Here is a 125937-nt window from a genome sequence, read left to right on the forward strand (position 1 = left end):
TCTTGGAATTGAATGGGTGCCTCTGGGCTAATCTCCAATTCAATGGTCCTGGACTCAACTAGTCCCACCCAGATAATAGACTCATTTTATCTTGATTCCCTGGGGTGGGTCTCTCAGGGGAGAGCTTAGCATTCCCCCCCAAAAGTCAGAGAGAGAGAAAGAGAAAGAGTTTGGGGCTCTCCTCCTCAGAAGGAGGAACATCTTAAAGAAACAGATTTTGAAAGAAGGAATGAGAATAGGAAACAATTCACTCCAGTCCACTATTTTCCACTCAGCTATCAAAATTATTTTCTTAAAGATCTGACCATATTATCCATCTATTCAATAAACTCCAGTGGGTACTAATACTGCCTGGATCACGAAAAAGATCTCTATTTAGTTTTTAAAGTCCTTCATCACTTACTTGGCTCTTTCCTACCTTGCCAGTCTTATTAAAGTTGATTTTCCTCCATATTCATTATGATCCAATGGCACTGACCTTCTGCTCTTCCTCACATATGCAGACACTCCATCTGCTGACTTCAGGTATTTTCGTTAGCTGTCCCTCCAAGCCTGAATTCTCTCCCTCCTGGGTAGACCAAGCCTCTCCTGCCTTTCCTGACTTCCTTCAAGTCTCAGATAAAATGTTACCTTCTTTAAGAGAAGTCTCTCCAATCTCCCTTACTAAAGAGTATTAAATGGCTTTCCAAAGCAAACAAATCATTCTTAGGAAAACACACTTTAATCTGTATTATTATTTTATTACTTCTTTAATCCAAACAATCAACAGAAAAAAATACATCAAGCCCAGATTTGGGTTTTGTTTTGGTGAAGTTTTTTTTGCCGATTTCCAAGATGTAAATACACTAAAAATTTAACAGACTTTCACAAGCCAGAGTGAGCTGGCTCCAGCACACTCTTGCCTTAGAAGCTAGTAACTTCCCTTTGAGCTTCCCTAATTTATTCTTTCTATATCTTATTTGAACATAGTTATTTGGACACTATCTCCCCTATTAGATTGTGAGATCCTCAAGGGCAGGGACTATCTTTTGCTTTTCTTGTAGATTTTATCAGGCTCAGAGTAGACACTTAATAAATTCTTCTTGATGACTTCTGGCTTACGGTCGGGCTGTATGAGTACCTAGAGGAAGGACAAGGCAGGACAACATCCATGAATGAATTCAGTTCAACGAGAACATAGAGCATGTGGAGTACGAAGCAAGACTGGAAAAAACAAACACAAGCGTTCGAACCCAGATTTTGGAAGGTTTTCAGTACTGAGCAGTTTCTCCTAGAAGCAATGAGGAGCCAGTGTAGGTGTCCAGGTGAAGGAATGTCATGGTCAGACACATTCATATTAACACTATTTTTGTCATATGTGTGAAGAGTGAATTGAAGAGGGGAGACTAGAAGCATGGAGAACAAACAGTTCAGTGGCCGTTAAAATAATCCAGGCACTGGGAGGTGAAGGCTGCTAGATGACAGCGTATGAAGAGAAGGGACAAGAATGAGAGGCTGTAGGGCCAGAATGTGTTACCTCATTTTATGGGGAGGAGTTAAAGAGTTGTATGACCACAAGCATATGAATACGAGTGCAAAGGTATTATTCTCAATCCCAACAGCTCATGCGGTTTCCTTTACCTCCTCTCCCCTTGTCAAAGTCCTATCCTCCATTTGAGATCAGGTTCAAGCCTTATCCTTTCCGTGAAGCCTTCTGGGTGAGGGTAAGATATTATATAAGGTCTTCTTTGTTCCAACTCCAACCTCCCTTCCCAATCTCATTTCACATCATTTCCCTGCATGTCCTTTCTATTTCAGCTAAAATGACTAAATTATTCTCTTTTTTTCTTTCCTATGTCTGTGCATTTATTCTAGTGAAGAAGACAAGATGCAAATAAAAATATACAAAACAAGCTGGGAGGAGATAGAGTTAAGTAAACCTCCTTTTGTTAACTACTAGGTAGTTTACAAGTGTTGTAGTTTGTTCCATTCCAACTAGCCTGAATCCAGGTCTTGACTGCAACATTTGGCTTTAGTAGGCAGGATTGGAACAGGAGAAGGGGAATGCAGAAGAAGGGGAGCCTCGGGTGATCATAGGCCCTGTTATGAAAATTCTCCATTCTATGGTCCCATTGCTTCTAGCAGTGATTCTGGACACATACCAAAAGGGGCCTCCCACTAGCAGGGTAGAATTAGAAAGTAAACTGTCTGTGAACATTCAGAAACTAAAGACAGATCTGAATGTGCTCTGCATCTTTAAGAATCATGTTCTGAAGAGGATAAATTTGGTAAACTGTCATTTGTGTTTATTTGCATAACTTTTCTATTTGGGTATGAGAGTGATCTCTAGACCCACCAACTGTGATGTCCTTCCTTACAGAATGAACTGTTAATATTATCTAAGAATTGGTTGGGACTTTTTAGGACATTTGGGAGGTCACTGGGGACTGCACCATGTGAACTTTGCTGGGACTTTTTTGGTGTAAAGTAGTGGGTGGGCACTTTAAAAGACACTAAATCCCCTGCAGGATCCTAGAGGCCCTTCTCGAATTGGACATTGGAGACAGATTGCCCCATATAACCCGGCTGATCTGCTGCAGACAAGGGAGACTGCATCAGTTTTTAAAAAGAGACAGCTTCCATTCTAGTTTCATAGAATAGTAACTCTATCACATTAGGACTTCCAGTGAAGGTAGGTAAGGGATATCTGTAGGTTGAACCCCAGAATAACCCTGAGTACCCTCATCCACCAGGGCAGAAGTGACACCGTTCACCCATGAGAGAGAAAGAGATGAACCACTAGTCACCTCTTTTTTTATCTGTCCTTTTCCTCAAGCACAGGCAAGAGTAGGTAGACCTCCTAGCCTTTTCTCTAGCTCAAGAAATCCATGACCCCCAGGTGAAGACGAGCTGGCTCTGACAATTGGAGCTGTGTGACTGGGAGCAACAGGAGGAATTTTCTGCATTGAAGAAAATGGCCATTAACAAGTGGACTCTTCACCCTGGCCCTTCAAGGTCTGCTGCCTTGAAACTGCCCCAGCCATCCCCCATAGCCATTCCTGACTTATCCCTCTGTTGGTCCAGCCAGGAGGAAGGACATCCAGCAGCATAAAGCACGTCCTGATAAAGCCCCAGAATTTGGGGGCGGGGTTTAGGCCCCAGCAATGACAGTGCTGGTGACTTCAGGGGGAGCTCAAGGCCCCGGCACAACGGGCCTCAGCATTGCAAGAAGCTTCAGTTACCTTAGAGAATGTGGACAGTAGCCCAGCTCCAGCGGCAGCAGAGTGGATCGGACGGCCGCCCAAGCAGGTCCCAGAGGAGTGGACATTGGCGTGGGCAACAGAGCAGCTGTGTCCACTGCAGCCCTTTGCTAATCTTAAACTGAATTCTTCCACATTGCTTCCCCCACACACATTTAGAAGGCAATTCCTTTACAGGAAGGGGTTGGAGGATCAAGGGGTGAGGTGTCGGAAGGTGCCTTGACATCTGATGTCAGGGGAAAATGAAAATGTCTACTCAATCCCCGCAGAACAAGGGAGTCAGGCCCTCGGCGGGTGCCTCCAAAAACACAAAGATTTGATATTCTCCCCACTGCATCCTCATTCCCCTGCTATGAACAGGGAACTCTCGACTGGTGAGAACACCGAGAAGATGATGGAAAAGCGAAACTCTTGGTATTAGCCCTAGCACTAGGACAGGCTGCATGCAGCACACTAATGGCCTCTTAGGGACTCAGAAGAACTTATTCTATGATGAGGATCTGTGCCTACTAGAAATGCTTTCAGCTATAAAGTATCCCTGATATTCCTGTCCTCTCTCTAGATCTAGGAGGAAGGGAAAGAGGGATTTATGTTGTTCATTCTCTTCAATATTTTCTTATTCCTTCAGGGGCCATTGCAATACTTGTGTTTCTTTTTTTAATCATTTTTGTTTCAATTTTTCTTTTCCTCATCTAAGGACTCGGAGAGTAATGTAAAGCACATTTTTTCATTTCTTAATTTTTCTTAATTTTTTGGAACATGGTTAATATGGAAATATATTTAGTATGACTTCATACATATAATGGACATTATGTTTTTTCCCCTGAGGCTGGGGTTAAGTGACTTGCCCAGGGTCACACAGCTAGGAAGTGTTAAGTGTCCTCCTGAATTCAGGGCTGGTGCTCTATCCACTGCGCCACCTAGCTGCTCCATATCTAACCAATATTTAATTAATCCAGGGGATTCAGTTTCAACCATTAGCATGGCTTCCTGGTGATCTGAATACAAAAGCAATATTACAAAAGGATGGCCAAAACTCAGCTGCTCAAACAACTCAATTGAAGCGATGCTATATAGTTTAGTATCTCTTTTTATAGATTGGCTATAAATGTCTCATTTTATTTTAATCCCAAGCCAGCAGATCAGCCTGACTATGAGAAGGTCACACCTAAGGAGCTAGTGCTGTCAAAGATGCAGCCATGACAAACCTTGCCCTGCGGCAGCACGAGCACCTACGACTTTTGGTGTATGTTACAGCTTAAGAACTCCAGCAGTTTGTAGTACAGGCCTCTCTGAACAAATTCTCCTCAGGGACACACACACACACACACACACACAGGTGCAAACAAACAAAGACATGGGTGGAAAGCTTCCCAGGTAACCAGACTCCCCAGAGCTACGAAACACTACAGTGCTCTGGCTCTCTTGTTTTCCCTCCTGGCAACATCATGAACGCTTTGATCTAGAGACCATAGCTAGCTCTATCTTTATAGGCCGGCCACTAGAAGCCTCGAGGAAGAGAAAGGCAGGTGCTCTCATTAGGGTAATAGACACTAGCTGCTGCCTTCCCACTACACAGACCGTTTGACCTCCCTTCCTGACTGTGGCTACAGAGGTGTCCCTCAAAAAAAAAAAAAAAAAAAAAAAAAAAATATATATATATATATATATATATATATATATATATATATATATATATATATATATATATATATATATATATATATCATGTAAACCCATCACTTATCACAACGTACTTACTACTTTCCACTTTAACGTCTGATTAGAGTGAAAAGAACCATTTCTATGAACTTTTGTGCTCTGGACCCAGTCCCAGCTCTACTGTGTGACTGTAAATGAGTCACTTCCCCTCTACAAGCCTCAGCTTCCCCATCTGTAAAATCTGGATGATGATAATCTGGTCCCTACTTTCACAGAGTTGTTGTGAGGAAAGGGTCAAGTAACTTGAAAAACTATGGAAATGTGAGCTATTATTATTCATGAGATTTTATCTTATTTAAACTACAGCCAGGAGAGTGCTCTGCACACAGTAGGCATTTAATAAGTGTGTATTGAATGGAGTTATTATTTGGCCCCCAGATGGACACTTCATCCAAAAAGGTCAGGCTTTGAGCAGGACAGTAGAGATGCTCATGGAAACCTAGAACTCAGATGGCTCCCATCTGTCCCCAGGACGCCTCCCTCTGTTTCTCCCTGGTATTATCTGAGGAGATAGTGAATCTACTTCTGATCCCAGCAGATGTGGACAAACTTATCACTCCTGTTTCCCAAAGAGGCCTACAGGGGCTACAGGTGGCCCCATTCTCAGCCTTGGGGTTCCATTCCCCATGACTCTGTGCTGTACTCTCTGATGTCTCTCTCATGGAAAAGATGCCAGTCGAAGAACTATCAGCCCTTATTAAGACTCACTGGGACATTCTAGGAACATACAAGAAGCCCTTCTCTCCAGTGCTGAAAAACACACAAAAAGAATCCAGGTAGCATTATAGTCCAACTCTATTTCATGGATGAAATAAAGGGAAATAAGGGAAGGAGAGGAAACAGGGAAGAAAGTCCAAGAAAAGCGCGACGATGGAACTATCATCACTTAGATCTGCTGCTCACATTTGATTCTTCTTGTCCATCTTCTTTAAGCCTGTTCTCACAAAAGCCAATAAAATAAAACTAGGAATGAGTCACCAAGAGCTTTCATAGGCCTGAGCAATTCATCTTTTCCCAGGCAGGCCATAACTGCTGCCCCTCACTGCCTTGTGCAGCAACATTGATCAAACCAACAACTTCAAAGGAAAGAATGTCGCCCTCTCTCACTTCCTTCTTCTTCCTCCTCTCTGTTATCCCCCTCTTAACACCCTTTTCCCTTTTCTCCCATCTTTCTTTGCTTTCTCCATTTCCTCCTCTCGCATTTTCTCCTATGTCTCTGTCTCTCTTCTCCCTCCTCTCTCTTCTTCCTTTTCCTTTACTTCCTTCCCTCCCCATTCTCCCTCCATTTTCTCCTTCTTCCCTCCTTTCCCTCTTTGTCTTCTGCCTTCCTCCCTCCCCTATTCCTTCCCTTCTCCGTTCTTCCCTCCTTCCTCCTGCCTCCTCCAATACAAGATGACACTGAAAAACAGCCTAATACCAAATCCATTCAGGCATCTTCCAACCATGAAACCTCCACAGGGAGGGTTAAATACAAGCAGCCTTCTACATGGCACAGCCCAGGAGCCACTCAGCCGGCACTGAACAAATAGGACTGTGTCCAGGCAGGGAGCTCCCCTCAGCCCTCAGCTGCTGAGCTAAATATCTGCCCACAGACTAATCTTCCCCTTAATGATGTGTTTGGGCTACAGCCAGGCAGATCACACTCACAGCCCATAGTCCAAAGCAAGAGAGGAGCCAAGAGGTCTCCAAAAAGCAGAGGGCAGGCTCAGGCCCTCTGCCTCAGAAAGAATGCAGTTCTAGTCCCATACTGGGCCCTTCTGGCTCTTGTCCTCAGAAGCTCCTTCCCTGAGTCCAGCCATCCCTATCGTGGAAACCCACAAAACAGAAACTGCAGCTGACACCAAATACTGATGAGAGAGAGATCCGTACAGAGCCAGCAGGTCCGACCACCAACCAAAAAGGGCAGGACCCTGACCAGGGGCCACATCCCCCATGTGTGTCCTGGAGGGAGGGGGGATTCTCTCCAGAGATGAAGACTCAATCTAGCCTCAAGTATCAATTTTATCCAATTTGCCATGCCCTGAGTTTTCTCCACTTGTAAGGTAAAAATACCCTTTCCTTAGGGGAAAGAGTCTTGACCTGAGAATCTGGCTTCCTAAGGTCTAGTCCCTCTCTCTGAACCATGAACAAATCACCACATTTCTCTGGGCCTCCATTTCTGCAAGTCTGCAAGTCTCTGTGGTTCTGTTGTTTTAGTTGTATCCCCACTCTTCATGTACCTGTACGGGGTTTTCTTGGCAGAGATATTGGAGTGATTTGCCATTTGTAATTTCTAACTCATTTTACAGATGAGGAAACTAAGGCAAACAGAGATAAGGGATTTGCTGGATTTGAACTCAAGTCTAGCACTCTATCCTCTGTGCTACTTAACTGCCCCACAAAAGTCTCTGACATTCTATTATTCCATGATTCCTCTTTAATTTTTACTGGCCCTAACTTTATGCAAGCCAATCCTTCAATCACAATTGTATTCTAGAATAGGTTGAACTCTGATTTCTCTGTCTGATCTACCCCTTTCTCCTTCCCCAGACTTGCTCAAGCCCCATCCCTTACCATCACATACTTCACCCAGACTCTCTATCAAGCAGGATGATAATCACCAAATTACCAGGGAAAAGTGAAATAATTACATTTATTAACAATATAATAAGCCTTATACATTTTTACAATTTTAAAAAATATACATATACTATATCTTTTTGCTATAATCACTTTACATTATTTAGCATTGAGTTCATAATATTTGACATATATTCTTTAATTCATCATGAAACAAAACTTTTGTTACATTGATATTAAATAAATCTTTTTTAAAAGTCTATTCTTGATTATAGCTCATAGTTTTCAATAGGGTTTAAATCAGGTGAAATCCCAGACCATTAAAGAATGTTTATTTTGATCTCTTGGACAAATTTCCTAACTTTTCACAATGTAGAATATGGTATCATTTCCATCTGGGAACTCCTGTAATTCTGGAACAATTAAGCTTCTCATTATATCATTAAACTTGTAAGAATCTGTCATTTCCTAAATGGGTCAAGGTCTTTAGGCCCAGTGGAAATGAAAAATCTCCCAAACATTTTTTGAGTGGATGATTTATGGTCTGATGAAAATGCCCAGCCTCACCAGGACTTTTGATAATGTTTTAGTGTAACCTTGAATGAAAAAGTAAACTTTATCAGTTATTACCTTTTCCAATCTTCAATACTTTAGTCTTTGTTCTATTTTGCCAATGACAAGCATCTTTCTCTTCATGGTAATGGTAGAAGGCTATCTTCTCTGCCCTTGCTCACCAAGGTCCTTCAGGCCTTATCATTTACCTACCTTGATTCTTTCCCTAATTACTAACTGGCTTTTCCATGGCCATGAAACAAACACAAATATGAACCCACCTTCAAGTATGATCTTCCCCAAATAGAATATGAGCTTGAAAGAACCTAGAAGCAGCTAGGTGGCGCAGTGGATAGAGCACCAGCTCTGAAGTCAGGAGGACCTGAGTTCAAATCTGATATCAGACACTTAACACTTCCTAGCTGTGTGACCCTGGGCAAGTCACTTAACCCCAATTGCCTCAGGAAAAAAAAAAAAAAGGAAAGAAAGAAAAACCTGTTTCATTTTTCTAATTATATTCCAACACTTAGCACAATTTTGAAACATGTTAAGTACTTAATAAATGCTTTGTTATTCATAGTCTGCAACTAAATTTCTACTAATTTTCTCACTGTTCTTCCAACTTCAAGACTTGATTCTTTGGTTATAGCCACTGTCTAGTCGGAAAGTAAGGAAATTGCAATCTGCATCATTGGGAAAAAAATGTTCACATGGATGAAAACGGGGATTTTTTTTATATTAATTTATTCCCTCATAGAGCATTATAAAATTTCAAGCTGGACCTTAGCGATCTAATCACAGAATTACAGAATCTGAGAGGTAAAAGGGACTTTGATGACCATCTTGTCCAACCCATACCAAAAAGGAATCTGTACTCTTAACATATCTGACAAATACTCATCTAACCTCTGCTTGAAGACCTCCAAGGAGGAAGAGGAACTCACCATCTCCTAAATGACAGTCCTTTAACTGCTTGAATACAGATATCCTATCCCTCTGAATCTTCTCTTCTCCAGACTCAGCATCACGACCCCCCCACACACACACACTATCTTTTCATCATATCCTAAGACAACCCACTCCTTTTACAACTGAAGATACTGAGGTCCAGAGAAGTGAAATAACTTGCCCGAAGTCAGTAGCAAAGATAGAATTCTAATCCAGGTTTTCTGATTCCAGATCCAGGGTTCTTCCTACCCAATCACACTGTCTTACCTAGACACAATATTTTACTTCCATAACTGTGACTTCGTTCATCTGACTGGTAACCTTAAATGACAGGCAGGCAGAACATATTATGTTGTCTTAATATATTATATTAGATGTTACCTTCAAAGCACAGATAAGAAAACCAAGACCTAGGAAGATTAAGTGACCAGGCTACAATTACGAAGTTAAATTGTAACAGAACTGAGGCTGGATTTCTTATCTCAGTACTCATATTAATACTACCAGGATCTATTATTTCAGCCATATGAGTAATCAGATGCTCAACTTTAAAAAAAAAAAAAAAAAAAGAAAAAAGAAAAAAAGGAAAAACTTCTCTCACAATTACAACTCTCTGAAATTGGAATGGTTAGCCTTGAGAAGCAATGGGTTCCACATGACCCGAGGTCAGTCAGTAAGCAAAGGCCAAGTCAGTGATCCCCTGTAGGGGATTCTTACTGAGATAAGGTGAGATAAGGAGGCCTTTGATAAGATGCCTTCTGAGATCCCTTTGGCTCTAAGCTTCCATGATTCCAATTCTCTCCACTGACAGAGATTACAAACTCTCTAAGTGGACACTTAATAAACATTCAAAACTATGAATTGATTCATTAAAAATATTGATTAAAAGAATTATGATGATCTGCTACTAAGAGTCACCCTAATTTCAGAGAGAATCACTACCAGGTTGGCTTTGGGAAGATTTTTTTAGCCTTTGAAACTCTCAAACAACTATAAAGTTAGTGAAGTAATACAATTCACATGAGTGGACAGAATGACCACCCTGATGAAATTACAGAATCTTAAAGTATTGATTGATTGGCTCATAATTAGAAGGGTATCTAAGGAAGGCACCCAGAGGAGAGATCCTTCGTGTAACTATATAAAAAACATTATTTCCTATAGAATCTCTTCCCCAATTTATATGTGTATTGATTGTAATCATATCTTCTTTATGATATAAAATCCCTTTCTCTCCCCCAAAAAACTTTTAAACATGTTCATGTGATATGGGAAATTGTGGTTCTGAAGTGCTAAAAGATCATTAACCTTTAAAGTCCCTCCCTTCCTTGCCCCTTTCAGATACTCTGACTCCCACCCTCTTTCCCAGGATCTGTTCCTTCTCCCCACCCCCCAATTCCCTTTTATTGGGGAATCATCTCTCAGGGACAAAGCCTGGGCCATGCCTGCAAACAGCCCCCACTGGTGCAAGGCAGAGCATACACCACCCACTTCCCTCTCCCTCCAAACCCGCCTGTCATCTGCACTGCCCACCCAATCAAGCTGTCTCCTTAACACCTCACCTACTCACTGCTCCTCGCTCTCTCCGACTCACTCTCCCCCCACCACCTCTTTTAATGAAGCGGGGAAGGGAAGGAGAGGGAAGCATTCTAAAAAGGCGATGATCGGGACTTGAAAGAACAGAGTAGGTAGGGCCTGTGTCAGCTCTCCTCCCTCTTCCCTCCCCACTCAATGCCCTTGCCCAACTCTGTCCCTGCCAGCACTTGGCCACAACCACCTTCCCACACAGCCCTCAAGCCCACACATCCCTACCTGACTCCTTTTCCGAGGCAGTGGTTGTAACTCTCCATTACTACAAAAATAGCATAAAATCCTTCCAAGGGGCAGTACTGCTGTCCTGATGTTCTGATCTATTGTCCCAGAAAATCTGTTTTCCTTATGCCTCAGTTTTTCCCTGTGTACCAGAATGTGAATTACTACTACTATGTATTAATGGAGGGGAGGGGGAGAATGAGAGAATGGATTGAAAGTAGGTGTAGACTATGTAATACTTTACCCTCCTCCCAGAGAGAATCAAAGGTTGTCTATCCAGTCCAACCTCCTATTAATAAAAGAAACATGCTTGGAGAGGTTAAGCAAAAGACTTAAATTCACATGACTATATCAAGTTCCATAAATTATCTAAATTCTCCCACTTGAGAACTAGACTTTTGTTTCTAGATTCCAGATAAAGTAAAAACTAGTACTTATATAGTGCCTTGAGGTTTCAAAATGTCTTACAAATATTATCTTATTTGATCTTCACAACATTCTTGGTAGATAGGTGCTATTATTTTTATTTTACAGATGAGGAAACTGAGGAAAATAGAGATTGTGACATGCTCAAGGTCACACTAAGTGTCCAGATTCATCCAAGCTCTCTATCCATGATGCAACTTAGATGCCTAAATAAGGATATAGGATTGAATTCCATAAACAGTTATTAAGCACCTATTGTGTGCAGAGCAATTTGTTCAGTTCAGCTAAGGCAGACACAAAAATGGATGAGACATGATCTCTGCTCTCACAGAGCTTACAATTTCGTAGGAGGATATGACACATTCACAGATTACTATAGCAAATAACAAATTATGTAGAATAACATCATCAGAGAGGTACAAAGCAAAATGTTTTATGTGATTGAAAGTGAGAGAAGTCATTACTTTTTTGAAATATTGACTAAAGCTTCCTGAAGGACATGCATATGAATTCCATTTTAAAAGATGGGCAGGAATTCAACAAAAAGAAGGCAAGATATTCTAGGTAGAGGGGAAAATATGAGCCAAAGCATAGAAAGAAGGAAATGCGGATCGGGGGAGGGAATGGTGATATTCAGAGATAGAGTAATTCAGTAGTCCAGTGTATCTGGTATATATGGGAGTAATATGAAATAAAATTGCAAAAATAGTTGGCATCAGCTTGTAGTCAGAAGTGAATGCCAGAACAAGGAATCTGAAGTTGACTCAGGCAATCAGGAAATACGATGAATGTTTGAGATGACATGACTAGATTTGTGGATAAGAACATTAAACTGGCAACGTGTGAAGGATGATTGGAAGGAGAGAACTGGAAGCAGGAACACACACACACACACACACACACACACACACACACACAGAAGCTTACCACCTAGAAGCTTACATTCCAATAAAGGAAGACAACATAAAGGCTTTATTCTCAGGTGAAAATAGTGGCAGAGGTTGAGGTAGGCTGGTTGGAAGATGGAATAGGATGGGAAATTGAAGTATGGTTGGATGTCTAAAATGAGGCAGTCAATATATTGGGCCAGATGGATTTGCACACATTCACCAATCAACTGAGTAGGAACCTAGTATGGCAGCTCCAAAAATGAGTGAATTAACATGAGAATTAAGGGCATCTATTCTGAAGTTCCATTGTTGGAGTTCAGTAGGTAAAGTGCTAGCCCAGATGAGAAGAAACAGGACAGTGGCAGGTGAGATGACCTGGGTAGTAACTAGGGTTGATGTGAAGCTAAAACATGGTCTGGGAAAAGGGAGTCACAGATGTGCCAAGGTTTTAAATAGAGAGTGCAGAGTGAATGTTTTTCCACAGACCAAACAGTAAAATTATAAGGAACAATTTAGAGGAAACCTCAGATTTTAACATGTTGAGCCTGAAGTATTAGGGAGGCATCCTGGTAAATATCCTATAAACAATTCAAGAAGCAGGTCTCAAGTTCAGGAAAATAGGTCAGGACTGACTGTATAAATTTTAGATTCATCCACATAAAGTGAAATCACAGGAAAGTTCTGGTACAAACTCATCAGTGGAAGTCAAAAATATAATGGAGAATAGCTGCTACTGGGAGTTCAGAAAGGGTAGCTTCTAGTCCCAGCTTTTCAGCTATGAGTTAGTTCCTATCCCTCTCTGAACCTTAGCTTTCTCTTTTGTGTATAAGACAGCCAGGTTAGATAAATTTTTTAAGTCTAGAATACAATAATCATTCACTTCTTTAACATCTATTTATTAAGTGCCTTTTATATGTAAGGCATTGTGCTAAGTGCTAAGGGGAAGATGCAAAGTTTTCCAATGACATGATTTTGAAGAGCTTATAGTCTATGCGTGGCCACAACTATGAGCTGAATTAAATTGAATCAAGGATTCTTTCCAGTTCTAAGATGGTATGATACTAAGCTTAGAAACTGTATTGCATATCCAAATACAGGGTGAGGGTAAGGCTGAGATGGGAGTGTCTGTGCTGGGAATAAGTCCATGTTTACTTACAACTTGTCCTAAGCCAGAGCTAAGCCTTAGCTCTTTGCCAGCAACTGGGAGGAACAGTTAACATGGAAAAAACAATATTCTGTTCAAACATTCTGGCTTAAATCCTCATTGTGGCAAAGAAAAAAGCAGGCTGGTTGTAAAGTATGAAGGATAATTAATAGAAAAAGATGAAACTTCAAAGTGGCTTCACTCGAGATGGAGGCAGTTAGTAACCTGAGCCAGGAGAAATTGTTCTTTGGGTACATGGGCCACCTGCCAAACCAGCTCTGAATCCATATTGATATGGTTCTAATTGTTTTCACAGACAGGAACATCTGCCCTGCTTTGCAGTCTCCCTCCACTGGCACCTGCTCTCTTAGGTCCCTGCTTCCCACATCCCACTATGTTCCTGGTGGGATCACAGAATAGGGAACCCATAGCACTCCCCCGCCACAACACAAGCCTCCGAAGGTAATAATAAACAAGTGACACCAAATGTTTATTGGGTCTCAACCTCATTTACATTAAGGTCATGGTAGAACAGTTAAGAGCTCTGCTTGGGAGCTGGAGAGGATGAGTTCTTATCTCATTTCTGCCATTAACTCACTCATGACCCTGAGCATGACCTTTCTCCACCTGGGACCTGTTTCCTCATCTGTAAAATAAGAGAATTAGACTTAATGACCTCTAAAGGTCCTTTCCAGTTCTAACATTCGCAGTTCAGTAATTCTACCTTGGATATCGCCATTCAAACCATTCCTGGAGAGAGCTGGGCAGACAATGTCATCATAACAGATTTTGATCTGTCAAGGACCTTAATAAGCTCCCTCAGCTTTTAAATAGCCATAGAATGTTAGAAATACAAAGGACTTTAGAGAAGATCCAATAACAGCTCTTATATCTGGAGTGTTTTAAGATTACAGTAAATCTGTAAAAGAGATTAAGATGAATATTATTTCCATTCTACATGGCTCATAAAATGATTGACCAAGATCACATAATTAAGATGTCTTCAGAACTGAGATTAGAACCCAGGTCTTCCGATTTCAAATGCAGTGTCTTTTCCACTAGATTTCATGTAGTCTGAACTTCATTTCATAAAGTAATGACCACCGCCAAAAAGGACAAGAGTCCTTTTCAATCATCTGGCGCCTTCATTTTATATTTACTCAACAAATATGCACAAATGCATGAGTGCTTTAAGTTAGGCTGGAGGAGATAAGAAAACCAAGAGTTTGTCCAAGGTCATACAGCAGGCAAATGGTAGGTTCCCAACTTGAACCCAGTTCTCTTGGCTTCGGCTCAGGTCTCTTTCCATTACTTCCCCACCACCAACATTGTCTGTGATATTTTGTAATGTTATTAGATCCACTTACAAAAATTCCAATTCAGACAGGATTCTTTCTTTCTTCCTCTCCCTTTCCCTCCCCCCACAGGATCAAAGAGGGGTAGTCCTGATCCCTAGAGAATCGGGGCTAACACAAAATAATCCAAGTTTTCCACTGAGAGAAGAGCAACTGTTGGTTATTTTTTGACTTGGGAGCGATGAGGCAAAAAGCGCCTTGTTTTCTCTGCTGCCCCTGAGAAATAAACACAGCTGTTTGCATTCAGAAAGCTTTGGCCCCAGCCAAGAGCATCAACAACGCCTGAGCCAGAAGGGCAAAGGGGAACCCATCCACACAGCAATGGCAGGATGCAAGGGGAACGTGGGAGACTCGGAGAGAGGAAAGGCTGTTGCTGTCACAATGATCCCCGGGTAGTGATTGTGACACAAAGCCGGAGGCCCCCAGATCCATAATCTCCTGCCAAGCTGATGCTGGTTGCTGTGCTTATGCTGCCCCCTGGTGGACAGCATTGCACAGATGGGTCAGGTCCACCACAGCTTGAAATGACTTTGTGGTCCAGGAAAGTACCACTGATGAAAGGACCTTAGAAAGCATCTTTCTAGACAAGCACCTACCTGAAAAGGAACCCATCCGCCAAAATATGAGTAACGATAGTCCTCATTCAGTTTTTAAAAGTCCCTTCTTCCTGCTCTTGTCACCAGTATAATAAGAGGCACAGACTAGATTATCTAGGGTGCCTTCATCCTGTAAAACTGTGAGCTTAGTCAGAGAAGGATCAACATTTTACATATGAAAGTAAAGATCAGTGAGTGAGGTTAAAAAATTTGTCAAGGGTTATGTGGCTATGACAGTCAGAATTTTAATGCAGTTGTCTCTACACTCCAATATTTCAAAAAGCCTGGTGTTCTGATTAAATACCTTCAAAGAAGGAGAATTCATTATCTTCAAGGTCAACTACTTTTTTTTAATTACATAAGGCATTCATTTTACTGATCCTTGTTCAGAGGGTAGAGAAGTAAGGAGATCAGGTGCAAATTATTCTATTCTCAGGTTCAAATTAAAGTTCCTAAGGACAATGCTTATGAAGAAAACCTTAATAGGTTAAAAATGGGTGTTCACCAGATAGAATTATGAATCTAGCAAATACTATTCTTTTAACCTTTCAATATTTCCTTCATAAAAAAGCCCAAAGAAACTTTAACATGAAATACTTTTGTGAATCAGAGAACCTCTTACAATCCCATGCCTGCTTCCCCCCCCCACCAACCTCACTAACAAAGAGCAGCCAATACTGGAAAAACAGGTAAGATTCATAGTTGCCATGGCAATCCTGTCCAAGAGTTGATGAGGGTTCCTCTACAAAATGACCTTAGGCAGATGCTGTATAATGTATTATATAGAGCATCATTTCGTTGTAGCAATATGCATTCATGATCCCTGTGTAACATGAATAAATTTTCTTTGAATTACTGTAGATCCATACTTAAAACTCAAGACACTCTGCTCTACTCCAGAAGAAAACAAAATGGGGTCAATAAAGGAATAGAACCATAGGATTTAGAGATGAATGAGATGTTAAACCATCTAAGTCTAATCCCTTCATTTTATAGTAAAGATAACTGAAGCTCAGAGAGGATGAGCCATTACCAGGGTCACACAAATAGTAAACATCAGAACTGGAATTCAAACCCAGGGCCTTCCCACTCCAAGTCCTATACTTTTACTATACTTTTGTTCTATTATCAATTTAAAATCATCTCTCCTGGGTCTCTGAAGATGAAGTATATGAATGTGCTTTGTTTGATCCTTGTTTTGTGGCCTGTGCCAAGTCACAACTTTTGTGCCCTTTTCATCACCATCTATAATGAGTAAAACAGAAACACGCACACACATACACATATACATACATACATACACATATGTGTGAAGTGCCCTAGGACTATAAAAATAAAAGCATTAAGCCCTCTGTCAAGCAGTTTATATTCTGAGTCTATATGTAAACTGTGTTTCATTTGATGACCAACTCAGAACCACAGGATGAAGGAACCTTAGAATATCTCATCTGAATCTTATCCTTTAACCTAGATGTTCCTTAGGGTTCTGTTCTGGACCTTCTTCTATTCTCTCTTTATACTACATTTGGTGATCAGCTTTCATGGATTCAATTACCACAAATAACTAATCTCTACCTCTCCTGTCCCAATCTCTCCTATTTTGCATCTTTGCCTTTCAGACATCTCAAGCTTGTGTTCAAAACTCATCTTGCCTACTAACCCCTCCCTCCTCCCTTCTCTATGACTGGGGACAGCAAGTACCAGTGCTAATTATTACCAGGAATCTCCCTGGATTCTCCTCTCTCAGCCCTTCAAGCCCATTATGTTTGTTGCCAGGTCTGCTGGTTTCACTCCTTTCTGTCCTCTGAGACTGTCACTTTAGTGCAGGTCCTCAAAACTTCACAACTTGGATTGCTGAAATAGCCTGCTGCTGACGGGTCTGCCTGCCTCAAGTCTGTCCCCACTCTCACCCAGTCTTCAGTCACAAAATTGATCTTCCTAAAAAACAAGTCCAATGATTTCATCCTCCTAATCAATAAACATCAGTGGTTCCCTATTGCTTCCAAAAGCAAATACAAAGATGCCATTTGGCATTCAAGGCTCTTCTTAACCTCACTCCCTCCTACTTGTCCAATCTTTTGAGGGGGAGGGGAGGGAAGAGTGAAGCAAATGGGGTTAAATGACTTGCCCAAGGTCCACAGCCAGTGTTAGGGGAGGCCTCATTTGAACTCAGATGCTTCTGACTTCAGGGGTGGTATTCTATCCACTGCCATCTAGCTTCCCCCCTTTCCAATCTTCTTAAACCTTAGTTCCTGACACCTATTCTTCGATCTTATGATGCTTCCCAGTTGTACCACAAACAAGACAATACATTTCTCAGCTCTAGCCAATCTCTCTGGCTATTCCTTCCACCCCCAAACTTCCCAATTCTGCTCCAACTATTGATCAGAATTTCTGGCTTCCTTTTAGTCCCAGCCAAAATCCCACCTACAGGAAAATTTCCCACCTTTCTTAATTCAGGTCTTCCTTTCTTTTCCTATTTATTTTGTAGTTTACTCTGTGTATTTGCATATTATCTCATTAGATAGCAAACTCCTCAAGAGCAAGGCTTGTCTTTTGCCTCTTTTTGCATCCCCAGCACTTAGCAGTGTCTGGCACATGTCCATTGTTTCATCCTTTTCAGTTTGACTTTTCATGATCTCACTTTGGGATTTTCTTGGCAGAGATACTGGAGTGGTTTGCCATTTCCTTCTCTAGCTCATTTTGCATATGAGGAAATTGAGGCAAACAGGGTATAGTGATTTATCCAGGATCTGTTAGTATCTGAGGCCATATTTGAGTTCAGGAAGATGGGTTTTCCTGACTCCAGGCTCAACACTTTATCTACTGCATCAATTAGATGCCTTTCCTGGAACATGGTAGGCACATTTATTGATTATATAAAAATAATTATAGTGTGTGATAAGGTCAAAGGAAGATCTGACCAAATTTCAGGGAGAAATTTCAGAGAGAGAACTTTTAATCAAAGAGGGTTACTCTCAAAATGTGTCCTGGAGAAAAATGGCCTCTGAGGTGAGAATGTTTCAGAGTCAGATAAAAAATGAAATGAATTTCAGGCACAAGGGATTACCCAGCTCAAAGGACTGTAGTAAGGAAAGCGTTTTGTAAACCTTAACGTAATTTAGAAGATATTAATTCTTGTTCTTACCCTTATTGTTGAACCAAGCATGGTTATACTATAAGGGTCTTCACGAACCCCAAACCCAAATCAAAGCTGACGCCTGGCTTTTATGCATCTTCTTACCAGGTCTATAAATTACATCATTCTGACATCCCAACGAAAAAAACTTTCTAGCATTAAAATAGGTATATTATATTAAACTGTAAGATCCCCACCCCACCCCTCTGGATGATGATCCCTTATGCCCATAATCTTATCTGGCTTGCCACTTATAATCTTCACTTCACACCCATTCTTGGGTGGAAATAACATGAGTTGAGGCAACTGGTGGCTTAGTGATAGAACAATGGGCTCAGTCAGGAAGACCTAAGCTCAAATCTAACCTAGACACTTCCTAGCTGTCTGACTCTTGGGCATGTTACTTAACCACTGATTACCTAATGAAAGGATCTGCTGAATGGCAAACCACTCTTTTATCTTTGTCAAGAAAGCCCCATGAACAGAAATGATCCATGAGGTCACAGACACAACTGAACAACATTAGTTATGGCTTTTCAAATCTACTTGAAAAGCCAATAATCCAAAATGTTCTTAACAAAGTACAAATTTCTTAGAGGAGTGCCTGCTGGCAGCATAATTGGTCAAGTCAATCCATTCTGTAAGTAGAATGACATGTCTTTTAAGAAATGAATCCCCTCATAACCATCCCTATTTCTTAATGGCATTAAGAACTACAAAGTACTTTCCTCACTATGATAATACCCAAATTACGTAATACTCTATATTTATACCTAGAGAAACAATGATCATCCCCATTTTATAAGGAAATTTGTATTCAGAAAAGGGAAATAATTTACCCAAGATCACACAAATTAACAGGGACAGAACCAGGACCAAAAACTAAAATTTGTAATTTGTAATTTTCTCTCGGTTCAGTGGTATTTCCCATTTCTCAACACTGTGTGATCACAAAGTAATGAAGTGCAGTGACAAGAAAGAACACTGACCCATGAGTCAAAAGATTAGGATTCTAGTTTCCATTTTGCTACTAACTGGCTATATGGCATAGGCTATATGACATATCTCCTCTACTTCAGCTAGATTCCTCATCTGTTAATTAGAAATAAAATCTACCCCCTCTACCTACCCCAAGAGGACACAAAAGGAGTCATGGATATGAAAAAAAGTGTTTTGAAAGCCACAAAGGCACAGTGGCCAGGAGAAGACTGCACCAGACACATGAGGTCTGCAATGACTCAAGCCAATGAGACCCCATAAACATCTGAGCCCGTTACCCCCTCAACCATGAAGTTGAAAAACATCAAAAAAAAAAGGATCTGAGGCATCTGCTTAGCTCAAACATTCAGAGACTCTATGTCCTGACCTTGCCTCTTGTTATCAACTGCCGTAAACATGGGCAAATTACTGAGCTTTTCTTCTAGCCTGATAGAATAAGAGAATTTTATAATCTGATAGGAAGGACCATCTTGTCAAAAACTAAACCCCAAAAGAAATCCTTACTATACTTCATACATACTTTTCAAATCTAATTTTGCTACAAGAATCACAAGATTCAAGGACCTGTCACAGGTCACACAAATAACAAGTAACAGAGAACTATTAAGAATCCAAGTTCTATGGCTCCAAATCCATAGTTGTTTCCAATGTACAATTCTGCCTCTCAAGAATACTTTGGAGTAAAGGGGAGTCCCAGAGAGACTGCTGCTCATTCTGTCCTCTGGGGCCAAACGAAACAAGTATAATCTCTTCTATAGACACTTATGACAGCTATGGAAACCTTTCAGCACCACCCCCAAAATCATCCCTCAAATACTCCCCTCTCCCAACTAAATCTCCAGTTCCTTTATTCAGTCCTCATATAGCAGGAACCAACCTATATGCCCTCCTCCAGTCTCTTGTGCTACAACTTTTTATCACTTTTTTTGTAACTATGATATCCAGAACCGAACACAATATTTAAAGTGTGATCTAAAGAGGGCAGACTACCTGAATACTTGGGAGGATTATCTAAACTATCACAGGTGGCCCCCCATTGCTTCACAATGTAATTCAATTAAATCACACACACACACACACACACACACACACACACACACACACACACACACACACCCCAGATCTTTTTCAAACTTCTTTCCAACCATGTTCCCCTCAATTTATACTTATGATTTTTGTTCTAAATGTAAGATTTAAATTTTATTCTTTTAAAATTTCATCTTATTAGTCATTTCAACATTCTTGCCCATCAACATCTTTTTGAGTCCTATTTATTATCTCTTACAACTTTGTGCCATCTGCAAATCTGATTAATATGTCAATCTATACCTTTAATTCACTGAATACATTTTAAAAAGTGAGCATCTTTCACTCCTTAGCAGAGATGCAGAACAGGGGTGAGTCTACAGGTATGAAATAATGAGTATGTCAAATTTCTTCAATGTTTTATCAATTTTGATGTATTTTTTTTCCTCCTCTTCCTTTTTTTCTTTTTAAATACTTTTCTAAATCCTAGATGGCTCTCTAGAAAAGGATGGGGGAAGGATACCAAGGAAAATCTAGGTGATATAAAATCTTTAAGTGTAGGACCAAAAATAGATTTCTAGGCTACTCCAAAGGATACCTCTTGACTGGTTGAATTAGACCCACCCTATAAAATAAAGATGACAATCTCTAGACCCTGCAGCCTTCATAGTATTTTAAAAACTTTCATCAAAGAAATGGGAAACTGTTATTGTAAGGTAGCAAATAATAGCTTAAAATGATCACAAATCAGCTTCAACTTCTCAAAGAAGTTAAGGATTCAAATCAGGATTCAAAGTGATAAAGAGCAAGGTCACCCACAATTATTTTTATACATCTCTCATAGATAAAGAAAATTTAAAAATCCGGTACCACCTTACTAAATTGTAAGAATGCCCCAAAATTTAACTTTTATTAAAAGCTAAAATATCAAAATCATTCTTAAAAAATACTTCCCCAAAAATATTACATTCCTCTTCATCAACCCTGGACCCACAAGTAGAATGAGTATGAGCAGAGGAGAGCTATCAAGACATACATCACATATGGGGATACCCAAATGAGGTAGCAAATTGAAATTGTGTTTTAACACCTAGTCACTCAGAGAAATACCTGACTAGCCATGTGACCCCTTGGTAAATTATTTAAGCCTCTCTATGCCAGTTTCATCACCTTAAGATGGGAATAAAAACCTCTCTGCCCTCCCCTTAAGAGTTATTGTAAGGAAATTATTTTGCAAACCAAGTGCCATAAAAAATGGATCACAGAAATTTATAAGTCATTTAATCCAAGCCCCTCTCTTTATAGAGAAGTGAGCTATTATTTTCAGGACTGTGGTACTAAAGCACCAGTCTTTGATAAAATTACTAATGTGGGCCATTCAATCTCTTTAATCAAGAAGTGAGGTTGTCACTTCCTAAAACCAACAACTTTTGGAGTCAGCAAAGGTTATGAAATATAGCTTTATAACACCTCAAAATTCAAGGCAATAAAAAAGGGAGGAAATTGAAATTTTTCCATTTAATTAACAAAAATTCCATTAATTATTGCAATTGAAATTAACAAAATTCCAATTGCAGAAATTCCTAGGATTTCTGAACAACATAGGACAGTCCCCTGAGACAGAAAGATAATAGGATTTAAATCATCCAAATCCCTCATTTTAAAAATGAGAAACTAAGGCCCAGAGAGGCAAAGTTTTAAGTAGTAGCAGAACTAAGCTGTAAATAGAAGCCCCTAATTTCAAATCCAGTCTTCTTTCCCTTGCTCTGACTCTTTAAATTCAGTGCTCTTTGTATTAACAGATTACTATAAATGGAAACTCTGCCATCACCCCCTCACCCCCCCATACACTCCCACAAAAATACTGCCAAAAGTTGTACTATCTTATTCAAATAGGTGGACATGGAACAACTTTCTCTTCTACTGGGATATTTGGTGATGGGGGAGAATGTACTCTGGGGAAAAACAGACCAAACAAACTAGACAAAACAATGCCTGACTTTCCCAGGCCTTTCTCCCAGCCTCTCTTCTGAACCAGTGCTCCCCTCTCCAGACTGGACTCTCCAGCCTCCTTTTAAGAGTCATTAGGAAGTCCAAATAACTTCACAGTCCCTGCTTCCCGGCTGCTGTCATATTTGCCATCTTTGTCATCACAAGCAAATGCCAACAAAGGTCTTTTGGGATGCCAAGCCACCGTGAATGTTGGAGACTCACACTGCACCTCCCAGAGCTTATCACCTACAATCAACAGACACAGAAAACAAGTCAGATACATTCACATACAGATTGATCAGAAATAAAATTTCTTATTTCTATTGCACTTTAAGACCCAAAAAGTACTTTTTCAAAATTACCTCGAGCTACATAAGGATTATCCTTAGGTAAAGGATATAAAAACTAAGGCTCAGAGAGGTAAAATTATGTCCTCAAGTTTTTTTCTCCTTTGAAACATAAAGGCACAAAAAAAGGAAATTAAGAACTAAAATTCTTTCAAGTAAATATCGATAATATTTAAAGGTATGAAATTTTCCAACAAAGGCCAACATGGGTCAATAAAAGTCCATATGTAAAGCCCTAAAATTTACAAAATGCTTTCCTAATAATCCTTTGAAGTAGGTCCTATTTGTATCATTCCTCATTTTGCATTGCTGAACTTTGACAAGCAGATCTGTACATCATGAAAAGGTAGCTTTCACTTTGGGTTTTCAAAACCAAGACCAAAACCTTGTCTTGGACACTCGCTATGTGATCTTAGATAAGTCACTTAATTTTCTTAGCTCCAGTTTCCTCCTTTGCAAAATGGATATGATCCAAATCTGTATGAATAAAAAAATCTTCCTGTGTTGATTATTCCCTCAAAATTAAGATGAATCAAAGAGAATAATGTCAAGTTGCTTCAAAGCTTTCCTTAGTTTGATTTCTTGAGATCTACAGATCCGCTTTTGCTCTCCAGATATCACACTGAATTATGAATTTTAAGCTAGTGGCTATTCATTCACTGCATTAGCATTTCAAAGGGTTGTCAAAGTGCTTTACTCAACTTTTTTTTTATATATCTTTGAGGTTTTTATTGTCCTCCAGAAGAACTCTAAAACTGCATATCTGTCAATATCATGTCAAAGGTAATTTCATAAAATCTTTTATCTAAAAATATTGAACATTTTCAGGCTTTAGAAGCTAAAGTGAAAGGCACCTACAAAATAAACCACTGACTAAGGAATTTTTTTAACAGATACAAAATACAACTCACCACTTACTAAGGAATTTTTTAAATAGATGCAAAATGCAACTCTAGACATACTTCCCTACCACCACAAATTTGTTTCTTTTAGTATAAAACTATTGGGATAGAGGAACAGTTTAGATAATTCAACTCACTCAGAAAGTGATTTTGAGGTTCTTAACTTTAGAAAATTTTTAAATGTCAGCTCTACCACTGCCTAATTATGATATCTTGGATAAGTTACTTCATATCAGCTTTATCAGCTGTAAAAATTAAAGTGAAAACACAGATCTGAAGTTTTTGCCAGCTGTACTTTGTTTCACATTATTAAACATAATGCTAATTTCCTTAAGTGGAATTTTTTTACCTGTCTCTACTTCAGCAATGTCAATAAAGTGATCTTCAGATGCTGATGCAAGCATCTTCCCATCATGGCTAAAGCTGAGGGTTCTCACTGGCCAATCCAATCTATAGAATAGGGATGTTTATTCATCATTAAATTAAAATTAAATTAAATATAATTTTTTATGTAGCGCGCACACGCGCGCACACACACACACACACACACACACGTAACTAGAAAAGGAAAACAGTCTCCCAGCAAGAATAAAGGCCATATTACACAGAACCAAAAAGCTTCCATCTTTCATTATGTGAACCCCATCTAAGAAATGTAAAGAACAAATGAGAATGGACAAAATACTGTTGCATAGTTAGGCACAAGAGATGAATGATAAGGAAGTACTACTGACCTGGAAAAACATCTCACACACACTAATTCATCAACATCCCAAAGGCTAACCAGTGCATCAGCACTTCCTGTGGCAAAGTATTTCCCAGTGGGGTCAAATTTGATACAGATGCAATTGGAAGGATGGGCATTGATGGATTGCACAGGCTTCAACTCAGGATAGCTAAAAAGAACACAGAACAAGGCACATAGATCATTTATCCACATACTCAGAAGTACAACCCACTGACAACCTGGATCTAACTTATTAGCAAATGCATTGGCTTAGGAATTGACCCAAATTTTAATTAACTGAGATGTGGGGCAACCCAGCCAATTACATTTAACTTTTCTGAGCTACATTTTCCTCACCATCACATTAAGAGGTAATATTCATAATACCTATTCTTTTTCACTCCCCTTACCCATTTCCATAACTAGAAAAATATTCCCTCTTCACCTATATCTCTCAGAATCCCTTTCAGAGCATTATAAGTACTTCATAAATACTTTCTCTCTCAAAGCTTATATCAGGCATCAACAGTTATATATAAAGATGTTCCTCTAGCAACAGGTGTCTTTCCTTCCCCCTTCCACAATTAACTTGCAGTTATTTTGCATATTAATTTAAATGTCCTTATTATCTCTACAATAAAATGCACAGTAAGCTCCTTGAAGGCAGGGTTTATTTCATGTCTATCTTCACATCCCTAGTGCCCAGCACATAGTAGGTATTTAATAAATACTTGTTGATTACTTCTCTCTTATGATTGTTTTAAGGAAAATGTTTTTTAAACTATAAAGCAGTTTTATATGTGAGTTCAAAGTTACTTCTCCCTTCATGTTTTCAAAGAATACTTTGCATCTCTCATTAACCTTATCAATTTCTACTTCATATCACACTTTATAAATACCTCATTTTATCTTTACAACAACCCCAGGAGGGAAGTACATAATTATCTCCATTTTGCAAATCAGGAAACTAGGGCTAAAAAAGATTAAGTGATTTGTCTAAGGTCATACAACTAGTATCTGAGACATGATTTTTCCTGACTTCAGATCCAGCTCCATCCACTGGACCATCTAGTTTCCTCAATAGATGCTACTAAAACAATTCAAGCAAGAAAAATTGAAGACCTGAATTATGATAGTATGAATTAATTAGCATAGTAGAGTAGTAGCAGCACTGGATTTAAAGTCAAAAAATGTAGGTTCAAATCCTGTCTAAAAAATAATTAATTTTAAGATCCTAGGTCTAGTATTGTGCTAACTTGAACAAGTCATGTAACTTCTCTGGCCTATAAAATCTGTAAAATTCCACATCTGTAAAATTAAAAGATCAGGTCCCTTCCAGCTCCAAATGTATCATCCTAATTGTAGTCCAAACAAAACTGAACACCACGGTGAGGAATGACCCTCTCAAAGTATCACTGCTGGCCTTAGATCCTTGTCTTTGCTTCTTCCACCTATCAATAGGGAACATGCCCTACTCTTCATCCAAAAGAGCATGATAAATGATAGAGAGGCACATCTCTACCTATTTTGCTTCCCTGAATTTCACCTGGCTTTCAGTTTATACTCTTTTTATGTGATCAACATAAAGTTTCATTCTCTCCTCTCTGAACTCCTAAAGAACATTTGTATCATTTACATGGCACTTACATTATGACTATGTTCACATCTCATTTAATCTCCTAGACACAACTCCCAGAGAAGGATCAATATTTATTTTATATGTTATCCTTCTCAGAAGGATAGTACAATTTACACAATAAGCTCTCAGATATTTAATGAGTAAGAGTAATATGATGACTGGAACCAGATATAGCTGTGTGACCCAAAACCATTCTGATAATGCTGGCACTAGGTATGTGCTATACGTATTGTATAAAGTACCACATAAATCTTAAGTTATGATCTTAAGGGGAGAATGTCTTCACGAATTCAGAAAAAAAAAGTAACCAAAATGAAAACTATAAAATGAAAAGCACTAAATCCCTTCATTTCACAGATGAAGAAATTGAGGGTTTAGTTTATCAGTTTAGTGAATTGCCTAAAGGGATACAACTGCTAACTAGGCAGTTGGAATTCCTATCCAAGTCATTAGGACTTAAATCTAACCCTCTTTCAACTGCTCTTACTAAAACATGTTACCTTCTCTCTATAAATCTGCAATCACAATGACAAACATTCTCTCTCCAAGTAATGACTACTTTAATGAAACTCATAATAGGGAAAAGAGCTAAAATATCTCACTAGGCATTCACCTCCAGCCCAATTACCGCAGGGTCTATATTGTACAGCTCAGTATCCAATAGATCCCAGCCTCCAAGGAAATGTTCAGAAACGTGATATAATGAAAAAAGCCCTGGGTGTGAATCTCTATTCAACCACTAACTAGCAGTATGATTTAGAGCAAGTCCCTTTTTTGAATCTAAGTTTCCTCATCCATAAAATAAGGAAATTGGACTAGATGATTTCTGAGGTCCCTTTTCTACTTCTAATATTCTATGTTCTAATCTAAGTAAATTCAAGGAATTTGGGATTGGACAGCAAATGAAGAACCAATGGGAAGACTAACATCAAGGTGGCATAAGAAAAAGTAATCACAAGAACAAAGTAGTGACTTAAAAGGTAAGGTTAAAAATCGGTACAAAAGAAATAATAGGAAAACACAAGCCTAACAAGTATAACCCTAAATGTGAGTTGATTAGCCAAATCAGTAAGACATTCTAGGTTCTAAAACTCCTTCCTGTTCTAACATTCTACAAGTCTGTAGCAGCAATAAATAGGAGAAAAATTAGGAGAGAAACAGGAGAGCTGGGTGATACCCATTACCTGAGAATGTTGATACAACCATTGCCATTTGTCAGGAAGAACATATTGTTATCATTATTCCAGGAGATTTCATTTACTTCAAATTTAAACTGTTCCTCTGCTTTTGAACGATGGGTTTTAGCATCAATGAAAGTTACCACATCGTCTTTGTTGCCCACAGCAATGGTCTGCCCATCGGGACTCCAGCAAATATTAATATTCTCTCCTAGAAAGAAAAAAATAAGCAAAGTGACTTGACTAAGAACCACCAAATAAATTTTCTAAGGAACAGCTGTAGTACAATGCAAAGGACACAGGACATGAAATTGAAAACCTTGCATTCAAATATTAATTATGATATTTATTAGCTATGTGATCCTAGGCATATCACAATTTCCAAGATTCAGTCAATAAAATGAAGACAGTAATATTTTGCACTATCAAATCTAAGATTCATTGTTATGAAATTTGTAAATCTTAAAGCACTATGTAAAAGCAAGTTGGTTTATTATAATACAAGATCAAAACTTTTCTTTGAATACCTCATTCAGCTTGATATTAGTTAGGAAACATCACATAAACTGCTAAATATTCTAAACCCAATGACCACTTATCAAATAGAGTAAATCTAAACTCATCTTTACAGAAACAAAAAAGCACTTTCCTCACAACAAATTTATAAGTGGACTTCTGTGATTTCATTTATATAGGGAGCACAGTGAGAAGAGAGTGAATACACTCACTCTACAAATACAAGTCAGCATCTCTTCTGCAACTTACTGTCTTAAACTCCCTAAAGCAGATGTCAAAGCCTCTATTTAACCAGATTAAAATCTAATTAAGAAATGTTTAACAAAATAATTTTTTAAAAGTTATGATTTTCTAAATCAATATGGCACCTACAGAGATTCTACTTGAGTTTGACACCATGGATCTAGAGTAATGATAAGCTACGTGATCTGCCCCAAGTGTCAGTCGTTTGTCTCAGAGGCCATGGTTGAACTCGTTTTCCTAGCTTTCATGGTACTTTTTTTTGAAGTAGATTGTGCAAGTATTATTCTCATTTTACAAATGAAAAAACTGAGGCCCAGAAAGATCAAATAATTTATCTAAAGTTACAGGTAGTAATTTGAGCCCAACTTGTTTGGCTTTTAAATCTAATGTTCTTTCCACTAGATCAGTAGATATATTTATATATATAAAGAGATTGAGAAAGCATATTAGATAAAAGAATGATTGGATGCAAAGGTAGAAAAAAATTCTTTGTAATCACTTTTGTAAATTAATTTGCGTGCAAATATTAGTTCCCATTTCTGTACTGCTTTACAATAAAACCTGTGAAACTGAGGTGAAAATAACTATCACAATTTCAATAGAAGGAAACAGACTGAGGTGCACTTACTCCCCCAGGTCACCAGCCTGCAAAAAGTCCACACTGGGACATTACCCTGTCTTCAACTCCGATTTCCGTACAACATTAGGTACTACCCCATGACAGTCCCTCCCTCTGGAGAATCACCTTTAGTATTCACAGTAGCGATGCATTTTGTAGTTCTGACATCCCAGATGCGAATAGTTTTGTCCCCAGATGCAGTGACAAAGAGGTCTGGATTACTTGGATGCCAACAAAGCTGATCCACGCTGTCCCCGTGTCCTCGGTAGTTATTTTCTTTTACCTAAAACGAGGGCGGTGTCTGTTAACTCAGATAGATAGATACAAATGCTTCGGTGGCTACTCGGGAACATGGGGAGTGTGGAGGGGCTTCTGCATGGCCCCGAGCACTTCTTCCCTCCACTCCGCAAGGGCTCCTCACATTCCTTCTTTCCCCTGGTCCCCTCCCCTCTTCCCCATCATCTCATTCATATCCCAAGACCCCGCAATTCTCAGGCCTCGAACTTTTCAGCATCTCCTCCATCCTCCAATAGACTCCCATTCCTCTCAACTCCCCAAAGCTCCAGATATTTCAATTCAGCTCAGAAACATATGTAATAACCACCTACTACAGCAACAGGTATTTGTGATCATTATGTGACACACAGAAACGAAAAGTTCCGTCCTCAAATGTGTACGGGGAAGGGCCAGAGTCGGATCTCAAGTTCACTACAATTTATCAAGAACATTAATGTAGCCATGAGAACGCGGGGAGAGGAGGGCAAGAAAAGCGTGGTGACTTGAACCTGACCAGCGCCCAAACGTAACGGAAGGGGGGAGGGAAGACAATTTATGCAAAGGCATGGTGGTGGGAGATGGAATGTAGTGTACAGGAAAAACCAAGCGGATCACTCGGGCCTCCCAGGGGGCGTTCTCCCTCCTGCTCCTGCCTCCCCCGGGCCAGGAGCCCTTTTAGCCCCCCAATTCCTGAACGCCAGCCTCCCCCCGGGGCCGAGCGCACCAGGCGGTCCTTCTCCAGCAAGAAGACGCTGGCCGTCTTGTCGAAGGAGCCCGAGGCCAAGCGGCGCCCGTCACAGCTCCAGGCCACCGAGTGCACCTTGGCGCTGTGCGCCGGGAACTCGCGGGTCTTGCTGTGGCTCCGAAACAGCTCCTGCATCCCGGCCACATAACGGGACGGGCCCCCGGTCGAGCTACCCCAGGGCCCGGGGCCCCCGACAGCACCCAGCCCCAGAGCAGAGCTCCCCGCGAGGGCCGAGGCGCTCGCCATCCCGCGCACAGAAAGCCGGGCCGCGCGCCCAGGAGAGCAGAAACCAACCGCCGCCCACGCGTCGCAGAGGAGGCAGGGGCGGGGACACGCAAGCGCACTCCCTCTGCTCAACCGCCAGAGGGGCAGAGAAGCAAAGAAGCTGGTTCCTCCAGTCTAAGACGCGCAAGCGTATTCACGTAGCCCAACCACCGCTTAGGCAGGAGCGAGGAACGCCGCCTCAAAAAACACGCATGCGCACTCATCCCGCCCATCCACCGGTGAGGCAAGAGCCATTCCGGAAGCTTTGGGAACCAAATGGCGCAAGCGCATACGCACAAGCCCGATCTCCACCGGAGGGACTGCAAAAAGTTAAAGACTACAAATCCCATCCTTCAGCGTTCTCTCTTCTGTAACCTCTGTTAAATATTAACCATCGTTTTGGATCCCTTCAACTTCTGCTTCTGACAGTTTTAAGTTTTCCCTGCTATCTTGTAGTCTTCCTTATACCTTAAGCGGAATAACTTAGAAACAGCCGGAAACAAAAAGGTCCCGCGCTCGGAACCCGGCAGTAAACAAGGGGCGGGGCGCCAGTAGTGGAGGCGGGAGCGGGAGAAAGCCTCGGCCACCTGAGTAGGAAATTAAGTGACAGTTCATGGCTACTTCCAGGGATACTAGTAAATCATTAATCTGCGCAGCGCTGGAAGGTGCCTTGCAAATATCTCATGTTAATCTCCTTAAAACTCCTGGGAGGGAGGTGCGGTTCGCGTTATTCCCATTTTACAGATGACGTTTTTCCCCCACTTCACAGTAGCGCAAGCCGATGAAATTTTCTTTATTTCTCCTCCTTTTTGACATTGCCTAGCACGCCTGAAACACATTTCTTCCCTCCTGGCCTCAAGCTCCACCTCCATTCCTGATCTCCCCAAAGTTCTTTTCACAGATCAATTCACATTTAATTTGAATATATACTTATGTGTATGTTTCCTCCATAGAATAAGTGTTTGTGTGGGCCCATTGAAGACATGGATGTTGAAATGGATAGTCAAAATACAGTTCTTTCCAGAGGCTTCCAATGATATTTCTAGAATCTTCCATACCTATGGGAAAGAGACTACAATGACTGCCTTGAAAGGAGCAAAAGGATGGGGAATTTGAACAAACTTTTCCCCCCAGTCTCTGAGAGGAACGCTGGGCTAGAATTAGCTGATCTTCAATATTTATAGATTTTGTAACCTGCAACTTCGCCAATTTGCTAAACTGTATTTGTAATCCAAAAACCAATACTGACACTTTTATACTCATTCCTCCCCGTTAAGTGACAAGGATTGGAGGGGCCACGTCTCTAGCTGACGTCCAGCAAACTAATGGCAGCCCTCTGACTTCCTGTCTCAGTTTCACACTGTATAATAACCGGGCTTTACAAGGTCTGCTGGATGCCATGTTTTTTCTTTTTGGTGTTTTTGTGGGTTTGGGGTTGGTGACTTCACTGTCTGAATGGCTCCCAATGATAGGGCTAAAGTATTGTCTAGGAAAGCTATGATCCACCTTTTTGAGAAAAGAGGTATTGGATAAACAATAAATAGGTTCAGCATTAATACTCAACAATAGGATACATCCAGAAAAATGAAAACTTCACTAATCTGTAAGTGAGGCAGCCCTGGAAAGTGCTCTCCGGCTTTATCCATATTCCCTCTCATAGCAAGGGTTCAGAGTTTGCCAGTTCCTTGTTCACAGTAACTTAACTACCATGAATGATGAGAACCAACCATGTATGTGTCTGCCTAACAGTTGTACAGGGTATGATAAGTTCAAAACAAAAATCACTCTCCTGGTCATTAGTCCTTTATAGAAAAAAATACCTCCAAATTTACATCTGTCAGGTTGGCTTCTTCCCACCAAATGTTGGTCACACAAAGACTGTTATAAATATTGAATAGCAAGTAAGCAAAAAAAAAAAAAAAAAAAAAAAAAAAAAAAAAAAAAGAGGTTATATAAATTAAAGTAAGCAAGAAAAATGCACAAAAGTGAATAATTTCTTCTGATGGAAGTAAGATATTTCAGTTTGAATCAAGAAAGAAAAATCCTGATCTCACTTAAAAGGAAATTCTCCAAAATCTTTAAGAAGCTTAAGGAGAAACTGATGACATGTTAAGGAGCTGGCTTCCCCTACATTCAGTCTTTCTCTCCAACTTAGAAGATTCCCAAAGAATTTATAAATCCAAAAGTGTTTCTCAATGAATATATTTCTTCCCCAAAGATCTTGCATCAACTCTACTACTCCTGTAGATATTTCATGTCCTGTCATCATGCCAATAATTGGAATATTCTCTTGCACATGCAAAAGCATTCAAAACATCCCAGATTTAAAAATGCAGGTTACAATTATATACACTTCAAAGGCAGAGACCATCTCATTCTTGTCTTTGGTCCCTAGCAGTTAGCCCAGTGAGGATCATGTAGGTGCTTAATAAGTGCTTTGTTGATTCTTGGTTCTAATGGATGATTCCCCTCCTTGTAGTGGTTTCTGTATTTTGCCACCATGACTCAGATGCTTTTCATCCAGTTATTGTTTGTCCTTCATTATCAAAGAAGACTAGGCATCAGAAAGGTGATGCCATGACATATAAATGAATTGGATTTAAGTGAAAAAGAGCCATGCAAAATCACTTGCCTCACTTTGTCCTCCAGAGTCATCTGGGCCCAGTGGCCAGATATAGCTCAGAACGATTGGAGATGGCCCTGGATGCAGTGGGGGCCTTGGACTTTTTAAGCTAAAGTCTTTCCCTTGATTAACTGATTGATGATTGACTGAAACAATTCCCATTCAGTGGTAAGAAATAAGGCAAAGATGGTTTTAAAAATATCAGCCTTTGAGGGAAAAATCCTCAGGGTTTCTGGCCAAAACCAGAAGCAATTACTATTTACATTCACTTTGAATCATCATAGCCCAAACAGTGACCAAGTGAGGGTTGGCCTGGAACTTGCTATTGGCCAATCAATGATACCCAGAGTGATTTGGGCTTAAGGCATGGTCCTTAAGAAAGGATTCGATCCCCTAAATCCCAACGTGTCTAACAAAGTTTCAGTGATCAACATTTACATTCCTTTGGGCATAGGACCTGCAGATAAAGGTATTATACACTATGTGGAGAGAGGGAGAAGAAGAATAAAAAAATAAAGGGGCCATTTTGCTGGTTCTAAGTGCAGGACTTTGTTGCATTGTGCAAATGGGGATCTGAATTATAAACATAGATCACAGTCCCAAGGAGGAGCACAAGCATGTTAGAACTTGCAGCTACTGGGAAGCAATGATCTTGGTCACAGGTCCAGGATAAAAAAGAGTACATATGTTTACTTATGGACCAGAGGCAGGAGATTAGTGAGCTCACCACTCCTTAAATCATACCACCTTAGAAAAATTGAAAACTTTATAGATCCTCAGAATTAGCTCTGAAGAGAGCAGCACCAAAAAAAAAAAAAAAAAAAAAAAAAAAACTACTGAAGCTTGCCACAGTGTCTCTTACACAGTAGGAACAAAACCCAATATTAACATCAAGTTAAAAATCAAGGAATAAGCTGGGACAACCATAACAAAAAAAGAATCTGACTATAGAAAGTTATTGTGAGGACAGAGAATATCAAAACACAAACTCACATAATTATGTACATACATATTTGAAGCAGAGAGAGAAATATGGAATAAAGATGAAAGACTGAAAAGAATATATCATGCTTCAGCTGAAGTAAAAAAAAAGCAGGTAGCAATCATAATCTCGGAAAAAGTAAAAGCAGAAAAGATCTGATTAAAAGAGACAAGGAAATTATATCTTGCTAAAAAGGTTCTATAGACAAAAATAAAGTAATAGCATCAATACTAATCATATATGCACTAAATGGAATACTGTCCAAAATTTAAAATGAGAACTTAGATGAGTTACAAAAGGAAACTATCCTAGTGGAGAACCTCAAGCCTCTATTATCAGAACTAGATAAATTCAACCAAAAATAAGCCATTAAGATAAATAGAATTTTAGAAAAGATAGTGAAAACTAAATAATTTAATCCTAAAGAATAAGAAGATCAAAGAACAAATCATAAGAATTATTTCATTAAAGAGAAAAATATTCTTAAAAAACAATAACTTTCATTAAAAATTCTTTAATAAATTTAATTAAAAACAACATTGTAACAACATACCAAAATGCAGCCAACACAATAGGAGAAAATTTGGATCTCTAAATGTTTGCATCAATAAAATAAAGAACTGATAAATGAATCAATGAATTGGGCATGAAACTAAAAAAAAAAAAAAAAAAACCCTAGAAAATAACAAATTAACCCCCCCAGTTAGATACCAAATTAGAAATCCTGAAAATCAAAGGAGAGATTAATAAAATTGAAAGTAAATACTGGGCTTATATCCCAAAAAGATCTTAAAGAAGGGAAAGAGACCTGTATGTGCAAGAATGTTTGTGGCAGCCCTCTTTGTAGTGGCCAGAACCTGGAAACCTGGATGTCCATCAATTGGAGAATGGCTGAATAAATTGTGGTATATGAATATTATGGAATATTATTGTTCTGTAAGAAATGACCAATAGGATGATTTCGGAAAGGCCTGGAGAGATTTACATGAACCGATGCTGAGTGAAACGAGCAGAACCAGAAGATCATTATATATTTCAATAACAATACTATATGATGATCAATTCTGATGGATGTGGCCATCTTCAACATGAGATGAACCAAATCAGTTCCAATAGAGCAGTAATGAATTGAACCAGCTACACCCAGCGAAAGAAGTCTAGGAGATGACTATGAACCACTACATAGAATTCCCAATCCTTCTATCTTTGTCCACCTGCATTTTTGATTTCCTTCATAGGCTAATTGTACACTATTTCAAAGTTAATTTTTTTTTGTTCAACAAAATAACTGTTTGGACATGTATAAATATATTATATTTAATTTATACTTTAACATATTTAACATGTATTGGTCAACCTGCCATCTGGGGGAAGGGGTGGAAGGAAGGAGGAGAAAAATTGGAACTAAAGGTTTGGCCATTGTCAATGCTGTAAAATTACCCATGTATATATCTGATAAATAAAAACTATAATTAAAAAAATGAAAGTAAGAAAACTATTGAATTAGGAAATAAAACTATGGCCTGGTTTTGGGGGGTTTTTTGGGGGGAGGACCCAAACAACAATAAAATAGCTAAGTCACTGGTTAAACTGATGTTTTAAAAAGGAAAAAAAAAAAGTTAACCAGCATGAAATATTTAAATTCAATTAAAATCAAAAATTTGAATTCATGGAGATGAAATGAAGCAATTATTTGTATAAGTCAGGATGACTGGAGATGACTTCAGTGGGAAACCTTGGCCTTTTTAAGCTAATTTCCTTCTCAGATCTCAGTTTGACTAAGACAATGTTCATTCACTGATTAAAACTCCGTTAAAAAATGAGCATATTTCAACCTGATTACATGCCAATAATCTGAAAACTTAAGTAAAATGGTTGAATATTTACAAAAATACAATTATCCAGATTAACAGAAGAGGAAATTGAATACTTAAATAACTCCATAAAAAGAAAGAAAGAAAGAAAGAAAGAAAGAAAGAAAGAAAGAAAGAAAGAAAGAAAGAAAGAAAGAAAGAAAGAAAGAAAGAAAGAAAGAAAGAAGAAAGAAAGAAAGAAAGAAGAGGAAGGAAGAGGAAGGAAGGAAGGAAGGAAGGAAGGAAGGAAGGAAGGAAGGAAGGAAGGAAGGAAGGAAGGAAGGAAGGAAGGAAGGAAGGAAGGAAGGAAGGAAGGAAGAAAGGAAGGAAGAAAAGAAATTGACCAAGCCATCAATGAACTCCCTAAGAAAAAATCCCCAGGGTCAAATGGATTCACAAGTGAATTCTACCAAAGATTTAAAAAACAACTATTCCAATAGTATATAAATCATTTGGAAAAATAGATAGACAAATTCCTTTTACAACACAAATGGGATGCTGACACCTATACCAAGAAGAGCCAAAACAGAAAAGGAAAACTATAGATCAATTCCCTAATAGACAGATAAAGAGACAGAGAGAAGATCTATTTGTACAAAAATACTTATAGCAGCTTTTTTTGTAGTGGTAAAGAATTGGAAATCGAGAAGACTCCCATCAATTGGAGGATGACTGAATTAGTAATAATACATGATTGTTATGAAATACTATTGTGTTATAAGAATTGATAAGTAGGAAGATTTTAGAAAAACTTGGAAAAATGTATATGAACTGATGCAAAGTGAAGTGAGCAGAACCAGAACATTGTATACAATGAGAGTAATATTGTACAATGATCAACTGTACATAATTTAACTATTCTCAGAAATACAATGATCCAAGACAATTCCAAGGGATATTATGAGTCCATAATGAAAAATGTTATCGATTTCTAAAGAAATAACTGATGGTATCTAAATACAGATCAAAGCATATTATTTTTCACTTTATTTTTATCATGTTTTTGTCCGTTTTCTTTCACAACATGACTAACATGGAAATATGTTTTGCATAATGCCCTATGTATAACATATCAAATTATTTTCACTGAGGGAGGGATAGAGAATATGAAATTCAAATTTTTAAAAACAAATGGTAAAAATTGTTTTTACATGTAATTGGTGAAAATATTATCAGTATCAGTAGAAATGACTTAAGGGAAAGAATTTTGGAAAGATGGCAAAGAAATTTTTAAAAAATTTCCTCCATAAAAAAAAAAAAAGTCAGATCATCATCTCAAAGTGAATGTAGAGCTGCAGAAATAAATAAAACCAGGTCAAAGCAGTTGTCCCTTACAAAACAACTTTAGAGGACCTCAGGAAAGATCCTACTTCCAGAAGTGGAGGTTCCAGGATAGGGAAGTGCAAACATCTCCAGGCAGACTCCATTGAATCAATAAACAAGAAGCCCCCTAGAGGAGAAGACCCTTCCCTGATACAGGATGTCAGGCCCAGTTGTATTGACCAGACAAGATCTTAACAATAGCTGTGGGTGAGGAGCAAGAACATACTCAGTGAATGTGGTGGCAGATCGACAGGGACCCTGATGGTTGTGAACACTTTCAATAGAGCTGAATTCCAGGTCACAATTCCAGGGCAAAGGGAAATGCTGAACTTTGCAGCCTTCAGAGGGATGGCAGGGAAATAGAACATTTTCAACATAATATCGCTGGGCTTCTAGCCTTGGCTTGGTGGTGGGAGGAGTGCTCAAGGTTGGGCCCTAAGACAGAGCTTAGAAAATAGTAGTAAAAAGGTTGAGACTTGGTACACTATTCTTCACACCCAGTAGTAGAGCCAATTATAATAATAACCTACTAAAAATAAAATAAAACAAAAATAAAAACAAAAGGGAAAAAACCTGATCATAGAAAGCTATTGTGGGGATATTCAAAGAGAGATAATGAAATTAAAAATCTACTTCTAATCCAAGAAAACATGTCACAATGCCCCTAAAAAGTTCATGAAAGAACTTTAAAGGGACTTAAAAACTCAAATAAGAGAGATTAAGGAAAAATTAGGGGAAAAAAATAAAAGCAATCCAAGAAAATCAAGAAAATTTTGAAAAACAGGTCAGCCAACTGGAAAAAGAGATCCAAAAACTTAAAGAAGAAAATAATTCCTTGAAAAATAGAATTGGGCAAGGGGAAATTAATGATGTCATAAAGCACCAAGATATAATAAAACAAAATCAAAAGAATGAAAAGATAGAAGATAGGACCTCTTATTAAAAAATAATAATAATAACTGTAATGTTCTAGCTAGCTCTTTGAAGTCAGAATCAGTCAAAGTCCTTGATCTTTAGGAGGTAGGCAAGCTGCCATGTGGCTTCTGCTAGAGTCCAGAGCTTGAAGTCTTCCCTGCAGCTGTCCAGAGACTTTGACCCTCTCCCTCAGCCCTCCAATCCTTCCCTTCAATTACCTAACCACACCACATTCAGCAGGCGACAATCATGAGGAGAGCCATCACATCACTATATCTCTAAGTATATGTTTATAGAACTATTATCTCACATTAAGTAGACACTCAGTCTTAAGTGCTCTGCTGTCTTAGATTCAAGTACACCTTTTCAGAGTTCCAGCCCTCTGCAACTGATGTAGAGAACAGACTGAGGAGAGACGATATAAGAATCTTTGAACTATCGAAAGTTTCAATCAAAGAAACATAGTCTTGATACAATATTATAAGAAATCATGGAAAATTGCCCTGAAATATTAGAATGAAAGGATAAAATAGAAATTTTTTTAAATCTACTGATCACGACGTAAAAGATATTCTAGGATAAAAATATACAAAAATGTCTTAGCCAAGTTTTAAAGAACTTGGGTTGAGGAGAAAATATGACAAGCAACAAGGGGAAAAATGCAAATACCATAGACCTACAATCTTCATTATAAGCCCTAAGTCTTGGAACATTATATTTCAAAGAGAAAAAGAGTTAGGATTGCAACCAAAAATAAGTTGAGTCTTATCTTGAACAAAAACAAACAAAAATAATGGTCATCCAATGAACTGAAAGGCTTTCAGATATTTGTGGCAAAAAGATCACAACTCAATGGAAAATTCTACATATGAGAATCAGGAGAAACATAAGATAAATATTAAAGGTCAATTATGAAATTTAATAACATCTAACTGTCTTAGCTGTGTGACTCTGGACAAATCATTTAACCCCAATTGCTTCAGCAAAAAAATAAATAAATAAAATTTTTTTTAAAATAAGATCTTTTTATTTCTTAAATGTGAAAATATCAGTACTCTTAAGACTCATTAAGATTGTCAATAAACCCATATAAGTCATGAGCATTTTATATATCATTAGCAAAATCTTACAAGAAATAGCAAAAGATACTTCATTTAAAATAATTGTAGACAGTATCAAATACCTGAGAGTATACTTGCCTAAACAGAGCCAGAATATACATGAACATAATTATAAAACACAAATAAAGTCAGATTTAAATGATTGGAGAAACAGTAATGGGTAGATATAGGTAGGCAAATCCAATGTAATAAAAATGACAATTTTACCTAACTAATCTATTCAATGCTATCCTAATTAAATTACTAAAAAATAATTTTACTGAGTTAGGAAGAATAATAATTCATTTGGAAAAACAAAACCTCAAGAATCTTGAAGAAACTAATGGGGATAAAATGTGAAGGAAAGAGACTCAATAGTATCAGATCTTAAACTATATTATAAAGCAGTAAATGTCAAAAGTATCTATTACTGGCTAAGAAATTGAAAGGTAGATCAGTGGAAGAGAGTAGACATAATACACTGTGGATTATAGTAACTTTTTATCTGACATGAAAAAGATTTAAGTTTTGGAGAAAAGAATTCATTATTACAGTTATTTATTTATTTATTTGTTTGTTTGTTTGTTTATTTATTTATTTGTTTGTTTGTTTGTTTATTTGTGTAGAACCAAATTTCTTGTTGCACAGGAAGAATTGGATTCAGAAGGTAAAAATAACAGTTTACACTCATTTCCCAGTGTTCCTTTTCTGGATGTAGCTGATTCTGTCCATCATTAATCAATTGGAATTGGATGTAGCTGATTCTGTCCATCATTAATCAATTGGAATTGGATTAGCTCTTCTCTATGTAGAAGATATCCACTTCCATCAGAATACATCCTCGTACAGTATCATTGTTGAAGTGTATAATGATCTTCTGGTTCTGCTCGTTTCACTCAGCATCAGTTGATGTAAGTCTCTCCAAGCCTCTCTGTATTCCTCCTGCTGGTCATTTCTTACAGAACAATAATATTCCATAACATTCATATACCATAATTTACCCAACCATTCTCCAATTGATGGACATCCATTCATCTTCCAGCTTCTAGCCACTATGAAAAGGGCTGCCACAAACATTTTGGCACATACAGGTCCCTTTTCCTTCTTTAGTATTTCCTTGGGATATAAGCCCAGTAGTAGTATGGCTGGGTTCATTATTACATTTAAAAAATTGTAGAAAAAACTGGAAAGCAGTCTGACAAAAACTAGGCACAGACAATTGTCATAAACTATACATCAAGATAAGGTCAAAATGAATATATGACTATATATAAAGGGAAATATCACAAGAAAATTAAATGAACATGAAATATATTACCTATCAGACTCATGGATACGAGAAGCATTTATGTATAAATAAGACATAGAAGACATAATGTCAGTTGTACTAAATTAAAAAGTTGTAATATATAATCAACATAGCCAAAATTAAAAAGAAAACAAATTTTTGAGAAGTCTTTCAGTTTCCCAGATAAATGTTTCATTTCTCAAATATATAAAAAAAACTTTGTCAAATTTATAAGAATATAAGTCATTCCCAATTGATGAATGGTCAAAAAATATGAAGAAATCAAAATTGTATGCATTCATGTGGGGAAAAATTCTCTAAATCATTATTGATAAGAGAAATGCAAACTAAAACAACTTTGATCTTATACCTATCATATTAGTTAAAATTATAGATGTGCTTCCATTGGGGAATAGCCAAACAGATTTTGATATATGATTATGATACAAAATACTACTTCACTTAAAGAAATAATAAGCTGGTTGATTTTAGGAAAATAATGAAAGACTTGGACCCAGAAAAAAAAAGAAAGATTTGGACCCATGAAGGAAAATGTTATCCACTTCCAAAGAAAGAACTCATAAATAGAAATATGCATTGTACGGTTATACATATATGTATATATGTGTGTGTGTTTATATATGTGTGTGTGTGTGTGTGTGTATTATGTACATATTTGTGTTTAATTGTAGGGTAGGGTGCCCAGAGAAGGACCAAAAAAAGTACACATCAGAGAAACTTAGCACAGAAAAGCTGGGTATCTTTGAAAACAAGTACAAGTTTTGTTTTTGTTTTTTTTTTTTAAAGAATGCATCCTGAAATGGAAATTAACGATTTTATAGTGAATCCTCTATGTTCTGCTGTGTACCCAGAAATGTTCTCTTCTTTTCTCGTTTTTTATTGAAGTTTAAAATGAATTTCTAAAAAAAATTTTTTAATTAAAAAATAATTTTAAAAGAAAATTACTTTTTAAAAGAGGCATTATTTTAGTTATCCCTTAAGAATCATGAGACATTTCCATCTGCCTTATAGCTGAAATATTCTAAATGTATTATCTCTCCCATTAGAATTCAAGTTCCTTAAAAGTAGGGACTATTTTATTTTTCTATTTATATCCCCAGTGCTTTATTCAGTTCATTTATTTATTCAATAAATTTTTGTGGCTACCTGCCAGCTAATGGAGGACATGTCAAAACCATAAAATCTGTGCTAGTTCTGGTATCTATGTCGTCTTCAGAAGTCAATAAACATTTACTTATGCCTATGTGCTGGAAAATGGACTTCCAGGAAACAAAATGCACAATATAACAATTCTGAATCAGTGAGAGTTTCAAGAGACCAAATCACAAGACTGAAAATGAGTCAGTTGCCTGGAATTTAAGGTCCTCTCCAAACTGGCGCCTTTGGAGTCTCTTAATATTACCCTTCCATGTAACAATAATAATAATAGCTAACATTCTTATAATGCTCATCATGTGATAGGCTCTGGGCTAACTATTTTGAAAATTTATCTTCTCATTTGATCCTCACAACAATCCTGAGAGGTAAGTTCAATGATCATCCCTATTTTATGGATAAGGAAACTGAACCAAGAAGTGAGTGATTTGTCCAGAGTCACACAGCTAAGCAATTGTCTGAAGCCATATTTGAACTCGGGTCTTCTAACTTCAGGTCCGGAGCTTTATCCACTTTACATAATATAGTTTATCTGTGCTTGTATCTTGTGCTAGCAATCTGTAAACCCCAAGGGGGAAGAGAACTTAACTCTACATACCTTCAAATCTACCATAGTGCTCAATTGGGCCATCTAGCTGCTCAAATAAATGTTCTTTATAAGTATAAGACTCCCACACCTTTGAACACATCCTTGAAACCTCCCACCTCTATGTCTTTGCCTAGAATTTCCCTTCCTCTTCTTCAGTTATTACAAGGATTTTTTTTTCTTTTTAAATTTTTTTTATTTAGTATTTTATTTTTCCTCAGTTACATGTAAAAATAATTTTTTCATTCATTTTTAAAACTTTGAGTTCTAGATTCTTTCCCTTTCTTCCTCCCCACCATTGAGAATGTAAGCAATTCAATATATATATACATGTCATACAAAACATTTCCATAATAATAATGTTGTGAAAGAAAACATAGGCCAAAAAACAAAACAAAACAAAAAAGCCCAAACCCTCAAGAAAAATAAAGTTAAAAAAACCCTATGCTTCAATTTGCAGTCAACCACCATCAGTTCTTTCTTTGAATATAGATAGCATTTTTCATCAGAATTTCTTTAGAGTTGTCTTAGATCATTCTATTACTAAGAATAGCTATGTTATTCACAGCTGATCATCAATTCCAAGGGTTTTTAACCTGGGGACTAAGAACTCGTTTGTTTGGGGGTTTTTAATTTAATTTAATTGTGATAACTATTTCAATATAATTGTTTCCTCTGTAACTTGTGCATTTGATTTCATACATATAAAATGATATTCTGAAAGGGGGATCTATGTGCTTCACATGATACACAATGATACATATGATATAGTGCTCACTTTTTGAAATTCTACACATCTTTTGAAATAATCTTCAAATACTACCTCCTCTATGACACCTTTCCTCATCTCCCAAAACAAGACTTCTCCTAGGAATTCAGATGAGATTTTGTTTGCACTTTGAATATTCTTATCATAAGTATTATATATATATATATATATATATATAAATACATATATAATATACATAAATTACATATAATATATATTTATTATTATTAAAAGTATTATGCCAACAATTTTTTGTGTAGTTTTAAACTCTTAGAGCTTTGTAGCTATTATTAGCAACTGTATTGTGCTATATTATCCAAAGAACTTTACCTTATTTCAACTTGTTCCTCAAATTGTTCTCATCAGCCCATTCTGTTGGTGGAAGTTTTCCCATGGTTAGAGTAAGTATCCACCTATTCATTGGTAGATTTGAGGCATTCAGTTACCCTACACCTAGTTTAGATGAGATGATTCACTGAGGAGTGGCCTCTATTCTGCTACAGCTTCTTGGAGCCACGGATGAGAGGAGTAAAAGATAGACATCGAAGGTGAAGGAGCAGGCTTGAAAAGGGCTTGGCAAGCTTTCACATCACCGCCCACAGGATGGGAGGTAGGGGGGACAGGACAAAATAAGGAGTTCAATTTTAGACATGTTGAGTTTTGTAAGGGTCCATTAAATAGGTCAGGCAAGGTCAATTGAGATGTAAGTAGGCCAATGGTCTTTGGGGTCCCCGGATGTGATTGGAGTTGAGTACATAGGGACTTCCTTTGGGAGTGGGACCTCTAGCCATGGCAGGAATCCTAAAATCTCATTCTGAGATCTTGTCAAGTTCGGGATGTAATCTCCATCATTGATTGGCTTGCTCCTGGGACCTCATAAACCCTATGTAAGCTCAGAGGAAGGACTCCATCATTTTTCCATCTCTTCTACCATCTGGAGCTTGACCTTGGGGAGAGATACTAAGAGTGCAGGAGATCATAGAGTGAGATGTAGACCACATGAATAAAGTCTAAGCTTGTTTGCCAAAATTCTCAAGTGCTCTGTTGTGCTCAAACTGCGTCCATATGAGATAAGAGCCAGAGAATTCTGGAGACCTTAAAACAGAGGTAAGATTTGTAATATTTGTCAGAGTTTCTCTGAATTAGACCTAGGAATTATGATTAATTAGCATTAGTTAAGTGCAAGAATGGCACTTAACAGAGTTTCAAGATGTTTTTGGGGTGTTCATTTCAAGATAATATTCCACCTTTGAAATATCCTTTGAATTCATCTCTTTCCATTTATTCATTCATCATTGTAATAATCATATCAGAATTTACTTAGAACTTTAAAATGTGTTTATTTTAACCTCACAATAATCTATGAGGTGGATACTACCAGGAGCATCCCCTTTTTATAGAAGCTAAGAGAAGTTACTTGAAGCTAAGAACTATCAAAGATGAAATTGAAACCCTAGGCATTCATTTTATCTTTCTTGCCATATGGCTTTTTCAGGCATATTATTAATATTTCTCCCTTAAATTCCTGGAGAATGTAATGTTTTAATCATTTCATCTTTCATCACCCTTTGCTTTCATGTGTTAAAAGTCTATTCTTTTTGAGTAAATTGCAGTAAGCTCCCTAAGGCTGGGAACCTTGTCTTATAATTCTGCAATATTCTCAACACAGTACTCTGCCCATAACAGGTACTTGATAAATATCTGTTGATTGAATGAAATAATTTTCTCTAATGGCCATGAAGATGGCTGAAGGCAGCACTGTGGAGCACTTAGAGCTTGGTCAGACATCAAAAATGGCAAGGTCAGCTACTGCATCCCAGTCCGTAGCCTTTCCTTTTATCTTGCCCTTGAATTTTGATGACTCCAGAAGAGAAAGCAAGGCTGGCAATTTTGTGCAACTCTACCTTACTTAACTAAATCATGAGCAAGTTAAGATATTATCCCATGATGTCACTGGCCTTCTTCAAAAATGAAGGATGAACAACATTCCTCAAAAATCCATTCCAGTATTCAATACACAATTGACACTTAGTAAATGTTAGTTAGATGAAGGAATGAATAAAAGAATAGGTCTTTGTCCTGGCTTTGACTTTAGCTTTGTGACCTAGGCTTGATTACTTTCCTGTGCCAGAGTTTCCTCATGTGTAAAATGGGTATAATAATCCACCTTCCTGTATTGTTGTGAGAAAAAGCATTGTAGAAACCTTGAAGAACTATGGGAATGGGAGTTATTATTCATTCCATTGTTCTCATTTATTAGTACTAGGGGGGAGGGTGGACTGGCCAATGAAGGCTCAATTCTGGGAATGTGTTCATTTGGTCACCCCATTTCAGAAAGTTCCTAATAATGTGGAAAGAAGAGGCCTGCAATCAGAGCTTAAGCAGCATTTTATAAATTCTTGACTTGAACTTGTGAACAAACTAATTTTCTTTGAGGTTTTTCTTGAACATATTTTGGAGCCATTTTCTTCTATAATCTGTGTTTTGTCATTCTCTTCAATCTGGACTGGCCTTATCACCATAATAGGTCTTTAAGGTCTTTTTTTTTTCTTACAAATTCTTCCAGCCTTTGCTGCCACTTATCCTAAGTTTTACAAGTTCCTGAACCAGGTATGAGTCTGAGTAACTGGGTCTGTTCATGGTTGGAGTTGCAATAGACTGCTGCTGGACCTTATCATTGTCAGTTATTTGAAAGGCTCACTGGTTCAGAACAACAGAATTACAGACTCCCTGCCTTAGTTATTCCAAAGAAGATTTCGCACTTGCTGGGAAATAAATATGAGACCTTGTGCCACTCTTGGAATCAAAGTCACACAGCTACTGCTCACTTTTGTTCTTTTACTTGCTCAGGACGAAATTTTCAGTTAATTATCACTCTTTGATAGGCTGTCCTACAACTTTGATTGATTTTATAAATTTCATAAGTTAAATAAAAACACTAGATGAAGGAGTAGAAAACAAATGAGAACTATAGAAGAAAGACTTGGAAAGAGAATTAACAGCTTAGAAGAAGAGATACAGAATCTTACTTAAGACAGCACTTACTTGAAAATAAGATGAAATAGGTGACTCCAGGAGATAACAAAAAATCTTAAAACAAAATCAAAAGATTGAAAAAACAATTGATCAGAAAACAATTTAAGAAAATATCATTTAAAAATCACTGGACTGGCTGAAAATTATGATCATAAAAACCTAGCCTGAAGTCACAAAAGAAAACCTTCAAGATTGGTAAGAACCAGAGGGCAAAGTGAAAATAGAAAAAAATCCATCTGTCACCTCCTCAAAGAAACCCCAAAAGGAGAACTGTTGGGAATATTATAACCAAAATCCAAAACTTTAAAGAAAAAATCCTGTAAGAATCAGGGGGGGAAGGGGAAGAAATGCATTAATCTATAAGGAGCTATAGTCGGGATCACAAAATATTTAGCAACCACTACCATGAAGAGCAAAGAACTAGGAATATGATATTCCAGAAGGCAAAAATCTAGGCTTACAAATAAGAATAACATCCATCAAAACTGGATATAATTTCAAAAGGGGTCAGGGTGGTAACAATAGACTTTAAATCAAAAAGAGGACTTCCAAGTATTCCTGATGAAAAAACTAAAACTAAATTTAAAACTTTTAAACATAAGCACAAGTCAAATGAAACATAAAAAGGTAAATATGAGTGAACAAGCACAAGGAATTAAACAAGGATAAAATATTTACATTTGAATTGAAGAGATTATACAAAAAAATTTAGAACCTTAAATCATCAGGGCCCATAGACATCAAATAAGAGTGCCTGGAAGGTTTTTTTTTTTTGTTTGTTTTTTTTTTGGTAATGTTTAAATGATCTTAAAAGAAAAGGAAGGGAGAATGAAAGAAATACATTAGGAGAAAAAGCCATGGAAGAGGGAAATTATCTTATATCATCAGTAAATTCAAGTAGAATAGTACAGACAAAGATAAAGATATAAGGGGAAATTTACACTTGAATTATCTCACCTGGAATAGCCACTAGATGGCAGTACAAACAAGTTGATAAGTGATATAATCAAATGTTATGGTCAAAATTTATTCAATACATGCTAGAATACCTAATAATTTAGGAATTTCTGAAGCTGCGTTAGTTTATGTTAATAAACAGATACATTAATATATGTTGGTGAAGGTGTGAATTATTTTAGAAGTCATGGAAAATAAATGTACAAACATGCTCCAAAAGTTACTAAACTATGCATACTCTTTCACCCAATAATAGCCCTACTGGGCCTACTTACTTCCAAAAATACCAAAAAAGTGGAATCTATATGTAAATATTTATCAAAGTTCTTTTTATATTGGCAAAGAACTAGAAATTGAAAAGGGGCCCATCAGCTAAGGAATGGTTGAGCAAATTATGGTATGTTTAATATAATGGAATATAATTGTGCTACAAGAAATGTTGAAGACAGTTTAAGACAAAACTGTGAATACTTATGTGAACAGATACAAAATAAAATGAGCAGACCAGGAGAACAATTTATACTATAAAAACATTGCAAAAATGAACAATTTTGAAAAACTTAAGAACTATATAAAACTTGGCATCCTCTTCTCATTAATGAAACAACAATCATAAATTAGCCTGAGCCTGAAAATCATACTGTCTAGACTAATAATATTTAAGGAAACAGATAGATATAATTCTATCCCGGTACTCCCTCTCTCTAAGAAGAAAAGAATGGTCAAGTTCTGAACCTAACATCCTGCTTCTGTTCTTGAAACGAAATAAAGTCTCCCTTGGAGACAGGTAAAGGCAGAGGAAGCTAGAGATGTCTATTTTATCTCCCCTTGGGCCACACAATGACGTTCCTATGTGGGAGAGCACCCTTGTTATACTACTCTGGAAGTGCATCTATGGACACTCCCCAAATTTCCTGGGTTGGCCTGCAAGATAAGGCTACTCTGAGTTGAAGGTATTCTGTGAATTCCCCTTCACTAAAAATATAAATCACTATACCAAAATATCATTAGAAAATGGCCAAGGGAAGTGGCAATTTAACACTTTTCTCATAACCCTAGGACATACTCTCCCCTAGATCCATGGGCCATGAGCTTAGATTGAGACCACTGTGAAGAGGAATGAACCCACAGAATATATGTGGCCACGTGCAGGGACACACAGACAAGGAATGCCCTTGGCTATCTCTGCCTTCAGAGCTTGTGGAGCTGTTTTGTTCTAGTGCCTCCAACATCCTGCTCCCATTGAGCCTCCTCCCCAAGGGCCTCTGCTAGCCAAGTAACCTTCTCCAGTGACAACTGAGCCTCCTATTGCCTGACCCATGGCCTCAGCACAACTTTCTTTGTACATGGCTGTTGAATTCTCTCTGCTTTCAGCTTCTGGCTTCAGCTGAAGTAACACTAATACTCTGAAATATTTCCTATGAGAGAAAGACTCTACCGTCACTTAAAATACTAATTAATTAATTAATTAATTTTATTAAAATTTTATGCATAGGTAATTTTCCAGCATTGACAATTGCAAAGCCTTTTGTTTCAACTTTTCCCCTCCTTCCCCTCCACCCCTTCCCCCAGATTGCAGGTTGACCAATACATATTAAATATGTTAAAGTATAAGTTAAAAACAATATATGTATACATGTCCAAACAGTTATTTTGCTGTACAAAAAGAATTGGGCTTTGAAATAGTGTACAATTAGCCTGTGGAGGAAATCAAAAATTCTACCATGACTTTTTAACCAAAAAAACTGAGAATTTTTGTTTTGTTTTGTTTTGTTTAAAAAAAAAATTTACTCTTGCTTCAGTTATAGAATCATGTACAACCTTGTTGAAGGAAAAGACAAACTCTTTCTCAGGTTTTTTTTCCCCTTTTCCAGAAAGCTTTTCATCTTGAGAGGCAAGATGGTGTCATAGATTAAACACTAAAACTGGAGTCAGGAAGACCTCAATTTAAATCCCACTTCATATACTAGCTGTATGACCCTGGACAAGTAAGTCATTTAAATTTTCTGTGCCTTGATTTCCTCATCTATAAAATAAAAGAGTTTGACTTCCAGGTATGTGACTTCCTGCTCAAATTTATGATCCAGTGATTTCTAGAATACTATTAGCTCTTTTATTTAGGATACAAAGCAGAGGCTTTCTAAGTCCTCAGGCTTAATCTCTTCTTTGACCTGAATTCCTGATTCTCTGCATTTAGTAATTTTTGAATGACTTATTTTAAAAGTTATGCTGACTCTAGTGACCCCCTGTTCCCAATCCTACTCTTCAGTGTTGGGGGAAGCTCTGTTGAGGAAGGTGTCACCTAGACTGCAGCCTTTAAATTATCTGCTGTTAAGGCACAATAGCAGGTCACCCCCTACCTATTTGTCAGCACATACTGACAATTGAGGAAGAGCTGAGTCACAACAGCCCATTCCTTTTTGCTAACATGAACTTATCTGAATTTATCTCATTACAAAACTTATCAATGCAAAGTTGGTTCCATCTTGAATTCCTGGCTGATCTCTCCCATCAAAATGTTGCTACCTTGATGTATTTTTTTTATCAAATTCCTTTTAATTCTCTTTTTCCTGAATTTTGTCTCATTATTCAAGATAAAAGCCCAAAGAATTTTCCTTTTAACAGACTATACCCTAAATTATTGTAAGCATACATGTCACAGTCAGAATATATTTGAGTATCTCCCACATAAAAGATATATATTTGACTAATAGGAATGAGGGAAAGGAAAGGGGGAACCCCATTTCTCAGCGCATAGATCCCATGAGGTGCAGTGTCCCCTGTAAATGAATTTACAGGCCTGAAAACCTAGATTTATAAATAAAAGGTTTATTGTAGGAATTTGGAAGTAAAGCTCAGTTAGAAAGACATCAGAGCCAGAGGTGGCCGCTGGGCAGGCAGGAACCCTTACATGGCTGGAAGGATACCATGTGTTGCCTGGGAGGGCTTGTTCCGGCTCGTTTCTTTTATGCCTAGAAAATGATGGGAAGTACCCCTAAATTCTTGGCGGGGCTTTTCAATTAGCTCAGATCAGGTGAGGGCTGGGAGAAGCTAAGCAGATAGTGGGGCTGGGCCTGGATATTCAAAGGGTGCCTTTGACCAGGATTTGTGAATCAAGGTCATCCATGGTCAGTCAAAGAGGAATCTTAAAGGGACCCCAACCCTCATCAGTTCCCCCCTTAAACAGTTGAGACTTAAATTCATTTAAGAAAAAAGAAAATTTGGGGCAGTGTCCTTCATTTAAGGCAAGGTTGAAGATTTTCTCCAAAGATCTTCAGAGTAGGGGTCCTCTCGTCTTGTTCCCCCCTCAAACCATCAAGCCTCAAGATGCATGTGGGAAAAGGGGCGGCGATCTCCTCTTTAACTGCTTCGAGCTGACAAGGGTCGGAAAGATTTGGGGTTCCATGCCAGGAGGTGAGGCGTGAGGTGTGGGGGATGGCAGCAGGGCATCGAGGAGGTGTCCCGATCAGTTGTCCCCAGTCAATGTTCTCCAGGCTGAAAGGCCAGCTGAGAATCCAAAGTGTGAAGCCTAGAGAAAACAGATCTCGGGAACAGATTAAAAGTGGAGTGTCATCCAGGGTGGAGATGGTGACATTCAGGAGAATGGGGCCTTTAACAAGAAATGCATCAGGTCCCTTCTGTGGGCTGCTTGTCTGATGGCCCATCTAACTATCAAAGAGAAATAGGAGAAAATGCTGAGAAAAAGGATTATTTGTAGCCTAGCTCTTTCACCCTTAACTTCCAGGAAAGCTAGTTTCTCCTGGGGTTGGGATTAAAGGGTGTGGACTCAGAAGTCAGGGGAGGCAAGAGGCCTTGATATCTAGTAGATTTAATGAACCACTGCTCTTCTGTAAGGCAGAGTCTAGGGATGGGTATGTATTCCCAGTTGCCAGAGCTGCAGATCAAGATAAGAATGCGGTTTAAGCTCTTGGAAATGCTGGAAAAAACTGTGCTGTTCTTGAAGAGAGTTGGTTTTTTAATGAGCAAAGATCCTGAATCTTTTCCTTCCTAGTTTCCCCACTCTTTATGGAGGAGGGATGAAAAGTATCAGCATAGCCTACCCAGCTTACCGGCCCCTGAGGTGTTCGGGCTGTCCTGAGATAAAAGGGAAACAGGGCCAGATCTCAAATTCCTACCAGAAAGCAGGATGCTGGGGGCCAGGTCAACCCTTGTGGTATTCTGTGGTGGTGAGAAGGCAGTTCTTCCTGCTCAAATTCAAGGCAGAGACTGGGGTCTTCTAAGGCTTAAGTCTAGAAGAGATTTGCATTAAAAGGACATTTCTGCTTCTTTCTGAGTGTCTAGAGGCAGGAGTTGCCCTGAGGTGAGAACTGAGAATCTCAGGTTAACTCGATAAACCAACAGGTGTAAGAAGTCAGTTTTGGTTTTACAGATCTCTATTAGTTGTCCAGTAGCAGACAGATGACCAGGCTAAATACTTATTTGCCCAAGCATTTAGGATACAATGATTACATATAATCAAGCTAGAAACAGCAAGGTATGGCATAATTGAATTGCATTAACAATTTCTATTGACTATTGCTCTGATCTTAAAATCAGTTACATGAGAAAAAATGCAAGAACATAAATTCTAAACAAATATTTATCATAACCTTATGTTGATAACAATAAGGAATTTGCCCCATAGGTTCATATTCAAGTAGATGTTTCATAAGTGAACATTATTCATACAAATCAGTTTGTTTTTAAAATACCCAATGCAAATACAATCATATACAGAATATCTAATTCCACATAAGAGAATTCAAGAAGTTAGCAGTTAAACTTTTAGAAATAAATCCTACCGAAATATGGATGGCATTCACAGAAACCCAGGCGAAGTTTGATTATTGCTTTTTCCCAACCTTTGGCTTCAAAGGGGCTAGCTTTGCTAGGTGTAGAAGCCCTGTCAAGGTGGGTGGAGATAAGGTTAGATAATCTGTTCAGTGGAGTTTATTGAGAGGCAGTAACTGGACCCCAACTCTATAGCCTTCATTCCCTTTAGGTGTCCCTAAGAGAGAGAGATATGACAAAAACTTTTATTTCGCCAGAGCTGTGCCATGACGTCTCAATGAGCAATGCTTGGCTTGAGCATAGAACTCCAGACAGCGTCAATCAAATCCCGGGAAATTGAGCTGTCCCACCTTGCTGATAGAGTGTGTAAATCAGGAAGACTGAAATAGAGGCGAGAGCAATATTGGAGTAGGTCTCTAAAGAGATGACATAATCAGTGGAGACAGTATCTTGATAAGAGATTCCCATAGCTTGGGATGGGAGAGACATTCTGCTATTCTGAAACATAAGATCTTATCAAGTATTCTGATAAAGAGGCGGGGAGAGATTTTGCAGAACTAAGAGGCAGGGAAACTGAGGCAGGACTGAGTCAGGATAAGTAGGGAAACTGAGTCAGCACATATTTGTTTTATTTTTGTTTTATTTATTTATTTTTTTTAGTTTCTAAAACTAGAAAATGCAAGGACCTGTGGCAAGGACCAGTTTCTCCCCAATAACCCCAGAATTGTTAGCATAGAACAGCACTCCTTATTCAGAGAGTCTCCTGTTTGAATCTCTGCAGTTGGGGGGCATCTCAGCCAGAGATGGACAGTCTTTAGATCTGTGGTCACTTGTGCATTTAACTCAGCGTCTGCTGTGTAGCAGTGCTCAAGGCAGTCCTGCTGCCCTGAGAAGGCACCACCCCAAGTCAGGGGCTCTGAGAGAGAGAGACAAAAAATGGAGTTTGAGAGCTTCATTCTCTCTCTTTCTCTCTCTCTCTCTCTAGGGAGGACAGATTTCTGAGTAAATTATGCAATTAAACCAAGACAGGCCACCCCAACCATTAGAGTACTGATGCTGAAATGCTGAAATAATAAGGAATTGGAGTAACAGGGGTGGAGAAACAGATCAGAGAGGCTGCCAGTCCTTGGACAAGTGTCTGATTTTTGGTTGTTTCTAAAGAATAATCCCAAAGACTGAATAAGGAATTTCAAAGTTAAAACATAACTCAGCAAATCATAGTCTAGCAAATTTTAAGCAAAGAGTTTCCAATTTTGCCTGAACTGAAATAAGACATCAGTTTTTCCCAATTTCCTGACCAGCTGAAATCTCAGTTTCCTTCCTCCTCCCCCCACCCCCGTTTACAGAAATTATCAGATTATACATAACAGACTAGTAAATTTCCTAAAATAGCAATAGTCAAACAGTTTTATGCAGCAATAGTTAAACAGGTTTATACAGCAATAGTTAAATGTTTTATACAGCAATAGTTAAAAGTTTTTCTCATATGGAACAATAGTTAAACAGTAGTCCCCCAGTTTTAACGAGTCTTAAAAAAAAAAGATCAATTAATTTGAAAGCTGGTTTATTTCACTGAGAACCTTCTCTGGGGAAGGTGGGTGTGAAAAAATTCCACGGGGCTTCTCCCTACTCTGTTAGAAGTGGCAGAGGGAGGGGAAGGCAGCTAGCATTTACCTCAGGCTAGACTTAATGCAGAGTCAAAGACAAAAGATCCTACCCCCCCCATCTTTTAGTGAGTAGGGTGTGGGGGCGTTTGGGGCATTTAGAAAAGTCAGACCCTAATTGGAGTTAAGAGGCTCCTGAAAAGAAAGTTGGGGGTTGGGCGAGTAGAGAGAGATTGGAACTCTACATACAATTCAGGTGTTAATTTAGCCATTCTCTAAAAGGCAGCTTGAGGGAGAGTCTATTCCTATTCTATATCCTTGGATTTCCTGGACTGAAGCCAGAGAAATTGAGGCAAAAGAGACAGTTTAAGGAAACTGAGGCAGTAAAAAAGAACTGTCGCACACGGAACAGAGAAAGATTCTAGAGGTGCCAAATTAAAGGTAGTTAAGGAGTGTTTAAATAGTTTCAATTTCTTTTTAATTCACCCCTGCCTGCCTGCAGTCAGGATGGGGGAAAAAAAGGAGAAATTTCAAAAGAAACTATTTTCACTCTCTTAACAATTAATTTGCCTGGATTCGGAATTGTTCCCCAGCCAAAATTACAAAGATCTCCTTTCTGAAGCTCTAGGCTGGCTAGGACCAGAATTTAGAAAGGGCATCTTTTAATTGTCAGCATATGAGGGGGTATGGATGCCAATCAAGAGAAATAGATAGTGTACTAAGAGCTCCTGAGACAGAGAAAAGCTTAAACAGTTTAAATTCTCTGTCTAGGCTTAGAGAGCAGGTAAATATGCCCTGAGGCTTAGAAAGAAAAGGGTGGGGGGGAGAGGGAGGGTGTGTTAAAATCCTTTATCCAGCCTAGAGAGCATCGTCTAAATGACTAAATCAGTCCCATTTTAAAAGGTATGGGACAAGCTAGTTCTCTGAGAGTGCTGGAAGCCTTGACTCCTTTAAGAGCCAGGTAGAAGCAATGGGAGGGGCATTTCTAGAGATCTTGAAAAGAGACCCCAAGTCTCCCCACTGTACCCCAAGAAGGGGACAGGATGGGAGCATTTAAATGGCAGGTTAAGCCACATGGGAGAGGTTGGAAAAGAGAAAGGATAGGGGAAGGGAAAGATGTTATCTTACCCAGTGCTTCCCCGGTGGTGAAGGTGAAGGCTCACAAAGTTGGGTAGAGACACATCTCCAAGTTTGCCCGATCCTTTGCCCTATCCATTGACCGTCTCCTCGTGGCTACAGTCTAAACACTACAGTGGAGTGCGAGAGGGCTCAAACACAGATTTCTCCCCCAGAAGAGATCAAGAAGCCTGCTGGCCTGGGACCCAAGAGGGACGGCCCATGGTGGGGGGAGGGGTAAAGAGACACTCTCCAGTGTGTTGGAGTTGCAGCCTGATGGCAGGCTTTTCTGGCGAGATAAAGGTATTAGAAATGCCTTGGAAAAGAAGGTCTTTTGTCTCTAGAGACAGAGTGAGACAAAAGCAGAGCTTTTTTCCTGAAACTCTAGTAGTCTCCACAGGAGACTTTGCTCACACCCCAAACCTGGTCTGGGTGCCCTATGTTTTAGAGATAGAGTGAGATGAGGGTAGGAACACAGATATTCTTCCCGGAAGCTGCGCGGACTGCTGAGGACGAAGGTTGGTTCTGAGAGACCTAAAAAGGTTAAGGTTAGTTTTCAGAGTAACAATTTTCGGGGTCCCCGTGAGGGCCACTAGCTAATGAGGGAAAGGAAAGGGGGAACCCCATTTCTTGGCACATAGATCCCATGAGGCGCAGTGTCCCCTGTAAATGAATGTACAGTCCCGAAAACCTAGATTGATAAATAAAAGGTTTATTGTAGGAATTTGGATGTAAAGTTCAGTGAGAAAGACACCAGGGCCAGAGGTGGCCACTGGGCAGGCAGGGACCCTTACATGGCTGGAAGGATACCATGTGTTGACTGGGAGGGCTCCTGCAAAAAGAGCATTCTGGCTCATTTCTTTTATACCTAGAAGATGATGGGCGGTACCCCTAAATTCTCAGCGGGCTTTTCAGTTAGCTCAGATCAGGTGAGGGCTGGGAGAAGCTGAACTGATAGTGGGGCTGGGCCCAGATATTCAAAGGGTGCCTTTGACCAGGATTTGTGAATCAAGGTCAGCCATGGGCAATTAGAAAGGAATCTTAAAGGGACTTCAACCCCCATCAATAGCACTGGGATTTGTGGTTCCCCAGTTTTTTCACCTCCAAATAACTTAGATATGAGAAGCTGATTGGAGGTCATTATCTGTCTGACATGCCTAATCACACTCCTGGCCTTCACCATGTGTACACTACCAGCAAAATCCTAAAGGACTTTTGAGTTTACCTTGAGATCTTCCCTGGCAAATCGTATGAGGGTACAACAAAATGTATGGGAGCACAAAAATAGTATAAAGAACTTTGCAAATCATATAGTTTATATAATTAACACAGGGTTGATACAAAGCACATGCAGATACTTTGTACATGTTTGCTGCATTAGAACTTTATACCGCTAATCATGGGACATGCAACATATATATTAGAATACAAAATTATAGCATGTAAGAACTTTAATATTAAAACACATATAGTATGGAATGTCTTATTACTCATACTTATGTGATACATAGCACATAGAACAAAATTGTTTACAATGCATAAATAGATCATATGCATATATAGCAGTAGTACATGCATGACATTCCATACTATAAGGGAAGGGGAAGGGAATAAACATTTATTAGTCATTACATGTTAGGCACTATGCTAAGCATTTTTGTTTTACAAATTTTATCTCATTAGTAGTAGAATATATCAATCAATCAACAATAAATAAGCAGATTAAGTGACTATGCATCAAGTTCTATGATAGATTAAACCTGTGATAAAAAGAAAAAAATAAAATCAGTTCCTACCTTTGAGAAGCTTATATTCTAGAGAAAAAAGTAATGGAGTACAACATATAAATATATTCACAATATACAAAAAATAAATACAAGTCAATTTGAGATGATAGAAGGAAGCATTTTAATCTGGGGCAGCTCTTTTTGTGGTGGCAAGGAGCTGGAAAATAAGTGGATGCCCATTTGTTGAGGAATGGCTGAATAAGTTATGGTATATGAATGTTATGTAATATTATTATTCTCTAAGAAGTAATGAATAGGTTGATTTCAGAAAAGCCTGGAGAGACTTACATGAACTGATGCCGATGATGCCGAGTGAAGTGAGCAGAATCAGATCATTGTACACAGTAACAAGATTATGTGATGGTCAACTGTGATAGACTTGGCTCTTCTCAGCAATATCCAAATGATAATTTCAAGTGATGCAAGATAATTCCAGTAGACTTGGGATGGAAAAATGCCATCTACATCCAGAAAGAAAATTATGAAGACTAACTGTGGATCAAAACAGAGTATTTAATCTCTTTTTTTTTCTTTCTCTTTCTTGATTTTTTTTCCCTTTTGGTCTAATTTTTCTTGTATAACATAACAAATTTGGAAATATGTTTAAAAGGATTGTACATATATAATCTATTTCAGATTGCTTGTTTGCTGTCTTAGGGAGGGAAGAGGCTAAGGGAGGAAGGGAGAAAAATTTGGAACATAAAATCTTAAAAAAAATGAATGTTGAAAACTATTTTTACATGTATTTGGAAAAATAAGATACTATTGAGAGAAAAAAAAAGAGTTAAAGTTGGAGTTTGTAGAAAATAACTGAAGAATAACAGTTCTTTTAGATTACCACTTGGTGGCAACTACTATATAAATAAGAAATTTGTGATAAATTAGCTGCCATGCTTAGGCATAAAAATTAGCAATTCAAGAGGAAATCTTTGTATCCAGTGGAGAAAAACTAGGATTGGTGGAGACTGGGTTGAGAAGTATCTTGGCTTTCTGTTTTGAGTTGGTTTTCCTCCAGTTATGTGAGCAAGAAGAGGGCTTGTAATTTCAGATCAATAAAGAGCAATATATAAAGGGAAATAGTAGTAGTTCCCCAAGAGACTAGTGGGAAAGTAGTTACACAGGATCTACAGAAGGCTTGTAAGAACAGAAATGGCTTTCTATGCTGTATGTGAAGTGGTATAATCTGCTGTCTTTGATTAGCTAGTATAAAAGGGAGCAGTATAGTTGTTCAAAACACCTCTTCCCAAGATGTCTCAAAAATTTCCCCTTTAAAATAAAAGAACTATTCCATCTCCAATTAGAGATGTTTTTTTTTTTTGTTTTGTTTTGTAGTTCCCAGGTATCCCAAGTGATTGATTGGTTGGATATGATAGAGACAATAGCCCCAAAGGCTCATTCTTATCTTATCATATAGTAGAAATCTATTATCTACAAGAACTAGAGTGCTATCCAAAAATTACTTCACTCGGACTGAGCTGAACATTATTGCAATTTTCGAAATAGGGAGAGATCTTCCCAACAGTTTAAGGATTTTTAGACAAATCAGTAAAATTGTGTAGTTAAGTGGAAAACAAAGTATCCTAAGGAATTTTTGTTGTTTCAAATGAGTTTGACTAGTGCCAAGAAGAACAGCCTTGGGGCTCATTTTTGCAAAGAAAAAAAAAAGTCTTTGTTTTAAATAGTTACTGTGGGAAAGATAGTGGAAGAGAAGGCAACAATCCAAGAGAACTCTCTCAACATTTCTCTCCAAACAACTTTAAAATAACATATCAAATTAAAATCTATAGAATTTTGTTGGTAGAACCAACAAAAGTTTGGGCTAAGACTTTTTCCATTTTCAGTCAACTTAAGAATTGACCCCTTTGCCACTGGGGTAGAGGCTGGCCAGGAGCCCAACATAACAATGACACCAGCTGTGGGCGTGAGCCCAACAACAGAACCTAAAGACAGAAAGGGCATTAGACAACTCTCAGAGAAAGAAGACCGGACCCTGAGCTGGCATTAGATGCAGAGTCCTTTTGCATTGTCCATAGACAGTTTCAGGGCAGAGAGAAGTACTGGTGCTTGTGGCTGCAGGAACGCAGAGGCCCTTGCTGGGAAAAGATTACAGCTCAGGTGAGAAGAGCAGTGACCACACTTCTTATCCCCAGATCACACTACCTTGGAAGCACTGAAAACTAACCCACAGAACTATCTCTGAAAATAGCATTCAGGAAAAAACCTGAAGCTTGGGATAGTGCTGGGAACAGAGCCCAATTTTAAAATAAAAAAAGTCAAGAGATGAGCTAGAAAAAAATGAGCAAACTAACAAAAAAAATTGACCATGAAAAACTACTTGGTGACAGAAATGACCAAGATATAAACTTAGTGTTTGAACTAATTTTTCTCATAAGCAGTATTTTGAACAGCTATACTGCTCCCTTTTATACTAGCTAATCTAAGACACCAGACTATATCATTTCACATGTGGATATGTGGATGGAAGTTATAGTCCCTCACTCTATACCACTCAGGGCTCTGGCTACTGCCTGGAGCTCAAGGTTGCCAGGAATCCTGGGTCCTCTACCCTACTGCTGCCTATAACATCAAAACAGCGACAAGGAAAGCTTAAAAGGGAAAAAAAGAATGTAAATTGGACATAAGTCCAAAAGAATTCCTGGAGGAGCTAAAGAAAGAGTTAAGAATGTAAAGGAAAATTTGATGAAAGAAATGAGTGATACAAAAAAAAATTATGAAAAGAGAAGTAATGGCTTCATAAAACAAGTACAAACAGATGCTAAAGAAAATAATTACAGCTTTTTGTTTGGATTCTACATGCGAGATGAATAGAATTTTCATTAAAGAGAAAAAGGCTTCAACTAACCAATCTGTCTACCTATATATACCTATATATATGTTCTGTTAGCTAGAAAACAATAACAATTCTATTATATTCAGAGAAGAAGGCTATCATTTATAGTTGCAAAGATCTTAAATAGAAAAAATATATTGACACGAGTATTGCACTACAGAGACTATATATTATAAAGAGAAGGTAACATCATTCTTCTATATTCCCAGACTCAGTCCTACTATTTCTTCCTACCTCCCATCCTCCAAATCTCATCAGCTACTATTTTATCCATTTTGCCTTCACAACATCTCTTGTACCTGTATCTTTGTTGAATGGATGAATAGCATATGCTGAGCCTCCACATTTAGCTTTGATTTTTTAAATTGTAAGACAGCCAAGAATAAATGTCACTTTCTTTTCTGATGCTCCTCTGGTTGGTTGTTCTGCTCCCTCCCTTCTAATTTCAATGTACCTTGATACTGGTTGTTAATTGGTTCCAGCAGACACAAATGATGAAAATGAAAACGACAGGTATGGAAATAATCTTTCTCATAAGGAGTACATCTTCAGTCCACAGCCTGAGCATCTCTCCCCACCTAATTCCTCAAAGCGGCAAGGAGTTTCTAGCTACAGAAAAATAAGCCAGCTCAGCCAGGCTCCTCCCTTCTTGACCCAACTCACTTTCTGAAAGAAATAGTGACCACTGTATTCTCCCCCCACCCCACAACATCCATGCTTCCGGGGGGGGGGGCTGGGTATGTGGGTGGAAGCTATGGTCCCTCGCCCTATACCACTCTAGCTACTGCCTGAGCTCCAGGTGGCCAGGAGTTCCCCGTCCTCTGCCCCAATGCTGCCTTTCCTATGCTCCCACTACTGCTGCCATTCCTCCTACCGAGCACACCAGCCAGTGACCTTCCACTACTACTATTTTGGAAGCCTGTACACCCTATACTGCCCAGTAATGAGCACTTCAGCATCATGGGCTACAACCTGACAGTCCTTAGCTGGAGAGGAGCTGCCTCCTATCTGAAGAAGCAGAGGACAAGAGCAACGGCGGTGGGGGCTGGGCAGTACATCTGGCCAATCTCACATCCTTACTGCTCAACCAAGACTTGAGAAGAAAGTCAGGCAAATATCAAGTTTTGAAGTATCTTTTTACTTGTTGAAATGCATGGATTACCTAATTCAATGAGTTTTGAAAGAGACAAGTGCTAAAGTATCCTGTATTTTATATTGTCACTAGCAGAATTTTAACAAAAATCAAACTAAGACAATCCTCTGAACATGATAACTTTTGTTAATAGAGTATCAAACCTATCAGCAAAGGGGTCTGGTTATCTGCTTTCATTTGTGCCAAAGACTCCTGGGTGAGAACTGAGAGGGCTTTTTAAGCCTGTGTGCTTAGGCTTTCTGATTGGCCTGACAGGTGCATCGTTTGGATCTCCCTGGGAAAGGCAAGGCAGTCCTGATTGGAGGATGAGGAAGAGATTAATAGTTCTCTGTTCCTCCCTATTCATCTCCCTTCCCCCCTCACCACTACCCCCCAATAATGTTCAAAGAAGTGAGGTGGCCTTCCTTAGGTGGCTAATTGGACCCCTCTCTGACACAGAATTCCTAGTTGTTATGCTTAAGGGCTATCAAACTGGGCATACCCTTTGACCCAGCAGTGTTTCTCCTAGAGAGATCTTAAAGGAGTGAAAGAGATCCACACGTGCAAAAATGTTTGTAGCAGCCCTTTTTGTAGTGACTACAAACTGGAAAATGAATGGATGTCCATCAATTGGAGATTGGCTGAATAAATTGTGGTATATGAATGTTATGGAATATTATTGTTCTGTAAGAAACAACCGGCAGGATGATTTCAGAGAAGTCTGGAGAAATTTACAGGAACTGATGCTGAGTGAAATGAGCAGAACAGGAGATCATTGTGCAGGGCAACAAGATTGTACGATGACCAATTCTGACAGATGTGGCTATGGTTAACAATAAGATGATTCAGGCAGGATCCAACGGTCTTCTGATAGAGCCATCTGCACCCAGAGAGGGGCCTGTGGGGATTGAGTGTACATCACAACATAGTGTTTTCAAGTTTTTTGTTGTTGTTTGCTTGCATTTTGTTTTCTTTCTCATTTTTCCTTTTAGATCTGATTTTTCTTTGCAGCATAATTGTGTTAATATGTATTCCCATTAATCAACACATATTTTGGAGTGTTTGCCATCTAGGGAAGGGAGTGGGGGAGAAGGGAGGGGAAAATTTTGAAACACAAGGTTTTGTAAGGATGAATGTTTAAAATCATCAGTGCATATCTTTTGAAAATAAAAAGCTTTTATTTAAAAAAAAGAATTACTAATTGGTTTATGAGATTCAGTTGCCTCTAGCAATCGATCAAACAACCAGCCATCTCAATCAGGTTCCGTTTCCCAATTCGAAGGAAAGACCCCACTCGCGAAATCCTCTCCCTTCATACTCAGTGTGGAGTAGGAGAGGTTGCTACGGGGTTCGGACGCCAGCCCCTGCCCAGCCAGATTCGGGGTTTTCCCCTCAAGCCCAGCCCACTGAGTGCGTGCCCAGGCTCCGCCCTCCCATGCCCTTCCACCCCCAGAGCCCTGCAGAGGAGCTCGGGAGGCCTCCTACAAGCAGGCTTCCCCGCGCCGAGAGGCCCGCCTTCGCCCCGAAGCGCCCTTTCTCTTTTTCCCAGGCTCGAGGGCCCGGTACGAGCCGGAGCCCAAGCCCTGCCCGAGGATCCATGACTCGAGCCGGGCCTCCCTCTCCGCTTCAGAGCGCACACCGGGCCCCTCCAAGCCCGCCTGGGCCTTGGCTTCCATTGCAGAGGAAACTCGGACAGGGATACGAGCGGGAAGACGCTGAGGCGAGAGCGAGGGCGAGGCCCGGGCTGGACCGGGATGGCCGCAACCGTAGCCGCAGCCGCAGCCGCAGCCGCAGCCCTAGACACTCGGGAGCGGAGACCCTAGCTTCCAGGAGCGCCTCAGAAGCCGAGACCATGACGGAACTCATTGTGATTTCGGATGACAGCGATGACGAGCGTTGCAATCCTGGTAGAAGCTCCAGCGCTGGCCGAACCTGCGGGTCCTGGCAGAGCCGGATCCGAAGCGGACCCCAGATAAGAAGAGGACGCCGGATCAGAATCAAGCACTGGATCCGAGAAGCCGAATCCAGCAGTTCCCACGCTGTGGTGGTGAGTCCGTGTCCGCTCCTCACCCCTTGGCTTTCCTTGCCTCTCCTTCCCCTCTTCCTCCCCCTCTCCTTTCCCATGTCGTGCTTCTCCCCAGTTTTCATTCTCTTTCCCCCTCCTTCCCCCTCCCATCTCGTCCTCCTTCCCTTCCCCTTCCCTCCCCCCTTGCTAATGTCTTCCCTCTATTATCCTCATTTCTTTTTCTGTTTGTATGTTTCTTGTCTGCACGCTGTCACCCTTTATTGGATTGTGCACTCCTTGAGAGCCTAGGGAAGTAGCCCTTCTCTCCCCACCCTCCTACTCTCTTTTTTGCTCCCTTTTCTCACCTCTTCTTTCCTCTCTCCCCTTTCCATTTTCCCTTCCCTTTTTTACCGGCCCACCACCTCTGCCGCTCCTCCCCTTTACCCATCATAACTGTAAAGCTTCTTGAAGAAATGAAGGACCAGCTTTAGAGAACGGGTCCAGGGACTTCGCTCTCTTTTTTCCAAATTTATTTGCCGTAAATATTAAGCAGCATCTTCTTTATCGCTTCTTCAGCTAGCTCCATGAAGCAGGTAAACATCATGTAATCCTTTAGTCGTTGTCAGTCGTGGACTCACAACCCCATTTGGGGTTTTCTTGATAAAGATCCTGAAGAGGTTTGCCAGTTCCTTTTCCAACTTATTTCACAAATGAGGAAACTGAGGCAGGCAGGGTTAAGTGACTTGCTCAGCTACTGTCTGAGGTCGGATTTGAATTCCAGTCTTCCTGACCCCAATGCCACATATCTAGCTTAATAAATCATGTTATAAGTAACAAGTTAAAAGGTCAAAGATCAACTTTACTTATCTATAAAATGAAAGGGCTTGAACTAGATAATTTCTAAGATACTTTTTATTCTCAGTCATTTAATTCCGACTTTATCCCTTCTAGTCTTCAACTCCTTTTGTTCTAAATCTTTTAACTCCGACTTCATCCACTCCACTCTTCTATCTAGTAGTTTCTTTTTAAAATATTTTATTCCTAATTATATGTAAAGACAGTTTTTGTCGTTCTTTATTTTTTAAATTTTGGATTCCAAATTTTCTCCCTCCATTCCCACACACATATAGTAAGCAGTTTGATATAGGTTTACATGTGTAGTTATGCAAAATGCACTTCCACATTAATCCTGTTATTAAGAAAGACACAAAAGAAAAAAATACACATTTAAAAAAATGAAAAATAGTATATCTCAATTTGCATTCAGCCTTCATCGATTATTTCTTTAGATTGTAGATATCTTTTATCTTGAGACCTTTGGAATCATCTTGGACACTGTATTGCTGCAAAAGGCTAAGTCATTATACAGTATTGCTGTTGTGTATAATAGTCTGGTTTTTTTTCACTTGACTTTGTATCAGTTTGTGTAAATCTTCCTAGATTTTTCTGAAGGCATCCTACTAATCATCTTATAAATATCAGACCATTCCATACAATCATATATTACAATTTGTTAAGCCATTCCCCAATTAATGGTCATCCTTTCAATTTCCAATTTTTTGCCACCACAAAAAGAGCTGCTATAAATATTTTTGTACAAACAGGTTCTTTCCCTTCCCCCCCCCCTTTTTTTTTTAATCTCTTTGGGGATATAAACCTACTAGTGGTTTGGCTGAAACAAAGGATATACCTTTTATATGGTTTTATAGCCCTTTGTTTATAGTTCCAAATTGTTCTTCAAAACGATTAGGTCAATTGTTTTGGGTCAAGTGCATTAATGACCTCATCAACATTTGTTATTTTTCTTTTCTGCCAGCTAATCTGTTAGGTGTTAATACCTCAAAGTTGTTTTAATTTGCATTTCTGTAAGCTGGAGTGGTTTAGAGCACTTTTTCAAATGACTTATAAATTGCTTTGATTTCTTCTAAAAATTTCCTGTTCAAATCCTTTGATCATTTATTGGGGAATGACTGATATTTATATAAATTTGCCTCAGTTCTGTGTATAATTGAGATCCTTGCTGTAAAAAAATTTTCCCCAGTTTTCTGCTTTTAATCTTGATTGCATTGTTTGTGCAAATATATTATAGTTTGCACAGTATATATGTCATATATATATATAATAATCAAAATTTTCCATGTTATACCATGTAATACTCCCTATTTCATGTTTGTCATAAATTCTTCCCTACTCCATAGATCTAACGTAAACTTATTTCTTCTCCTAATTTGCCCATGATATCATCCTTGATATGTAAATCTGTATCCCTTTTGATTTTATCTTGCTATACAATTTGAAATATTTGTCTATATCTAGTTTATGCCATAATGTTTTCCATTTTCTCCAGCAACTTTTGTCAAATAGTGAGTTCTTGTCCCAAAAGCTTGGATCTTTGTGTTTCTCAAATGCTAAATTATTATGGTCATTGACTACTGTGTCTTGTGTACCTGATCTGTTCCATTGATCTACCACTCTTATTTCTTAGCAGTACCAGATTGTTTGATGATTACAGCTTTATAACTTTGAGAACTGGTACTATGAGGTCACCTTCCTTCATTGACTCCCTTGATGTTCTTGACCTTTTGTTCTTCCAAATGAATTTTGATTTTTTTTCTAGCTCTATAAAATACTTTTTCATAGTTTGGCATGACAATTTTTTCTCATTCTTAAAGCAATCCATTGGACCTAATTGTCCTCTCAAAATAGTGTCTTTAACTATCTCCTCCATTCTTAATTGATTTGTAAGAAAAGTTGGGTATACCATCAAATCAACCAAAACAATTCCCTTCTAGTTAACCTCTTATCAGTTTTCAATCTTGGTTTCTCTAACACTATTGACCAACTTCTGGGTTTATTTTTTCCGTCTGTGCTTTTGTGGAATTATGTTCTCTTGATTCTCCCTTTATCCATATGACTATTTGTTGTTCTCTGTCTTTTTTACAGGATCATCATGTTGTTCACACACAGATACACCTCCACACCTGGACCAACTTCGCTATATTAGTCTCTTTTAATTATCATCTCTATGCAGATGACTCTTAGATGAGCCTATTTCAAATCCAGAATATCCAAAGATAGATAGAAAATTCCAAGTTCATAGAAGGAATAATTTCCTGGAAATTGAGTTGTCTGAAACTTTAGTGAGCTACCGTTTCAGGCAATAATTTCTCTTTATTTTTTATTTGGCTTCAGTACACAGTTGAACGACCGTTGTTAATACATCATGAAGGACATTCCTGCCCAGTCCTGTGAATCATTGGATTAGATGATCTACTAGTGACAAAAAGGAACAACACATACATACACACTGAGTTAGATACAGAAATTCATGTCACTTAGTCGGGAAATAGGAAGGAAAGGGTAGAAGGGAAAATTAGAGGGAAGGCAGATTCAAAGGATTAGTCATAACAAAATCAACTTTTACAGATATAAAAAATAATAAGTTTTTTTGGAATGGCAAAGAATGGGAATCTGAGAGAGTGCCCATCAGCTGGGGAATTGTCAAAATATGATTTATAAATGTGATAGAATACTATTGTACTATGAGAAATCTGATAAGACTTATATGAACTGAAGAATTGATGCTGTGAAGTGAATAGAACCGGAACAATTTTATACAGTGGTAACAATATAGTAAAGATATTTCAACTTTGGAAAAATTAGGCATTCTGATCAGCCATAATGACCAATACTAGGATTACAGAAGACTAATGGGGAAGCATGCTACCCATCTCCTAAGAAAGATGAAGATCTCAGAAAAGAGACATATTTTGTTTGGAGATAGCCAGTCTGGACATTTGTTTTGCTTTACTATACATGTTTATAATGAGGATTTTGGTTTTCTTTTATTCTCAGTTATCTGGGGAATAAGAGGAAGGGAGTAGGATTAAAATAGGAAGGAAAAAAGGTGGACTTTTGCTGATTAAAAAATTTCTATCTCTGTCTATATATGTGCACACATACATACATATACACACATGTACATACATCCTTGACTTTACTTTGAAGTTCCTTATTATGTGTTACTGTATCTCTTTGCTTGCTATGTGATACACATTTTCAGTTCACTAAAGACCATGTTGTTTTCCATGTCTTAAAAGCTACACAACACTGTTAGTATATTAGTATTGATAATAGGCTTTGTAGACGTTTACTCAAGAGACTTAATAATTTCCTTTTTTCTCAATTTTATTTTTTTCCTCCCCAGCCTGCCTTAGGGAAGGCTACAATTAAACACTAATATATGTATGTGTATACACACACACACACACATATATATATGTAAGACCATACTATACTATAGATATTTCTACTTCAGTTCTTTCTCTTAAGGTGAATAGCATTTTCTTTTATAGGTGCAAGACTTTCTATGTTTTTCTTAAATCATCCATTTTTTATTATAGCTTTTTATTTACAAAACATATGCATGGGTAATTTTTTTCAACAATGACTTGCAAAACTACCCCTCCCCTAGATGGCAGGTAGTTCCATACATGTTAAATATGTTAAAATATATGTTAAATCCAATACATGTATACATATTTATACAGTTATCTTGTTAAACAAGAAAAATCAGATCTAGAAAAAAAAAAAACTTGAGAAGGAAAACAAAAAGCAAACAGAAAGAGTGAGATTTTACTATGTGTGGCCCACACACAGTTCCCACAGTCCTCTCTCTGGGTGTAGATGACTCTTTTCATTACTGAACAATTGGAACTGTTTTGAATCATCTCATTGTTGAGCAGCTCATCATTTCTTACATCACTATAGTATTCTGTCACAGTCATATACTACTCTTGTTTAGCCATTCCCCAATTGAAGAGCATCTGTCATTTTAGATACTCTGATAAGTATAAAATGGTATCTTAAAATTGTTTTAATTTGTATTTCTTCAGTAATGATTTAGAGCATTTTTTCATTTGACTATATAATTTTGATTTCTTCATTGAAAAACTACCTGTTTATATCCTTTAACCATTTATCAATTGGGGAATAACTTGTATTCTTACAAATTTGATAAAGTTCTTTGTATGGATGAGAAATAAGGACTTTAATAGATTCTCTTAAACTTTCCCCCCAATTTTCTGCTCTCCTTCTAATCTTAGCTTCATTGGTTTTATTTGTACAAAATTTTTTTCATCTAATATAATTGAAAATTATCCTCACAGTGCTCTCTTTCTTGTTTATCCATTATTCTCCTAACTATGAGACTATTAGATAATATGTTCCATATACTTAATATTTTCTTGTGGTATCTCCTTTTATATCTGTCATGTATCCATTTTGGTCTTATCTTGGTACAAGGTTTAAGATATTGGTCTGTGCCCAATTTCTGCCAGACAGCTTTTCAGCTTTTCCAAAAATTTTTACCAAATAATGAATTCTTACCCACAAAGCTTAAATTTTTATATTTGTCAAATACAAGATTACTGAAATTTTTTATTGCTATGCATTATGTTTCTATTCTGTTCCACCAACCCCATCTTTCTATTTCTTAGCCAGTTCCAGATAGTTTTGATATTTACTGCCTTACAACTTAGTTTAAGGTCTGGTACTGCTGTATTTCCTTCCTTTACATTTTTCCCCATTGGTTTCTTTGAAATTCTTGACCTTTTTTCCTTCCATTTGTTAGTTTTTTTTGACTTTATAATTTCTTAAGGGCAATCTGTTTTGTTTTCATATTTAATTCAAGGCACAACTCATTATCCATTTCTTTTCAATTAATCTGGGTAATTGATAACTTCATCCACTTGGTTTTTCTTGTGTGGTTTATTAGGTCAAGTTCCCGAGTGATTATGTATCTTTTCTTTACTAAGAAAGTTTAGAATCATTAGTTAATGTTTCATTTTCTTTACCTTCCCCCAACAGGATTTCATCGATTTAACCGAAGACCCTGACCCAGTAGTGAAGACTTACCCAGTAGGGAAGACTCCCGATGGAGTTAGTTTTATAGATCTGACGGGGCTGGAGGATGAGGAAGAGGAGGAGGAGGAGGAGGGGGAGGGTCCCTTTAGCTCTGCTTATGCTTGTAAGAACAGTGTGAACCTAGATCCGGAGTCTGGCCCTTGTTCTCAGAAGCAGCATTCCCATTGTGCGGCAGATGCCGGCCATCCTATCAAAAGTGAGGTAACACGGCGGACCCCGCGCCCGGAGAAGGAAGCTCGTGGAAGCCTGCCTTCTGGGCAGGACCCGGTCTGGGGCTCTGAATGTGAAGAGCGCCTCCCTGCGGTATCCAGCGGTGAGGACTCAGTGTGTAGCTCGGAGCGCAACTGCAGCACGACGACCTTCAACAGCGACCTGGGCTCTCTGGCCAGTTCACGGCTCTCCTCGGACGTTTTCTCACTCTCCCCAAACAGCAGCTGCAGTGACAGCGGTAGCCAGAGGCCCAGTCTCCTGAAGGACTCCCCCGACCGGTGCGCGAGTAACTGGCAGAAGAAGGGAGCCTCTGCTGAGCGGGCTGGTCAGCTCCTGAAGGACTTCTCCCCCGTTGCACAACGGGCTCCCTGGGCTTCTGCTCTGGAGAGCCCAGACAGGGCAGCGAAGCCGGCGGCTGCCAGGACAGGAAAGGCCCCAGAGAACTTGCCCAGGAAACCCTGCCTGCACAGACTAAGGTATTTCCTCAGACCTCCGGTGCATCACCTCTTCTTCCAGGCGCTGATACAGGACAAAGAAGTCCCAGAGGTAATGGTTCCTTCCAGCACCCACCGATAACAAGAGAAATGGGGCAGTCATGGGCAGCTGAACTGAAGTTAGGAGGGTGGGGCTGGGAATAATAGTGTCTGTGTCCGCACAAACCTTGATTCCATCTCCTTTTTGTACAAAAATCAGTCCTCGTTTTAGCCTCTCCTATAATAAGATCTGAGGAAATTTTAGTGGTCATCTGACAATCAGTTACCATCTCTGTAAAATGGAGATAATACTTATTCACTTTATAATTACTTGAAGGAAAGCACTTGATAAAATTTAAAAGCCCTTTGAGGAATCCCGCTGACTAATTCTATTCTGCTGGTCAAGACAGATCAGTTAGTGACACCCTCTTCCCCCTTTGGTGCCAGATATTTGGTACTTGACCTGTGGCTCTCTTACATTATTAGGATAGTTACATGTATATGTGTCTCTGCCCGCTTCTAAACCATGCGCTGCAAGCAGGCTGGGCTCTATTGTGTCTAATTTTTCTTTCTCGCCCTGCACAAGTATGGTGCTCTTCATGATTAGGGGCTTAATAATTGCTGAACTTGTTGACTAGAAAACTTGTGTTGCTTTGACTGAAGGTTGCTTCCATTCCCTCTACCAGCTGATCCCAGCATTCAGAAAATCTTAGAAAGTGTCTCAATCAACTGGCCTGGAAATTCAACTCAACAGATGTTTATTATTTACCTTTATGTGCAAACTATGGTCAGTGCTGGGGAGAAGAGGGGTACACATTTTAAGTTGATTGATTTCTATCACTTCATCAGTTAAAATAGCCAGGCCAGTACTTAATAAGATTAAGGAATTCATAATGATTCTATCCTAGATATCTGTCTGACCTTCTCAAATTCCATACCATCATTTGTCTTTTATCTTTTATGTGGCCTGACTCAGTCTTGCTTCTTTTGATCCTTGTTCTTCATCTTTTAATGGTTGTGTCGTATTGGAGGTTAAAAGAATCCTTAAACCCTCAGCGGTCATAATTATGTATGCATGTAAATTTACTATTGCCCATGGGGGGAAGGGAGCTATCTAAGAAACTGATGGGAAAAGAGTGAGCCATTTCCAGGGTTTTTGAAGTAGATACTATCTAGGTAACATGAATGTAAGAGTAAAGTACCATAAGCCTTAAATTGATTTACTCTTTAAATATTTTGAAGTTTCTAGCAATTTAGACTTGATAGCACTAAGAAACAAAAATATGGCTATCACAGAGTGGCTTCCAAAAATATTTTTCAAGATCTTCAAACTTTGCAAGCATTTATTGAGTACTTATTATGTTCCAGGCACTGTTCTAAGCAACAGAGATACAAAGGTAGAATGAAAAATAGTCCTTGCTGGAAGAGATTATATTCTACATTTTTAAAGGATCATAACTTTGTGGGAGGAGAACTCACAGCTTTTCTGATAATATTTATTCCCCAGCTGTTTTTTTTTTAACCTTGGGTCCTCTTGCGTCAATCAATCTTAGGAAGATAATTAATGGGCTTTGTTTGGATTTTATTTTTAATAAGCTTAGGATATTTCCTTTCTTTGATTCATTTCTCTTATAGAAGAATTGTTATCAATGAATATAAATGTCAAAAAAAGAACCCAGGATGGGGGGAAATAACATTGACTGTAGCTTTAAAATACTTGAATTTCGGTCATGATCTTGGGATTGATTCAGTAGCTGTGGTCCCTTGGGCAGGTGCTGCTGGTATTCTAATCAGCCAGGTCCTTCTTCTTTACCATGGGGATTGTTAATTCATACGTTTTTATAATTCACAATGGGAAGACAAATGTCCAAAGACCTGGGTTCAGATTTGGACTTTGGTACTAATTGCCTGTGTGGCTTAGGATAAATTACTTCTTCTTTGGGACTCAGTTTCTTCATATATAAAATGGAAAGGCTGCACTAGATGACCTCTTTTAAAGCCTAGCTGTTAATCTGTTATCATTCAGAGAGTTACTATGAAAAAAGTCTTCCCAAATTGTAAATATTTGTGTCATATAAGCATCTGCTGTTATTAATCTTTTCAGGAAGTTTTAATTTTTCCATTAAGCACTGAATAATTTCTATTTGACTTAGTTCTTAATCACTTTTACCTTTGGTATAGAGCTATCAAAGAATGTTGTAAATAATTACTTCCATTTATGGATGGGAAATAAGTATAGAGAGAAAACTCAATGACTTGTCCAGAGGTATAGCAGAAATCAGAAGCAGAGCAAGATTTCCAACTGTCTCTTAATCAATATATTATTATTATTATTATTATTATTATATTATTATTATTAATCAACATATTAGTTAACTTAAATAGATTACTGGGCAATATATCATCATCAAGGGTACCTGCCATGTTGATTGTATATATATTGTCAGATCCTTGTTGTGTCCTGCTTTCTAGAGCCTTCATACCAGGGTGATTAAAATATACCTTCCTATATTAAAATATACCTCTTCCTAGTGGAGAAGTGATGAGGCAAGACTCCCAAGGATGGTAAAAAAATGGAGTCTGTTTATTTCAAGGTCTCTCCCCTTTTTATAATGTAACAAAAATACGGTGCAAGTGGAATCACACAAGCAACTTGTTATTGTATGTAGTTTGCCACCTGGTGTCACTCTGCTTCAATCTCAACACAGGTTGTCACTGCCCCCTGACTTCTCAGGAAGATGGAGAGCTCTTAGGGGAGATGGGGGAGCCCATCAGGTTTCCTCTGGGCTGAAGGGTCTTATACCTCACCCAGAATTTCCCCACTGATTGACCCTCTACAGCTCGCCCTTTCTTTTGTTTTAATTAAAGCAGGTATATACTAGTGCTTAAATCGTAACCATGGAAGGAATCACATAAGCAAGTTGTAATATCACGCAAGCAAGTAGTAATATCACGCAAGCAAGTAGTAACATAACAAACAATATGAATAAACAAAATACTATAAAGATTTCCATGAGACCCAAAAGGAAGGTGTAAAAAATAACTATCAATTCACAACCACACCTATACCTCCTTCAGCAGCCAAAAGATAGTCCAAAAGCAATCTATTGTCCATCACTTCATGTCTCAGGGAATCCAATGATTCCTGCAAGTTTTGAAGTCCTGCATCAGTCTCTTTGAGAATTATTTCTGATGAATGTTCATAAGTACACAAAGGGTTAACTGCCAGGCTCTTTCAGTGGTGGGCAGAGTCAGCAATGGAACTAACATGCCTCTGGATTCTCACCTTAGTCCTCAGGGTCCTGTCCCTTACTGTCTGTCTAATGGACAAGGCAGACACAGCTGGTTGGCACCCATCGAGTTCCTTCTCCATCAGTAGAGATATAAGCAAACTCTCTCCCCCAAGCAGTTAACCTATCTGGTCCCTTCCATTCACCACTTTCTGGATCTCTTCACATCAGCTGGCGATTATCTAAAGATAGTGGAGCTGCTCACACTAGACACTGCCCTTCCAGTGGGTTATAAAACCTGTCTGCTGGAGCCAGTGCATCTTTGTCAAAAATCAAAAATTTTTAATACGTAAAATTTAAATTTAGAAGTTCTCTATGGTTATCTGTGGCTCCTCCTCTCTAGTTTTTAGAGGAGTGTTTCAATCCTGGATTCTGTTGTTGGGAGTCAAAATCTGAATAAATAGCACGAAATTGCATTTCAGCAGTGTATCAGTAGGCCTGAATTTTTTCACTCATTAAGGGAACACTGTGCCACCCACACTGGTGTATTAATTTTCCGTTGAATGGGATCAGGTGAGAGTGGTGGCAGGGGGCCTACAGCAGCCCTGCCTAGCAAAAAGCCAAAGTACTTGGTTCCTAATTGTTGTAAGATGCCTCTTTCCCATAGATTGATGGGGAAACTTTTTTTTTTTTTTTTTAAATAAACACTAAAACCGGAACAAAAATCTCGTGCTCCACCCCCAAATCTCCACCCCAAAGGGGCAGCACCAAGTGTAGCTGCTTTGCTGATGAGTGTCACTGCCCCTCCCACTCCTCCGGTCCAAGAAGACAGATTTAAGGGAGGAAGGGCATGCTCTCAGCTGTAGGAGAATTGAAAATGAGCTTTAGAGGTGAAAAGCAAACTCCTCAGCAAGGTACTTAAGGTACTTAATTCCGTTTCTGCCCTACCTGCAATAGGACTTAAAATACTTAACTCTTTTCTCCCAAAATGGCCTTGCCCTGCTGAGCAGTAACCATCGAAATAAGTCATTAAAATGCTAAAAAAAAAAAAAAAAAGACTTCCTTAGCTCTGCCCCAGGTGCTGTATGCTACAGGGCTTCAACTCCGCTTGCTTTTCTCCTTATACTTCCTTGTCTGGCTGCCCAAGTTAAAATCTTGTTTTAAAACTAGTGGGATTCCTTAATCCATTGTATTCAGTTCATTGTTCTCCCACTACCTTACACATCTATGGCTCCAAATTCTCCTTACAGAGCTACAGAGACGTGCACTCCAGATCATCTGAGAACCAGTGATCTGCTTCCGAGTTACCAACAAACCTCGCTTCTCTGTTAACCAACCTAAGTCTACTTCAGTCTTCCCTCAGAGAGAGGCTCTTAGTATTTGCTTCATTTCGTTTGAAAAAGGAAAGTGGCTAGACTAGCCCTTCCTATACTTACCCTTATAGGTTACGGGACTTCTTCACTCTATTAGGTGCCTCAGTGTTATTGTTAGTGATTTGGAGTATTATTTCCTGTGGTTTCTAATAGTTTGCAATTCTTTTGAAAATTTTTTTCTTCATATCCTTGGACATCTCATCAGAATATTGGGGAATATTTTTGGTCTTTATATAGATAATCTGTTAGTTGCTTATATAACTCACTTATCAAGCCTTTATTGGAGAGAGATATAAAGATTTTTCCCATTTATCTTTTATTTTTAAAGTTTCATCAATACTTATCTTTTTTTATTTTTATCACTCACCACCTACCACCTCTCTCCCCTGCTACAAGTTACCCTCAGTTTAAGTTTCTTCATCTGCAGACTGGAGATAAAGATACATACACAATCTACTTCTCCAGGGTAGTGTTTTAGAAAGCACTTTGTAAATTACATATCCCTATAGAATTTGTAAAATTGAAAATTTGTAAATGCTTGAATCCTAAGTCTCTATGGATAGATAGATATGCTTGGGTCAAGTGAGGTATTTGCAAAGCACCTAGCACAGTGCCTGCCATAATAGATAAATGCTTATTTCCTTCCTTCCCTAGGTGCTTAGTAGGAGCTCTCAGCTGACTAGAAACATAAAGCCAGCTGAACATTCATCAAACCTTAATTAGTTCCCTACTGTTGACTTCCCCAGTGGGGATGTTGAAGTTACAGTTTTCCTGTGGTTTGCACAAACTGTATGATTTTAACAGTTTAGGATTGTAAGTCTGTTGGAAAATGACCCTTCTAAATAGGCTTTTATTTTGAGAATGTTCTGATTCTGTTTTTGTCTGTCCTGGAAACCAGCCACACTGTCATTTTCCATTATTTCTACAGAACAAGGAACAAAAGAAAGAACCTATTCCCCACCGAAGACTACGGATGGTGTTCAGCACCATTGAAGAGAACGTCCCACGAGAGACTTTGCAGTTCCTCATGGACTTTGTGTCCCCCCAGCATTACCCACCCAAAGATATTGTGTCTCATGTCATCAAGAATATCTTACTAGGTTCCGAAAGTATGGCTGACAGGAAAGAGGCCTACATGCTGCTAATGAAAATTCAACAGTAGGAACTTTTGCAAATTATTTTAATATATTTTCCAGGGGCTCAACATTTGATACATAGAATTTACTGATCCAAATAGTTAGCATAAATAGAGTTGTACTTTTAGATCCAGGGAGGGTGAAAGTTGGGGAGACAAGATGGAAAGTATTTATTGGATGCTAATGAGAGAGCTCTGAGACTAAGTAGAGAAGCTGATGCTTTCCTCACATTATCTGTTAGGCTTCTTCTGTCAAGGAAGTTCTCCAGAACTCTAATGAACATAACTTGTAATTTTTAGGCTTCATCCAGCAAATGTTGCCTCTGTGGAATGGGACTGGAAGCTGGTCACTTCTGTGATGGAAAAACAGGTATGTGATAACCTAGGTATGTGTGCAAGCATCACATACAAAGAGTATGTGACTTAGCCAATGGACCTGGGTTTGAGTCCTGCCTTTCCACTTAGGAGCTATGTGACCTTGAGCAGATCACTTAATCTCATTAGACCCTCTTAGTTTCCTTTTCTACAAAATTAGGACATGGGACTATTGTGACATCTAAGTTTCCTATATTTTTTCATCTTAGCCCAGTTAGGCCATTCTCTGCTCTCTAAATTTATTAGATTTTTACAGAACCATGAAATAAATCACAAAATCTCAATAAGTTATTTCTTGTGGCCTGTGGACTCTGGTCCATGTTATTCTTTGTGGATGTTGGGACTGAGCACGGAGTATACCTATCAAGAGGTCCCTGAATCCAAATCCTTGAAAGAAGAAAGTATCCTTCAGACTTAAAAACAAGGTGGCCCATTAGAATGTTCTTGCCATTTACAAGGGAACACAGTCAGCCCCTAATGAATCTGCCCAAGTTCCACACATTGTTTACCTTTCCAGGTGGATGTGACCTGGTATGGATCCCAAAACTTAGTAATAACGTTAGAGAGAGTTTAGCTGTCAAGAATTGTAATAAAAGATGTGTCCCCAGGTGATAGGAAGAAAGGTGGAGGGAAGGGACAGTTGCGCCTAGGGAAACTGAAATCAGGAATGTGGTTGCTGAGGCCTTAAAAGAGAGCCTCTCCAAAGCTATGCTAGTAGAAAGATTCTGGCCCTTCTGTCAAGGCAGGAAAGCTTCAGGTACAAGTGCAGAGAGAGACTAGTTCGAATGAAGCCCATCTTAGGTAAGTGGAAAAAGATACATTATCATGTGATAGATTTTTTTGGCCACAGCAACTTAAGGAACCATCTACTAAAGTGTGGAGGTGCTATGATCTATAGTAATGGGAAGGGGGTGTTTAACACTGATTAAAATCAGAAACTTTTTTTTAATAATCAAGAAAGCTTTTAAATTTTTTCTTCCCCTTTTTAAAAAATAAGGTTGTAGTCGATAAAGAATTATCCTGTCAGAGAAAATTGTATTCACACCTATTTTTGCCACATGGTGACTTTGTGACCTTGACTAAATCATTTCACAATATTCCTAATCAGTGTCTTTGATCTGTAATCTGTCGGTATGGATTGATGGAGGAAGCCCCTCACTGGAAGCTCCCCATACCAGTGTAATCACTGGGCCACAGACTCAGCTCCACTGAGGTCACAGCTCTGGCCAGTGTGGCCAGTAGCCTCTTTGGTCTTTTACAAGCACCTCACCTGACCTTAGCTTGGAAGCCAGGGGGGGAGTCCTGGTTTATGACTTGTTCTTTTTCTCTGATAAGCAAGAAATTACTCTTCCCAAGTTCACCTCATACTTTCCCCATAGGAGGAAGAGCTGCCTGGCCGAATACTCTTTTTGCGCTATGTAGTGCAGACCCTTGAGGATGATTTTCAACAGGTCCTAAGGCGTCAACGGCATCACCTTCAACAATCCATTGCATGCAATGTGCTTTCCTGTGATAAGCAGCCCCAGAATATCAGGTAATTAGCCTTATTGTGGTTGAGTGCAGCCATTGTAGAGATAGGAGAAGCTACAGGAGAGCAGCCACTGAAAGGAAACTCATTTTGTGTAGGCTGCTGAATTCATGAAACCAATTTTGCACAGAGGGAATGATTTCATTCTAGAGATGTTCAAAATAAATCCATAATTGGTGAATCACATAGTTAGATCTCCTTTTGTCTTCTTTGCAAATGAGAATAATAACCTAAGAAAAAATAGTTCTTTTCCAGAATATAGTTTCATCCATCAGTACAAAAAAAAAAAAAAAAATAGTGTTAAATGTTTAACATATATTGGATTACTTGCTGTCTAGGGGAGGGTAGTGGAGAGAAGGGAGAAAAATTTGGAAACAAAGTTTTGCAAAGGTGAATGTTGAAAACTAATTTTACATGTAATTTGAAAATAAAAAGCTATTTTTAAAAAATTTAAATAGGATTAAAATAGCTTACTGGACAAACCAAAGGAAAGTTAAGAGTATGACATGCAATCTTTCTACAGAATTGAGTCCTAGAGCTTCTAAGACCTTCATGTAAGGGATCAATTCAGTAACAGTCTGTATTAGCAACAAGACCAGTTTGAGTCTAAGTTCATTCTTTGGGTTTTGTAAATAGAAATGTGATCTCAGGAATATATTAAGTATCATTTTGTTTGTTTTATATCTGTTCTTCTGCTAGATAAACTTCTATATGGGCAGTAATCATGTCTTATTTCCTTTGTATCTTCCTTCATAGTTCTTAGCCCAGTGCTCAACTTCAAAAAGAATAATTTTTATTTGCCAGGTCCTATCATTTTCAAGGGTGGGGATTGGCTTGAGTAAAGGCAAATAGGTGAGAAAGATATAACCATGTTAAGGGATAGATAGTAGTCCATTTGAAGTTAATTTGTGTAAAGCAATGAATGAAAGGTAACAAGGTGTGAGGTTGTGAAGGGTTTTGAATGCTAGGATTAAGAGTAGCAATCTGAATTAAGGAGAAATCATTGTCTTATATTCAGGACTGTATCAATAATTTGTGACATCCATGGCATTAATACATCTTCCTGTGTTTCCTCTCTTGTTTATTAACACACTTGTCAGGTATCTGCCTGAGCCAAAAGTATAGTGATCCAGCAAGACCAAAGAGATTAGGACCTGAAAGTTAACTCACTTCAAAACATAATTTTACAAGGAGATGATGGTGTACTTTAAGATACAGTCCTACATGGAGCATCCAAATTTCTTTTGGTAATCAGTATAAATACACCTCTAAGTACTAACTCTCCTCATACAGTTGTGAGAGTTAATTAAGATATTGTACACAGTTTTGCAAACTTTAAAATATATAAATGTCAGCTATTACCTTTATAAAACTAGTCACAAGCATTCCCTATTAGAGTATGAAGTTTTTGAGGACAAGGGAAAACATTCCTTATTTATCTTTAAGCCTCTACAAACCCCTAGCAGCTTTTTTTTTTTTTTTTTTTGGGGGGGGGGGATTTGCTTCTGTTTTAGCCTGTAATTTCATTGGCATAGACTTCTATGAGGAAACTCCCTCCAGCAATACAACTTGGTAACCACGCTCCAATTTACAGCCATATAAAGCTGCCTTCAAAACTGAGGCATTAAATGACTAGCTAGCTAGTATATGTCAGGAGCAGATCTAGAACCTAGCGCCAGTGTTCTGTCCTTTACAGTGGATGTGTCAAACTGGCCACTTGCTTCAAAGTTCCAGATTGTGACCAAACCAAATTTAAATCTAATTGGGAAATGTTCTACAAAACAAATAAAATAAAATACATTGCAACACAGATAATTTTAATTGGCTCAGGGGGCCTGTTTCTATTTGAATTTGACATTACTGCTTTATACCATGCTGCCTCTGCAGAAGCTTAATAAGCCTAATAAAAGCTTTATTGACTTGTATCTGAAAGTGGTCCGGGGCAGGTTTCCTCTAAGTGGCCTTCAGAAGAGGATGGATGACTACTCGCTAGGATTGTTGTACAAGGGATCCTTGGTCAAGGACTACTTAAAATCAGATTGTTTTTGAGATCTCTTCCAGTTTAAGAATTCTATGCTTGCTATCTCATCATTTAGGGCAAAGTAACTTACCTACAGTTACAGAGCAATTAAGTGACAGTGGGAGAATTCAAACTTGGGTCTTCTGACTCTTAAGTCCAGTTGTCATCACCAGCCATTCTCTTAATGTGTGTTTGTTTTTAAACTGTCTTCCAGAGAGATTATCAACAAACCCAGTAAGGAGCCATCTCATTTGCTAAAGGACGGCTTCTCTTTCCATTGCAGGGACATCATCCAGTGGCTGGTTGGTGCTGTGACCAGGCTTGGCTTTGATCAGAAGGAAGACAATCAACAAACCTTTTCAGGAAGCTCCCAGGACAAGAGTGGTGACCACCTTCTCCAACCTTTCCCTGGAAGGAGTAACCACCATTTGTAAGGGAAAGGCGCCTCTTTTGCTAGGGCAGTGGGGAGGTCTTGTTGGAAGCATCGGCTTTCTCTCACTCAAGAAGACTCATGAAGGTTTTTTAATTTTTATGATCCTTTAAATTATCCAAGTCATTCCAGAGACAGAAAGCCTTTGAGTCTGAGGTGTTCTCAGTGAGGTGAGATGGTGTAAACCCCTGGAGCTGGAGTCAGGAAACCCAGCTGTGCCCCATAACAGCTCTTTTTGTGACCAGAGGCACCTGTGCTCTGTCTCCTCCTCTTTAAAAGGGCTGGGTAACATCTAAAGTGTCTTCCCCTTCTAAAGCCTGTGATCCAGATGGTATTGGGACTAAATGTACAATTAACTTTCCAGGCACCTTTTTTTATAAGATCAGTAAGTCCTATGGTTAATCTGGGCCTGTTTTTTTTTTTGGGGGGGGGGCGATTAAAAGGTGCTACAGCTACCAGATACTGCCTCATGTCTGTATTATCTTCATTGTACAAATGAAAAAACTGGAGGCTGAGAGTTGCAGTGACTTGCCCAGGGTCACATACCCCAGATATGTAAAAACTAGCATCAAAAACCTAGGTCCTCTGACTTCAACTGTTATTTCCATTTTTGCTTCCCTATAAGTAGTATTCTTACTAATTTTCCTTCTCTCCTCCAAAAAGAACAAACGACACATACTGTCTTATTCTGCCCTCTGGCATTTCCCCTCTCAGAAGGTAGGTAGCATGTTACATTATTGGTCCCTTAGAGTCACCGGTCCTTACCTGGATCAGAATTCCTAATGCTCTCAGAGCTGTGTGTATCATTGTTTTTCTGGTCCCATTCACTTAATTCTGCATCAGGTCATATGTTCTTCCCAGGTTTCATTGTAACCATCCCATTTTTCATTTTTTAGACCACATCACATTTATATAACATACCTTGTTTAGTTGAGAGGCACTCCCTCCGATACTCATTCTCTGACATCTCAAAAATCATTTTGCTTAGGACCAATCCTTCCCTGTAACTCCCCCTTCTATGCTTTCCCTCCTGCTTCACTTAGATGTACTTCTGTACCAACTATATATGTGTCTTTTCATCAGTGCAGGTTGAGAGAAGGTTTGACTATCAGCTTCTACCCTCACCCCCTCCTTGTTTGGTATGGTGTCCACTTTTGCATCCTGATTATATGAGTTTTCCTAACCTTCCTTTCCCTTCCTCCCCTGTTTCTCTTTCCATTCCTCTTTTCATTTTTCCCCCTTTCCATTCCTTTCTTAAGGTCATCAGGATATAACAGAACCAGGTCTTATCTAATTAAACTCTTTGACTCCTGCAGATGACAGAATTCAGAGGAAACATGTTATCTCTCCATCAAACTTCCCAAGCATTTTGTCCTTGTTTATTTAATTCATTATTTTTCTTTACTCTCTTTTTTAAAAAATGTTTTTCTTTACTCTTTTTGCTTGAACTACAATTTGTCCATAGCTTCAACAACCAGGAATATTTGGAAGCCCTCTAGTTCATTAAAATCCATTTTTCTCTGTATGATACTAATTTCTTTTTTCTAGATAGGTTGATCCTTGGCTTGTAAGCCTATATCCTTTGCCTTTGGAATATCATATTCCGAGCTCCTTAATAGTGGTTGCTGCTAAATTATGTGGAAACCTAATTGTGGTTTCCTCCATACTTAAATTCTCTTTCTAGCCACTTGAAGTCTTTTTTTCTTTTACCTAAAATTTGGATTTTGGTTATAGTGTTTTGGATTGGAGGATCTTTCAGGTGGTGATCAGTAGATTCTTTCCACTTTGGCTCCTTCTTCCAAACAATCTGGGCAGTTTTCCTTTAAGATTTCTTAGTCCAATAATCCTTAAATTTTTTTCCTCTCCATCATTTCCAGGTCAGTTGTTTCTGCTCTAAGAAACCTTACATTTTCTTCTTCTTAGATCGTCAATCTTTTGACTTTGTTTTAATGTTTCTTATCATCTCATGAAATCATTGGCTTCTATTTAGTCCATTCTGATTTTCAGGGAATTTGTTGCTTAGACAAGGTTTTGTGCATCTTGTGCCACTGTCAGCATCCTTTGTCCATGGCGCTCTTTTCTTTTCTAAGATATTTCCTCCAGCACTCTCATTTCATTTACAAAACTTTTAACTTTTCCTTCATTATTTCTAGGAAGTCTAGTAAATTTGTGTCCAAGGTGTTTTCTATGAGGCTTTGCTTATAGATGTTTTGGAGTCCTTCTTTTGTTGTAGATTTGTGTATTGTGTTCCTGTCACTTTATAGCTTTTTTATTGGTGGGATTCTTTTTGTTTGCTCTTTCTCTCCAAGACTACTTTCTGACTTTATTTAGCCTTGGTATGAGAAAGCCTGTTTCTGGAGAGGTCTAGACTGGGCCCAGTGCTACTTTGTTGGGGGCATTGAGTGTTGTTATTCTGGTAGCTCAGGGTCAGCAGACTGAACTTGCAGCCTTCAGTGTTTCCCAAATGTTGTGATCGAGGACAGAGTTTGTTTGTTCCTTGTTGTCTGAGCTCTTTAGGCTCCTAATCTAGGTCTGCATCTGAGCAACAGCAGATACTTGACTCTGTTCCTATCAGCCAGCAGGAAGCTTGCTGTGACAGCACTGCAAACACCTCAGTCTGCTGGCATACTTTAGCCATGGCTAGCATGGAATACCAGTTCCTAGGCCTCGCCTCACTTCTCCAGCCCTGGTACACAGCCCCATTCTCAGTACTCAGAAGACCTGTCTCCCTATGCTAAATAAACAAATGACTCACGGTGACTTTTGCCCCAGATTGCCCCTTCATTCTGCTATATTTTTTTAAGATCTGTCTAGAGTTCACTGTATTTCTTCCTGTTGCTCTGCTTGGCTCTTGACTCTACTTCACTTCCTCGTTTTCAGTAGCTTTAATTTTACATAAACTTTTAATTATGTTATCTGTGAAGATTTCACTTATTCATCCCAACTCTCTTCTTTTCCATATCCATGCCATACATATTAATATTAATTGAGCAGAGAATCTCAAATGAATATGCTGGCACTTAAAAATATGAGAAGCTTTGTAGTGTGGTGATTGCTGGATTTGGATCTAGAAGACAGGGGTTTCAGTCCCCACTTTATTTACTAGCTGTGTAACCTTGAACAGGCTTTTTTTTTTCTCATCTGTAAAATGAGAGGTTGGATTAGATGATGTCTAGTGGCCATTCTAGCTGCAAGCTTTATGATCTGGTGAGTTCCTAAGCAATCTTACCTGAAGAAGCAATTTCACAAGGAACTAATGTTCTCATGTATCCAGGAATGATATTTGTCTTCACATCCCACGAGATGGGCAGATAGTTATTTGCTAACAATAGTGACACGGTTATTCATTCAACATATTAAGATCCTTCCAGTAAGCAAAGGACTTCGGAAAACACCATTAGGAAAATTACAAAATTTAGCTAAGACAGTCCCTGTCTTCATGAAACAGTCTAGCCAAAAGGTGTACAAAACTAGTATATGTGATACATTAGTTGTATACATTAAAATAGAATGCAAGATCCAAAGGGTATTGTAAGCAAAGGTACATAAGGGAAGGCTTTTTGGAGGAAATGACATGGCATTTAAATTGGATTTTAGAAAGATGCAGAGGAATTAGATGAGATTAGGGAGAGGACATTCTAAGAATGGAGACTGTATGAGCAAAGATACAGGTTAAAAGGTAGAGAGTTAGCCTTGTTTTTTAAGAGTAGGGAATCAACCTAGAATTTTGACTAGAATGCTGATTTCATAGAATTTGAAGCTGGAAAGGCTTTATTTATGAGGCTAGAAAATTGGATAGTACAACTTGTTGAAGTCTCAATAAAAATAATTGCTATTTCAGTTGAGGATATATAAGCTCTTTACTCAAAATAATCCACTTTAGAAGCTTATCCCAATATTGTTTTCTCTATTTTAGATATCAGAAAACTGAGACTGAGAAAGGTTGTTTCTTGTTTATCATCAAAGCAGCAAAAAATGTTGGAATTAGGATTTTAACCCATGTTTGTCTGGACTGCAGATTCATGCACTTTCTACCACCAAGCTACCTTTTCCTGTGAAGGAACAAAGGAGTTTTGAGCCTTTCTTGGGAAGAAATAGGAAACTGCTGAACATTTTTGAACACACATGATTTGAGCTAGAGATAAAGAATTATCTATGTCTATAGTATATTATAAAATGTAGATGGGGGGGGGGGAAGAGTAGTGGTGGGAAAGACCTATTAGAAGTTATTGCAAAGTTGAGATAAGAGCATATACTAGTGGCAGCGGAAAGGACAAGTGTGAAAGATGTTATGGATGTGTTATTAAAAGAATTTGGTAACTGAAGAGTGAAAGAGGGAAGACTCATTGAGGCATAATAGAGCTATTAAAGATTTGGTTCAACTCCTCATTCTGACACTAACTATGAGACTCTTGAGTCTATCTATGTTGCCTTATTTATGAACTGTGTGAAATTTTTCATTACCTATATTCTGAGGTTGTAAAATATTTTGTAAACCTTCAAGTGTTGTATAAATGTGAATTTTTATTGCCTCAAGGTTTTGAATATGGAAGACTAAGTGAATGGTGATGCCAGACAGGAATAGTGAAATCTGGAAGAACAGATTTAGAAACAAAGATGGCTAAGTTAGAATGAAGTTGAATTTAAGACTCCATTCCTAAAGCCTCAAACTGTGTCCTTACTTTCTCCTATATCTCCTAATTGTCCTGTACTTTGAATCCAGGGTAATTTTACATCTCCAAAGGATGCTGTCTCTGGCCGTTGAGGTGGACAGGACCCCAACCTGCAGCTCAAATAAGATTGCAGAGATGATGTTTGGATTCGTGCTGAACATTCCTGAAAGGAGCCAGAGGTGAGAATATTTATTTAGTTTTTAGATATTTCTGGAACCTCACTTTTCTCAGACTGATTTCCTGTACCCATTCTATAAAGGAAAAGGGAACCTAGCAATTTTAAAAATTATTTCTGTAGTTTTTTATGCTTTATAAAAACTTTCCCAAGAACTGTGTGATAGTTATCTCAAGTATTATTACTCTGATTTCACAGAAGAGTAAATGGAGATGTAGAAAGAGGACATGATTTTGTCTATGGTCTCCTTACTGTGGGCCCACATTCTTCCCAGTCCACCAGGCCACTTCTGGCCTGTTCTGCCAAGAGGAGGAAATGTGCCCCTTACAGCGTACTTTCAAAGAACTCACAGTTTAATAGAGAGTCATGCAAACAAGTACCTAAATACAAACATGAATGTAAACAGGATAAATTGGAGAGAATGAACAGAAGGCAGGCACTAGAATTGAGAGAGATCAGGAAAGGTTTCCTGAAACCAAGAAGCAGAGAGGAGGGAGAATACTCCAGGCAAAGGCAATGGGCACGAAGCAGGAAGGAAGCCAGCGTCAACTGGTCACAGAGTCCAAATGTGGGGGGGGAGGGGGTAAGCTGGAAGACTAAAATTAGAGCAAGCAGAATTGTGAAGGGCACTGAATGCTAATCAGTATTTGGCCTGGAGGTGAAATGGAATCACTGACATTCATTGAGAGGAGGGATTTACATAGACCCAGGCTCCAGAACATCCCCTCACACTACTGTGGGGGTGGCCCAGAGTGGGTAAGACTTGTGATGGGCAGACTAACATGGCAGTGAGTGCAGGGCCAAGAGCAGGAACATCATCCACCTTTGGCTTCTGTGACACATGGAGGAAAGGGAGTGAGGAGCTGAGGATGGCAGCTGGGTCTCAAGCATGGAGGATTAGGAGAATGGAGGCAACCTTGATGGTAATAGGGAAGTTTGGAGGAAAAGGAAGTTTGAGTTCCTTCAGTAGTTCTCACAAGACACATGCCCTAGTCCCTTTACTACTTGTTCAGGTATTGCTAGACAGACATTCCCCCTTGTTAATATATTTCCTACAAGTGGCTCTCGGCACTAAGCCCAACAGTCCAGGGTGCCGTCATCTCTCTTATGTCCTCGTCACTGAATTCTGATAAAACTAAAGACAGACCTTTTATTGACTGGCACTTGTTTTGCTCGATTCTCTATCTGAATGCCATCTGTGCAGAGGACCCTGTATTTCAGGGTTGGGCAGAAACAGATAAAATGCAGTTCTCGTACTCTCAGAGCTTGCATCCCAATAAGCTTCTGAGATCAAGATGGCCTTGTGAACTAAGATGGCTGGTAGCTTAGGAAGAGACAATAGGAGGTGGCCTATCCATTACCCTGTTTACAGTCAGTCCCCAACTTTATTTCATTTTTGATAACTCTCTTTCATGTACCCTTTTCTCCTCCATTTCTTCCTTCCCTTCTCCTCTTCCATCCCCTTTTCCAGGGAAATCTTCTTTACAACCATGGAAAGTCACCTTTTACGCTGCAAAGTATTAGAGGTTCTGTTCCTTCACAGCTGTGAAAAGCCTACTCCGCTACCACTTTCTCTCGCCCAGACCCTCTATTTCCTCAACCATTCAACATCATTGCTCAAGAATCAGGTACCTAGTGATCCCTTTTTCCAGCACTTTATTACACTTATTGCTTGGACACTGGATACTAGCCCAAGTATTGCCTAAGATAATGTGAAATAATGTTGAAAAGCATCAGAAGGCATCAAATTTAACTCCTACGTGAAGCAGGCATCCCCATTACCACATGGCCTGGTTGTTTTCAAACAGTGCAGCTCTCTGTATTATTAGGCAGTCTACTGGTCAGCATTTTGTTTAAAAAAAAAACAAAAACAAAAACAAAAACTCCCTTCTATTGAATCACAATCTGCCTTCCTTTCACTTTTAACCATTGGTTCTAATTCTGCACTCTGGAACCAAAGTAAGTCTAATTCCTCTTCAGTTTAATAGTCCACATATTTCCTATCCACATTCCACCCTGTTCCCTTTATCCCCCAAAAGTTGAGAATTTTGAAAAGTACAGGTGCTGTGTGATCACAAGCAATTATAACTGATGGCTCTCTATTTTCTTCAGTCTGAAAAAAGCAACTGGCAGAGTTGGGATGAACTGGTTGAACATCTGCAATTTCTCTTATCTAGTTATCAGCATGTATTAACAGGTAAGCAGCCATTTTGTACACAGAAGGGATTGTGAGAGGTACAGAAGGCTATAAGGGTAACTAGGTGGCAGACTGGGCAACTCAACCTGTTTGTTTCCTCATCTGAAAATGGAGATAATTATAGCCCCTACTTGTCTCCTAGGGCATTTGTGATCAAATGAAAGTGAAATAAAGCATTTAACACAGTGCAGGCTGACACATACTAAACATTATATTAGATATGTCTCCTTCCCTCAGAATTTACTACACTTGAACAAATTCACATCCTAAGCTGTAATAGTTTTATTTTGAAAGACAGGTATTCATTAGATTATATTCCTATCTCTTTGAAAACTTGAAATCTTTATTCAGTTCACTAAGTGACCTCTAAGGTCCTTTCTACCTCTAACATGGTTTATTACCAAGCAGGGGAATCAGGAAAGGACTCCCATTGTACATGTGAGCAAACTAAGGCTCAAGAAAGTTTGCCCAAGATCACTATCAGAGCTTTCTTTAGAATAACAAAATTCCATCACATTAACAGAGAACTATTCAAGTGATAAAATGGAATGATAGAATTAGTACTAAAAAAAAAAAAAACTTAGGGGTCATCTATTCTTTCCTCCCTCCTTCCTGCTTTTATTTTACTGATAAGGAAACTGAAACCAAAAAGAAATGACTTGGCCAAGGTTGTCCTTTAAAACATGCTTTTGTCTTCCCCACATACTCTCTGGCTCCCTTATAATCATTCCTATGCTTTAGCCTTGCTTTTCAGACCCTCATTAGTTTTGAACAAATCCTCTTCCACTTGTCCGTACTTTCCAGTGTGATGCCTCTACTCCATCAAAGCTAGCCTCTAAGGAAAGATTGATGTGTAGAACAAAGTATATAACAGAGTTGAACTGGGAAGACCTAGCTTTCAAACTTTTTAGTTGTGGGGCATTGAGGTAGTCCCTTTATCTCTCTAAGCCTTAGGTTCTTCAGTTAAAATGAAAGTAACACTTGTATTTTGCAGGACTGTTAGAAGGAAAGCACCTTAAGAAACCTTCAAATGCCACATTACTAAGCTTATTTAAGCTATCTCCCCAAGACTATACACAATGTATGCTTAATATTTATTGAACAAGTATCCTAGTTCACCTTTTTCCCACCTGCAAAAGTTTTCTTTTTGTTCAAGTCCCATCTCTTTCATCATGCTTTTTATAAGCACACAAAAAACCATCATGGGGTGGTCCTATAATCCTGGAGCCCTTATGGTCCACAGGACTACAATTCATGAATGACTAATTGAAAGAAAGATAGGTTTTATATGTAAGTAAGCAAAGTTCTAGTCTTTAGAATCATTTCTACTAATAAGATTAATAAGGGTTAAAGTTGTAAGCACCTAAAAAGGCAATTGCCAGGTCACATACCACTACTCATTGCGTTTGAAAAAAGCTGAAGGGGGTAAAAGCTGCTGTCCAATCCCAAGGTTTACTGGATTCAAGCTCCTAGGCTACTTCTGTGTAGTTGGCATTAAACACAGAAATGGCTACCCAAAATTTTTGCCATTCTCACAAAGGATGCCCAGTAGATGGAAACCAAAGCAAATGGAAAAGGGATTACCAAATGTTTGTAGCCCTGATAAACTCAAGATCTGGAAAACTAGTCTCCTAAATTAGAACTATAAATGTAATTAGCTCAACTATCCTCAGAGGAAAAGGCCTCTCTCCTCTACCAGTTTATTATATTTCGTGGTGTTCACCACTCTATTCTTAAATTGATTTGAGGGAAAATTAACTTTGTACCAGTCATCTATTTAGTGATGTCTTTTTAATTCTGAATTTTTATTTCCCAAACATATGAATTCATAGTTTTTTCTTCTCTTCCTTATTTGAAACAGAAAGGAGCTTCAAAACTTGAACCAAGGTCTTAAATGTCAGTTTAAGACATATAAGTATTTAGATTAAAATAGAGACCCACAGAATTTTGAAGGAAAAGGTAACCAACCTCTCTGACTTCCAGGCTCTCATCTCCAACTGCCTTTCAGATATACCTTGAAAGTTTTAGAACTAAATATGCTCTAAATGAAACTCATTTCACCCCAAAGTCTCCCTTTTCCCCACACATACACACTTTCCCGGGGCAATACCATCTTCCCAGTCCCTCAGGCTGGATTCCTCACTGTCACTCATATCCATCCAAATGTGTGCCATTGTAACACCTCTTCAATATGCCCCCCTTTTCATTCTCAATATTATTATATAGCTCTAATACTGGCCCCCTCATTACTAAATTGCTTAGACTACTGCAGTGGCTGCTGGTGACCCACCCTACCTCAAGTCTCCCCTCACTGCAATCCAAGCTTCATTCAGCCACTACATTGATTTCCCTAAAGCACAGGTCCAATCCCACCCAATAGATTCCATTGGACCAAACAAAATCCTATGGCAATCCGGACCATTTATAACTTACCTTTCCAGCCTTCTTGCATCTTATTCACCAACGTGTACTCTTAAATCCAGTGACACTGACAACCTGGCTGTTTTATAAAAAAGACGCCCCATCTCTGGGCATTTTCTTTGGTTGTTTCGTGTGCCCCAAATGCTTTCCCTCCTCCCGGTCTTCTGCGGGAAGCTTTCCCCAAATTCTCTTAATTCTGATACCTTCCTTCTAATTACTGCCTATTTTTCCTGTATGTAGATTGTCTAGATATATTTGTTTGTAGTTCTACCAAATTAAGACCATGAGCTCATTAAGGCAGGTACTGTCTTTTCTTTTTTTTATAGCTCTAGTGCCTAGCACAATGCCTGGCACACATTAGGCCCTTAATAAATATTTAAGGCAGGCACATAGTATTTTATGTTTGCTCTAGACTACCTGGAAAAAAACCCTTATTTTACTGTATTGTTCATCTACACTAGGGTAAACTTAATCCACTCATGACCCCTTTGTACCTGAGAAATTTTTCATGATGCCAGGTATCTAGTATTAAACAGGCATACAAATAAAAAACTTATTGATATTTTTGTGACTCCCCACATTGCTACAAGACCTGATGTGGGATCAAAAACCAGTTTAAGAAGGTAGGATTTACAAAATGCTATAAAGGGGCATTGGGATGATCATGCTCTTATGAAATCCAAGTGATACACATGCCATGTTCAAGGTAGATGTAAAGTTCTGATTAGAATTTTATGTATACTTCTCTTAACTTCTGATTGTCTAAGAAACCACAGACAACTTGGGCCAACCAAGCTCCATAATCTGGTGGGAAGAGGCTTATTTCTATGTTATTTATTTCAGAAAAAAATGTTGTCCAATGATGTCTAAGGAAATTTGTTCTACAAGAAGCACACAGAATTTACAATTAAAATTACCTTAAAATTCAAATGATTTTTTATAATCTCTTAAGATTAGGCCAAATTTAGAGGCAACTAGTTGGTACAGTGGAAAGAGCACCAGCCCTGAAATCAGGATTACCTGAATTCAATTCTGGCCTCAAACATTAAACACTTCTTAGCTACAAGTAACTTAACCCCAATTGCCTCAGCCAAATAAATAAAAATAAAAAGATTAGGCCAAATTTTAGAAATTTGAAGGCCATCAGTGTGTTTATGTACTGGACAAACATTCGGTGTCTATGTCCTGATTAGCTGACACTCTCCAAATTGTTTCTTTCCAGAGCACCTGAGGACTTCAGTCATTGAAAGGAAAGATCTGCTTATCAAAAGGATCAAGCCCCATCTACAGGAAGGTGATGATATCACCTCATTGGATGTGGAAATAGAGTTCAAGGCTTTCGGAGTCCGACTAGCCAGAGAGCTTGGGGAGCCCCTAGTACCTCAGCTCCAGGAGAAGATATTCCTCCTCAAACTACTACTCCTCTGTGCAACTAACAGGAACTTTATGCTAGAAAACCAGGTCCCATAAGGCAATGGTCTCAACTGCCCAAGTCAACATGACTAGTTACCGTAGTTTTTGCAGAAAAAGGAGTAGGTTACTACAATCTATCCTGTCCAGTTTTTTTTTTTTTTTAAATCAACTATTTTATAACCCTTTACAAAAAACTCACCTTATGAATTCATCATAGCTACTCCTCAAAATGTGATTTTGATATACAAATTATATCTATTTTATAATAAATTATAAAAAAAAAAAGTATAGGATTTTTTTTTTTTTAAAGGAACTAAGATTTCTTAGTATTATAGGTTTAGTGAGCAAGTTGATTCATTGGGCAATACAAAAACAGCCTCTATCTACTAGATTATGGAGCTTGATCTGGCCCAAATTGTCCTTGGTTTCTCAGACAATCAGAGGTTTCCTGGTTTTATTCCTTCATCTGCCAGAGCAAAGGGAAAACAGATAAACATCTAATCTCCTTGCCTTCTGCTTGATCCGTTTGTGACTTCAGACAAGCCATTTCCCCTCTCCAGGCCTACTTCCTATTTTCATCTTTAAAACTTGTACCAAACTGACTACAAGAAAGGAGAACGAACGCATAATTGGTGGGCACAGTTCTAGCTTGGAGTCAGAAGATCAGTCCCAAAGGAGGCTATGAAACCACCATTTGAAGTGAAAGGACTCAAAATGTGGGACTCAGGATTGGATTTTGACATTTAAAGACAAGAAGCTACATAATCAAATTTGATTAATAGATCTCATTAAAACCAACAATTGTCAAACAAACAGAAGAAGCAACAAACAGATTTAAAGGTTTTAAAGTATTGTACCAAAAATTAAGACCCTCCACAGACATTAGTGGATAGGAGTAACCCAAGTTCTAGGTTTCAGCCTCCTTTAATTCTGGGATCCATAATGTTGTTCTATTTATATAGCTTCCAAACTTCCATGCTCCATGTGAACACAGGAATTGATGTTTGGCCCCTCAAAAATAATTATCCTTTTTCCACTTTTTAGTGCTGAGCTTATTCAGAATCAGCTAGGTCACTGATCTAAGCACCCTTTACACCTAGATGCTCCCTTATTGTACAATCAAATTATTAAATGCTGGGTTTTCCTCTCCCCTGTCCCTCGCCTTAATGTAAGGTCCTCCAGATATAAATTCTATGTTCCCTACTATTATTGGGCACAAAGAAATTACAAACTCTACAAATCATCTAACCCTGTAGTATCTATCTTTTTCCTTTCAAAAACTTATAATGCAGAGAATTTTATTCTCAAATCAAGATCATCCATCATTAAAAAATAGTACATACACACACACAAAATACAAAGGGCCCATTAGATAATGGTGTTTCTCCTTCAAATAGCATTTAAGGGAGCACTCAACAAAACCAAACCACAAAACAGATAAGTGATGAAAAAGGCTTCCAAGAGACCAAAGAGATGTAAAAGGATATTAAAATCATTACTTCAAGCATTTTTGGGAGAAGGGGAAGAACAAAGGGATGAGTTTAGTTTTTTTTTCCTCAAAGAGAAAAGCTTTTATTTCTCCTAGCAGCTCATCCTTTTCTAATAAGAAAAGGATTCAGACCAATGAATTCACAGGATGATTTATCTCAGAATTTTAAAAGGTTTCAGCTATTCCTCTACAGCACAAAACATTGCACAGAATCTCCCTTAAGAATTAAGAACAAAATAAGTATTAGTCTCTGAGCTTAGTTTGCCATCTATTGCTAAAATGGAGATCACTTAATTCATCTATTAAAGACAATGATTTCACCATTCATGACAAATCACATTTCCTTAGCGTTTGGATCTTTTCTATCTGAATGATAGAGCTAAGCTGACCAAATTTTCCACTTCAAGCCCTTAATTGAAGAATTAATAATTTTAAATATTTTTTTACACAAATGTCACAGGAGAACAGCAGTCTCCACTTCCAATAGACATCTCCTGTTAAGCTAGTGCTTCTCTAGGAACTAGGAAACAGGGCTCCTGAGCCAGTGCCTTGATTCTAATGTGTTCTAGAAGAAGCTATTATAGCACCCAAGATGGAAAACAGAAATGTTGTTTATCAAAGAAAAGTACCACCAAACAAACATTTATCTTGAATAAATATGTAGAACAAAGTCTACTAGATTTTAATTATTTCCCTTTCCCTCTGCCATCTAGTTCTATAGATCAGAAATTGGCTGTGGTTGACTATACTTTGAGAAGTTATTCAGACCAATTTGGGGACATTACAGAATAAGTCTTCCTACATTAGAAAGATTCAAGCTTTACTACAAATATTATTTTAAGAAATAATCACATCTCCCCAGAAATATTATTGTGAATAGATGACATCTTTCCTACATCAAGTGCAAAGTGGATGGGAAGAAAAAAATTCTAAGATACTCTCTCTACATAACAGTTGTTCACCAGGAAAAGCAACTTTTGCTCATATGAAAAGGGAGCTTTAGAACCCTGTAGGAGTTAGCACATTCATATCCCTTGGTTTAAGATTATGGGTTCGTGGAGGTTTCTTTCCTTCCATCACTGGCAGGTCCATCTTAGGTGGCTTAAAGGTTGCTGGGTCTTCTGCAATTCTAGTTGCCTGAACTCGAATGAGCTCCATTGGCGATGGCTTCTGAGTACCTCTGAAGGATTGGACACTGAAACCTGAGTGAAATAATTACAACCAGAGAAAACAAATTATTTCCATTTCTGAGATTGGAAACCTAAGACAAAAACTAGTGGTAGGAAGATCAAAATTAAAGCTATAAACACACCCAACAAGTTAATTTAGAGACCATCTTGGAAACTGCCATGGAAACAGAGTTTATAAGATCCGTAGAGATTATACAGCATAGTGGAAAAACTCCCCAGCACCTCAGAACTAAGAGGAGAGTGGTCCTTGGGAATCTTTGTGATTGTAAGGTAAGTCATTTTACCTTTGAATCTCCATTTCTCCAATAATAAACTGATGTTATAGTACAAATCTTGCTGTGAAAACCTAAAACTCTCAAGAAATCCAAGTTATTTTATTTTTTGTTTATGTCAAAATACCTTTCATAAGCATTTAACACATATGAAGTCTATCAATGTAAGCAATAATGGTACTATCCCAGAATATCTAGATAGCTAGGTAATAAGGTGGATCGATGAAGTAATAGGCTCAGAATCAGGAAAAGTTTAAAATATGATCTCAGATATTTATTAGCTATGTGACTATGAGGCAAGTCACATAGCTTTGTTTTCCAGAAGTGTAAAATGGAGATTATAGTACCCATATCTCAGCATTATTGTGAGGATCAAATGGGACAATATTTGCAAGTGTTTACCAGAATATCTGGCACAAAGTATTATATAAATGCTTGTTTGCTTCCCTTTTCACAAACTTAATTGCTTCAAAAAAAATTCTCACTTCAGCAGGACCAGGATCATTATATACTTCAACAACAATACTATATGATGATCAATTCTGATGGACGTGGCCATCTTCAACAATGAGATGAACCAAATCAGTACCAATAAAGCAGCGAAAGAACTCTGGGAGATGACTATGAACCACTACATAGAATTCCCAATACCCCTATTTTTTCCACATGCATTTTTGATTTCCTTCACAGGCTAATGGTACAAAATCCAATTCTTTTTGTACAACAAAATAACTATTTGGACATGTATACACATATTGTATTTAATTTATACTTTAACATAATGTAACATGTATTGGTCGGAGGGGGAGGGAGGTGGGGGGAAGGAGGGGAAAAACTGGAACAAAAGACTTGGCAATTGTCAGTGCTGTAAAATTACCCATACATATATCTTGTAAATAAAAGCTGTAATTAAAAAAAGAAAAGCAAAAAAATTCTCACTTCCATCCCTCATATCTACCCTAAGCCTGATCTGTTTTAAACAATCCAAAATTCAACTCAGAATCAGCTATTTTCATAAGCAGAGATTTGCTTTTTATCACTTTAGTATTTGAGAAATAGTTTGGCATAATAGAAAAAGTATGGGATTAGGAGATCTGAGTGTGAACCCCAGTTCTTCTACCTGACTTATGCAATCTTGGGTAAGTGTGATACCACCAACCTCAGTTTCTCAATAAATAAAGTGAGAAGGTTTAGATCATCTCTAAGCCTTTCTTCTACTCCTTAACTCTATGGCCATTTGGTCTTAAGGTTTGCAGAACAGCATCTTATGTGATTCCTTAAGTGCTACATTAATGACATCTACTAAGAACTAGTTAATGTTACTACCAATGCTAATAAGGAACTACCAGCAGTGTTAGAATGGGAACTATCCAGAGAGCCAACACAAGCATCTTAACTATGTAGGTTTCCTCTTTTTTAGCCCAAAAAAAAGTACCCCAAACATAATACCTGAGTCGGATTTCTGAAGCGTTCTTGTTCCAAAAAGGCTCCACTTTTCAGATGAGGGTTTGTCTCTATCTCCATTTCCAGTGTCCATGCTGCTGACATCTAGGCCCGGTAAAGAAGTAGAAGATCCATGAGTAAACCAGCCTCTGAAAGGAAAAGTCACATGCAAAGTCCATAAGGCACATAAGAAAAAGGCCCCATAAAAACCTCTAACATCCTATCTAATGATCAAACTTTCAGTGAAGAACTGGAATATGAAAATCATGGCTCATTGCTACTGTTCAGTAAGTTAAAATCTTAACTTTGCCCTAACTCCAAAGATATATTCATTTTTCTTGGCCCTTCTACTGAAAGAAATCATCACCTTCCCTAACTTATCTAGAATACAACAGGTAAGTTTATGCCTTTCTATACCTACAATCAACTTAGGCACAAATGAAGCAACAGAAGACAATATAAAATTACACCCCATCAGAATTAAATAAGCATAAGGTATTCCTATGACACTAATTTCCCTCATAATCTATCTTCACTCTGAGTTTTCAAAAGATCTAGTTAAAACTTTAGGCAAGATATGACAGGATACACATTCTTTACTGTAGTGCTACACATCTCAAGTTCCAAATGTAATCTATTCATTCAGAAACTGTACAGGAATATCTGAGTAGGATGAAACAACAATGCTAAATTCAGAAAACATGACCTACCATCAAATGATGAAACTAGATGACATAGTGGATAGGTGCTAGACTTATACTACTCAAGAAGACCAGAGTATAAATTTATAAATAAATCTAGTACAAACTTACCAGGACAATTCATTTACTATCTCAGTCTGAATTTCTTCATCTCTAGTGTGGAATAAAAGCATCTATTTCACAGGGTCATTGTTAAAATCCAAAAAGCTAAGTTTTTAGAGTCTACAATGAGACTAACCCTAGCTCTGAAAGTTTTGGTGATGATTTTGTAGGGAGGAATACTGGCGAATTAGCATACCTGGGCTTTTGCCTTGGAGAAGAATGGGGTGTACTACTTGGAGTGGACTGGGTTGAAGCTGTCAGCCTATCTTCTTTTGTCATTTCTCCATTTTGTAACTTCAATTTCTGTTTGAAAGAGGGGGTAAAAATGCCATCTTAAGTTGATAACATAAGGGAAAAACCACTGAACTGCAAATTAAAGAACCTGAATTCCAATCTCAGTTCTGCCATTTACTGTACTGCTTTCCCCTCCACAGGACACTAACATTTATAGCTGAAAGGTAACTCAAAGGTCTTCCAATTCAATTCCCTTCTCATCTGAGAAACTGAAACTATGAAAATTTAAATGATTTGTCCAAAGCCACATAGGTAATGAGGAGCAGAGGTAAGACTGAACTATAGAGCGAACTCCAAACCTCACCCTATGCTACATAATCTCCCTCTGAGTACTTCTTATTCATCAAAATAGAGATCATGATACTTGTATTATCTTCCAAGTTCCTGTAAAATATCAATTTGTATTGAGGTGATACAAAATGAAATAAGTAGAGCCAAAAAAAAATATACAAAATCAATACAATGTTAGTTGAAAGAATGACCTCAAATCAATCAAAATTAATGTTGCAAAATTAAGAATAAGAATGCCCCCCAAAAGAGCCATGAGAACACACTGCACTGTTTCTTTGTAAAAAATCACGTTTTTGGGTACTGAACAATGTATATATTGTCAGATTTTTTTTCAATATATTGATTTATTTTTTTCTCTTAAAATAAATTTATCTTGACATTTTTCAACATTACCAGAACTTTTGGCAGCATTCCCTTCCTTTTCCCCATCTCATATAAGAAAGAAAAAAAAAAAAGGAGGAAGGAGGGAGGAACCATCAAAACAATTAATACATTGAAAAAGTCTGAATATATGTACTGTTCTCTATCCTTTGCAAAGGAATGAAGCGGAAATGACTTTTTATTCTCTTTTTTCCCTCCTCTAACACAGAAGTGAAGAAAGGGTATCTCATCCTGTTTTTCTTTTTCTTTTTTTAAATATTGGTTACATGGGATAACTCTCTGGGAGAAGGTAGAGAGAGAGCAATACAATGATAAACTTAAGAATGTAAAACAAAAAGATATTTTAAAAATGTATTTAAAACACTACAAAAATGAGGGTTGTCATTATATATGTCAATTAATCTGTCTTTGAGGCAGCTAAGTCATTTTCACAAAGGCAATGCTATATAGCATTAATGAACAAAAAAAAGTTTGAAGTCTTTAAAGTCCTACTTAATAAGAAGCAATTATTATTTTTCAACTATACAGATAAATATATGTAGTTGGCTGAAATAAGTGGGTAAAGAAGGTGAAAGGTATAAGACAAGTTGTTCAAAATGGAAGAATATTTGACATTGATAAAATGCAACCAAGACATCCTAAAGATGAAGATAAGTATCTGGGAACAAAGTGCGCAAGGAACTTGAACAGAAACAAAAAGTGTCCACAGTAGGAAAGAAGATGGTTACCAAGAACAGAGGTTATCACAGTTTAGAGGACCGAGTAAAAATATATGCATCCAAATAGGAAAATATTTGAAAAAAAGGAAATGCATCTAAGCCCAAGTGAAAAGGATTGTTTTCCCAAAAAACATTTATTAAGGGAACAGTATTGCAAGGGGGGAGCCCCAATATCATATGTTAAGAAGAATTCTTGCCTTGAAGTCCTAAAGCCTGGAATGAAATCCTGTTTATAATTTATTAAGCAAATCTTTTTCAGTTTCCTCTAAGATGAGGATAACATTCATACGACCTGCCTCACAGGGTTATTTTTTTTTAATTGCTATATAAGCCAGAAAAGTGACACTTACTTTTATGTATCCTCCCAAAATTCCTAAATGATTCATTTATAATTACTAATGTGGCTGAATGAAAGGGCCTATTCCCCTAAGCATCTGGTTAGTTCTTCAGAATGAGAAAACACACATCAAAATGTTTCTTATAACCTGTCACAAGCATTTACAGTATATGCACCTGACTTACATACTATACTACTTATATACTAAACATATATTTTATGGAAATAGTAGAGACAGAGCCAAAAATCAAACAATTGGTTTTTGAAGGGATGCAATTTATAACAATGATACAATTATAGATCCCAAATAACAGGGTTAATGATCAAAAGTAGAAGTTTCCCTCCTTTATTACATTTCTATCTCTATTTCTATTTTCTATTACTAGTACTACTATCATTTTCTCTTCCCTTCTTCCTCTGTTGGAAATACTGCTTTATTCACTACTTTCTAAAAAATAAAATTTAAAAAAAAAAATCTATGATTTCAGCAGTGTAGATTTTAAATCAAACCAAACCAAACTACAGCATCTCCTGTCTTAGATTTTTCTATAATTTATAGAACTGAAGCAAAGTGAAATAAGCAGAACCAGGAGAAAAACAGACACAGTGACTCCAACAATGTAAATGCAGAGAACAGTAATGTCAAGATAAGTAGACCCAGAGCTAAGGGCCATCAAGCAGGTTGAGCCCTGAACTTAATCCTCTGTGCTTTAGGCACAAGGCAAAGTTCACTGCTTTGACCAGCACAGGGTGTTCACTGAAAGATTTATGCCCCCTATGTCCCAGGAATCAAGAGCCAATGTGCTACAGCTTAAAAGCCTCTGTCACCTTTCTTGACATGCTCATATAACAGCTAAGTGAACTAAATTAGTTGCTAAAGTCCCCTTCCAGCCAGCCATGCTAAGTCTGTTTCTGTTTGTGTCTATGAGACTGTCCCCACAGGACCCAGGAGGCATGCATTATCCACATGAGGCTGCCTCTTATATATATATAAAGGACTTCCTTGCTCTGGTGGGGGGAGGGAGGAAGGCTTTCACTTGCAATGTGCTCAATTTGAAATCTTTTTATGCCCTCCCTTTCCTGCCTCTTGCATGCTTTGTAAGGCAGGTTAGAGGCTAGTTCTGGTCCAGTTGACAGTAACAACAAAACTGAATGTTATATAATAATGTTATATAATATAAGAACAAATCTTGGCTCCCAAAAAGGAAAAGATTCCAAAATTCTTTTTGCAGAGATAGTTATCAAACACTGCATAATGCAATTGTTCTTGCTGTATTACTTAATCTTCTGACAAAATTTTGAAAAAAAAAAAAAAAAAAAAAAAGTAAAAATTTTCCATAAGAGGGGAGCAATGATGCACATGATAAATGCAGCAACATAAAACTGACATATTAATTTCTTTTTTTTAAAGGCTCCTTTCAGGGTTTGAGGTACTCAAAAGAATTTATTCCCCTCAAATTCTAATAGTGACTCTTCCTATTTAGCTGGTTTGGCCCTTGGTTTCACCAAAGTTTAAATATGTGTCATATGCTAGTACTTACTGGAGACACAAAGAAGGAGAAGGACAGTACCCTTGTCTTCAAGGAGTTTACATTTTCCTGGAGGAGATACAGCTCACACACATATATATGTAAATACAAAGTAATTTGAGGAAAAGGAATCCATTGTACCCCAGAATCAGAAAAGATTTTATGCAGAAGATAGAACCTCAGCCTTAAAAACAACAACTAAGGATTAATTCTATATAGGAGTTAAGGAAAAATGCATTACAGAGATGAGGGGCAGCCAGTGCAAAGACAAAAATATATGGCATCAAAGAAACAATAAGATATTAACAACAGAAGGGAATAAATATGGCCTCTGTATCAGCTGAAAGTGTCCAGATTATGATAAATATTGCAAGAAAAAAGAAAGTTAATCAAAACCTAAAAAGGTTAAATCCTATGGATTGCAGGTGTTTCAGAGAGAAAAATTTCAATGTTCTGATAGGACAGAATACACATAGTAATATAGCTGTGGAACTTGAGGTAGTTGATATTGGAAGGAGAGGTTATTTGAGGGAATGCTAACAAGTCTATGAAAATCCTCAACAGGAAGGCTTTTTGGGGTAGATTGCTTCACACATTACTAGAACCCGATTTAAAATATCTTGAAATGATAACTACAGTTAAGAATGGGATATGATGATCATAATAGACAATATACCCTAAAGGAATGTTGTGAGTAATGATGATTAGGAGAATCTTCCCCCTCCCCCCAAGACAACTGTGACTTGCCCAGGATCACACAGCGAGGACTGTTAAGTGAGTGAGGCCACATTTGAACTCAGGTCCTCCTGGTCAGGGCTGGTGTTCTTTCCACTGTGCTACCTAGCTGCCCCCAATTAGCAGAATCTTAAGGAGCAGTGAGGAAACTAGTCTTCTCCTAATATATATGGGGAATAAAAGAAGAAATAACCCATGAAAGAAAAAGAGGTCAGGAATGCAGTATTTTCTGTTAAAAATACAAGGTTAGCCAAGAGACAATGTCACCAACACCAATGTCAGCCCTTTAAGTTTTATCTGACTTGCCAATTTGTAGTTCTCTAGTATTACATTTAAGACACCAGAGTCACCTCCATAATACAATGAGACATTAAAGTAGGAATCAATGGAGTAAATGTCCCATAATCATATAATTATGATTAATAGTCATAATAAAAAATGGAAATTTATCAAATAATCTGTATTTTTAAAGTAGATAGTTTTAAAAGATTTCTAATGGGGCATGGTGGGCATTTTTACTTTTTTGTGGCTCTAAATTTTCTCCTCTGAATCAGTAGCACTCAATGAAAAAAAAAAAGTTCCCTACCCTCTAAATAATCATGTTGAAGTTAAACAAGGACAGGATTGTTTACTTGTGTTTAATTGACTGCTACCATTTTACACAGAAATCTGGTGGCATTACCAAAGAACTTGATGGTCAAGAGTTGAAAGAACAGCACAATATATTTGTGATGAAGATCAAATAATGAGATTACTATTTGAACCCTTATATTCCTAGACAAGATTTCCATGGAGATCTTTCAGCTCAAACATGAGCGGAACAAAAAGGTTTTTAACAATATCTAATAATATTTCTTTTTCCAAAGGAAAATCTCCCATTTTCCTGGGTCCCATTACTAAACACCAATTTCATATAGAAAGAGATGAAATGTTTAACATATATTGGATTACTTACTATTTAGGGAAGGGGATGTGGGGGAAAAAGAGGAAAAATTTTTGCAAAGGCATAAAGTTATACATGCATCTTTTGAAAATTAAAGAACTTTAACAAAAAAATTTTAAAAAAAGAAAGATGAGAAAACACCAACAGATTTCTTTGACACTTCAACAAATTCAGCCTGAAGAGGAAATATAACAAAATGATCATTTATTGGCCTCAAGTCAATCTGCATTCTACAGAATAAAAGCTGGACTATTACATTACATGAAACGAGAATGATTATTTTGTCAACCTTCTCTTCACAGGGTAGTTGTGACTATTAAGGAAATATAGAAATCAGCTTTTGTTAGGTGAAATTATGTACTATATTTTTTTTTGTTGAACTTCTGCAAGTGACATTTTCTAAATCATCCAAGCTGTTTTTACTCACATGGACTGCCTCTGCCACACGGTGGTACTTGGCTTCTTCTGTGGTGAGGCCTTTATGGGGAGTGTATCCTGCATCTCTTAACCCTGCCTGCTGCTCAAAGCGCTGGATGCTCTCTTGTGTCTGTTCTGAAATAAAAGACAAGTTTGCAAACACATAAAAAGAAGCAAAGATGATCCACACATTAGCAATGAAAATGTGATTGCACTGAGAAAAGTGACTAATGAAAAAAGTTCTAGAACTGAGGATGAGTCAACTTGCCCCACTTTTTCCACTATCATCAATAAAGAAATTGAAAATAATACCAATAACCTCAAAAACAGTGACGGTAATTTCAAGATAAAAATAAAATCACCTAAAAGTTATCAAGTAACAATTCAATTTTATTTCTAGAGGACTTGAAATTAAAGGGATTCTTCAAGCAACTTCCAATAGGGCTGTATGAAGAGAAGGTTCCCCAGCAAAACAATGAAATTCTCACCAAACTGAATAATCCAAAGGGAAAAAGGTATATATACCAAAAAAAAGAGCAGGATTTTTAGAATACTTTTTGTATAAATATTGAGATTAATATTTATGTTGAATTTTCCTAAGCTTCTGTGTACCAACTGATGCAAGTTTGATAATGAACCCCTTTTATTTTTGACAGATTAATCATTCCTCCATTTTAAGACCATCTTAAAGTAATTAAAAATTAATAAAATTAATAAAAATTAAAATTAATTGCTTTATTGGTAAAAAAAAAAAGAAAAGAAATTCAATAAGAAACTAGTGACTTCTTCCACCTTAGAGATCAACCAGAAAATTAAGAATAATAGGAAAGGGCCCTCTCCAACACCAAGTGGGCACAGCCTTTCTAGCAAGTCAGAACTGTATCCTGGACAGCAAAAACTGAGGTCTTTCCAGAGAATTCTGAGAAAGGATGAAGAGCCAAAAGTGCCCAACATTGTGTCCTGGGATACCAATGAGGGACATTAAGGTCCAAATTAAAAAATTCAGGAAAGCCTATCCCATAAGAGGAGGAGATTAGTATAAGATCTCAAAGCAAGACCCACAATTTTACTGAGAAGAAACAGGAAGGGGATCCTAGAATGAGTACAAAGTTCCAGCTCAAGAACTAAAGCAACATCAAAAATTATTACAAATCTAAAGATCCCACAAAAGAAAAGACTAACTCTGTAATAATTGCAAGCAATGATAATTCAGAGGGGGGAAAAAAGATTTCCTACAAGGACTACATAAACAAATAGGAGAAATGAAGCAAGACATAAAAAAAAAAAAAAAAAAAAAAAAACTTACAGAAAAAAGTACCCAAGAAATGGACCAGACATCAATGACTCCATAGGATATAAAAAAATATTAAAACAAAATCAAAGATTGAGAAAATAAAATATAAAATCTGATATCAAGAACTGGCCTGGAAAAAAAGATCAAAGGCATTTTTTAGGAATCAATAATTAAATTCTCTGAAAACCTTGTAAGAGGGAATGGAAAAGCAGATATCACAGTTAAAGAAATCATAAATGAAAACTGCCAATCAGAAGTCAAAGTGAAGAATGGAATCTATTTTGGCATCATGGCTCAGATGCTTCATCCTGAAACTTCCTTCAGCTCTTGTGGCCTGCTGTATCCTTAGAACCTCCATTCCTTCTGATATTCTGCTTCTGACTTTCTAGACTTCAACACCATCTTCCCAAAGGTTTCTGTCCCACTCCCTTTTTCAGCTCTCTTTTGTGTGGTCTTCCTCTGTTTCTTATAGAACAATAATAAGGGAACTTACATTCTAACAATCAGGGGCAACTAGATGGCACTTAAAATAAAGTACCAGGTCTGAAGTCAGGAGGACCTGAGTTCAAAAGTGTCCTCAGACACTTAAAACTTACTAGCTGTGTGACCCTGGGCAAGTTACTTAATCCCAATTGTCTCAGGGAAAAAAAAAATTCAAATAAAACACATTTCTACCATGTTTAACATATATTGGACGATTTGCTATACGGGGTAGGAGAAGAGGGGGACAAACTGGAACACAAGGTTTTGCAAGGACTAATGTTGCGGAATTATCTATAGATATGTTCTGAAAAATAAAAAGCTTTAATTTATAAAAAAAGATTTCAGAAAGCATGCTATTTTTGAGTCTATTCTCAAAGTATGAAGAGAAAGGAAAGGTAAAGTAAAAAGAATACCCCAGTATAGAAGGGAAAAAGCAGGTAAAATATTTCTCAAAATTCAGATAAAGAGATGGGACAGGGAAAATAAGCATCAAACCAACCTTCCTGTTATCTGAGACAAAAGACCAAATTCATATACAAAAAGAAAAAAAGAAGTTATATAGAAATATAGCAAGCACAATCAATAAATAAAATCAATAAAAAAGAGAATGGGGGAGAGGAGAGTCAGCAGGGAGGAAGAGTTATGAAGGAGGCTACTACTTAGGAGCAAAATAGCTACACATGGAAAAGAGCAAAAGCTAAAAGATGCTCTTGGATTGCCTTTTAAACAAGTGAGGAATGGTTGAACCAAAGTGTTAGAAAATTATCATGCTATAAGAAATTATGAAGGAGATTTCAGACAATCCTTAGTATGAACCAGCAATAAAGAGGGCAAAACAAGAACAATTTATACAAGGACAGCAACTTTTAAATTAAATTTATTTTTCAATTAAGCATTTAATTGAGAACATGCTTCATCATCAGTCTTCTGGAATTATGGCTGATTCGTCTTTTTAAATAATATTACATTTTTTTCCCCAGTTACATGTTAAAACAAAGTTGAGTTCCAACTTCTATACTCCTTCCCTTCTCTCATCTCCACAAGAGGGTAAGCAACCCCTTAAGTTATACATGGGCAGTCCATAAAACATTATGATATTATTCATTTTATATAAGACTTAGGGGGAGAAGGGGTAAGGAGAGAGAAAAGGAAAGAATAAAAATAGTATGCTTCAAGCTATATTTAGACAGTATTTTCTTTGGAAGTGGACAGCATATTTCATCATAAGTCTTTTAGGAAGTCATATTGCTATATTGCTGAGAATAAGTTAATCATAGTTGTTCATTGTACAGTACTGCTGTTACTATGTATATACAATACTGCTGTTATTATGTATAATATTCTCCTGATTCTGTTCACTTTATTTTTTGCACAGTCCATGAAGTCTTTCCAGGTTTTCTAAAATCATTCTACTTTCATTTCTTAAAGCACAATAACATTCCATCACAATCATATACCACAACTTGTTTAGTAATACCAACTGATGAGGAGTACCTCAATTTCCAATTCTTAACCACCACAAAAAGAGCTGCTATAAAATATTTTTGCACATACAAGTCCTTGCCCTCCACCCCTCTTTTTAAAAATCTCTTTTGGGATACAGAATTAACAACGGTGTTGCTGGATTATTATATTTTCCCTTCTCATAATATTATTAATATTTTATAATATTAGTCAATCTAACAATTATAAGGCAGTACCTCAGAGTTGATTTTCATTTGCATTTCCCTAAACAGTGATTTTTTTTTTTCATATGAGTATAAATAGCTTCATTTTTTTATTTGAAAACTGCCTGTTCATATCATTTCCAATTGGGGAATGGCTTGTCTTATAAATTTGCCTCAGTTCTTTTGTGTATTTCAGAAATGAGGCCTATATCAGAGATGCTAGTTGTAAAATTTTCCCACAGTTTTCTGCTTTCCTTAGAACTTTGTTTGCATTGCTTTTGGGTTTTTTTATGTATATGTAATACATATATTATGTGATCAAAAATATCTATTTTCCATTTTATAATGCTTTTTTTGTTTGGTCATAAATTCTTCCCTTCTCTATAGATCAGACAGATAAACTAATTTGCTCTCCTAATTTGCTTAGGGATCACACTTTATGTACAAATCATGTAGCCATTCTGACATTACATTGATATACTGTGTGAAATGGGAATCCATATCTAGTTTCTGCCATACTGTTTTCCAGTTTTCCCAGATTTAAGTAGAATTGTCATTTTTATTATTTATTATATATATATATACATATATATATGTGTATAGATATTATAGATATTAAATATAGTATACCTGTTTATTATATCCACTCAGTCTATGCATGAGCAATTAATATTTTTTCCAGTTTAGTTCTAACTATTTTGGTAAAAAGTTTTGTAATTCTGTTCATATAGTTCCTGGGTTTGTCTTATCAGATAGACTCGCAAGTATTTTATGCTGTCTATAGGTATTATAAACGGAACTTCTCTATCGCTTTCTTTTGAATTATGCTGGTAATATATGGAAAGGCTGATGGCTTATGTGTATTTATTTTGTATTTTGCAACTCTGCAAAAATTGCAAAAATTATTTCTACTAGTTTTTCAGTTGATTCTCTAAGTATACCATCATATCATCTTCAAAGAGTGATAATTTTGTTTCCATTGCCTATTCTAAAATTCTAATTTTTCTTCTTTAATTGCTATAGCTAGCTTGCCAGTACGATATGAATTATAAAAGTAATAATGGGCATCCTTCCTTTACTCTGATTTTATTTAGAAAGCTTCTCGCTTATTTCCAATACAGATAATGCTTGCTAATGGTTTTAGATATTTTATTTATCATTTTAAGGTAAGCTCCACTTATTTCCCTTATATTCTTTAGAGTTTTAATAGGAATTGTTGTATTATGATTGAACATCTCTTGAATATGCCCCCTTTTCTCCAACAATGCTATCATTATGGTACATAATGAATAAATGCTGGTTGTCAGCCTGTCCCAAATCTCTTCCCACTTCAGTTAACCCTCTATTCATCAGCCAAAGTGATCTTCCTAAAACCTTGATTGTGGCATGCTATCTTCCTTAACCCCAACCCCAATGAATAGACTCCAGCCAGTGGCTCCCTATCTCCTCCCCATTGTTTTAAAATCTTTTCTTTGGTATTCAACATCCTTTAACCTAGCTCCTTTCTAAGTCTTCTTAGACCTAACTTAAGCCCCAAGTGCTCTGCAATCTGTCAACAATCACTTTGCTGTTCCTCAAAAGACACTTCATCTCCTGACACCAGGAATTTTCACTAGTTGTCCTAGTGCTCAGAATTATCTCTACTCATCTCAATTTCTTGGTTTCCCTAGTTTCTTTCAAGTCCAAGTTAAAATCTCACCTTCTACAAAATCCAATTCTGACCCTCTTTAATTCTAGGACATTCCTTTTGTTGATCATTTCTACAAATTGATTCATATCCTACATATACCTGGAATGCACATGTTTATACACTATTTGTACCACTAGACTGTGAGACCCTTGAGAGTAGAGACTATTCCCAGGGCAGGTAGGTGGCACAGTGGATAGAGCACCAGCCCTGAAATCAGGAGGACCAAGAGTTCAAATTTAGCCTCAGACATTAAATACTTATTAGCTATGTGATCCTGGGCAAGCCACTTATTTGCCTTGCCAAAAAACAAAAAATTAAAAGAAAAAAAGTGAGGAGCCTGACACACAATAGGTGCTGTGCAACCCTGAAAAAGTCCCTTTGCTCCTCAAGGTCTTAGCTAGAATATTAAGTGAGTGAGCTAGACTATCTTTTTAAGGTTCTTTTCAGTTCAAAAACATGATTCTTATATGTAAATAAATCTATTATCTGCTACATGTTTTTTACTGGCTTCCAGTTAAACAACCAAGGTTCGACTTTTCTCTATAATAGACACTGGCCAAGTCACTGTGAACAAGTCACTGAGCCTCTGACCAAGCAATTCTTTAAGACTTTGAGATATGGAAGAGTTAGTGACCTGAATCAGTGGAAGAAGTTTCCACACCAGCAATTCCTGGATGGAATTGCAATATGGTCAAAACCTTCCCCCAAAAGCCAGGTGCACAAAACAGTGTTAAGTATATATGAAAACGAGCAATTTTAGAAGTACAGCAAAAGAATCTAACATATAAACAGTTCTCACTAAAGACAAGCATTTTAATATTTCAGGTACTAAAGATTTCTGTTGCATTCCAAAGTATAATATGCATGTTAGTTGCTATATTCAATAATAACTCTCTCGCTAAATAAAGTCCAGGTCTTCCTGAAATATCCAGAAACACATTTTCCCAAAAGCATTAAGATAATTTAGCAAGACAACTCCATGTTTTCAACCAGGCTCAATATCTGTATTCTCTATTAGATCAAATCTTCCATGACATTAGCTATGAATAGAGTCAGCATTCCCAGACTTGGAAGAACACACAATTAAGGCTGCTAAAAGTATTAACTAATCTCCCTAATTGCAAACAAAACCCACTAAATCTGACTTTTCATTTTCACATAAGTTCCTAGTCAGTTAACAACCAAGAGATGTCCTTTTAAATTGTGAAATACTGTGACTATTTGATATTTTAAGCTTAGGAAACTGCCATTTTCATGGTAATGTAAAGACTAATCCTGGACAACCTTTCTAAAAAATGTTAAGTCCTTCTACAGTATCTAGAACACCAATCTAATGTCTTCTTTGATCTTCAGCAAGTCACTATTTCTTTGGGTCTCAGCTTTCTACTTTGTTGAATGAGGAAAATGGATTAGATCAATGCTTTCCAACATAATTTGGTCACAAAGTATTTTTGCGCTTGAAATACATCAATGGGAAGCAGTCCACAGTCAAATCCATGGACCATCCAAGAAGCTGGTACACGTGTTTATAGTTTAACTCTGGCTCCCACTGATAGTTGTTTGCAAAAAAAAAAAAAAAAATCATAAGGAAGAGGTAGGGAGTATTACTTTTAATACCTCATGTTTTAAGGTGTAGCTAGATGGCTCAAGGAATAGAGCTGGACCTGTAGTCAGGAAGACCTTGGTTCAGATTTGGCCTCAGACACTTATTTAGCTGTGTGACTGGGCAAATTAGCCTCTGGTTGCATTAATCTATTGGAGAAGGAAATAGCCAATCACTCCACTAAAAAATAAAAATAAATAAAAAAGATAACCTTATTAATATGCTATGGTCCAACAACCAACTTCACATTTCAGGGGTTGAGTTGTTTTGTGTACATGCATATGTATAACAGGGTTGGATTTTTTCATGGTTGCCTGCTCCTCCAAGGGCAGGCAGGTATGAACTTACTGATTATCTAAAAATAATAGGCACTATGAAACTGGGTGCAAAAGTTAGGGCAGAAGCTAACAACATGAGGGAGACTAAATGCCTAGTACAGAATATTCCAAATAAGTGGACTCTGCCAGGTAGGCTGGAAGGAGAAGCAAGCTCTAAATAGCTTTCTAGTATAATTCATTCAATTTCCTATTCATGCTGCAGAGCACACAAAGGTTCTGTGAAAGTTTTAGAAAAACTTCTCATCACAGCACCATAGTACAGTAGAAAGAATAGTGGAGTCACAAGATTTAGGTTCAAATCTAAGCTGTCATTTACTCTCTGGGGGTCTGCCAGAGATAAACTGGATAAGTTCCAAAGCTACTTTCAGCTCAAAATTCTATGACAACTTTCAGAAAGTTTATCAGTAATAATTAAAAAGGTCTATGTTAGCAATCACTGCACTGTACTCACATAATGCCCACATCTACTAGATACATAATATATATTGTGCTAGACTGCTGCTATTCTTCGATCAACATTGGAACAGCCTTCACAAGTTTTGTAAAACAAAGTAATCATTGATTAGCAAGGATTTTGATATCAACAATGTGCATGAATTTTCAATCACTGCTGAATCCTGCTATTATTCCAATACTGGTTTCCTAAAACTGCTTAGACAAGTATGTCTGACCTTGGAAAGAAATCAGAGAAATGACATTGTGCAAATCAGTAAGTAGGAAGCATTCCTTTGTACCTTACTCCTGCTTCAAAAAAAACAGCTGACAAAGCTCTAAGCCAAGTCTATGCAAATAAACATCAAAAACAGAAGAGTGAAATTCCATTCCAACAATTATTAACTTACAGACTATCCTTCATAACTATCTTAATAAAAAATATAAAAAGCAAGCCTAGGCGTGAATTTCTTAAAAAGTTAAGACCTCCAACTAGATCACAACTTCAAACCACAGATAAACCATCAGTATATTCATTATTATATTATATTCATTATTAATATATAATAATTACTAATACTAATTACTCATATATTTATTAATTACTTTTGATATAAACCCACTTCCCCAACCACAAATATGAGAACTAAATTTGAAAGCAGAAAAATTGGATTCAATTCCAGGCTCACTACTTATTCCCTCTGTGATGTCAGGCAAATTACTCCACCTCCCTGTGCCTTAGTTTCCTAAATTGTAAAATGAAAGGATTAGAATTCCTTCTTACTCTAAATCCCATGGACTCATGATTCAACTATTTTATATTTACAATTTTGTAACAGTTTTCTCCTAAAAGAAAAATTAAATTCAAATAAATATTTTCTAAAAATAGACAGGCTGGCAAAACTGCAAAAAGAAACAGACATCTGAATATATCAATATATCAGCTTAAAAACTAAGTTTAGGAGATGCTAACTCAAAGCTAACCTTCTATAAACTTCTATATAACCTTCCACTTCTTGCACTTTGAGGAGTTGCACCTGAAAGTTTATTTGAGGTATTTTGACCTCCAACTAACATCCCCATGTTCCCAGCTCAACTCTTACAAAAGGTTAAGAGCACATGCTTACTTGTAATTAGAGAATTCATGATGACGTGCGTAGCCTTGGCCTTCACCACTGGGACCTTGTTCATTTGATCACTGGAAGCTGAGGGGGTTATGGAGAAACTATTTTCTCCTTCCTCAACCTGTGCAGGGAAGGGTGAGGAAACACTTTTGAAATGGACAGGGATGAAAATTAGTCACAAATTCTGTTTGCAAGGTCTACTAAAATGTACCTATTCTACTTCATAAGTAGAAAAACAGAACTAGAAAAGGGTTTTGAACAAATGTATTGTTAGTTTTATATTGTTAACTAGATATAATTTCTAGATTTTTAGAAATGAATTGAAAGGAGGATAGGAGAGGTTACTGAGGAAATTATATCAATGGACAGCTGGTATTGTGAGCATGGGGGAAGAAACAGAAAAGAAAATTAGCTAATTTGTCCATATTCAGTGATTAAAGAATTTTGAAAGAACCACTGATTAGAAGAGATATATAATTAGGGAAAAAACACTATAGGGTTTAGATAGCCTATAGAACCAAATATCATAAATCAGTAAGAACACTAATTTGTAATTTTTAAGTGAAGGACTCAATTAAAAGACTAAAAACAGTAAAATGGGAATCAAAAGTATCTGTCTCTCTGTATAACACTGGGCAAAAGCACCTATGCTAAACTGTATAAAGGGTCACAAAGTGAGAAATTCCTTCTGGCTCTTAATTTTATGATCTTCTCATCCTTCATGATGTCCATATTCTAAGTGCCTAACTCAATGCTCAAATATTTGGGGAGAGTAGTAGGAGGGGAATAGGTTGATTCTCTTCCCTTACACCAGAAGACAAAGATGAGAGAAGGAAAGAGGAAAGATAGAACAAGAGATAGAAGGTATTCTAAAGCATTTCTCAATCTCAAAAGATTGAAGTTCAAGATGTCCTCATCAAATTGGATAACTGTCCACTGCAGCTTAAAAATGTTCCATGTCTACTCAAGAAACAAATGGGTAAGCTATCATGCTTTTCTGTTCTGTTTCCTTATATCTCTCTCTTTAAGAGTCAGGAAAAGCTCCCAAGAACCATAAAGGCAGCTGACCCCACAAGTAGAAAAAGTTTCTTGTACTTCTGGTCTTTGGAACAAAACTCATTTAACTTCTGGTCAGCTACCTCCTAGGTCTAATCATTCATCCTTGAAATGCAGATATAACACTTGCCCAGATTGAAAGCTACCTTTTTAGACTTAGCATGGAACATAGCAAGGAAGAAACAATAAGAAAAAAGCTAACCTTGTAGAGGTTAGCTTCACCAACTGAAATTAGGAAAATGAGTCTGGTCCCACTCATTCAGCACCTTTTCATGGCCTACCAAGCAAAGTCCAAACTCCTGCCTAGCCTTCAAGGTCATTCACAACTGGAACTAACTTACTCAACCTTCTCAAATTACTCTTACCTCTTTCCAATAAGTTCTACTACTTTCTATTCCCCAAACATTACCTATCCTCTACTGCCTTTATGCCTTTATTCAAGCTGTCATAAACCTATAATGAATACTTTAATTCTTTTAACCTGTTAAGTTCCTAGCCAACTTTATATAAAGTTCACTTCAATGCCACTTCCATGAAGACTTCCCTATTCCCTATAATTGAGACTAATCTCCACCCAAAGCCTAAAGAGAATTTTGTTTTACACCTCTCTAATGTATTCATGACCTGACACTGTGTATTATAATGATATAGATAAGTCATAGCCACCAAACAGACTAGTATCTTAAAGGAGTGCTTCTTAACTAATCTATTTATCTCCTGTGCCTGCCCATGTTCTGTACAGAATAGATACTTAATGTTTGTCCTAAATGTTATGTCACTTCCCAATTGTTCTAACCCTCAAATTTCTCCCATTCTTAAGAAGATAGAGAGATATACTAATTTCTACATAAAACAACAGCTATTAAATACCTTGGAAAGCTGTTGGTACTTCCGATCTGGGATGACCGGCTTTTTCCACAGAACCTTACTGCACATGTCAGATGAAGGTGGAGTCATCGGTGTGGGATCCTCCAGGACATCATCATAACTGAATGCCCGACGATGCATTCCAATTGGCAAAGACATCTTGCCTAGAAGCCCACCTGTACTGTGCTCAATAGCTAAGAACAAAGATGTCCATAATGAGGAACACAGGTAGTGATACATTAGCTAGTGTACAGTCATATCCATTTTGAATAAGTTTTATATATCAATTCTTTCTGAAGTCAAAGTAGAGGAAAGAAAAACAGAAAACCCAAATGCTACCACATCAAAACAGCAGCACCCATTTGTAAAGACAAGGGGTACATAAAGGATTCACATTACAGCAGCTCTGATACTTACTACTTGAAATATTCTAACAAAAATTATCTTCCCCTCTCTGGACCCCTAATTCAACCATAAAATGAGATTTGGACTAGGCAGTCTCCAACGTTCCTTCCAGCTCTACATCCTATGACCTTATATAACAGGTTGTCCACAAGAAAAACTTATTAAGAATCATTCTATGGCAGGTGACAAAATATCCTTATCAAATATCACTGTACCCAAATGCAAGTGATTTTTCAACTCCACTATAAGTACTTCCCTAGGGCTATCAAAGCCACATTAATTACAAAAAATTGATATCTGCAAAGTACCCCAGCATGATATGTATCAGAACCTTCTTCAAATATAACATAAATATAACAGTTTTAAGTATTCAGCATTATCCAGGCAGGAGAACATAGCTCAAAATCATTCAAAGTTCACTTCCATTGGCAAAAACTGTCACATTCCAAACTGATCCAAAATAAATTGGTGGAAACTTGTTAGATTTGACCTTTAAAGGCTGAGATACAAGGCAACAACAATACTGTTACCTAATTCCAAAGTTGTTCTCAGTTGACAGCTCCCTCTTTCATGCTGTGGTAGGGTTTTAAATAAGTTTTCTAACCAGGGATACAAGGTTCATTTATTTAGTTTGCTCTTCAAATTAAGATTATTGTTTAAATTCTAGATTAAAAGATGAATCTGCTTAATGCCTAGTTAACTCTGATCTTATATTAAGCAAGAGATCTAGAAACCCAACAAAAAGCACTTGGAAAATGAACAGATTTCCAAATATAGGATACCATCAGATTCCATTTCATTTGTCAGGTGGCCAATAGTTAACAGTAAGGCACTAAGTAACAATCTTTTTGCTTTTCAGTCTATATATCATAATAATTATAGCAGTTATCAACCAATGCCTCATTTTCTCTATGTCTAGGATCCTTCAGTGCTGGAGCAGCTGGGTGGCACAGGGGATAGAGCATTGATCCTGGAGTCAGAAGGATCTGAGTTCAAATAAGGCTTCAGACTTGACACATTCTAGCTATATGACCCTGGAGAGATCACCTAACCCTAATGTCTTGCAGAAAAACATAACAAAAAATTACTTTAGTTCTAATAAACTTCAATACTATGAAACAATATAAACAAGGGTGACCCCAGAGGAAGTGGTCAATGAGTGAAAAATATGAAATCAGTCCAAGTTGATGTCATCTAGGATTCTGAGTTGATTCCATACTAGGAAAATAATGCTCATGTAAAAGATTTGGACTAGATGGCATCTAAGGGACCTTCTAGCACAATGATACTGATACTTTGTTGGATAAGCTTGGGAGTGAATTGCAAAAGATACTACTCTCTCTCTATATATATAATCTAAATATCAATACTGGACAACACTATCTTACTCGTTCAGTCTTTCTCTGTTGTCTGACTCTCTATGACCCCATTTTGAAGCATTCTTGGCAAAGATACTGAAAAGTGGCTTGCCATTTCCTTTTCCAGCTCATTTTACAGATGAGAAAACAGAAGCAAACAGAATTAAATTATTTGTCCAGGGTCGGTTATTAGGTATCTATGGCCAAAATTGAACTAAGGAAGATGAGTCTTCCTGCTGGAGGCTCAGCAAGCACTCTATTCATTGTGTCATCTAGCTTCTCCACATTATCTTATATTCAAAAGTAATTTAAAATAATTAAATTTAGCAGCCAAAGCAAAATTAATAACCCTTTAATAACTCTAGTGGTTCCCTATAGCCTCCAAGATCAAATATAAAATCCTGTTTGGCATTCAAAACCTTTAATTTTGTCCACCCATAATTCCAGTCTTTTTAAACCTTATAGCCCCAAAACATACATACATACATAACACACACACACACACACAGTTCTCTCATCTTGTGACACTGGACTGTTCCTCTCACAAGACACTTACTTCATTTCCCAAGTCTGTGCATTTTCACTAGCTATCTCCCATGCCTGGAATGATCTTTCTTCATCTCTACCTCCTTAAACTCCTACCTATATTCCTATTTCCTACAAGAAGGCTTCCCTAATCCCCCTTACAGCTATGCTTTTCCGGTTTATTATTGGCAACCTATTTCGCATATAACTTGTTTGGACAGATAGTTCTTTCCATGGTATCTCCCCTATTGCTATTTGTGAGATCCAGGAGAAAAGAGACCATTTTTTACCTTTCTTTGTATTACCAGTACTTAACATAGTGCCTATCATAGAATAAACACTTAATACTGCTTGAAGATTAGATAACAAAGGAAATATGTTGACTCTAGGGACTAAGAATTTAATTACTGGTCTAGGATAGATCCAGAAATCACAACAATAAAAAAATCCAATCATCTCAACAAAAGTAGCTAATTCATAACCAATCTGAATACCTTGTTTTTTTTCACTCCTATTATCATTAGGTTAAAAAAAAAAAGAATTTGTGAATTTTATTATGCATGATTATATTTATTAACACTCATTTTGGAATTAGCAAATACTGTTCTTCTAAATGAATCTTTGTGGAACAGGTTTAGAAAGCCACAAATCTTTAATTAACTGAACAAAAAAAAAATCTTGTCTTCCCTTTTCCAATGTCAGATAAATCACTAAAATCTTTCTACTAATCACTGCAAGGAATTTACTTTAAGAGTTCATCTCATCCATCTTCCTATGAAATAGGATTACTTTTTCATAACTTCTGACCAAATCCAGATTTTATCCCTAATGACAGGACTGACTTGTTCTAATGTTCCCCATGCTTTATAACCTGTCAGTTTTCCCTCAGATCTGATCTCAGTCCTAACTACTTATTCTATGGTCAGAAATTCATAGCAGACTAGCAAAATACAAGCTCTTAGAGCCTGAGTTTCCCTCTATTTTGAAAGAGTAGAGAAGCCCTGAGGGGAGGGACTGGTATGGTCTATACTTTTCTATAGCATCTAATGTAAATAGGTAAATGTAAATCAAGGAAGAGAGGTTTGATAATTTGGTGGAAAATAAATGAAAATCAGTAATGTAGGTTCTAAACAGCTTCTGCTAAATCACTAGCTGTAATTCTTAGGCAGGTAATGCCCCTGTCTGGGCTTCATTTCCCTATTTAAAAAAGGAGGGATTTGGACTAGCTTCCTCCAAGGTCCCTTCTTGCTGTAACAATCTGAGTCCATGAAAGAATATAAATTAGGATAATCACTTTTATCATTTAAAAAATACTAACCTGATCTCAAAACAATTTATAAATGAAATGTTAGCTTCAAATGAAGTGATTCTTTCCATAATAACTTAAACAAATGAACAGATAAAGTATGATTTTACTAAAAAGAATTGAGTTTACCAGGCACGTCTGGCTCACTGGATGATTCCATGAAAGACTGATCCAGATGTTTCTCTAGATAGATACCCAGGCAATTCCTGTCATCAAACATATTAATAAAGCACATATTCATAGGCTGAAAACTGAGAAAACAAAACATACTACAAAAATTATTATTGATACTTCAATAAATATAAGTGAATTTGAGAATAGTACAATGTAAACATACCATTTATGGATAATTGCCAGAAAAAATGCTATCTAATCATGTTAATGAGTTCTTAAATAACACAAACTATGTAAATTGATTTAAGCAATGTAAACATTCTGAAAGGCCACCACCCGACTCTTTCTCAGCTTATAATCTAAGACTAGGTTCTTAACATTTTTTCTATCAATAGACCCCTCTGGAAATCTAATTAAGACTATGAATCTTAGAATAATGTTTTAGTAGGAATAAGTACATAGGATCACAAAGAAAGCCAATTACACTGGAATAAAATTATGGAAATATTTCAAATTCCAAGTTGATGGTCCCTCTAAAAGCTATCCATTAGGAATTCCTTCTCTAACCTATTCCAAGCAATACTATGTAATATTCTCTTTAAAATGAAATGTTTTCCGTTTTGATTTCCTTGGGGTCTCTGGGAGCAGTAATCATCTTAAGTGTAGCCAGGTGTTAAAGTCTAAATTCTTTGTCTCTTTCAAAGTCTTGTCTCCTTTCCTGGGGCCTGGTTAGATTTCTTTGAGGCCTATCTCTCTCCTTGGTTCTGTGAGCTTGAGCTCCTGCCTCCTTCTCTGCCCTCTGAATTTCTCTGAATGTCTCTGAATCCAAAGGTTTGTGCTTCAGCCTCCAACCCCCACAAAGCTGGAAGATGGAATGAATCTGTCTCAGCTTTTAAGAGCTTCTGAGTTTTTTGGCCCTGAGTTTCTCCCTCCACTGTGTACACTCATTCCACACTGAGTGTACACCAATCATATCACTAGGAAACCATTATTTGTTGTAGGATTAAATCAATGCTAAAGTAGATTTAACCATTGTCTCAAGTACCTTGTTTCAGATTCTGGCCCATAACATCTCCTTATAGATTATTGTCTATCAATTCCACTGACTTAATACCTTATAAGAATCCAGCAATTGACCTGTGTCTTGCCATGACTAAGTTCAGGAAGGTTTATCACTAGTTTGCGGTAAAGGTTTCAGTTTTTAGCCAAGGTACATCCCTGGAGACCATCTTCCAGAGGCAACTATGGACCCTTGAACCAAGGCCTAACCTTATTGGTTCCCCACCCCATTAAACAGTAGTGTAAACAGTTTAATCTGCTTACCGAGGAGAGGTCTACGGGAAGTTATGCAGATGAGACAAAGATGTCAAAAGGGAACATTCTGCAGCTAGTGTTGAACTAGCAGAAGGTCCCAAGAAGTTCTCATGCAGAGGCTCTCCAGACTAGAATTAAGAAAGAAAACAAAGTCTTTTACTAACTTCTCTCCCTTTCAAAAAAAAAAAAAAAAAAAAAAGCCCCATTCTGATATCACACCCAAAAAACCTCAAATTCAATGGCAAAGCCGGAGTGTGTTTGCCTATAGTTATAACAGTTCTCTGAAAACTGTTCTTACACAGTTCTACCACAGACCCCATTAAAACAGATGCCGAAACAGGAGTTCACCAGACCTCAAAACTCACTGACTTCGGACTTAGCTGTGATTCAAGAATCACTTCCTGCCCCATGAAACCGCAGCAACTACCACACTCTGACAAGTGGAAGTGCCCCAGGCGCTGTTCCTGACAGTCAGAGGTATCTCTAAAAGAAACACTGGGGCCTGGCCTTTCTCACTGGACGCCCGGAGTTTTCAGTTTCCAACCCTAAGCCCCTTCCCAGCTCTACGTAGTCTCCCTTTCCCCCCCTCCTGTACAAACGAGGCAAGATGGAAAAGACCATCTGCTTTTCTCCCATCCCGCATCCCCCACCAAACCTTCCACAAAACCTACAGACTCTCGGGCTGTCCCCCCTCACAACCCGCTCTGCTGTAACCCCTACACATCCTTCTGTCCATAGCAGGCCCCGTATCTGCACAGGCACAAGACTTCCATCCCCATTCATAAACTTCCCTTTACTCCCTTAAGCATAAGGAGGCCTGCGCCGGCCACTCTAAAACGTCCAACACGCTGGTGTCTCCCCACTCACACCCAGGAACCCTCGTCCCAGCAGCGGCCCCAGCAGGACGCCCCACACACAACCAGGCCCCCATTCACACTGCAGGCCTTCTGACCGGTTCCCCAAACCCCCGGCACCACAGCCGTAGATACACACACACACATACACACACACACATTTGCGCACTGACATTTTCCCCCAACTATCCCCCTCGCCTCCGAGAGCCGCCTCCCACCCCCACCCCCCACTCCGCACTCCCCCCTGCCTCCCCCCCTCCCCCGCCCTCGTCTCTTACCAGCAAGGTCTCCTGAGGAGGGGAGGGATAGAGGAAAGGGAAGAGGAAAGAGACGTCCGCAGCCCGAGGCTCCGCCACGGACAGAAAGCTGAGACTAACAAGGCTCTAGGCCCCCGTCACTCGCTAAGCGCCGAAGCACGGGGCGAACCGAGGCCATGACGCAAGCCGCGCCAAGACCCAAACGGACCTCAGCTGGGAGAAATAGAGCGAAGTGGGTCAGAGACCACAATCCAGACTTATAAACGCCGCGAAGATCGCGAGACTTGGGGCGAGAAGTGAAATTGCCGGCTGCTCTCGGGAGGAAGGGGAAGAGGGAAGGGAAGAGACGGAAGAAACGTAGGGACGCCACTCCGAGGGCCTCTGGGAAATGTAGTTCCAAGTGAAAAAGCCGGCCCTAATCTAGCTGTTGACCATTTATTGTGGGTGGTTAGAGCACCTGGCCGCTATGCAAAACCATAAAGTTACGGCTTCCTTCCCTCATATTTCATCTTTCGTTTTCATTTATTCATCATTCAATAAACATTTATAAGCGCCTACTATTAGTAAGGTGTAGATTTGGGAACGAAAATGAGGTTAGGAGAATATTAATTAAAAAAATAACTTCAAACTTCGTGTCTAATAAGCATCTCTATCTGATTTTGTCCAGACAGGACGCATTTTACGAACAGCTCCTCACTTCTTCCTTGTCAAAAGTCCCGTTCCCTTTCAGTCCAATCTCCATCAGCTTCCCGAAGCCAGATGTGACTGTCACTACCCCTACTCCCCAGCAAACCGGGGAGGCTTCCAAAGTGCCATTCTCTCCTTGGCGGTTAAAATCCTCCACAACCCGTCCGTCCTACTTCCTACCTCAACAATCCTCCTTTGGGTCTTCTCTCTAATTATCTTCTGCCTTTTGTGGCTGCGCATAAAGTGCCCCCGCTTTCTTTATTCTTTTCTTACCCCCCCCCCCACTCCAGCTTCCAGCCTCCCAACCCGATCTCTCCAAAGCTGCAGGTCCCTAGTGCTGTCACTCCGCGTCAGGTTAAGAGTCATGAATGCCCCTGTAGGACGGCTCCCTCGCACAAGACCAAGATACCAGGCTGTGTGAAGATGTTTAATAACAATGAATCACAAAACAGGGAAACAAGAATTGGCGGTGCAGTAACAGCACTTAATACATCCTATGATTAGCATAGCTAGTACAATACAAAGAGATGACTAGAGGAGAAAGAACGCATCACTGATCTGGGGAAGCACCGACATGCAGACCTCACACTGGGGAATCCCGCATCTCGGCCCTGCAAGTCCCCGCGGGGAGGGTCCCAGGCGGAGTCCTCTCCATGGGAGGGGGGGGGGTTCCAATTGGGGTATGATCTATCATGACTTAGCCCAGGGAACAAAGGACTAAATGCCAGCAATGCTGACTTCACCAGAAGAGGGGCCAGTCTGTCAAGAGTGGAGCTAGTCCCAGTACAGAGATAACTGCTCTTGGTGGATTTGGCCAGAATCCACCCACGAGGTGCTCTTTAAACTATATTTGGGTTATTCAGCAGCTGCAAAACAGGGGTGAACAATAGTTCACTGTACTGTAGTTATCCCATGGACGTGGAAGGAAACTGAGGGCCGAGGCCTACAGAGTCTTATCCTTATACCCACTCTTTCATGCGGCCTTAAGATTATGTAGGCCGCAGGCCGTTTCCAGTTATAGTGGCAAAGGCTGTCCCCACTTGTGGTATAAAGTGAGTATAAATCCTTCTGATTCTGATATACATGTATATATTGCATATTGATAACAGCGCTAACAATATAGCAACTGGCCACAGAGGATGGCCTATACTAGAGAAATATCGCTGAGAAGTAGAAGATATTGAAAAAGAAATCATACCAAGGATGACTACTCGCAGGAGTGACTAAAGGGAAGCTTCAATTAGTTTGCCACTGTGTGGGTTTGTTAGCAATGTTCATGGACAGCTCTCTGATTCTTTTGTAATAGTTGATATAACATTCTAGAAGATTTGAGAACAGAGAGTAGAGCACTCAAGAGAGATATGTATAAGGTAGAGGTAGAGTTCTGGGTACCCAATGCAAAGTAACTTCATCCACTGAGTCAGGGGAAAAGTACCAATCATCACCCTGCCAGTGGAGACACAAAACATTCACTAAACAGCCAGAAAAAGGGGCCCTTTTTGTCGACAGATCGACAACATCATTAGAGGATATAGACATATGCTGTGAGGACACCTCATACGACATAGAAAAGTTAGACAATGGATACAAAGCGAGATCACATAGATTTGATGAATGGTTTAACAGACAGGGCTCCATCTGCCTGGTGATCATTCCAGAGAAGTCCCTGATAGCAACTAACACAATCATCTAAAGAATGGGCTACATTATCCAAGTCTATATATTGCCCTGTAATATGTGGTAGAGCAAAATAAATATATAAGACAAATGGAATAACATGAAATTGGCACAGTACAGCATGATGTTGAACCATAAAATGTATAATAGTGCTGGTGCATGAGACGTCACTGTAGCTAGGGGCTGTCACCAAAGAGGAAATCCAATGATCCTCAGGAAGATGTTTTCTAAAAATAATATGCCACAAATCAACAGTTCCATCCACTAATAACCACTGTACATTTTCCATTTGTATGAGAGTATATATGTTCTGAAAAAAACATAATGTCCAATTAAACAGCTGACTATTTGAACTTGTTTAATAGCCATATTGGAATGGGTAAGGAGCTGACCATAGTATCCCAAAGCAATCTCTATTCCTACACCAGTATGATATAGGCCAGTCTCCCAATCATCATATAACCATCTTTTCAAAGCCTTATAATATGTTCATGCAATTCTTATTTGCAAATTGGAGGTCATCATTTTAGAAAGTGGAGTACCATCACACATAGGGCAATTATTTAATTGTTGTAAAGCTTCAAATAAGTTAACTTTCCATTTAGACAATGTATTTTTAGCTAATTTTTTCAGTTTTTCTTTCAGTAAGCTATTCATCCTCTCAATCAAGCCAGCAGCTTGTAGATAATATGGTGTATGATATATCCATGATAATATAATCATGGGCCTGATAATATTGATCAATTTCTTTCCCCTTAATGAGAACCATTATCACTTTGAATCTGCATTGGGTAACCATAATACAAAGTAATAATATCCAAAGTTTTACATGTGTTCTTTTGGGTTGCCCTCTTATATGAGCAGGCTGTTAATAATTCAGAATATGTGTCTATGCAAGTGCAGTCATATTGACATTGCTGGCTCATACGTAATGGTCCAATATAATCAATTTGTCAAATCTGTGCAGGCAGACTTCCTCTCCCTATTTCCCCTAATATGGTATTGAGAATAGGTTTCTTTCTATATAGTTGACACTGCACACATTGATCAGTAATCTGTCTCAATATAGAAATAAGGATAGATATTCCCCCAGAAAGGGCCCGCCTGTAGAAAGCTTAAGGTCCTAAATGTCCTTCGGTAACATAAAGCCAACTGACCAAGGGCAATAGTTTTTCAGACATTTCAGGAGTTATTTGCATAGTTCCAATTTTGACCAACCCATCTACATATGCATTATACTCATGTTTAGAAGTGTTCACATTGGTAAGTGCATCTAACTGAAATGTTAGTATTTTGAGCCCAGTCCCATATGTCTTTCCACATTTCACATCCCCAAATTTGTTTCCCATACAAGTCCCAATTTTTTGTATGCCATAAAGACATCCATGTAGTTAACCCATTTGCTACTGCCCAAGAATCTGTAAATAGGTGACATTGTCCTTTCTCTTGTTTAATCACCTGATATACAGTAACTAATTCAGTCTACTGGCTGTTTCTCCCTTTTCCAGTAGTTTCAAGTGCAACTTTTATGACAGGATTATGAGAAACAGCTTTCCAGGGGTGTTTCTGTCCTATGTATTTATCAATTTCTTCAGTAAACCTTGCATGTTTAAATAGAGGTGCCCATAATCCAGCTAACAATAGAAATTTGTGGTTTCACTTTGTGATCACTTTGTGATTAATAGTCAATTGTTCTATTTACACTAAAGCTCAATATGTGGGTAGGTACTGTTGCTCAAAAGGTGTGCATCTGCACTGGGCAGTTTTCTGAATCAAAATCCTAATGGAACATTTTTATTTCCCTGTTTTTGACACAAGTTCCAATTTGTATAGTCATTTAATACAGAAACTTGTAATTCCACTGGCCCTTCCTTCAAGGGCCATAAATCAAGGCAGTTTGTATTGCTGTTTTTGCCTCCTCAAAAGCTTTCTGTTCTCCACCCCCCCACACACCTTTTTCAACACACTGTTCTTTTCTCTCTCCCTCCCTCTAACATACTTCCAAATCAATAACCCTTAACAATTTCAGGTTTCAATATTTTGACAATAACCCCTACACAATTATCAATTTCACAATTTTTACACAAGACAGCCAAATAAGCATGACATAACCTATCACAAAAATGGATAGGAATCCCATGTAATTTACAATTGTCCCAAATTCTTTCAATATACACACCAATTAAAATTATTTTAAAAATCAACATTTTTCCATGTGCTATTCTAACTAGATGTTCTGTTCAAATTATTAATTGTTTTTGCAAATCAATCTTTCTTGTCCCATGTATGTAAAATCACCTTTCTCCTTTCCTTTATTTTCTTTTTCTTCAAAACTTTTAAGATCCACAATATAGTTAACAACTAAATAACTTCATAAAGCTTATATACATGTCCAGCAGAGCTAACAACTTTAAAGCATAACTCATAATTTTCTTACAGAAATCTCTGGTAGTCGGATAATCATTCCTCTCATAATATCTATGCCAATTATATATTACATCTATTTCAGAGGTTGGAATTCTATCAATCTCCTCCCATTTTATTCCTGTTTTTAGTAAGGCAGAAAATAATTCTCGCCTAGACAATCCTAACAGCCTCCTTCCCCCAACTTTTCTCCCATTGTCTGGGGAACTCCAGGCTTACTCTCTAAACATAGAAGTCTATACCAGAAACAAAAGAATAAATAATAAACTCTTAATTCAAATTCCCCTAGAACTAGAGCAGATGAGAAAATTCTTTTACCTGAATTCCCAAAGCTATCATAGCCTTTAATTTGATAAAATCCAACATCCATTCCTACTAAAAACGCTTGAGAGTATAGGAATAAATGGACTATTCCTTAAAATAATAAGGAGCATATATTTAAAACCTTCAGTAAACATCATATGTAATGGTGATAAACTAGAACCTTTCCCTGTAAGATCAGGAGTGAAACAAGGTTGCCCACTATCACCATTACTATTCAATATAGTACTAGAAACTCTAGCCTCGGCAATAAGAGCCGAGAAAGAGATCCAAGGAATTAGAGTAGGAAATGAAGAAATCAAATTGTCACTTTTCGCAGATGACATGATGGTATACTTAGAGAACCCCAAAGACTCTGCTAAAAAGCTATTAGAAATAATTCAGAATTTTAGCAAAGTCGCAGGATACAAAATAAATCCACATAAATCCTCAGGATTTTTATACATTACCAACACAATCCAACAGCAAGAGATACAAAGAGAAATTCCATTCAAAATAACAGTCGATAGTATCAAATATTTGGGAATATATCTACCAAAGGAGAGTCAGGAATTATATGAGCAAAATTACAAAACACTTGCCACAAAAATAAAGTCAGATTTAAATAATTGGAAAGACATTCAATGTTCTTGGATAGGCCGAGCGAATATAATAAAGATGACAATACTCCCCAAACTAATCTATTTATTTAGTGCTATACCAATCAGACTCCCAAGAAACTATTTTAATGACCTAGAAAAAATAACAACAAAATTCATATGGAAGAATAAAAGGTCGAGAATTGCAAGGGAACTAATGAAAAAAAAGTCAGAGGAAGGTGGTCTAAGTGTACCTGATTTAAAGCTATATTATAAAGCAACAGTCACCAAAACCATTTGGTATTGGCTAAGAAATAGACTAGTTGATCAGTGGCATAGGTTAGGTTCACAGGACAAGATAGTGAATAAAAATAGCAATCTAATCTTTGACAAACCCAAAGATCCCAAATTTTGGGATAAGAATTCATTATTTAACAAAAACTGCTGGGAAAACTGGAAATTAGTATGGCAGAAACTAGGCATGGACCCACATTTAACACCACATACTAAGATTAGATCAAAATGGGTCCAAGATTTAGGCATAAAGAACGAAATCATAAATAAATTGGAGGAACATGGGATGGTTTACCTCTCAGACTTGTGGAGGAGGAAGGAGTTTGTGTCCAAGGGAGAACTAGAGACTATTATTGATCACAAAATAGAACATTTTGATTACACCAAATTAAAAAGTTTCTGCACAAACAAAACTAATGCAAACAAGATTAGAAGGGAAGTAACAAATTGGGAAAAAATTTTTACAGTTAAAGGTTCTGATAAAGGCCTCATCTCCAAAATATACAGAGAATTGACTTTAATTTATAAGAAATCAAGCCATTCTCCAATTGATAAATGGTCAAAGGATATGAACAGACAATTTTCAGATGATGAAATTAAAACTATTTCCACTCATATGAAAGAGTGTTCCAAATCACTATTGATCAGAGAAATGCAAATTAAGACAACTCTGAGGTATCATTACACACCTGTCAGATTGGCTAAAATGACAGGAACAAATAAAGATGAATGTTGGAGGGGCTGTGGGAAAACTGGGACACTGATGCATTGTTGGTGGAGTTGTGAAATAATCCAACCATTCTGGAGAGCAATCTGGAATTATGCCCAAAAAGTTATCAAAATGTGCATACCCTTTGACCCAGCCATACTACTACTGGGCTTATACCCCAAGGAACTACTAGAGAAGGGAAAGGGTCCTGTATGTGCCAAAATGTTTGTGGCAGCCCTTTTCATAGTGGCTAGAAGCTGGAAGATGAATGGATGTCCATCAATTGGAGAATGGTTGGGTAAACTATGGTATATGAATGTTATGGAATATTACTGTTCTATAAGAAATGACCAACAGGAGAAATACAGAGAGGCTTGGAGAGACTTACATCAACTGATGCTGAGTGAAACGAGCAGAACCAGAAGATCATTATACACTTCAACAATGATACTGTACGAGGATGTATGCTGATGGAAGTGGATTTCTTCAACATAGAGAAGAGCTAATCCAATTCCAATTGATTAATGATGGACAGAACCAGCTACATCCAGAAAAGGACTGGGAAATGAATGTAAACTGTTATTTTTACCTTCTGAATCCAATTCTTCCTGTGCAACAAAAAATTCGGTTCTACACACATATATTGTATCTAAATTATACTGTAATATATTTAACATATATAAGACTGCTTGCCATCAGGGGGAGGGGGTTGGGGGAGGAAGGGAAAAAATCTGAATAGAAGTAAGTGCAAGGGATAATGTTGTAAAAAATTACCCATGCATATGTACTGTCAAAAAATGTTATAATTATAAAATAAAATAAAAAATTAAAAAAAAAAAAAAAAAAAAAAAAAAAAAAAAAAAAGCTATCATAGCCTTTAAAAGAAGTACTTAAATGCCAATTAAGAGTTAGTGGGAAACAGGAAGGAGAATGAATATTCCAAGACAATTGAATACTTGAATCTTTTTAGCTATAGCACAACTTGTTATTTATTGTAAAGTCTCAAGGCCATATCCCCATGAGAGGTCTTCCCTCAGTTTATCTCATACATTGAGATAATAGGCTAAAACACTGTCATCCTTCTCAAATTCTTCCATGTCTTTGATTTTTTCACTGAATTGAAACTGTTCTCTATAAAGATATTAATAATCTTTTAATTACATACTTTATCTTCACTGAACTTATAGAAGCCAAGAGGGAGTTACTCAATCATCTGCAATGTCAGGATCCCCATGCCAAAGATGAGGTCTTCAATTTTGAGTGTGATTAGTAGAGAAATTGATAAAAATTAATCCCTGAGGCAGGCAGGGAGAAGGCGCTGAGAGAGATCAGTTTAGCGCCATGGTCCCATTCTCTGGGGAAGTCATCCATTCAGAAATCAAAGTTATGTCAAACCCATGAGGTCTATTCTCTGTAGGGGTTGGACAGCCTTACCTTGTCGTGTCCTATCAGAAATTAGAGTCATGTACTTGAGGTTAAATTTTCCTTCTAAAATTTACTTATGGGCCATCCCATAGTAAGGCTGCTACCTTCCTTTGAGTCACAATATCTTTATCCTTAACATTCCTCCATGTCACATGCTGTCTCTCCTAATCCCACCATAACTTGTGGTATCTCTTTTGATGCCACTTTGCCTCCTGATAGCTAACTCTTTTAGGGTACCATGTCCCTTTCAGAATTTAGCCTACCAGCTAAGAACACTCTCCAACCTCATGGGGTGCTCCCTTTCTTCTGGGTAATTGTGAGTTCCATTGAGGAACATGTCTTTCATATGTTCTCCCACTCTGTTTCATATTTATCCTACCTGGTGTCTATTCTATCCCTTCATTCTGTCTGTAACCTCTTCCCTAAATAAATCTACCTTTTGACAAAGAGAATAATCTTTGTGAATTCTTCACATGATCAAACCCCAACTTTTGGTACCTTTAATCATCTGGTGTCTATATCACTCACATCCTCACATCACCAAGACTTTTTACTCTTTTTACTATTAGGAAAACATAATGTTTTCCAGAGCAAAGAAGCTGTGCCTTGAGTTTGACACAATAATCCTTTGCTCTCACCCTCTGGATAATCTTAGCAACTGCAAAACTCCAGAACTGTTTCTCACCAGCTCCATGCGGTCCTAGAGCTCAGACAAGCACTTTGTAGTACTCCCGTTCTGGTCATGAAGTCCTGCTATGAATCAAACTTGTCACATTGTTACTGTTACCCCTCATTGTCAGGGCTACAGCTCACTGTGTAGCCATTGTTATACTAAGATTTGTCCACACTAAAGCAGCTCTCCCAATGATGAGGTTATTCCCAGTCAGGGAACCAAATGATGTTGTTAGTGGCAGTGCAGAGAGTTGTGGGAACCCCTCTTTGGTCAGTGCAGGTCCAACATGAAA

At 38.0% G+C, this 125937-nt stretch overlaps 3 protein-coding genes across 4 annotated transcripts; 1 reads left to right on the plus strand and 2 right to left on the minus strand.

Annotated features, from left to right (window-relative positions):
• Positions 1 to 21285: 21285 nt before the first annotated feature.
• Positions 21286 to 29945, minus strand: THOC3 (THO complex subunit 3). Its single transcript, XM_074292169.1, has 6 exons — positions 29571 to 29945; positions 28697 to 28853; positions 27199 to 27403; positions 24383 to 24544; positions 23998 to 24098; positions 21286 to 22645 (listed from the first exon to the last, which is right to left on the minus strand). The coding sequence occupies exons 1-6, from the start codon at positions 29835 to 29837 to the stop codon at positions 22482 to 22484; spliced, it is 1056 nt and encodes a 351-aa protein (XP_074148270.1). The 5' UTR covers positions 29838 to 29945; the 3' UTR covers positions 21286 to 22481.
• Positions 29946 to 61164: 31219 nt separating this feature from the next.
• SIMC1 (SUMO interacting motifs containing 1) lies at positions 61165 to 90197 on the plus strand. The gene is made up of 10 exons (XM_074292170.1): positions 61165 to 61791; positions 67618 to 68430; positions 73889 to 74118; positions 74396 to 74465; positions 75850 to 76004; positions 78302 to 78448; positions 83172 to 83300; positions 84768 to 84924; positions 85409 to 85493; positions 89137 to 90197. The coding sequence occupies exons 1-10, from the start codon at positions 61180 to 61182 to the stop codon at positions 89382 to 89384; spliced, it is 2646 nt and encodes an 881-aa protein (XP_074148271.1). The 5' UTR covers positions 61165 to 61179; the 3' UTR covers positions 89385 to 90197.
• A 600-nt stretch (positions 90198 to 90797) lies between these two features.
• KIAA1191 (KIAA1191 ortholog) lies at positions 90798 to 117195 on the minus strand. Of its 2 annotated transcripts, none has more exons than XM_074292171.1 (9): positions 116879 to 117195; positions 115756 to 115874; positions 114448 to 114524; positions 110728 to 110918; positions 108805 to 108922; positions 100181 to 100305; positions 94721 to 94827; positions 93728 to 93870; positions 90798 to 92018 (listed from the first exon to the last, which is right to left on the minus strand). In XM_074292171.1, exons 3-9 carry the CDS (start codon positions 114476 to 114478, stop codon positions 91816 to 91818), a joined length of 918 nt encoding a protein of 305 aa, XP_074148272.1. In that variant the 5' UTR covers positions 114479 to 114524; positions 115756 to 115874; positions 116879 to 117195; the 3' UTR covers positions 90798 to 91815. The 2 variants fall into 2 exon arrangements, with proteins under 2 accessions (XP_074148272.1, XP_074148273.1); XM_074292172.1 differs by having other exon boundaries at positions 115756 to 115905; positions 116839 to 117115.
• Between the last annotated feature and the right edge of the window lie 8742 nt (positions 117196 to 125937).

The sequence above is a fragment of the Sminthopsis crassicaudata genome, chromosome 2, assembly GCF_048593235.1.
Source record: "Sminthopsis crassicaudata isolate SCR6 chromosome 2, ASM4859323v1, whole genome shotgun sequence".
NCBI classification, from domain to species: domain Eukaryota; kingdom Metazoa; phylum Chordata; class Mammalia; order Dasyuromorphia; family Dasyuridae; genus Sminthopsis; species Sminthopsis crassicaudata.

Excerpts from the sequence above, each read along its gene's own strand:
- KIAA1191 (XM_074292171.1), bottom strand. The coding sequence starts at position 114,478 with ATGGAATCATCCAGTGAGCCAGACGTGCCTG. Across the intron at positions 110,919-114,447 it reads CAGTGAGCCAGACGTGCCTG|CTATTGAGCACAGTACAGGT; the intron begins GTAAACTCAATT and ends CTTTGTTCTTAG. Across the intron at positions 108,923-110,727 it reads AGTACCAACAGCTTTCCAAG|GTTGAGGAAGGAGAAAATAG; the intron begins GTATTTAATAGC and ends TTCCCTGCACAG.
- SIMC1 (XM_074292170.1), top strand. The coding sequence starts at position 61,180 with ATGCCCTTCCACCCCCAGAGCCCTGCAGAGGAGCTCGGGAGGCCTCCT. Across the intron at positions 68,431-73,888 it reads AGGACAAAGAAGTCCCAGAG|AACAAGGAACAAAAGAAAGA; the intron begins GTAATGGTTCCT and ends TTATTTCTACAG. Across the intron at positions 83,301-84,767 it reads ATTCCTGAAAGGAGCCAGAG|GGAAATCTTCTTTACAACCA; the intron begins GTGAGAATATTT and ends CCCCTTTTCCAG.
- THOC3 (XM_074292169.1), bottom strand. The coding sequence starts at position 29,837 with ATGGCGAGCGCCTCGGCCCTCGCGGGGAGCTCTGCTCTGGGGCTGGGT. Across the intron at positions 28,854-29,570 it reads TGCTGGAGAAGGACCGCCTG|GTAAAAGAAAATAACTACCG; the intron begins GTGCGCTCGGCC and ends CCCTCGTTTTAG. Across the intron at positions 24,099-24,382 it reads TGTGTGAGATGTTTTTCCAG|ATTGGATTGGCCAGTGAGAA; the intron begins GTCAGTAGTACT and ends CCTATTCTATAG.